This window comes from Mustela lutreola, chromosome 12 (genome assembly GCF_030435805.1).
Source record: "Mustela lutreola isolate mMusLut2 chromosome 12, mMusLut2.pri, whole genome shotgun sequence".
NCBI classification, from domain to species: Eukaryota; Metazoa; Chordata; class Mammalia; order Carnivora; family Mustelidae; genus Mustela; species Mustela lutreola.
In genome coordinates, this window is record NC_081301.1 from 76,620,627 (window position 1) to 76,764,805 (window position 144,179).

Below are 144,179 nucleotides of genomic sequence, written 5' to 3' on the forward strand. Positions count from 1 at the left end.
AAAAATCAAAATCTTTACAAGACCAATTTTTAAGAGATGTAAAAGAATAGTTCAAGGTTGTAGACATACACATCATCAGCTCTGCCATTTACTATTCCATTGGCTTGACCATTTGATCCAGTCTTAGGCCAGTCCCATGTCTGTTTCTATAACATATACTTCCCTGTCAGGGTTGTTGTGAGACTTAAATGAGATTATGGAGGTTGAAGCACTAAGTATTGGCCTGCCTGAAAAATATTGGGTTTTCATAAATTATTGTAAAACTAAATATGGTTAATTCTATATATTCCTAAATCAATGGAATAATTCTTCTATGAATCACACAGATATAAAGAGATAATCAGGTAAAATATGTTATGCTTGTAAAATAACAATATGAGGATGTTGAAAATAATGGTTTCTCTTAAAAATGTTGATAAAATGGATCAATGGAAATAAACATAAATCTTCACAGTAAACAAGCGTTTAAGACAAGCTGTGTAATAGAAGATAGATCCTCTTGCTAAGAAAACCCTGGAAATAGAGGAGAACTTGCCTTATGTTTAAGAATATACAAATCTTCTAAATCTTACCCAATAGCTCTGTAATGAGATGTTAGCAGAAACTAACAGCATCGGCTATAGATTTCCCATCCAAAAACTTGGTTACTTTTATAAATTCTCACTAGTGTGCCATCTGTGTAGAAGACTGAGCATAAGTTTAGCCTCCAGATTGTTTTTAAAAATATTTATTTGCTTACTGGTTTACTGAATTCTCTATTTTTTCTCTTTTTTGGGAATTAAGAATATTTTAATGATATCTGAGTAATTTTAGAGCAGATACTATGTTGGGAACTGCAAAATGTACATTTCAAAAAAACTCATTTTGATTTCCTGGTTGTGGTGGAAAGTTCAATAATATCTTGACACAAAATAATTATGCCTGCACACAGAATACAAATTAAAACATATGCAATTATCTAGAAAAAAATTAGGTAGGTCATTGTGGGTTCCTTTAGATTCATATTATTCCTAGCCGAAGAGAAAGTTAGAATTTGATTCATCATAAACAGAATGACCATTCTACCTGTCCTCTTTTTTAAAATATAATCTTATTATATTTTTTAAAAGATTTTATTTTTAAATAATCTCTACAGCCAACATGGGGCTCAAACTTACAGCCCTTGCATGCCCTGCTGGCTAAACCAGCCAGGTGCCCCTGCATGTCTGTCTTCTAACAATATTCAGAATAAACATTGTGACATTGTGCATTCAGAGTACTCTTGTGAATAACTCTTTTGCATTTCAAGAAATACACTTATTTTTCAGAATACCATTATCTTCTATTATATAGTGGTCCCCAAATGCACAAAACCATATTATGTTTGGCAATGCCAATAAATGCCAAGAAAGTCTCATACATTAGTTTTTCTTTTTTCTACTGAGTAAAATCTCACGTTTAAGAGCAAGTAAGTGTTTATTGAGGCATGGAGCTACATAGAAATAATAACCATAAACATAAATGTTAGAACTTGACAAAATAACCTCTATTTTATTTTAGTTAAGACAACTGCCATATCACAGACGATAAAACTAAAGCACACTGAAGTTATGTAATATATTTAAGATTGTATGACTTTTTTTTTTTTAAAGATTTTATTTATTTATTTATTTGACAGACAGAGATCACAAGCAGGCAGACAGGTAGGCAGAGAGAGGGAGAGGAGGAAGCAGGCTCCCTGCAGAGCAGAGAGCCCGATGCGGGACTCGATCCCAGGACCCTGAGATCATGACCTGAGCCGAAGGCAGCGGCTTAACTGAACCACCTAGGCGCCCAAGATCGTATGACTTATAAGTGGTAGAGCCAAAATGCACCCTCAGTCTCCTCCTTAACACTAACCTCCTAACTTCTCCAGTCTATGTTCATATATATATATATATATATATATATATATATATATATATATTTTTTTTTTTATGAAGGATTCTTATTTCTGATTTATACAGAAGAAGCTAACCTGGGACAAGTGAATGAAGTGACTTATCTAAGACTGTTTAGCATGCGGCAGAGCAGAGCCCTTGCTTGAACTGCAGGCTCCTTCCTTCCATAGTGTCAGGGCCTCCATCAAGTGGTGAAAAAAAACCAAGAACTTAATATTCAAATCTCAGTTTATAATATGTTAGTTTGGTCTTAAAAATATTCTTTAGTGTGTTATTAAAAAACTAGATGCCATTTCCCTGGCATTTTAAGTGAGATTTGTGCGTGTATGAGGTTTTAACCGTCATGTTCATGGTTTTCTTCTGGATGATACTATGCCTCTTCTCCAAGTGTGGAAGTTATCAGCTGCTAGCCCTTCAGATGTAAATTTTATGTATAAACACTGCTCAGCTTTCCATTTTGGGTTGATTAAAATTAGTTGCATCAGACTGTGTGATAGCTCTGTAGCTTCAAATATTAGTCTAATCATAAATGTAACAAAAGAGACCATTGTGAAGGTTCAAGCATGAGTGTTTATTTGGCATTGTCCAAGGAAGAGCTCCGAAGTGATTACTCCTCCTGAGAGTTCCAGAGTGACTGATTACTTTTAATATTCTTTCATGACTTGATTTCATTTCTCTAGAATAGGTCACAAAAGAGAAATGTAAAGGCACTGCCTAATCTCTGAAAAACTTCTCCTGTCTTTACTAATATTTATTTGGCAAAGTGCTAACATTCTAGGGTCACTTATGGAAGTTGTACATAAAACCTTATGTTTAAGAATGGGAGGTAAGGAATTACTGGTTACCACTTTGGTGATTCTGGACAAGCCATTATGATCTTTCAACGTCTTAGTTGCCTTCTCTATTGTCTATAATACCTGTTGTTCCTATACACGAATGCTTTTGAAGGTGTTGCATGGTAAGTTAATGTATATGGAAGCATTTCATAACTGATTAACTGCCAAATAAATAACAAAAGAAAGTATACCAACATGGGGCACCTGGGTGGCTCAGTGTCTGCCTTCGGCTCAAGTCATGATCTCAGGGTCTTGGGATCAAGCCACACATAGGGCTCTCTGCTCAGTGGGGAGACTGCTTTCTCCTCTCTCTCTCTCTCTGCCTGCCTCTCTGCCTACTTGTGATCTCTGTCTGTCAAACAAATGAATAAAATCTTTAAAAAAAAAAGTATACCAACAACTGAAATACCAGTTTGGTACTATGAATTTTGGAGTGATTTATTTATTTTAATCCTTAAATAGGTATTTCTATATCATACTTTAAGCTGAAGAGAGGCAAAGAAAAGACATTAGAAAAGGAGACTCCCATAGAATGAGAAATTCATTGTATTTCAAGTAAAAGTCTGCCATATTCAAGTTAATCATGGGTCTCTTATTCAATTATTGATTTTAGGAAGAATGAGGAAGGAATGCATAGAAAAACAATCTCTGGTGTTTCCCTCATTGAAAGACATTTTGGTGTCTCTTATATTTAGTTTATTTAATTGTAATTTATATAAACAGGAAAGTACTCTTTCAAAAGATAACTGCAATCTTCGGCTGAACTTGGCCTAATGTGTCTTCTTGATTTGGCTAGAAGGTAACTGTAATCTTTATTTCTAATAATGAATTATACACACTATACTACTACTGTAAGTGTAAAAATTTTGGTGTTTTCTTGGATGCCCTATTTTTCATAAACATCTGATCTACAGATAAAAGTTAAAAAAAAAGAATTAAAGAAACTAAGATGTTCGATTCCCCTACAAACTACCTAATGCAAGGGCCTTGCTGTAAATCATAGCCTTGCTATTGAATCTGCTGTCTTCCTCACAGAAGTGCACTGACGGTAAATTCAGATAAAATTAAAACTCTGTTTCTCAAAGGACAAGGTGCTAGAAATGGCATGGGAATAATTTAATTAGAATTAATGAAGATATTGCCATCACATTGGAATGAGCACAAATCTGGAGAAATTTTCTCTCTTCAAGTCCAAGACTCTCTCTGGGCATTGTAAGGGGCTTTGGCATAATTCTTTAGTCAAAATTCATTCTAACAAATGAATAAACAAAACAAAACAGCAAGAGGCTCATAAATACAGAGAAAAATCAGATGGGGGTTGGAAGGATGGACAAAATAGGGGAAGGGGATTAAAAGGTACAAAGTTTCAGTTAAAATATAAATAAATCAAAGGGATATAATGTACAAATGTATGTACAAACTAGAGAACATAGTTAATAATATTGTAACAATTTTGTATGGTGACAGATGGTAGCTAGATTTATCATGGTAATCACTTCATAATGTATGTAAATGTTGAAGTACTATGTTGTACACCAGAAACTGATCTAATATTGTATATGAATTATACTTCAAAAAGATTTACTCTTAGTATTTCTCATGAACAATGCATAGCTTTACTAGTTTGGACAAAGCAAAGATATTACCAAAATACGCAATAATAGGATGGCTTGTGTTTAATACAAATGACTCATGAGGAAAGATCATCGGCCTAATGGAGAATAAGGCTAGTTCTGACTTTAGTTAGCTTGCCATGTGTCTTGTAGTAGCAACTTAACTTCTCTGTGCTTTGGCTTTTAATCTCAAAAATGGGGGATTGAATTTTTTATTGTTTTTCTTTCTTCACTGATGATGCCCTTCTTGTTTCTAACAGTCTCCATTCAGTATTATCTCTTATTCCATTTAGTGATTCTTTTTTTTTTAATTTTTATTTTTTATAAACATATATTTTTATCCCCAGGGGTACAGGTCTATGAATCACCAGGTTTACACACTTCACAGCACTCACCAAAGCACATACCCTCCCCAATGTCCATAATACCACCCCCTTCTCCCAAACCCCCTCCTCCCAGCAACCCTCAGTTTGTTTTGTGAGATTAAGAGTCACTTATGGTTTGTCTCCCTCCCAATCCCATCTTGTTTCATTGATTCTTCTCCTACACACTTAAGCCCCCATGTTGCATCACCACTTCCTCATATCAGGGAGATTATATGATAGTTGACTTTCTCTGCTTGACTTATTTCGCTAAGCATGATGCGCTCTTGTTCCATCCATGTTGTCGCAAATGGCAAGATTTCATTTCTTTTGATGGCTGCATAGTATTCCATTGTGTATATATACCACATCTTCTTCATCCATTCATCTGTTGATGGACATCTAGGTTCTTTCCATAGTTTGGCTATTGTGGACAATGCTGCTATAAACATTCGGGTGCACGTGCCCCTTTGGATCACTACGTTTGTATCTTTAGGGTAAATACCCAGTAGTGCAATTGCTGGGTCATAGGGCAGTTCTATTTTCAAAATTTTGAGGAACCTCCATGCTGTTTTCCAGAGTGGCTGCACCAGCTTGCATTCCCACCAACAGTGTAGGAGGGTTCCCCTTTCTCCGCATCTTCGCCAGCATCTGTCAATTCCTGACTTCTTGATTTTAGCCATTCTGACTGGTGTGAGGTGATATCGCATTGTGGTTTTGATTTGTATTTCCCTGATGCCGAGTGATATGGAGCACTTTTTCATGTGTCTGTTGGCCATCTGGATGTCTTCTTTGCAGAAATGTCTGTTCATGTCCTCTGCCCATTTCTTGATTGGATTATTTGTTCTTTGGGTGTTGAGTTTGCTAAGTTCTTTATAGATTCTGGACACTAGTCCTTTATCTGATCTGTCGTTTGCAAATATCTTCTCCCATTCTGTCAGTTGTCTTTTGATTTTGTTAACTGTTTCCTTTGCTGTGCAAAACCTTTTGATCTTGATGAAATCCCAATAGTTCATTTTTGCCCTTGCTTCCCTTGCCTTTGGCGTTGTTCCTAGGAAGATGTTGCTGCGGCTCAGGTCGAAGAGGTTGCTGCCTGTGTTCTCCTCAAGGATTTTGATGGATTCCTTTTGCACATTGAGGTCCTTCATCCATTTTGAGTCTATTTTTATGTGTGGTGTAAGGAAATGGTCCAATTTCATTTTTTTCTGCATGTGGCTGTCCAATTTTCCCAGCACCATTTATTGAAGAGGCTGTCTTTTTTCCATTGGACATTCTTTCCTGCTTTGTCAAAGATTAGTTGACCATAGAGTTGAGGGTCTATTTCTGGGCTCTCTATTCTGTTCCATTGATCTATGTGTCTGTTTTTGTGCCAGTACCATGCTGTCTTGATGATGACAGCTTTGTAATAGAGCTTGAAGTCCGGAATTGTGATGCCACCAACGTTGGCTTTCTTTCTCAATATCCCTTTGGCTATTCGAGGTCTTTTCTGGTTCCATATAAATTTTAGAATTATTTGTTCCATTTCTTTAAAAAATAAGGATGGTACTTTGATAGGAATTGCATTAAATGTGTAGACTGCTTTCGGTAGCATAGACATTTTCACAATATTTATTCTTCCAATCCAGGAGCATGGAACATTTTTCCATTTCTTTGTGTCTTCCTCAATTTCTTTCATGAGTACTTTATAGTTTTCTGAGTATAGATTCTGTGCCTCTTTGGTTAGGTTTATTCCTAGGTATCTTATGGTTTTGGGTGCAATTGTAAATGGGATGGACTCCTTAATTTCTCTTTCTTCTGTCTTGCTGTTGGTGTAGAGAAATGCAACTGATTTCTGTGCATTGATTTTATATCCTGACACTTTACTGAATTCCTGTATAAGTTCTAGCTGTTTTGGAGTGGAATCTTTTGGGTTTTCCACATATAGTATCATATCATCTGCAAAGAGTGATAATTTGACTTCTTCTTTGCCGATTTGGATGCCTTTAATTTCCTTTTGTTGTCTGATTGCTGAGGCTGGGACTTATAGTACTATGTTGAATAGCAGTGGTGATAATGGACATCCCTGCCGTGTTCCTGACCTTACCGGAAACGCTTTCAGTTTTTCTCCATTGAGAATGATATTTGCGGTGGGTTTTTCATAGATGGCTTTGATGATATTGAGGTATGTGCCCTCTATCCCTACACTTTGAAGAGTTTTGATCAGGAAGGGATGCTGTACTTTGTCAAATGCTTTTTCAGCATCTATTGAGAGTATCATATGGTTCTTGTTCTTTCTTTTATTGATGTGTTGTATCACATTGACTGATTTGCGGATGTTGAACCAACCTTGCAGCCCTGGAATAAATCCCACTTGGTCGTGGTGAATAATCCTTTTAATGTACTGTTGAATCCTATTGGCTAGTATTTTTTTTTTTAGTATTTTCGCATCTGTGTTCATCAAGGATATTGGTCTATAGCTCTCTTTTTTGATGGGATCCTTGTCTGGTTTGGGGATCAAGGTGATGCTGGCCTCATAAAATGAGTTTGGAAGTTTTCCTTCCATTTCTATTTCTTGGAACAGTTTCAGGATAATAGGAATTAGTTCTTCTTTAAATGTTTGGTAAAATTCCCCCTGGAAGCCATCTGGCCCTGGGCTTTTGTTTGTTTGGAGATTTTTAATGACTGTTTCAATCTGCTTACTGGTTATGGGTCTGTTCAGGCTTTCTATTTCTTCCTGGTTCAGTTGTGGTAGTTTATATGTTTCTAGGAATGCATCCATTTCTTCCAGATTGTCAAATTTGTTGGCGTAGAATTGCTCATAGTATGTTCTTATAATTGTCTATATATCTTTGGTGTTAGTTGTGATCTCTCCTCTTTCATTCATGATTTTATTTATTTGGGTCCTTTCTCTTTTCTTTTTGATAAGTCTGGCCAGGGGTTTATCAATTTTATTAATTCTTTCAAAGAACCAGCTCCTAGTTTCATTGATTTGCTCTATTGTCTTTTTGGTTTCTATTTCATTGATTTCTGCTCTGATCTTTATGATTTCTCTTCTCCTGCTGGGCTTAGGGGTTCTTTCTTGTTCTTTCTCCAGCTCCTTTAGGTGTAGGGTTAGGTTGTGTACCTGAGACCTTTCTTGTTTCTAGAGAAAGGCTTTTACCGCTATATATTTTCCTCTCAGGACTGCCTTTGTTGTGTCCCATGGATTATGAACCATTGTATTTTCATTATCATTTGTTTCCATGATTCTTTTTCAATTCTTCTTTAATTTCCCCGTTGACCCATTCATTCTTTAGAAGGATGCTGTTTAGTCTCCATGTATTTGGGTTCTTTCCAAACTTCCTTTTGTGGTTGAGTTCTAGCTTTAGAGCATTGTGGTCTGAAAATATGCAGGGAGTGATCCCAATCTTTTAATACCGGTTGAATCCTGATTTAGGACCGAGGATGTGATCTATTCTGGAGAATGTTCCATGTGCACTAGAGAAGAATGTGTATTCTGTTGCTTTGGGATGAAATGTTCCGAATATATCTGTGATGTCCATCTGGTCCAGTGTGTCGTTTAAGGCCTTTATTTCCTTGCTGATCTTTTGCTTGGATGATCTGTCCATTTCAGTGAGGGGAGTGTTAAAGTCCCCTACTATTATTGTATTATTGTGGATGTGTTTCTTTGATTTTGTTATTAATTGGTTTATACAGTTGGCTGCTCCCACGTTGGGGGCATAGATATTTAAAATTATTAAATCTTCTTGTTGGACAGACCCTTTGAGTATGATATAGTGTCCTTCCTCATCTCTTATTATAGTCTTTGGCTTAAAATCTAATTGATCTGATATAAGGATTGCCACTCCTGCTTTCTTCTGATGTCCATTAGCATGGTAAATTCTTTTCCACCCCCTCACTTTAAATCTGGAGGTGTCTTCGGGCTTAAAATGAGTTTCTTGGAGGCAACATATAGATGGGTTTTGTTTTTTTATCCATTCTGATACCCTGTGTCTTTTGACAGGGGCATTTAGCCCATTAACATTCAGGGTAACTATTGAGAAATATGAATTTAGTGCCATTGTATTGCCTGTAAGGTGACTGTTACTGTATATGGTCTCTGTTCCTTTCTGATCTACCACTTGTAGGCTCTCTCTTTGCTTAGAGGACCCCTTTCAATATTTCCTGTAGAGCTAGAGTTGTTGTTTGTCCTGGAAGCTTTTAATCTCTCCTTCTATTTTCAATGATAGCCTAGCTGGATATAGTATTCTTGGCTGCATGTTTTTCTCGTTTCGTGTTCTGAAAATATCATGCCAGCTCTTTCTGGCCTGCCAGGTCTCTGTGGATAAGTCAGCTGCCAATCTAATATTTTTACCATTGTATGTTACAGACTTCTTTTCCCGGGCTGCTTTCAGGATTTTCTCTTTGTCACTGAGACCTGTAAATTTTACTATTAGGTGACGGGGTGTGGGCCTATTCTTATTGATTTTGAGGGGCATTCTCTGAACCTCCTGAATTTTGATGCTCATTCCCTTTGCCATATTGGGGAAATTCTCCCCAATAATTCTCTCCAGTATACCTTCTGCTCCCCTCACTCTTTCTTCTTCTGGAATCCAAATTATTCTAATGTTGTTTCCTCTTATGGTGTCACTTATCTCTCAAATTCTCCCCTCATGGTCCAGTAGCTGTTTGTCCCTCTTTTGCTCAGCTTCTTTATTCTCTATCATTTGGTCTTCTATATCACTAATTCTTTCTTCTGCCTCATTTTTCCTAGCAGTGAGAGCCTCCATTTTTGATTGCACCTCATTAATAGCTTTTTTGATTTCAGCTTGGTTAGATTTTAGTTCTTTTATTTCTCCAGAAAGGGCTTTTATATCTCTCGAGAGGGTTTCTCTAATATCTTCCATGCCTTTTTCGAGCCCGGCTAGAACCTTGAGAATTGTCATTCTGAACTCTAAATCTGACATATTACCAATGTCTGTATTGATTAGGTCCCTATCCTTCGGTACTGCCTCTTGTTCTTTTTTTTGTGTTGAATTTTTCCGTCTTGTCATTTTGTCCAGATAAGAGTATATGAAGGAGCAAGTAAAATACTAAAAGGGTGGCAATAACCCCAGGAAAATATGCTTTAACCAAATTAGAAGAGATCCCAAATTGTGAGGGGGGAGAAAGGGGATAAAAAGAGGTTCAAAAAGGAAGAGTGAAGAAAAAAAAGAAAAGAAAAGAATTTTAAAAAAAGAAAACAAATAAGAAAAATATAAAAAAGAAAAAATATATATATTAGATACACTAGTTAACAAACGTTAAAAAATAAAAAGGTAAAAGTTAAAAAGAAATTTAACCAAAAGTCGTGAAAAAAAACAAAAAATGAAAAGAAAAAAATTAAATTAACTGCAACACTAAAAAAAATCACAGGGAAAAAGCCCTGAGTTCCATACTTTGCTTTCTCCTCCTCTGGAATTCTGCTGCTCTCCTTGGTATTGAAACCGCTCTCCTTGGTAGGTGAACTTGGTCTCGGCTGGATTTCTTGTTGATCTTCTGGGGGAGGGGCCTGTTGTAGTGATTCTCAAGTGTCTTTGCCCCAGGCGGAATTGCACAGTCCTTATCAGGGGCCGGGGTGAGTAATCCGCTCGGCTTTGCTTTCAGGAGCTTTTGTTCCCTGAGCGCTTTCCATAGAGTTCTGGAGGACGGGAATACAAATGGCGGCCTCCTGGTCTCCGGCCCGGAGCCGAGAGCCCAGGGCCCCACTCCTCAGTGTGCCCTCAGAGAACAGCGCCCAGTTACTCCCGTCTGTCTGACCTCTGGCCACGCTCCGAGCTCACCGAGCCTGCGACCTGTTCAAGGTAGCACCGAGCTGAGAGCTTACTGTCGGCTCTGTCTCTGTAGCTGGCTTTCCCGTTCCAATACCCGCAAGCTCTGCGACACTCAGACACCCCAGATCCTTCTGTGACCCTGTGGGACCCGAGGCCACGCTGTCCCCGCGTTGGCTTCACCCCGGTTTAGCGTCTGGAGCAATATCCCTCAGCGGAACAGACTTTTAAAGTCCTGATTTTGTGCGTTGTTGCTCCGCTGCTTGCCGGGAGCTGGCCCCTTCCCCTGGGGTCTATCTTCCCGTCACTTTGGATTCACTTCTCCGCCGGTCCTACCTTTCAGAAAGTGGTTGTTTTTCTGTTTCCAGAATTGCTGTTCTTCTTCTCTCCGATCTGCCGATGGATTTTCAGGTGTTTGCAATCTTTAGATAAGCTATCTAGCTGATCTCTGGCTAGCTGAAATAGTCTCAGCCTGCTCCTTCTCCGTCATCTTGACTCTTGTTTCCCATTTAGTGATTCTTAATGGAAGTGCTCCCTATCCCTGCCAGGTTGAGAATCACTAGATAATCTCTAATGAGTGACCTTAGAGATAATCTAATCTGAGATAATCAGACCTCAAATTCTGTGCCCCAACTTCAGGAGTTCAATGGAATTTTTTTAGGCAAGCACTTACATTTACTGTTACTTTCATCTAAGAATGATCAGTGCTCTTGTCAGGCAGATGTTTGAGTTGTTAAGCCACATTTTGTTGTATTACAAATAACTTACTTTTCTCTTTAATTTGTCAGATACAGACTTTAGAAGTCAGCCTTAAGGATGCCTCTCTATAGAGCAGTTTGGGATCTATATAGCTAAATTCTCAGCTTGAATCAGCTACAAGAAATAGCTAATTCACTGCCTGAATTAGCATTGAAAAACTTTTCCATTTATATGCATTTATAGGAAAGGTGTAAGAAGATATTATAACCTTTCATTAAAGGTTTATTTTAGCCAGTATTTTAAGTTGCATTTTTAAAAAAGGATTTCCTTTTTTTTTTTTTTTTTTTTTTTGTGGAATTGGTAGTGAAGTACTATTGTTATGAGAAGAGATTTCATTGGTAAGTCCCTCTAATCATAATTGTAAGCTACTGGTTGAATGTCCAGAAATGAATTCTAATGAGAGCTATGAAAGAAAAAGGGAGACAGAGCAATGTTGTTATTTACTAGGTATCTTTATATGAAAGGGTGTTTGAGAAGAGAGCCAGCAGTGCTCCACTACCATTAAAAGAAAGTGGTCAATTTGTCTTTGGCATTTAGAAAGAAGAAATTCTTGGCCCTTGAGATTTGCCTTGGCTATAGATTGAGGTGCACTTGTCTCTTCTCTACTCTTCTCCTGCATTCTTTAACATTTCCAATGAAGTTTGAAATTTTCACTGTCCCGAAGTGATGAGAATGGAAGGCTGTTTTCTGGCCTCTGTTCCTACACACCCTTGTGTATTTCTTTTAGGAGGAGCAGTTTCCCTGATGGGTGATAATATGGAGACACATTTTGTTTCTCTGGTTTAGAGTTGCATGGTTCTGGGAGCTTGGACTCTATACCTTTTCCTGCCTCCAGGTCTAGGGTCTTATTGAGTGAATCAGAGCCCACACCTATATCTGTCTCTCCTCTCATGGTTCCAGGATGTAGGACTACAATTCTGATTAAGCAGGTTTACCCTAATTAGACTTATGTTCTTCTTTAAATGGATCTCTGAAGGTCCAGACTTCAGGATGGGGATGAGAATGAAGGAAGAAAATTAGGAGGCCAGAGTTTGGTCCCATGTCTAAGTAATAAAGATATGTCTTTCTTTCCACCAGTCTGACTTTTTACTTCTCAGTTTCTCAATTGGTTTGAAATTTAGATGGGATCGAAGAGTGTGAACAGTATCATCTTTAAAACCCCAGAAGCCTCTTTTACTGTTGTGAACAGGAGATATATGATTATTATTATAGATGTCTTCTTTCTTTGAGCATGTGCTTTAATCAATTTTAACTTTCTCTTATTTAAACTTTTATTTTTTGGAGCAGTTTTAGGTTTATAGCAAAATTGAAAGGAGGATATAGAGATTTCTTATACACCTCTTGACCCTATACATGCATTACTTCCCATATTATCAACATCAGTCACCAGATTGGTACCTTTTTTTTTTTAATCAAGAAAGAACCTACATTTAATTGATATCAAAATCACCCAGACTCCAAAGTTTACCTTAGGGTTTGCTCTTATTCACTACTGTGAATTTTGTAGGTTTAGAAAAAAGTATGATGATATATATCCATTACTATAATATCATACAGAATATTTTCACTGCCTTAATTATCCTCTGTGTACTGGATATTCTTCTCTTCCCCCTTCTCTCTGCCCTTAGTAATCTTTTTATTGTGTCCATAGTTTTGCTTCTTCCAAAATATCATTTAGTTGGAATCATACAGTATGTAGCCTTTTCAGCTTGGCTTCTTTCACTTAGAAATAGGCATTTAAGTTTCCTGCATTCCTTTTCATAGCTGCTATTTCTTTTCAACATTGATTAATATTCCATCATCTTGCTGCACCACAATTTATTTATCCATTCACATAGTGAAAGACTTCTTGGTTGCTTCCAAGTGTTGACAATTGTGAAGAAAGTTGTTATAAACATCTAAACATATATATGTAAGTTTTTGTATAGATGTACGTTTTTAACTCCTTTGGGTATATATCAAGGAGCAAAATTGCTGAATTATATGGTAAAAGTATGTTTTGTTTTGTAAGAAACTGCCAAACTGTCTTCCATCGTAGTTGTACCATTTTGTATTTCCACCAGCAATGAAGAATTACTTTTGCTCCACATCTCACCAGCATTTGGTATTGCTTGTGTTCTGGATTTTGGATATTCTAATGGACGTGTAGTGGTGTGTCATTGTGTTAATATGCATTTTTCTGACGACATAAGATGTGGATCATCTTTTCGTATGCTTATTTGCCATATGTTATCTTCTTTGATAAGGTGTCTGTTAAGGTCTTTGGCCCATTCTTAAAAGTCAGGGTGTTTTCTTACTGTAGAGTTTTAAGACTTCTTTGTATATTTTGGATAACAGTTCTGTATCAGGAGTGTCTTTTGCAAATATTCTCTCCTACTCTATGGCTTGTCTTCTAATTCTCTTGACGTTGTCTTTCACAGAGCAGGAATTTTTAATTTTAGTGAATTCCAGCTTATCAATTATTTCTTTTATGGATCATATTTGTATCTAAAAGGGAATCACCATATCCAAGGTCATCTGGGTTTTCTACTGTTATCTTCTAGGAGGTTTATAGCTTTGCATTTCACCCTTAGGTCTGTTATTCATTTTCAGTTAATTTTTGTGAGGGTGTATAGTCTGTGTCTAAATCTATTTATTTATTTACTTTTGTATACGGACATCTACTTGTTCCAGCACCATTTGTTGAAGAGACTATCTTTGCTCCACTTAATTGCCATTGTTCCTTTGTCAAAAATAAGTTGACTTTATTTATAGGAGTGTATTTCTGGGCTCTGCATTGTGTTCTACAAGGTCTAATTGTCTATTCTTTCTCAGCATGTTCTACTACACTGTCTTGATTACTTGTCTTGATTATTGTAACATTGTAGTAGATCCTAAAGTTGGGTAGTGTCAGCCCTCCAATTTTTTTTTTTCAATATTGTGTTGACTCTTCTGGGTCTTTTTCTCTCCATAGAAACTTCAGTATCAGTTTGTCAACATCCATAAAATAACATGCTGGAGTTTTCTTTTGGTATTGCATTGAATCTATAGATTAATTTAGGAAGATCCAACATCTTGACAATGTTAAGTCCTTTTAACTATGACCATGGAATATCTGTCCTTAATCTAGTTCTTCTTTGATTTTATTCATCAGAGTTTTGTGGTTTTCCTCAGAAAGATCTTATACATATTTTGATATATTTATACCTAAATATTTTGTTTTGGGGGTGCTATTGTAAATGGTATTGTGTTTTTTTTTCTGGATTTTTTTTTTATTTTCAGCATAACAGTATTCATTATTTTTGCACCACACCCAGTGCTCCATGCAATCTGTGCCCTCTATAATACCCACCAACTGGTACCCCGACCTCCCACCCCTGCCCCTTCAAAACCCTCAGATTGTTTTTCAGAGTCCATAGTCTCTCATGGTTCACCTCCCCTTCCAATTTCCCCAAACTCCTTCTCCTCTCTAACTCCCCATGCCCTCCATGCTACTTGTTATGCTCCACAAATAAGTGAAACCATATGATAATTGACTCTCTCTGCTTGACTTATTTCACTCAGCATGATCTCTTCCAGTCCCATCCATGTTGCTATAAAAGTTGGGTATTCGTCCTTTCTGATAGAGGCATAATACTCCATAGTGTATACAGACCACATCTTCCTTATCTATTCATCCCTTGAAGGGCATCTTGGTTCTTTCCACAGTTTGGTGACCCATGAGAGACTATGGACTCTGAAAAACAATCTGAGGGGTTTGAAGTGGTGGTGGGGTGGGAGGTTGGGGTACCAGGTCGTGGGTATTATAGAGGGAATGGATTGCATGGAGCACTGGGTGTGGTGAAAAAATAATGAATACTGTTATGCTGAAAATAAATTAAAATAAATTTTAAAAAATTAATCACAAGACACTTTTCATATTCTCAAAAAAAAGAGAGAGAGAGAACAAAGAGCAGAGAGGCAACCCACGGAATGGGAGAAGATATTTGCAAATGACAGTACAGACAAAATGTTGATATCCAGGATCTATAAGGAACTCCTGAAACTCAACACACACAAAACAGACAATCATATCAAAAAATGGGCAGAAGATATGAACAGACACTTCTCCAATGAAGACATACAAATGGCTATCAGACACATGAAAAAAATGTTCATCATCACTAGCCCTCAGGGAGATTCAAATTAAAACCACATTGAGATATCACCTTACACCAGTTAGAATGGTATTGTGTTTTAATTTCAAATTACACTTGTTCATTGTTCATCTATAGGAAGACCATTGACTTTTGTATATTAACCTTATATCCTGCAACCTTGCTATAATTGCTTATCAGTTCCAGGAGTATTTTGGTCATTTTGTATTTTCTGTACAACCTATCATGTCATCTGCTAAAGTCAGTTTTGTGTTCTTCCCAATCTGAATACATTTTTATTCTTTTACTTGCCTGATTTCATTAGCAAGGATTTCATACATGGTTTTGAAAAAGAGTGGTGAGATGGACATCTCTGCTTTTACCTTATCTTAGTGGAAAAGGTTAGAGTTTCTCATGAACAAGTATGATGTTAGCTGTAGGATTTTTATAGATAGTCTTTATCTATGAGGATGTTCCCCTCTTTTCCTAGGTTACTAAGTTTTTATTGTGAATAAGTGTTGGGTTATGTCAAATGCTTTTTGAGCTTTTTCAAATGATATAATCATGTGATTTTTATTTTTTGGTCTGATGATGTAATAGATTACATTACTTGATTTTCAAATGTTGAACCAACCTTGTATACAAGGGATAACCTCTCCTTGGTCATGATATATAATTCTTTTTATTCTTTTTGGGAGTTCAATTTGCTAATATATTTTTGAGAATTTTTGAATCCATGTTCTTAAGATATTGGTCTATAATATTATTTTCTTTTTGTGTTTATTTTTTAATCTGGTTTTTAGTGTTGGGATAATGGCAACTCCATAGAATGAGTTAGGAAGTAGTATCTCTGTTCTATCTTCTGAAGCAGATTATAGAGAACTGGTATAATTCTTTCCTTAAATAGTTGAAAGAATTCACTGGTGAACCTAACCTATCTGCTTTGTTATTTCTGTTTTGTAAGATTATCAATTATTGATTCAATTTCTTTAATACATATAGGCCTATTTAGATCATCTGTTTATTTTTGTTTGAATTTTGGCAGATCGTGTCTTTCTGGGAATTGGTTCATTTCATCTAGGTTATCAAAACTGTGGGCATGGAGTTACTCATAGTATTTTATTATTATTTTTTTTAAATTTCCATGGAATCTATAGTGATTTCTCTCTTTCATTTTTGATATTGGTAGTATGTGTTCTCTCTCTTATTTTCTTAGTTTGCCTGGCTAGAGGCTTACCAATTTTTTTGATCTCTTCAAAGAACCAGCTTTTGGTCCACTTGCTTTTCTCTACTGATTTCCTATTCTCAATTGCACTGATTTCTGCTCTAATTCTTAGTACTTTCTTATTTTTTGTTTGGATGTAATTTGCTCTTCTTTGTCTAGTTTCCTAAGGTAGAAACTTAAATTGCTTATTATAGATATTTCTTCTTTTCCAATATAGGCAATCACTGTTATAAATTTCCTTCTATGTACTGCTTTTGCTGTATCCCATAAATTGTTGATGAGTTGTTGTATTTTTAATTTTCATTTAGTTCAAAATATTTTCTTTTTTAAGATTTATTTATTCATTTTAGAGAAAGAGTGAGAGGAGGGGCATAGGGAGAGACTCCTCAAACAGACTCCCTGCTGAGTGTGGAGCCCATTTCAGGGCTCAATCCCATGACTCAAGTTGAAAGGAATAGTCACCCAGGCACCCCACAGTTCAAAATATTGAAAAATTCCACTGGAGATTTCTTCTTTGACCCATGTGTTATTTGTAAGTGTGTTGTCTAATCTCTGTGCAGTTTGAGACTTTTACCTATCTTTCTGTCACTGATTTCTAGTTTAATTCCACTGTGGTCTATGAGCAGGCATTGTATGATATTTTTAAAAAATTTGTTAAGGGGTATTTTATGGCACAGAATGTGGTCTATCTTAGCAAATGTACCATGGAAACTTGAGAAAAATGTGAATTCTGGTTTTCTTGGATGAAATAGTCTACAGATGCCCATTGTATCCAGTTGATTGATGGCATTATGTTCTTACTGATTTTTTTGTCTGCTTGATCTGAGAGAGATGTTGATGTCTCCATTTATGATAGTGGATTCATCTATTTTTCCTTGCCTTTGTATCAGTTTATGCCTTACGTAGTTTGACTCTGTTGTTAGGGGAATGCATGTTAAGCATTATTACATCTTTTTGGAGAAGTGGCTACTTCATCCTTACGTAATGCCTTCCTTATCATGGATAACTTTATTTGAAGTTTTCTTTCTCTGAAATTAATACAGCTATTTCTGCTTTCTTTTGGTTCATATTACTATGGTATATTTTCTCTATCCATTTACTTTTAATTTATACGTGTGTTAATGTTTAAAGTGGTTTCTTGTAGACAAAGTATAGATGGGTTGTGTTTTTTGATCTGCTCTGACAATTTCTGTTTTTCAATTGGTGTGTTTAGACCACTGATAATACATTTTAACTTTATTCATGAAAAGAGTTTGACTGTGAAACAATGAAGTTGTGTCTATATCCTAGGACTTAGACTTCAATAAAATGAACATCATGTATTTTTAAATTTTGATATAAATACCATGCAATTATTCCATATAAAGTAGAATTTAGCATAAAGTTAGTCCACATTAAAGCTCTTAATGAAAGTATTTATATGCTGTGCATTTAATAATTCAACAAATATCTATTGAGTTCTGAATAACCTTTAGGTGCCATTATTGTGTGCTGAGGATATGGTTGAAAATGACATAAACATTCTTTTATACTATTCATGAATGAGGTGATTTCAAAAATCATATAGTACTATAATGAAAATTAAATCTGAAGATGTGCTAAAGGGTGATGGGGGGATGAGGAAGCTACTTTATATAATACAATACCAGTCAAGATTCTCTAGAGCAGATAGTCAGGTGGCAGGAAAGCTGTGCTCTGATCATCAAAGTCTGGAGCAACACAGGATGTCAGAGGCTCCATTTATATATATGTGTATATGTACATATATATGTGTGTATGTACATATACATATATATATATACATATATATATATATACATGATCATCATAGCAGGGTAGAGGAGATGTGATGAATCAAACACTGGCTCTTAAAAGCTTCTGTCTGGAATTGACCTGTGTCACTTCTGTGTAAACATTCTACATGCAATTTCTGCTTAAATTTCATTGGCACAGCAAGTCATGTTGCCATGCCTAACTTCAAAGGAGGTAAGAAAATCCAATTATACGAAGTGCCCAGGAAGATCACTGCAATATTTATGAACATTCCTAATGATTATCAGAAAAAGCTTTTCTGAGGAGGTGACAGTACAGTTCAGCTTGACCAGCAAGAATGAACCAAACATAGTTGTAAATAGTGATTCTTAACCCTTGCTGTCCATTAAAATCACCATAGACAGACAGTGTACTGTATGCTCTCAGGCATTAACTTTATTATCTCACAGCAGTGATAAGATTTAAACTTCATCTTTATTTTATAGAAAAAGAAACTGAGGTGGAGGGAGGTTATGTTATGTTTACAAGGTTCACAAAAATATTAAGTAAAAAAATCAGGATTTGCACTCAGTTTAATTTCAGTATCTACAATCTTAAATATTTCAGTATAGTATCTGTTTAGGTTATATAAATTATGGTCTTATGTATAACTAAATTTAAATAAAAAATGCTGCTCCTTAGGATTTGCTACTTCTACCCTTGCCTCAGATGTGTATGCATGTATGTGTGTGTGCATACAAACATAGGTGCCTGCTTGTATGCGTACACTCCAACCCTAAGTAAACTGGACTGCCTTATGTCATGGCTGCACTTGTTTGCTCCACTCCAAACACACTAGTCTCCTCACTATCCTTTGGAATCTTAAAGCACCTTTGAACCTCAAAAACTTTTTACTGCTTCTTCCCTCTACGTGGAAACCAGTTCCCCCAGATATCTAAATGATTCACTTCCTCACCCTCTTAAACTCTTTGCTCCACCATCCCCATTTCATCCAGGCCTACCATACCATTTAAAATTGTTAGCATACATCAGCATGCCACATCTTCCTTACTTGCTTTATTTTTCTCTGTATCACTTATCCCCATCTAAAGAAGTATATTTTTCTTTATTTAGTGTGTTTTCTTTTCTTTCTTTCTCTCCCAGACTCTAGGGTATTTCAGACTACATGAGGACAAGGATTTTTCCTATTTTAATCCCTGATGTATCTTCAGGGCTTATAAGAGTGCTTAGAAGTGAGCATATAGAAGGAACTCAGTAAACACTTGGTTACCTGAATGCTTCATGAGAACTCAGGCCAGAGAGTTGGCCATAGAGGGTAAATGAGATCAGATGCCACGGTCTTGCCATAGTATGAGAAGGCTGAGTGCAATGCCTATCAGGGAGATGTGGTATGATGGAGAGTTCACTCCTCAGCAGCCTTCTGTGGTTGTCCTTATCCCAAAGAGTCCATAAACTAACCCAAACAACAGTCACTGTAGCCAAGGAGAGGAATACAATCTTGCATAGCCAAGAAGGAAACATTTATTACTCCTCTTTCTCTCACTCTTGCCCACCTTCTAAGAGATCAGCACAAGGAAGGGGAAGAGTTCATAAGGGTGGGTGAATGAGTAGATGTGCACATGAAAAGCTCCACTCAACTCTAAACTGCTTGAGTCATAGTCTGTCCTACCCTGGAGGCAGAGAGAACTTTGAATCAGAACAGTATTTTCCAGTACTGAAATAGGATTGTTCTAATAATCAAAATTCACTGAAAATTCATGAAATCTGCCACAGTTTTATGAAGGAAGTCATTACACAGAAGGAAGGGTTAGTTCTACATAGCTGACTTGCTATGGAGGAATGTATTGAAAAAAAATAAAATTGTTTATTGTTAATACCTCAGAAAATTAATACTACTCAATAAACCAGTTTACTTTATTTTTATTTTTTTAAACCAGTTAATTTTTTTAAAAAAAGATTTTATTTATTTATTAGAGAGAGAGAGAGAGAGCTTTAGTGGGGTAAAGGGCAGAGGGAGAAGCAGATTCCCTGCTGAGCAGGGAGCCCGATGCAGGACTTGATCCTGAGACTCTTGAATCATGACCCGAGCCAAAGGCAGACACTTAATTGACTGAGCCACCCAGGCATTCTAAACCAGTTTACTTACTTACTTATTTATTTTTATTTTCAGCATAACAGTATTCATTATTTTTGCACCACACCCATTTTAAACGAGATATTATTCCATTTTAGAGAAGGTTGAAGTTAAGGCTTAAAAAGTTAAACAATAAATTTAAGGTCATACCATAGAAAGTATTAGCCAGAATTAAATATCGTTCTGGCTACGTTCAATGTTTATACTTTACTGTTGGGATTTTTTTCTGACCCGCAGTGAGATGGAAGGACAAACCAAAGGAAAACACACACACACACACACACACACACACACACACACACAGACTTCCTTCCGCTCAACCCATTTTAAGTTATTCTGATAAAGTGCTGAATCTAGGTTTCCTCTTCATGGGCATCTGCTTAAATAGTTTGATATCCCTAAATGTATGCAGTTGGAATATTATCCAAAAACATCAAGAAAATACAAAATACTAGATGGAAACTGGTTGTACTCATTACTTCATATAGTTTTCCTCTGTTTTTTTTCAATAACATTCAATTAATAACTAACATTCACTTAAAAGCTTAGAATTACTTCATTAGCTTAGCCAAATTATTTTTTTATGCTGGTGATAAATAAGCAGTTATTAGCAATGGTTCACATTAGTTCCATGGTTTAAAACAGCTAATTTCCTCTTGGATGCTTTACAGCACTCACACTGATACTTTTGCTCAGTGTATTCATATTAGTGTACTTGTGCTAACAAGGTCACTCTCCTCTCTTGAATAAGACCATAAATTTCTCTTCTCTATAGGATAAGGCTTGGTAGATCCTACTTTGTTAGAACTATTTTTGTTTAGATCTCTGGATTGGTTCAAAGGCCTAGGGTGAAATATGGAAGACAGACTAGCTCTTTCTTTCTTTTTTAAATTAACATATACTGTATTATTTGCCCCAGGGGTACAGGTCTGTGAATCATCAGGCTTACACACTTCACAGCACTCACCATAGCACATACCCTCCCCAATGTCGGTAACCCAGCCACCCTATCCCACCCACCAGCAACCCGCAGTTTGTTTCATGAGATTGAGTCTCTTATGGTTTCAGACTAGCTTTTTCCAATGTTGGATACATTTTCAAGGCACAAATAGTGCATGCAGGGCAAGTCAGTTGTATTGTGGGGGGAGGGGCTAAAGGTCCCACAATTCTTGTTTTCTCTCTGTCATCATTTCTCTTGTCCTTTACCTTATCCTTCCACTTGGTTTTAGCAAGAATTCAAATAGACTCAAAATGGATAGTTCTTTCTAAAGTTCAATGTGTCATCTGTAGAATGTAATCATCTTGCCTTCAGTGCTTAATCAGTAGAATGACTGGCCTGAGAGTTTTGCCTTACTGTCAGAACTTACATTGATGTTTGGTGAGTTATCACACTCAACATACACGTGTTTATCTACAGAATGGTTTTGAAAACAGTCTTCACGCAGTATCCAAATAGTCTATAAGCATATTAGAAGGAAATCAGCAAATTAAAGTAAATTGGAGGTACCGATTCTTCTGTGTTGATTGGTGGCTTTGTTCTCATTAGATCAAATTTCAGAGGTTAAATTCTTATGTGTGGCTGTCATATTTGCTGTTACTTTGTAAATTTATACTTATGATATTCTTCCTTGGGATATTTTGGCAACAGTTGGACAATTGTCTCGTGATCTAACAAACTGGGGTTCTTAGAAGTTTCTCAACAAACATAAGGCGTATTTTATTTTGTTTTTTAAAGATTTATTTATTTATCTTATATATGGAAAGATAGCATTTATAGGGATTGTAAGCAGGGGCAGAGCAAGAGGGAGAAGCCCAAGCAGACTCCCCACTAACCTCAGAACCCAAAACGGGGTCATGATCCCGGGATCATGACCTGATCAAAATCAAGAGTGAGATGCTTAACCAACTGAGCCACCAGACACACCTAAAAATAAAGCACATTTTAAATTTAATCTTGCTTTAAAAAAAAAGAAAGATTTTAGTTATCTATTCAAGAGAGAGAGACAGATACAGCAACAGAGATAGCAAGAGAGAGCATGAGCAGGGAATGGGAGAAGCAGGTTCCCACATCAGAGGGAGCCTGATGTGAAGCTTGATCCCAGGACCCTGGGATCGACCTGAGCTAAAAACAGACACTTAAATGACTGAACCACCTAGGATGCCCCTAATTTTTCTTTTATAGAAAAACAACTTTTATAAGCCACTAAGTCTCATCCTAGTTCTAAAAAATATATTTAAGAAGGATTTTAGAAGAAACTATTAAGGAAACAAATGTTTAGATATGATTTAGTACTTTTTCACTGAACTGGGATTCCTCCTCGTGGTAGTAGTGCTTTCCTTAATTCATTCTGAATCTATGAATTAAGTCAGAGCCCTCCCTGTTTGTACTATTCTTCAAAGTCTTAACCAGGTTACTATCTGGTGGTCTTACTAAAATTCAAAATTCTTCTTATGTTCTCGCCCTCAAGAGTGAGTCAGTTTCTATATACTGAACTTACCAAAATCTGGGGGGAAAAAAAGAAAATTTACATGATAGCATGAAACTGTTCATGGAGTGGAAATGCCATAATTGTGATTTGGGGGCCATTTCAAGGGACCCAGTTTTATAAATTATCTTATAAAAATCCTAGCCAGGTTTCCTTTTAAAAAATGATTAAATAGCTCAAAGATTCTTCATGAGTAACTCATGTAATCTCCTTTATGTCTTTTAAATACTAAAACAGTAATTCATGATATCACTTTGCCAATTATTTCATGTGTGTTTTCTTGTCTTTCCAACTAAAGTTATGTTTATTGGGGGTAGAAACTATGTCTTAATTATATTTTATAGTTCCTAAAATTTTTATTCAGAGTTGAACTTGTAGTAGATTCTCTGTGGTTAACAATTGATTTTAGTATGACAACTAGAGTAATCATGGCAGCCATGGAAACACAATAAATAATTCAATGTGTTGGGTTTGGCTTTCAGTTCACTTCCTGGTTATCTTTAGTATTTTGTGGGACTGTTGGTCTATAGCTGTTCATTGCAGTATTTCAGAACCTATCTAAGGTCCCATCCATGTCTAATTATGCCATTTAATTCCTTTTATCAGGCTGTACTGGAACTTAGAGCCTACTCTCTTACAAATAAAATTGGAATTATTACTTTTTTTGAAGATTTTATTTATTTGAGAGAGAGACGAGCATGAGTTGGAGGGAAGAGTGGGAACAGAGGGAGAGGGAGAAGCAAACTTCCTGCTGAGCAGGGAGCCAGATGTGGGGCTTGATCCCAAGGCCCTGAGATCATGACCTGAGCCTTAGGCAGCCATTTAACTAACTGAGCCACCCAGGTGCCCCAAATTTGAATTGTTTTTTAAAGACATTCAGAGACAATTTTTTTTGGTAATGGTTTTATTGAGATATATTCACATACCGTACCATTTACCCATTTACAGTGTTCCATGTATACTTCTTAGTATATTCACACAGTGGTGAAGCCATCCCTGCAATCAGTTTTGGTGGATAGTCATTACCTCAGAAAAGTAACCCTATACTGCTGAATTATCACCTGTCAATATTCCTATTTTCCCAACTCTAAGAAACCACTAATCTGCTTTCTGCCTCCATATATTCACTCATTTTGGACATTTCATATAAATGGACTCCTATAATACATTGTCCTTTATGACCAACTTCTTTCCTTTGTATAATCTTTCAAGTTTACCTATATTGTAGCATTTATCACTAGATTTTTAAAAATGGCTGAATAATATTCCACTGTGTGGATACATAAAATGGAAACATCTTGTTTACTCATTCATCAGTTTATGGACAGCTGGACTGTTTCCATCTTTCACCTGAAATTGTTATACCTACTCAAATAGGCTCAAGGTGCTTTGTGCTACTTATCCCTGTCAGCTTGAAATCCTGTGACCAGAAGAACTTAAATTATATCTGTAAACTTCAAAATTTTACTATGTTCACTTTTTCTCAGGTCATTTCTACAAATATAAAAGCAGAACCAGTCTCTTATTTACTGCTTTGTTTATGTATCTTAAACTCCAAAGAACTTACTTATTTCTATCCTATCCCTAAGCAATTCCCTATTCATCTATTATATTTAAAAATGTTCCTCCACTCTCGGGCATTTCCTATTCAAAAAAATTAGTATAAGAAGTGCTGCTTGGCTGTAGTATTTGAATTTAGTCATTCATTAAGCACCTACTTTGTAGTAGGCCCTTTTATTTCCTTCTATTTTAAAATAACTTTTAGTATAATGGGAGACATGTATTTGGCAATAAAAGTTTATAATAGAAGGGGATAAATGATCTTTAAAGTCTTACAGAAGTTTAGAGGAAAGAGTAGCAAATGATTACATTGGAACTTGGGACATTCTAGGCAGTGATTCAGAGAGGAGATTATCTCAGGCAAAAGGGACAACATAAAAAAAGCCATGGGAGTAAAAATTGTGTGGGAATGCCATATTCTAGGAGAAAGTGAAGAGAGATGAACAACATTATAAATGGAAGGGTAATTAGAAACAGTTTTTTAAGATCATGGAGAATCATTCTGAAGCATTTAGAACTGATGGACAACCATTAATAGGGGTTTGTTTATTAAAGTGATTTAAAGAAGGAAGATAGAAACTTCAGATAGAAAGTTTTCCATGATCTGTTAGAAACTTCAGATAGAAAGTTTTCCATGATCTGTTAGAAACATGACTGACAGAAATGTAAACATTGGGAAACAACTGAGGAGGACATTTATGATACTCAAAATTACAGAACATGGAAGTAGGCAGTGGTAGTGCAAATGGAGAGAAAAAGATGCATTTATATATTTGAATCAATAGGATTTGGTGACCTTTTGAAGGGAATATATTGAAGAAGAAAGAGTAATCAAGGAAGCCTCCAGTGTTTCAAATGTGGGTATAAGGCAAGGTGATGTCCTTCCCTAAAGGAACGCATCTTCATGTCTGAACTTATAGGTTGTGTTAGTAATATAATACACTCTCTCTAAAACATATTAACAAAGAGAAAAACAATAATCGGTAGTTGCCACTGTCTATAGCAGCCTTGGTATGATCTTCTCTGATCTTGATAGTGCCATAAGTATGCTATATAATGAACTCAAAACTCAGTGGCATATCATATTAACATTGTAGAGCTCACCTGATCTAGGTAGATTCAGTTGGGCTCATCTTCCTTGGACTAGCAGCTACTGAAGGCATTTTCATATGGCCAAAGTTTGGGGCTCAAGAGAGCAAGCCCATTGTGCATCAACATTTCAGTATTTTTGCATGTTCTGTCCATTTCATCAGCCAAAGCAAGTTACCTGGCTAAGCCCTCATTCAAGGAGTGAGAAGTATATTCTAACCACTATAAAACTAGGACATAGGCATGGTGGTATGACACTATTACAGAAGAATGAAATATTGAGACAAAAAAATATCAATCTACAATACTCTATGGCTATTTTTGTTACTCTGGGAACCAAGATCCCTTTTTCTCCCCAAATAAATATTAACTCAATTTTTTTCTGGTTAATCATGAAAGATGATGAAGAGCCGTCGCAAAGGAAGCCTCTATTAGACCCTGTTCTAGCACAGGTGAACAAGATGCTGCTGAACTTGAGTGACTGTGTATTTTTCAGTAAACAGGTACCTACGTTGGATGGGCATGTTCCTTTTAGGTCAGAGCACCCATCAGAAAGCCAGGAGCCGCAGCTTCAGCCCCTTCCGTCCGCTACTCTAGTAAATCTTAAAGTCTTCCCTAGAGATCAGCCAATTCCAAGATATTGATTGGCGAGAACAATCAGGCTTCCCACTTGAGGCGATACAGTATCTGCAGTTCTTGGGAAAGAATGACTAAATAAATGTCACAGAGAAGAAGCGATAAGCGTCAGTGTCCGCCTCTGCCCGTAAATGCTGTGTGTGTCTTTGTGTCCATTTTGCTGTCACCTCGAGTGCTTGTACCTTGGTTGCTGAAGGGTTTCCGCCGCAGTCTCTTTTTGCTATCTCTTACATCCCTTCCCATAAGGTAGGCAGTTTGCAGTAATAGCACTGGAATGAAGCTCTGCTTCAGGCAGGAAAGGTTAAACATTTTTAAAATGCAAACCAGATAAATTTTTAAAAACCTCAAAAGAGTCTTGGTGCCACAACACCGCTATGCTATCCCCAGCCCTTCTCTTAACAAAAGATGCTTCTCTCTTATGCAAGCTTCTCATTTGTCAGAGGAGAGATTTCCCCATCTCCTCAGCATCACACTCTATAATTTAAGGTGACTCACTGCGCAGGAAAGTTCACCTTCCATTAGCATGTTTTCTTTAGTAAGCACTCTCTTGCAAGTGCTGTAGTGTAAACATGAGTGCCTTCGAATATGAACATTTATTAAATAGCACTGATGAATATTTCAATACCTCAGGGAGAGCAATTCACAGCTCAATCATTCAGGCTGTTTTAAGTGCAGCACAGGACAATTCCACTACATCTTCCAATAATATTTAATTGCCCATTTTATTCTGTTTACCTTTGTGGTTAATATATAATTTAAAGCCCTTCCACTAAAAAGGGGGGAAAAGAGAACAGCTGTTCATCTGCTTTTAACAAATCTCTGGTGAGAGCTTTTACCTCATTTAAAATTCATTGCAGGGTGCCTGGGTGGCTCAGTGGATTAAGCCGCTGCCTTTGGCTCAGGTCATGATCTCAGGGTCCTGGGATCGAGTCCCGCATCGGGCTCTCTGCTCAGTGGGGAGCCTGCTTCCCTCTCTCTCTCTGCCTGCCTCTCTGCCTACTTGTGATCTCTCTCTGTCAAATAAATAAATAAAATCTTTAAAAAAAAAAAATAAAATAAAATTCATTGCAAAGAGTTTTTATTTAATATCAGTAACACAAAACCTCAGGTATTAAAAGTAAAACTTGGAAGTGACTCTCATGCAAAAAGCCTAGCTGTGACTTGCGTTTGATTACACATCCATTCGTGAGTGGCAGGCATTGACAGGAAACGTCTGAATCGCCAGCAATGGCGCCGTGTGTCACATCCTCATGAAACAGAATCACAGTAACTCGACCTGACACATTCTGACAACATGTTGGAAAGTTGTTATGCACCCTGCAGAAAGTGAGTCCTGTCATCCCAGCAATGCAGATTTTACCGATGGGATAAAACACATCTCTGCTTGCTAAAGGACAGCGAGGTCAAATATGTGCATGGCCTGGAGGAGCTGGGGAATCCCTGATGCACTAACCGTTCGTTTCTCTTTGTCCTGCCTTGGTGGATGCCATCAGCTTCTCTCTTTGCCATGTTCAGATTCCCAGGGCCTAGTTCTTGTCATTTTAGCTTTCTTTCCTCCCAGTGGCTGTCGTCGTTGTCGTTTATCACAGATCTGTCTTTAAGCCCTACCTGGTGGCAGGGTCCCTGACATTTACTGACAGATCTCCATGTCACTGTGGGCTTCCCAGACCTCCCAGGCCAGTGAGTAGAATCGACCCCAGATCCACTCCAGAGAGGGTCGCTCTTTCCCTTCATCCTCAGTCACCTGGAATCAGCTGCTTTCCAGGACAGCGAGCTGTGTAATCTCCTGCTTTTCCTGCTCCACTTGATCCCTGCAGCGGAGTCATTGCTCCCTGTCTACTGTGCTGTGGCCTGTTTAAGTACGATCAGCATGGCCAAGCTCACAGCAGCAGCAGGAACTTCAAAAACACCGTCACCACTGTCATTTTACTTCAGTCCTGAAATCTTCTCTGGGGTTGATTTATTTTATCTGCTTTGCATCACTCCATGGCTGCTTTCCCCAGTCTCTATTGTTTGGTTCACTTTCTCCATCTGACTCTGTTAATAGAGCCTCTTACAAAATGCTTCCTTTCACTCATTCATTTATTCATTCACAAATATTGAGCATTTGAGCTAGGCATTGTTTAATGTCCTAGAAATACAGGAATATAGTATATGGTAAGATGGGAGTGAGAGTGAGTGGGAGGAAAGGAGGGGAGAGACACAGAGAGAGAGAGATTGAGAGAGAGAGAGAGAGAGAATGCATGCCAGTGTTGCCTGCAGATCCTACCTGTCTTTCTGAAGCTTGAGAAGGATCACTGTTGTTGAGCACTACTAATGGTGAAGACAGGTGTGATGGCATGTTCTATGTTCACCCTGTATTAACTGACAAGTGGGGATGACACAGGATGAGCTCCATGGTCTGGATGAAGATACCCTACTTCAGGCTCTACAGGCCCTACAGCAGGAGCACAAGACTGAGTTTATCACTGTCAGCCATGGCCAAGGCATCAAGTCCCTCACCAAGGGTGAGACCTTTTACTTCTTACCTTCCACCCTTCCAGGGCTTTCAAAAGGAGACAGACTCTGTGATCTCACAGTCTGGGTCTGTGTGTGACTCCACCAGACTCAAAAGGGCTCCATCCATACCTCTTCTCCCATCTTAGACTGTCTCCGAGCCAGGGTCTATAAAGCTTTAACACCACATGTGTTCACACTCACAAGTATACACACACACACCTGCGCAAGATTCTGTCTCTCCCCCTTCCCACCCCATTAGCTGTTATTGCCTCCCCTCTCAGGCTGGTGCAGGATCCTTCCTAGGAGATGGAAGGAGCCCTGACTGCAGGCAGCCTTCCAGGCAATATGAAGATAGGAAGCCCAGAAAGCTGACTGGCAGTGGTAGGCCAGTCTGGACACTGATTTATGATATTAAAAAGCTCACCTCCCCAAAACAAAACAAAACAAGCAAATAAAAAAACCACCACCAACAACAAAAAAACACCTTGCCCTGGATGCTGGGATCCCCTCTGTTTGTGCCAGAATGTGGGAAGTTTCAGCTAGAAAGAGAAAGAGATCAAGCACTATTATAAATTACTGGAATGATGCCTCCAACTGCTCACCCTATGTCAATACCCTCTGAAGCTTGTCTTATAAGGTGAAGTCTATCCTCCATCTTTTGGATCTGGGCTGTCCTTATGACTTACTTTGGCTAACAGAATGTGAATTAAAGTAATGGTGTGCCAATTCTAAGTCAAGAGGCCTGTTTGCTTTTATTTTCTTCTGCACCCTGTCTCTGCCTGGACTAGCCGTCAGGGAAGTAAGAAACCACATTGTGCAGAGATGAGATATCTCTGATGAGACCATCCTATACCATCTAGTAATGAGCCAGTCAAGATTGGCACAGTGCCTATCCAACACACAGTGGACCACAGATGTATGAGAGATCCTAGCTAAAACCAGCATAACTACCCCAACAAGAAGGCCCAAAAGTCAACCTTCCCAGATACTTCTGGGCAATAAAAATGCAAAATGTTTTGGGCCATTAAATATAGGGGTGTTTGGTATGCTGCAATAGCTAACTGGTAAATATAGTCTTTAAATTTCTATGAGCCCTTAGGTGAGATCTACTCCTGCATTCATTTATCCTATGGCAAATTCCACTCCACCAGATCTTAGGATTGCTAGTTTGGACTTACTTTTTAAAAAAAACTTCAAGTTTCAGGGTAGGCAACTAGATCAAATCCCTTAAAAACTGAGCTTAGACCACAATGAACTAGAAATGAAATGAGAGCCCAAGACTAAAAGAAGGGGAAAGATATGGTTTAAATTCATTGCAATAGAGAATTGGATGGCTATTTGGATTGATTTATATCTCATCAGAAAGGGCTCACATATCTCTGGTTGCAGTCATTTACCAGCTTGAGTGGAAAAACTGATGCCATGATGTAACTGTACACAGCTCAAATTGTGGTTACAACTCACATATCCATCCCTCCTCTCCCATTATCCTCTGTATTAATTTAATCATAGAAGTTAGGTGGATTGATAGGGAGACCTATTAAGTCATCTTGCTTTTCCCTAAAAGCCATATCTGAATTTCTACCCATAGTATATTTTCAAATGCTTTGTCCAATAAAGTTGAAAATGGCTTGAGCAATGGTCCACCCTAAAAGCGTTAACTGGAAGTATACTATTCTTTAAGCACTTTACTGGAAAGGAAATTAATACAGTCAAAAATAATAGGAGTTAATCTGACCCAAACCCAAACAAGCAAGGAAATTTAAAGTAATGGTCAGATTCTCTTCCCTCTCTGTCCTCTTTTTTGCTCTCTGTTTTGCTACAGAGGTATCAGATACCTTTGGGTGGGACCTGAGAGCATATTAGGGTTAGAGTTGAGTATAAGGACAAGATGAGGACTGCTTGAATTACACAACTGATCTGAATTTCTCAGATATGGCCAAATCCTCAAAAGTTTATCAATGTCAGAAAATATAGATAATTTGTAAGAAGGGTGATTTGAGCCAGAGAGAATTACAATATTGCATTTTGTTATAGCTGAGCCCATGCAATCATCTAATCATTTCCAAATTATGGCCTCAGGCCAAATTATGGTCTTCAACCCTGAGTTCTGATCCTAGTGTGATTATTTTAACTTTCCATAGAATATAATTGTTCTAAAAATAAGAAAATGTACCAAAGGAATCCAGTGCAGAGTAGTTCCTGAGCTGGGGGGATTTATGTTTGTTACTGGGTAGATAATCATGGGTTTAAAAAAAAATTCATGATGAAGAAATTCAAGTACTATTGAAAATGAGATATAAAAAGCAAAAGTCCCAGTATGTACCAATTAGAATGATGAGAATCCAGACTACTGACAATACTAAGTGCTGACAAAATAAGGAACAACAGGAATTCCCTTTCATTGCTTTTGGAATGCAAAGTGGCACAGTCACATTGGAAGACAGTTTGGTAGTTTCTGACAAAACTAAACATATCCTTACCATGTCATCTGGAAGTAATTCTCATTGTTTGTTTGTTTGTTTTTTTCTTTTCACCCAGAGGAGTTGAAAACTTATGTTCACACAGAAACCTATACATGAATGTACCTAGGAACTTTATTCATAATTGTGTAATTGTCAAAAATTAGAAGCAACCAAGTTATCCTGCAGTAGATGAATGGATAAATTCTGGTATATCTAGACAATGGAATATTATTCAGTGCTAAAAAAAAAAATGAGCTACCAAGTCATGAAAAGACATGGAGAAATCTTAAATGTATATTGCTAATTGAAAGAGGTACTCTGAAAAGGCTACATACTATATGATGCCACTATATGATATTCTGGAAAAGGCAAAACTTGGAGACAATAAAAAGATCACTGTTTTCAGGGGTAGTGAGGAGGAAGGAAGAATTGATATAGCATAAGATTTTGAGGGCAGTGAAAGTATTCTGAATGATACTATAATGGTAGATACGTCATGTTGAATATTTGTCAAGACCCATAAAAATTTCAACACCAAGAATGAACCTGAATGTAAATTGGGTAATAATGGTGTGTTACTGTGGATTCCTCAGTCATAATATCAGCTGGTATGAAATATGGATAGTGGGTAAGGCTATACATATGGGAGTAATGGATATATTTGGAAACTCAGCTTTCTACTCAATTTTTCTGTGAAACGAAAATAAAGTCTATTTAAAAAAATGAAAGTCTCCTTTTGCCACATTGGGGTCATTTTTTTTTTTTTTTTTTTTTTTTTTTAATTTTTTATTTTTTATAAACATATATTTTTTATATACATATATTTTTATCCCCAGGTCTGTGAATCACCAGGTTTACACACTTCACAGCACTCACCAAATCACATACCCTCCCCAATGTCCATAATCCCACCCCCTTCTCCCCAACCCCCTCCCCCCGGCAACCCTCAGTTTGTTTTGTGAGATTAAGAGTCACTTATGGTTTGTCTCCCTCCCAATCCCATCTTGTTTCATTTATTCTTCTACCCACTTAAGCCTCCATGTTGCATCACCACTTCCTCATATCAGGGAGATCATATGATAGTTGTCTTTCTCTGCTTGACTTATTTCGCTAAGCATTGGGGTCATTTTTAAAGGCAGTCAAGTCTTGCCTATTTTTTTCAGATATAATATACAAGCAGGGCATATGACTATATATGTGTATGTTTCTATATATAAAATGTAATACTCTTTACAGAAAGTAATCTGTCATCTATCTCTTTTTCTATGTCTGTCTTTGCCATTCTAATGGATTAAAATGGCATCATATTTGTTTGAATTTACATTTTGAGTTTTTAATAAGGTTTACCTTCTCTTCCTATGATATGGTTCATTTGCATGTATTCTCTTCTGTGTGCTCATTCTTGCTCATTTTTCTATTGAACTACTCAAAAAACAATTATTGGTTTGCATAAGGTCTTTGTATATTAAGAAAGTTATCTCTATTTTTAATGTGTAAACTGAAGGTAAACACTTTTATATCATACACATTGTAAAAATGTTTCCAATTTTCTATCATCTGTTTATTTTATTTTTCTTAAAGATTTTATTTATTTATTTGACAAACAGATCACAAGTGGACAGAAAGACAGGCAGAGAGAGAGAGGGGAGGGGAAGCAGGCTCCCTGATGAACAGAGAGCCCCATGTGGGGCTTGATCCCAGGACCCTGGAATCATGACCTAAGCCAAAGGCAGAGGCTTTAACCCACTGAGCCACCCAGGTGCCCCTCATCTGTTTAATTTTGTCATAATGAAATTAAAAGTTTTGTACTGCTAAACGTATTAACCTTTTATTTTTATGGTGTTCTTAATCATATGTCCTAGTCAAAAAGACCATCTCTATTTCAAAATAATAATAATTTTATTTGTGCTTTTGTTGAGAATGTTTAGAGTCTTTTTTTTTTTTCACATTTCACCTTTGATATGGCTGGAATTTATTTTGGTAAAAAGACTAAAAGAGGGATTTAACTTTGATTTTTTCTAACAATGTTCTGGTGGTTTTAACCTCACTTATAGGTAATCCTGCTTTCCTCCATTGATGAAAAATGTCACATTTAAATTAATTTCCCAATGTGTTTGGTTCTATATCAGAATTCTCTGTTCAATTAGTTTGTATATTCCAATTCATAGCAATTCTTGTCATTTTCCTAGATTGGATTTCACAGGAATGGAATAACATTTTAATAGAATAAACTATATTTTATATACGTTATTTTAAGATTAAAATTTTAAGCCTACCAAATTACTATTTAAATGTTTGCATAATTATTGGATTAGGAAATTGTATGCACATATGCATGTATAGGTATCTGAGAGAGAGAAAGAGGTTGGGGGAACATGGAGAGAAAGAGAGAAGATATTGTCATTTCATTTATATAAGGACTTTACCATTTGCAGTTAAAAGGAAGGAATGGGGCGCCTGGGTGGTTCAGTGGGTTAAAGCCTCTGCCTTCAGCTCAGGTCATGATCCCAGTGTCCTGGGATCAAGCCCCGCCTTGGGCTCACTGCTTCCAGGAAGCCTGTGTCTCCCTCTCCCACTCCCTCTGCTTCTCTGTTCTCTCTCTCGCTGTGTCTTTCTCTCTGTCAAAAAAATAAATTAAATCTTTTTTTTTAAAAAAAGGAAGGAATGGTAAAACTGATTATTCATATACATTCCAAGCCTTAGCTCTCAACAACATAGGTAATTTTATTGACAGGTTGCTGTAGTTCTAAAAATTAAAGTAAAAATAAAAAGTAATATGCACTCTGTAAAAATTGATAATATTTTCATTCATAAACTGGAAACAGCAAAGTCAAGGCAATTTACACCATGAACCTCCTAAAATTTTTTGCAGTGAGCCAGTCTTGCATGTCCCTATTTAAAAATAAGTGGAAAAAGGTAAAAATGAAATCTGATTAAAACCAAAAATGAATTAATACATGGACTGGAAACAAAGCCTCAAAAAGATGAGTACTCTCTACAGATATTCTGATTGAGAAAAGCATGACTGGACATTTGTTTGGCTTTCATTTTTTCTTGTTGTTAAAGGAAAGAAATTTAAACATTGCAGGTGATAGAGAGACCCTGTTAAACCTTCAGCAAAGCCTCCCCAAATGGTCTAATTTAACTTCTAGTATTCATCTTCAGATAAAATAATCCTTTAGATATTTTTAAATCAGAGAAATTTTAAGTAAATCAAATTGAAGCTTCAGAACTATGGGATAGTGCCAGGAGTGGCCTCTTTACCTTTGCTCCGTAGCAATTATGCCTGTGTGTTCTCACCGTCTTCAGTTAAGAATTTGGGAGTAGATTCTAATCTAAGAGCTTATTTCATATATCAAAAGGGACAGTGCGTATATTTCCTTTCTGATTACATCTTTTCTGAATGTTTTTCTTTCTCCAAAATTATACTGCCTATTTGTTTGATACTTCCCTCAAAGCAAAGGATAATCCCAAGCAAACATTGTCATCACTATCTAAACTTACTCTTGCTTTTAATGAAAATAACAAAACTTTAAAATGAATCTCTTAAAAATCTTGGCTCTTTTTTTCCCCGTTGCCCTTTGCTACTTCTTGTCTGGATTTATCAGATGAAAGATATTCTGTCTTTATCAGCAGTATCGCTATTATCTACCCACTTCCGAATTCTCATGCTTTCAGTGGAATAAATCTGATCCATAAATGGGACAAATCTCTAGTCTTTATATTTGTAAAGACAGCTGCAAGTAATTGTTTACTGTCTCTGTTTCTCTGTTATTTCCTTTTGCATTGTCTCTAATTATTATAAGTGTACACAATCTTTCCTTGATGTTCGTCTTCTTAAATACCCATAGTGCTTACAAAACTTTTTTTTTTTTTTTTAATTCTGGGTTATAATGTTCTGCTTTTTCTAGGGCTTACTATTTAATTTTCAACCTTTGTTTTTTGATTACTTGCTTGCAGTTTTCCCTTTTATAAGCCAGACTTTCTCCTTTCACCTTAATGACTGAGGTTTTGCTTTTTTTTACCTCTTGCACTATGACTTATTCAATATCCAGATGAAAGGAACACAACACCTCCCCTATTTCATTTTAAATTCAGCAGTTTCTATCTTAATTTCAGTCCCCTTGGAATCCTCCTTCCAAGTGACCAGCAAAAGCACAGAGTTCCAAGGCATTAGGGGAGCTTCTTTCCTTTTCATTCATCTCTGCCAGCCTGAGTATGCTGAGTGTGCTGGCTGCCTGCCCGGCTTTCCCAAAACCAGCATTCCCACACACCTGGGAGTCTTCTCTCTGAGGGCTTGCTCTGGCTTGCTTGGTTCTGGGGCTGCTTGCTCTGAGCAAGACTCTCACAGATTCTCTGTAACTTGACTGATAAGTACTTTGTAAGCCTTGCACCTCATTCAAAACACTACAGGTTTCTTACTAGGTTGAACAGTCCAGTTTTGATTGAAGTCATGCTGGGGAAGCACTACGCACACTCTTGGTGACCCTGTTTGTCAACATGTTAGGCGCGTCTTCGCTTTCCAGCACCTCCATGGTGGATTAAGAAGTGGAAGTCACATAGAAGAAGAAATCTATAGATCTCCCAATAAGTCAAACATGATGCTTTAGCAACATGCTTCTGCTTGTAGTCCCTTATTATGTTGTGCTGTGGCTACCCACCTTGTAGCCTTTGTCCATGACAGCCCTCTGTCAGTCATGCCCTTCCTCTTAACGTGATATGGCACCTAACTCCTACCCATTCGTTTGGTTCAAGATAGTTTTCATTTTTATCAAATCAACATGTACTTATTTCAAAAGGTCAGCGACTTCTACCAGGTATTTTAAGGCCATTAACAGCCCTTAGTCTCCTTTTCCTGAGTCCCCTACCTAGAGGCAATCACTTTCTACTCTTTCGCCTTGTTTTTGGTATTTTGGTACTTGATCTTGAGACATTGTTTGCTGACTTCACAGTATGGAAGGTAAACATTTGGTTTTCCCCTACTGCTATTCTACCCTCTGCTACTCATGGTATGAATGGCAACTGTTTATGGTGTCGGTGTGGTAAAATTACAGTTTGGGCTGGTAAATTTAGTATTTACATTTCTATTACATTATTCAGATATGGGTCATTTAATGAACTATGATCATGTTTCCTTACCTGTGCTGCCTTTTTTTTTTTTTCTTGGATAAAATTATTTCCCTTTTTTGTTTGTTAATTTTTTTTTTAGATTTTATTTATTTATTTGATAGAGAGAGATCACAAGTAGATGGAAAGGCAGGCAGAGAGAGAGAGAGAGAGATGGAAGCAGGCTCCCTGCTGAGCAGAGAGCCCGATGCGGGACTCGATCCCAGGACCCTGAGATCATGACCTGAGCCGAAGGCAGCGGCTTAACCCACTGAGCCACCCAGGTGCCCTGCTTGTTAATTTTTAAATATACTTTATTTTTTTAAGATTTATTTTATCTTATTTATTTGAGAGAAAGAGAGAAAGCATGAGAGGGGAGAGGTCAGAGGAAGAAACAGACTTCCCACATCGAGTCTGAGGTGGAGCTCGATCCAAGGACCCTGGGATCCTGACCTGAGCCGAAGGCAGATGCTTAACCAACTGAGCCACCCAGGCGCCCCTTTAATATACTTTAAAGAGGCCAGCCATGAACACTGCCAGATGCCTTAATCTCCTTTCAGTACTTTCATTCACATGCTTATTCTAATAGTTTTGTCCTCTGATCCCTCTCAGAGCATTCTGACCTGCTCCAGTGTATACAGTTTGCCCTCTAGACCTGGTGCACAGTTGTCACTCTGGATTCCCATTTGCCTCCATCCTGGGGATGCTCTTTGCAGCTGATCTGTAGTCAGTCTCCTACTCTTGTTTTCAAGGTTGCATTAACCTCTCATGTTACTCAGAAGGCTTTAAAGATATATTTTGAGACTTTCTTTTTCTTACATTATCTCTGTTTCCTGCAAGGTGCTTTTTTCTATTCATAGCCCTAGGATATTTAATAGTCCTGGATGTCTGCTTACAAGTGAATGGAACTAGTTGACAGTAGTATCACTGTAGGGTGAGCTGGTTACGTTGATGTTGGAAAACTGATTTCAGTATTGTTTTGTCTCTTCTCATTGGCTGAACAGTTTCTGTAGAAGAGACTCTTGTGATCTCCTGCCTGGAGGGTGAAGGCCCAGCAGCCGACAGTTGGAAGCTGAGTGGAGGAAGCAGACTAAAGTATGTATGTGTTAAATTTTCATTTTTAGTAAAGCATACCTGCCCCTAATTGGTTCACCTAGTTCTAGATACCATCTGTTTTGTCCTTTTGTTGGCTTACAACTCTCCTGGCAACTTTCCCTGGTCCTGAAACTGGTCCCTGTACTCAGAGGGCAAGAAAGACTGAAGAAAGACACAGGCCACTCCAGGTTAGTAGGTGGGCAGTTTTAATAAACAAAAGGAACTTACATATGAGGCTTGACTTGGCCAGCAGCAAGAGGGATGGATCCCCACACCTGCCCATCAAATCTGAACAGTTGGTGAAGAGGCCTTAACTGAGTTCAGAACACCACATTGGTGTTCTCTTACACCACGTCACTATCTCAAGGCTATGTCCCTAGAGCAACCTCTAGGAGTGGGAAAGGCAGGTGGAACCCACATTCTAGGACAGGAAAAGAATGAAGAGCCTCAGAGTGCCTAGGTCCAGCTCACAGGTCAGTTGGCAGTCACATTTTTTCAATGACATTCCCCAACATCCTTCCAGAAAATAAATTTCTGTCTTCTCCCAAGGTGGCATAGTATAAAATGGAGATGGAACGGGGCCAGAGAGAACTTTCAGTAAGTTCGCAGTAGGTTTCTTCTTATTAGACTATGCTCCTCACCCTAACTTTAGATGATGTTACCAATTGCTGGGCCTATTGGACCTGCTTTCTCCATTGATGGTGTAGAATGCTCTATATCAGGTTTGTTTTTTATTTTAGTTTCCAGTTATTTTATATTAGAAATCTAAAACCTCTCCAAAATGGGGTGCTGTGAAGAATCAGACTTCTCATAAGAACCATCAAAAGAATGGCCCCACAAGTTAGAAACATAATAGTAGTTTAGAGGAATGTAATTACAGATCAAAAGGCCCCTACGAGTCCCAAGGATTACTGTGAGTTCTTTTATAACAACTGAAAAACATCTACAGGGCCAGATCAAATTCCTTGGTCACTCAAACATAGCCTTCTCATCGCTTTTTTCCTTCTGAGTCCTGCTGACCCCTTGACCCATTGTTTATTTCTGTCAGATTTTTTTTTTTTTTTAGAATATATATAACATGAGCCATTTGTAAGCGAGAGGATGATAATAATACCAACTAAAATGATGGTGTAATGCCATTTATGCTGATGTGGAGAAACCCCAAATTTTAAATGGCAGGAGGCTTGCCTGATTGTGCTGAAATATGAAATGGTTTTGATTAGATATTTGGGAATGGTTTGATTAAAAATGGGTGAAAGTGTTCAGTCTGTCTAGATGCTTTGTGGCTCTCAGGTTGAGTGTCTGATAGCCTGTGTGTATTCAGACAGTATAACACAGGATGCTGCAATGCCAAGTCTGTGCTTCATCTAAGCAGAGACATGGCTTCAGACTTGGGGAATGAAGAAGTGTGTAAGGTCGTACAGTGTGCTCTCCAAGGGCAAAGATGCTATTTCAACTATGAATTCCTGATAATTCCATGGGTTTGCTTCATTTTGCTCAGCCATAGACAAAGACAATTAAAATGATCAGTCTTTCATTATGTCGGGGTTGTCTCTCTTTCCCTTTTTTGCTGTCTTTAAACAAAGTGATCTTTATCTAGATTTCCAGCTGACTTTTCCTCTATATTGTTCCCTTATATCTTGGGTCTTTCTAATTATGACTCAGCCAATTCTTCTCCAGCCTCCCAAAGTTTGTTATTCTCTCCCCTCTTCTTTCTGTTTTTTTTTTTTTTTTTTTAAGATTTTATTTATTTATTTGACAGATAGAGATCACGGGTAGGCTGAGAGGCAGGCAGAGAGAGAGGAGGAAGCAGGCTCCCTGCTGAGCAGAGAGCCCGATGTGGGGCTCTATCCGAGGACCCTGGGACCATGACCTGAGCCAAAGGCAGAGGCTTTAACCCACTGAGCCACCCAGGCGCCCCTCTGTTTTTTTTTTTTTTAATTGAAGGGTAATATATGTAGTGAAAAGCGCATAAATTACAAGTGTGTATTCGATGAATTTTGACAATGTGAACACACTCATTTAACATTATAACACTTCTGAAGCCTTCCCTTCATTTACCCAAAGATAATCTCTATTCTGAATTCTATGACTTCTATGAGTTCTATGAGTTTGAGCTATTTTTAAATTTTTGTAAATTATATAGCACATATTTTTTAGCATTTGGCTTCCTTTGTTCCACATAATGTTTGTAATATTCAAACATTTATTAGGTCATCATATTCCATTGTATAAAAACACTGTAATTTCTTTATCTCTTCTGCTGCTGATGGGTATTTTTGGGTTGTTTCCAGTTTGGAGCTACTATGAATGATGCTTCTATGAACAATGCTGTGTACCTTTTTGGTGAATATAATGAAATTCTTTGTATATATAGCTAGAAGTGAAATTGTTGGATCACAGAGTATGCACTTGCTCTACTTTAGTACATACAGCTAAACAGTTTTCTAAAGATTTTGTAACAATTTATGCTTCTACCAGCAGTGTAAAAGAGTTCCAGTTGCTCCATATTCTCACCAGCTCTTCATATTTCCTTTTAATTTTTGCTGTTTTGGGAGTGTTGAGATAGCTCATGTGGTTTTAATCTGCATTTCCCTAATAACTAATTATGTCAGGAATATTTTCATATGTGTATCAGCTATCATCATTTGTAAAGTACCTAATGATATTCTTTAGAAAAAATTTAAAAATTAATTATCTCATCTGTCTTTTTATATATATTAATCAACCTTGAATTCATTGTAATATATTATATATCTTTATATTACTGGACTTAATTTGCTATTATTTTGATTAGGAATTTTGTATCTATACTCCAGAAAGAGACTGGAAAGCAAGTTTATTGTCTTGTTCCTCTCAGATTTTGATAATCAAATTATCCTGTGGTGAGAAATGTTTCCTTTTTTTCTTGTCTCTGTAAACATTTATATAAAATAAGTGTTTTTTTAAAAAATAAGTATTAGGGGGGTGCCTGGGTGGCTCAGTGGGTTAAAGCCTCTGACTTCAGCTCAGGTCATAGTCTCAGGGTCCTGGGATCGGGCCCCGAATTGGGCTCTCTGCTCAGCAGGGAGCCTGCTTCCTCCTCTCTCTCTGCCTGCCTCTCTGCCTGCTTATGATCTCTGTCATATAAATAAATAAAATATTTTAAAAAATAAGTATGAGGAAGAATTTTTATGACATTCAATTTCTTGCATAAATATGGGACTATCCATATTTTCTTTTTTTATATGTCAGAGCTGTGTTTTGTGGGAATTTATTGATTGCATCTAAATATTCAAATTTATTAGCATAAAATTTTTGATAATATTTTTTTTCTTTTTAATTCTGTAGGGACCATAATGATGCTGCACTGTTCATTTCTGGTAATGGTTCTTTTCTACCTTCTTTATTTATCTTCACTTTTGATAAGATGTTAATAAATCTTATTTTTCTTTTTAAAGAATCAAACAATTGGTTTTCTGGACTTTTCTATTATATGTTTATTTTCTACTTCATTCGTTTCCTCTTTTATCCTTATTGTCTTCCTTCTGCTTTTTTGAGGTATTTAATTTATTATTCTTTATAGCTTCTTTGGGAAGTAATTTAGGTATAGATCTTAAGTGTTTTTTTTTTCTTTTAACATAGGCTTTAGCTGAATTCTGTAAGTTTTCATACCTTTTTTTAAAAAGTTTTCATTTAGTTCAAAGTATTCTCTTTTCAGCTGATTTCTTCTTTGGCAAATAGATTATTTATAACTATACCGTGTACATTCTAAATATGTGGTCACTTTTTTAACTTATCCTTTTGCAGTGAATTTCCACCTTAATTGCATTATGATCAGAAAACCATAGTAAGTCCTCACAAAATTAGCTGCTTTATTAGTGTATGATAATGGTTATCATCTAGCTGTGGTTCACTCCTACTTTGCTTATTTCTCCTTCACTTTAACAGCACAAAGGCCTTGTATAAGTCACTTTACTTCTCTCAGACTTGTTTTCATGCACCTTGAAAGAGACAGTTGGATAAATGAGCTCTAAAATTTCCTCCATAACTCAAATATTCTATTATTCTATGTTATCTTTATACTCTTGACTACAATTCATCAGCATGATAGTAAAAGGGAATCCATAGAGCAAATTTTACTATTTGTTCACATAATAAGAGCTGTAATTAATAAAATAGTTCACATTTCACCGAAACACAGACTTAATTTTGTTTAATTAAGAATAAATCAGGGGTCACTGGCTGACTCAGTTGGTGGAGCATGTGACTCTTGATCTTGGGGTTATGAGTTCAAACTCCACATTGTGTGTAGAGATTACTTAAGAATAAAATTTTAAAAAAAGAATAAATCATTATACTTATGTTTTTTAAAAGGGTATGTAACAATTAATAAGGTGTGCTGCTCCTGCCTTTTAAGACATGCTTGATTTTCAGAAATATCATGAATGAAAACATTGAAATACCCTCAGAGAAAGCTATAATCTTATCGTAGAGATCCTGAGTGAATCCAGGAAATCTTGGAAAATTGCAAGAGGAAAATTATTTTCTCACAAATTTTAGCCTTAAGTCATAGAGCGCTCTCTTCCAAATGCAGCTTGCTCTTGACACATTTTGTTAGTGAGCACTCTGCTTTACTATGAACAAGGCAATGTTATTTCAGACTCAAGTTATGAATGTTTCCTTCTTGTCCTGTGCATTGGAAATACGTGTGGATTTTTTATCTGATAATGAACTTTAAAATATTTTTTTTGAAGATTTTGATTCTTGGAAAAAGGAATCAAGTTTGACATAAAGAAGTAGATTTTGTCTTGTTAGCAGTTTTTAAGGTTTTAGCAGCTAGGCTTTCTAGTTTGTTATGCATTGTACTAAAGCACACTGATTCTTTTAGGCTTTGGGTCGTTTTTACATTGAAAACTGTGATCACTCTTTAAACATTCAATATACAAATATATTGTGAGAGGTTATTTACCACCCCACATATTTTTCTTCTTCTTTTTCTTTTTGATGAGAACATTTAAATTCTATTCTTAGCAAATTTCAATTATACAAAATAGTGTTACCAACTATAGTCAAAATGTTTTACATTAGATTCTTAGACCTTATTCATAGTATAGCTGTAAGTTTGTCTCCTTTACTAACTTCTCTTGATCACCTCCCCCACTCTATCCCAGCCCCTGGCAACAACTTGTCTACTCTGTGTTCACTTCTAATTGTTATTCTATACTCTTGGTTGACTCATGTACCTTCTAAAGAGTTTTAACCTGGGAGAATCTTGGACATAGAAAGGCTTGGATTCCATGTCAGTAAATAAAGGAGCAAAACTTTCTGAGATTGGCCCATTGCATAATCCTACATGCAAAAGCATGATTTAGTTTTTTAAGGGATAGTTTAAAGGAAGAAAATCTTAAGCCAATAATCTAATATTCCTTATCACCAACCTTAAAACAAGATAATGATTCATTTCTAATAGTTTCCTCACAAAGAGGCATGGTTATCCTTAGAGACTACCCTTCGGTTATCATGGCTTCAGGCTTGACCTCCTGAATTCTTTCTATTCTGCTTGTCCACAATGGCATACAAACTCTCTTTACCTTTGGTATCCACTTGCTTCCAGTCTCCTGTTTTCTTTTTGGACTTCACATTCTGGACTGTCCCTTTTTTCCTTGGTATATATTTGCCTGGGACTTAAAATATCCCTTCCCCTTTTTCCATGCTTTGTGGCTATGGTCAATAAAACCACCCCATCCTTAATCTTGGTTCCTGAAGCTCATTTTTCCAATTTGCTATTTCAAAGTCCGCAAAACTTTACCCAGAGAAGTAGTGGTGGGTCAAATCTCACCTTTTAGGGCTTGGTAGCTCCCAGAAGAACTTGGATGCAAATAGTTGTTTCCAACTGGCATTTCTTACAGTTTACGTGGAAGAAAGCTTAATGGGAAGATCCTGGAGGAAAGTGAGGCTTGTTTGCTTGCTTTTGTGCTCCAATACTAACTACCACCATAGCTCATTAATTTATATTCTGGGGTGTAAGAATCTGTGACTCCTTGTTAAATACTTTTAACTTACTCTAGAGATTCTTATCTTTGGATAAAACATTTAAAACAGAACATTTTTTCTGCCTCAGAAATTTCAAAATGCAAATAACAGTAGCAAAAACAGCAGCAAAAACATTGTAACATTTATTGAGAAATAACTATGGTCCTATCCACCTTTATATGCATTCTCAACAACAACAACATAATGAGCTAGATCCTATCATAATCCTCATTTCAGAGAGATTTAGAGAGGCAAATAAATTGCCTAAGGCCACACAGCTAGTATATATTGAAATTTGGAAAAACACCCAGTTCTGCTTTTTAGAAAACCCAGCTCTTAATTACTAGAATATTGCCTTCTTCTTTGCTCCATGGTTTAACATTCCAGAATGATTTCTGGGATATGTGGTTTTGCTTACTATTAGTGCCAAATTGGAGGTTTTGCATTAAAAGCCTTTTATTTCTGATAGTATGTGATTAAGAATGTTCGAGCAATAATAACATTTTATATTTGATACAGTTTTTTACTATATAGGACATGTTTTCCATACTTCACTACTCATATTAATCCTGTATGGGTGTCTGCTATAAAGATGAAAAATTTGATCTTTAGAAAAATCAAGGGATATGCCCAAGTTCCATGCAGAATCAAAACAAGGGCATAGTCTTTTAACAACAGTATTATTCTTCCTAATGCAAGATTCTATATTACTGCTTACCAGAATTACTCCAAAATGTCTCTGAAATGGAATTTCAGCTGTGTGCTAGCTCTAGTACTTTTTGGAGATGATAAGAGGAACCAATTGTAAGAATTTTTCAACATTTTATATATAGAAGAATTCACAATCTTATGTGCCAAAAAGGAGACTGTATATTATAGGATTTCATGAAGAAATCTCCCCATGATCACCAAAAGAAAGAACCTCTGATTCCTTTATACCCACTATTCCTGCCACATCCCCTGTATATTATTAGAAAGTCAGCAGCAGCCTTCTACAGTCTTCCAAGTGCAGCACCTTTTGGTGTGGCATTTGGTTCTACTCCACTGAATCTATGGTAACTTCTATGCCACAGTTTCATTTTTTGTCTGGTGTGGTATGTTGAATTACATTGTTGGATAATTTTAGTAGTATTTTAGGTCTGTTGGGAGTATATCAGTTTTCCCAATTGTTGCAACAGGTTGGTGTGATTTCTTTTCTTTTTCTTTTTTTTTTTTTCTTTCTTAAAGATTTTATGTATTTGACACAGAGAGAGAGAGAGAGATCACAAGTAGGTAGAGAGGCAGGCAAAGAGAGGGTGAAGCAGGTTTCCTGCTAAGCAGAGAGCCTGATGCGGGGCTCGATCCCAGAACCCTGAGACCATGACCTGAGCAGAAGGCAGAGGCTTAACCCACTGAACCAACCAGGCACCCCAGGTGGTTTGATTTCTTAAGTGTGATTAAAGGGAAAACTTTTTTGGTGATGTCATTTCAGGCTGAGCAGAAATGACAGCTCTTCAGTAGAACCCAGACAATTCAAAAACTCCCACATAGCATTTATTGGTTCTGCTTAAGTGAAGTAGCAGAGACATTGGTTTGCAGCACTGTTGTTCAAAATACTCGAGTGGAATTTCACCTGGTAGTTAAATTCTAATCAAGGTAACCTTAGCAAATAGCTTTACATAACTGTCAAAAGTAGCAGCCTGGTCAAATCCTCAACAAACAACTGATTATGAAGTGAAATTGTTAGTATTCTAGATACAGAAATATAGTCATCTTCATAAACTCTTCAAGACAGGAAAGGAAGGGGAAAAGAGTTGGCCATGCTATTAAACATTTTGCACGTTATTTAATTTTTAGCAATGAGCCAGTAAATCAGGTCTTCTGGGGGGAATATTCCCTGATTTATAGATTTTGCCGATTTCTATGGCATAAATATTCTCCCCATGGCCAGTTTCAAGCTACTAAAATGATGTCACTATATGCAGAATTTAAAAGAGATGCACAAAAAAAGAAAAAAAAGAGAGATGCAAACCTTTGTTTCTCACTAACACACAGTGATTTTGAGGTGGGTGTTATTATCTGAGATGCAATGACTGGGAAATTATAACAGTTGAAATGAAATTGGAGTAGTCAGATCTGTGTGACCAGGAGCTCTGTTGTATTCTACTATGCCTGAAAAAAATATGTGTATATTGAGAGCCTTCCCTGTGCTAGACATTTTCAATGTCTTTCCCTGGTAATACCTAAAAATAATGAAGAAATGCATGAAGCCTCCAAACTTGGCAGTTTGTTGCTTCTGTACCCACCCACATGGGAAAGGTGAGAGAATTTCAGGTATAGTACAGATCTACTGAATTAAAAAACACAACATAGTAGAATGAAAATATCTAATGTATCCTCCAGTTGGTTTCTTGTTTGTTTTTTTATGTATATATACTTATGTTACTGCTTAAAATTGTAGAGAATTGAATAATGTCCACAATGTTATTGAAATGGGAAGAATTAAATATAATTAAGTCATCCCTTTCCTGTTATTGCATTAAAGAAATATGAGCTCATTCTGCTCTTCTATTTATCTCAGAATTTTATTATGACAGAGGATATTATAAGACAACAAAGAAATGGGCCCATTCTCAAATCCCATCCCAAGTGATCAAGGATGTTTCATTTTATTTTGATTGATTTCTCATCTGTTCCTATTCTCTGTTTAATTGGAAAGAGTTGGCAGAGAGTGCTTAGTGTCTAAACCTATTAGAATCAATTCCAAATTTTGTTTACCAAACTCAGATGGACACTCAGGCTCATAGTCTTAAAGAAGCCTACTATGCTGTGTTCCTTCTAATTAGGTTCCCTGGAATAAGTGATTTTTTCCTAAAATTGTGCTAGAGTCTCATAAGCATTCATGCCTTTGCCTGGTAGATGCCCATAGAGTTTTTAATGCCTCTGTGGCCAGAAAGAATGAAAAGACCCCTCCGAGTAGCTAATTTACCACCTGCCTAATGCTGTGTCCATGACAATTACACAGTAAGTTGAAACAGAGCTAAATTGTCTCTTTGCTCACAGTCTCTGGTCAAACTGATTCCATCCCTAGGCTATTACAGCACAGTGGGGAGAAAGGCTTACAGACTCATGGAATCAAAACTGTTATTGAAAATTATGGCGTCTTAAAATGACTGCCTGACTACTACATTCTGAATAGAAATTCTGGAGAATCTAGAGGTTCCCATGTGGACAATGTGTGGAAAGCAAGTGAGAGGGAAATGACTCTGTTGCAGGCCTTCATTTTATGATGCTGTTGTCTTGGCTGACCTGTGGTAGCAAGGTCCACAAACACCAGAAGCTGTCTTTTTTGGAGTCAATGAGAATTGATGAGGAAGGAGCCACCATCCCTTCTTCTCAGAGCCCTAATGAGAACCTCTCCCCAAGCTCCTTGACTATTCTTCACATGGATTGACCAGCCATAGCCATAGTATTGGTGACATATCAAAATGGGTAAGGGTGTGGACTCTGGAATCAGAGTGCTTGAGTTCAAATTCCAGCTGTGCGACCTTGTTACTTCTTTGTCCCTAAGTTTTATCATCTGATAAAAATGGGGATGGTAATAGTACCCAAGTCATAGACTAGTATGTAATATGCTTAGAGGTAAACATTATATAAATGGTCACCCAGAAAGAGATACTCAAGCTCGGTACTTGTAGCAATTGATGCCAGTGTTCTGGCCATATCTCCTTGCTATTCACTTTACATGCTGAAGACTGCAGACATGTACCAGCCAGAGGTCTTTCTTATGGTCACAGGTTGGCTTGCATTGAGGACAGGCCAGAAGTTCTGAAAGTTAATGCTTCTGGTACAAGTTCTAAGCCAGTGGCAGAAAGGATGTTGGTGCATAAATACCCAGTTTCCTACAGTTGAGATAATTCTGGAGTGTGTTCTATACATCTCCTAGAGCTTCCCAGGGAGATGAAGCCTCCTAAGATGATAACAAACTTTACTGGCTTTATTTTCGCTCTTTCTCTCTCTTTCTTTTCCCTTTCCCTTTCTTGCCCCCCTCCACTGTTCTACTGCCATACTGTTGTTTCCTGGGATCACTTCTCAAATTGACTACTTGCATTTGAATCCTTTCTCACAGTACGCTTCTGGGGGAACCTAAATCAAGACAGGTTTCATGGCTTTTGGAGTATTATAAGTAGTATTATTATTAGGTGTATTACTTAAATTTTTTTCATTAAGATGGTATACTTTGGGGCACCTGGGTGGCTCAGTGGGTTAAAGACTCTGCCTTCGGCTTTAAAAAAAAAAAAAAAAAAAAAAAAGGATGGTATACTTTCTTTAGAGATTCTAAAGAATCTTTAGAAAGGATGGTATACTTTCTTTAGAGATTCTAGAATCTCTAAAGAAAGTATACCATCCTTTTTTCTCCATCCTTTTTTCCTTTACATCTCTAAAGAAAGTATACCATCTTAATGAAAAAATGTTTTGTATACTTTTATGGTTTATATACTTTATGATTTGGTTTATATACCAGATTTTTTTCTAAGTGGAAAAAAGTTCTGGACTTTGAGACAAGAAAACCCAAGTTGCTGTTGCTGTTGAGACAAGATAACCCAAGTTATCCTTAATTGGATAAATGCATTTTTTAAAAAAATTCAGTTTTATCAGGTGATACTATCTATATATTATTATAACAAATAAGATAATATATCTAAAACAATTCTGCAAAGTACACATTTTTGGATCATTAGCAGTCATCTCATTGGGGCTTTATTTTGTTCTTAGAATTTTTACCACTTGACATGGATTATGTATAACTATGCAAAGTAAAAGTATTCATTAAAATCAGGCCATAATGTTATGATCTACCTTTTGTTCTTCAGTTTTGGTTAACATTTTCATTTGAACTTTTTTTTAAGTGATTTTTAAAAAAGATTTTATTTATTTATTTGGCAGAGAGAGATCACAAGTAGGCAAAGAGGCAGGCAGAGAGAGAAAGAGGGGTAAGCAGGCTCCGTGCTGAGCAGAGAGCCCAATGCGAGGCTCGATCCCAGGAACCTGGGATTATAACCTGAGCCAAAGGCAGAGGCTTAACCCACTGAGCCACCCAGGTGCCCCTCATTTGAACTTTTTAACAACCTATCTTCTTTGCCATTTTGGCAGCTGTCTGATGTTCTAGGAGGCAACCAGTGCAGTGGATTTTTGAAGTATGTGTCCAAGATCCTAGTTTCTTACCCTAGGCTACAAATTGCATAAGACAATTTGATGAATAATGGTAAGAACATTTCTTTTTTGTCCTTATACAAACAGTTTATGTGCTATTTGACTAATGCTTATGCCAAGTATGAGTTTACCAAACAACTAAGTCACAGGAAAATTCAAACCTTATAGCATTTTCCTGTTACTTTAATAAAAAAGAAATGCATATTCCTAAAAAGTAAAGGAGCATTACGTTGCTTATTTTATGAGTTAGTCCATAAAGAAAAGTCAAAAGGCAGTACATAATTATTTTGAAAATCTTATAAATTAGTAGTAAGAGTGAATAATAGAAGGAATGGTTTATATTCCCTCCATTCAAAGAACAAGAGTTACTATTTTCATGTATCTCCTTCCTATTTTACATATATTGTTTTCCTTTACAGTGTTGATTATATCATGTGATGTGTATTTCTGCTTAACATATATATTTGGCATAAGTCTGGGGCTATTCAACAGCCATGTCTCATGGCCACACACTTTCTTCTAGGTTCTCACTTATTCTTCCCATGTCATTTGCATGACATTTCCAGTGTCATTTTATGATACTGCTGGCAGCCTCTTTTCTTCTAGTTTGGTTTCCTTCTCCGTGCCCCACCTCCAGCTCCTTACCTCTCAGAACGCTGCCCCTGAAGCAACCATGTGCCTGAGTTTTATCACTTTGGTACCAGGGCCACCCACAGTCCGGAGACTCACCTTCTTTGGGCAGATGGATTCCCTTTCCCTAGTATGGTGATATCATCTGTGTCACATCTTTGCTTGGGAGTGAGCAGGAAAGTCTCATCTTTCCTTTCCTTTCCCCTGGACAGCTATTCATGAAGTAAGGTTATGAGTAAAGGATGAATTCCTTGTAGGTTCCTTCCAGATGCCCCTCTCCCCTTTATAATTGGATATCCAGTTTTTAAACCCATTATTTAAGGAAATACATTTTTAAAATCATCAAGGTAACAAAGTGCTAAGGTGGAATTTTAAAATATAATACAGTCTCTTTTTTCAGAGGTTGAGCCAGAAAGTTACCTTAAGAAAAATTTTTCTTATTATGAGAAAAAGAAAAGTGACTGGCTTACCTTAGTTATGTAAATGCTTAGGTAACCTGTTCTGGTGATTTTGTGTTTCGCCTTGAAGGACAGACCACAGCATTCTGATTTTAGCAAAGTCTCCCTTTCTTACTCCTGAACCTTTGTGAAGCTTGTGAGCCAGTTTTTCATCAGAAGTCTAGCAGCCCCGTGAGAGGGAAGAGAAAAAGACCCCAGATTTAATGCTAGACAAATTTGGAAGATGCCACAGTGTCCCTGGCTGAGGCCTCTGATAGGAAGGGACTCTAGTAGTAACTAAGGAGAACTCACGGGGAAAGAAAGTAAGTTTGGGCTTCAACAAGTTTCAGACGAAGGTATAAGATCGGCCTGGCTCTAGCAGACCCTGAACTGAGCCTTCATTTGGTCCCAGGCCAGGTGCTAGGTCATGGCTTGGCAGCAGTGGGGGTTCCCAGCTAGCTTCAGTGCAGCCGTGGGGCCCACCTTTAGTTTCAGCCTCCCCAGATGTGGCCACGGCCTCAGTGCTGCCTCTGGCTTGTGGCTGTCCTCCATGTTGCAAGAATGGTAGAAGTCCTTGGTCTACAGAGTTGTGGTTGGGGGTGACATGGGAGACCAAGTTGCCTGCCAGTAGTAGAGGCATATGCGTTTGTAAGTAATCAATTAAAATAATAAAAAGGATGTGGCTATTTTATACCTCACATCCCTTGAAGCAAATTACTACTACTCATGCACTTTTCTTTTTCCCTTTATCTTTTCTTTACTCAAGCACATTTCATGTTATTAGGAACTTCAATGGCTGCCTAACAAAGTGTTGTACTGAGAGAATATACCATACTTTTTTTTCTCATTTCTCCATTATTGGACATTAAGGTCTTTTGCATGAGACATTTCCGACAGAATCTGGTATTGTTTTAGTGCTGTTAGTGTAATAGTAGGAATATATGTTCTGGGTGTTAAAAGTATGCAGCTATAATGTGAAACAAGTCACACAGAACACAAACGTTATTTTTTGGAGTATAATGAATTTAGTTTTATTCTCTTTTTATATTCAAGAGAAACTGGAAACCTCTGCCAAGGGTGGGGTGTAATAGAGAGAAGGGGCTCAGAGAACCAAGACAGCAGACCATGCTTGAGTCCCAGGTGTTCCAGGGAACCTTTGATCAGAAGAAGGGTCAGGGATAGTATTGTCTACTGGGTAGAGGGCCCACATCTATTAGATTTAAGAGACCGTGGCTCTCCCCAGTGATTCCCCAGCAGCAAGTGCTTACTTGGCGCTTTGTATGTATTTTGCGAATCTTTGAATGAATGGATATTTCCATTAAACACTCAGGAAACAGATTACAAGCCTGGATAAGCATTCTGGAATTAAAGGATCAGATATACACAAACTTGGCATGTAATTTTGAAAGTGCTTTTTAACCTCTAGAAGGTTCTAGAATGTAAAATTGGTAATGATAACTGCACTTACCTTTATAAAGAGCATAATATTATGATAGATCCATGTGATTTCTTAGTGATGTTATGTTATTTTAAGATATTATTTTTTCTGACTGTGTTTATATGATCTACACCTGGATATAGAAAACAACAACAAAAATGAAACAAAAAAACACTGATATAAAAGGAAATAGTAGCTCAAGTTCATAGCATCATAGTACTTTGCTATCCATGGAGGTTGTATTTCTGAGTGTACATTATTATATTATTTTAGGCCTATATTTCTGAATGTACATTATTATTTCTGTTAAATTTTCTCTAACTTCCATTCATTTGAGAACTGTGGCACAATGAGACTACAGGTTCCATTTTCAAATTGGAGAGTTTAGAGAACTATAAAATGGGTCTTGTTTTGTTCATTTTGTTTCTTCCAGAAGACATTTGGCATTGTTTTATTCTGGGAACATAGTGGCTCATGGAGTAATTTATCCATTCAGGTCCCAGCTACCTTGCCTTGAAAGGGGAGCCCATTAGGTACAACTACCCTGAGAATCTTAACTCTGGGTCCCTCATTTTTACTTACTGATATTTTTTGTAGACACCAGGAAATGCATTTTCTGCTTCAACATAGAGATTGGATTTAAAAGTTCCATTTTTTTCCATAAAAGGAAACTGATTAATTGAGCAAGGAGATAAAGCTCAATGAATTAAGTAGTGATAAAGCCATATCTGAAAAGGGATTAGTTCTATATAATCAATAACATGCTTTTAACTTATGTTATCACATCCTTGAGGTAATTTGGAGAGGCATCATTATCCTTCTTTAAAAATTGAGGAAACTAAAACTGAGACTCAAAAATTTAGGGGTCAAGTCTATAATAATAAGCCTGGTCCCCGAAGATCAGAGTTTAGGTTTTCTCACTCCTCCTACTCCATTGTGCTGCTGTTGAAGATGCCAGAGTCTTAGAATCTTTCTGTCTTTCCAAAGTCATTCAATCATAGTTCCAGAATATTTGTGCAAAAGAAATGTCCCTTCCAAAATTCAGATCTATTAACATATTATCAGTATAGTTCCATCTACAAACTTCTACAAATAACGTGAAAGTTTGAGGCATTTCTTTCATTTTTTTTTCCTCTCCTTTTCCCCTTTATGTGTGTCCAAGGGGTATTCTTCTCACAATGCCATTTCCTAGGGGAAAGGAACATAGAAATTATTGTTATTGATCAAGGCTCATATTCTGGATGCTTTTTATTTAAATTAAGCGTAAAAAAAGAAAATGCTTTCTGTAGACTCGATAGGTTATTCCAACTCCTTCTCATTTGTGCTCAGATTTAAAATTTTTCTCTTCTGTTTTCTGGCCACAAGGCTTCTTGATAGGAAATTGCAATAAGAGAAAGGTCTATTCCCTTTTGCAATGCTCTCCATACAGAAAGCCTGGAGAAAAGTTGTAGCATATGTTAGAGACCCTGGCTTCTAGGAGCTGGGCCAGAGTAGGCAGCATGCAGTAATAAAAGGTGATTCTCTCTGCTTTCAAGTTTCAGTTCCCTTTTTCAAAAACTCCATTCTTGTGGCCAGGAAAAGGAAATAGAATTGGTTCTGAACCAGATGCTGCTCAGATTTCCTGGTTGTCAGATCAGAAGTGAGAAGGCAGAATAAAAGGAGACAAAATAAGAGAGAGACTGAAAGAGAGAGTGTGTGTGCATGTCTGTGTGTGCCCGCACTTGTACACATGCTGTTAGAGGGCCGCAGCTTGAGAACCCAATATAATCGCAAAACCAAGCACATTTTCCATTGCAAGTAAGAAGGAAGGAAAAGGAATAGATCACTAGTGTAGGGGTCTGCAAACTTTTTCTGTAAAGGACCAGATAATAAATATTTTAGCCTTTGCAGGCCACATTATCTCAGTCTCAAGCCCTTAACTGTATTATAGCCCAAAACTACCTTAGACAACACATAAACAAATGAGCATGGCCATGTCCCAATGAAACTTTATGTATTGAACTGAAATTTGAATTTTATATAACTTTCCCATGTCATGAAATATTCTTCTTTTGAATTTCCCCCACCACTTAACAATGCAGAAATCATTCGGAGCTTATGTGCCTCTTAGCCTCTTTCAGCCTGTTCAGTGTTTGCCTCGCAACTTTCGCTGACTCTGTGACATCACTGAGATGCCATCTGACCTTAACAAAGCTTTATAAAAAGCCTCTCTGAGAGGATAATGGTTTACAAACCATCATTTTGTTGTTGCTGTGGATGAGGATAAATTAGTAATATGTGAATTCTGTTAGAGTCAGCAGGTGTTTCAAGTGTGTAATTAGATAAACCAATCATGGAGGTACCCTGTCTGTAGCTTAGAAGTAGAACCCAAGAAAGCAGATGCCATTAGATCATTGAGGAACCCATGAGATTAATTCTCAGGGCACAAGTACAAGGGCTTGGATATGTAAAGGAAAAAGGCATTGTTCAGCAACTAATACAGTGTCACCATATCAAGGTCACTTAAGTTACTGGATTGGTGCCCCTCATGGAACTAAAGGGTATCATACTGAGTGAAATAAGTCAATCAGAGAAATATGATCTCTCTGATATGGAATCACTGTATTGGATTGGTTACTGGATTGGTGCCCCTCATTATTTCGGTTAAATTATACCTTTAAATAATAATGGTTAAGTTGTGCCTTTAAAGAAACCAAGCCCCTCTCCCCTCACAAAAAAGAAACCAAGCCCTTATAATGAGATAAAATATTTAAGTTACTACATAAGTAACTGAAAACACGCAAACAAAATAAAAAAAATTAAGTTCAAATAAAGCTCTAGTGGATTCCGGTACTTACTGATTCTCCCTACTAGGGAGAAGTGTGCAAAGTTCCAATAGATTATGAGTTGGATTTTCTTCTTCCTACCTGTTGCTAATTATGTGTCATCTTTGGACCTCTCTATTCCCATCTTATTGTGGTGTTTTAGGTTCCTGGTACTAGACGTTACCTAATTTCAGACTTCTAAGTTCAGTTTGCCATTGCTCTATACCACCCATCTACCATATTTTTAAAAAATTATTTTTATTAACATATAATGTATTATTTCCCCAGGGCTACAGGTCTGTGAATCACTAGGCTTACACATTTCACAGCACTCATCATAGCAGATACCTCCCCAATGTCCATAACCCAACCACCCCCTCCCTACGCCCCACCCCCCAGCAACCCTTAGTTTATTTGTGAGATTAAGTCTCTCATGGTTTGTCTCCTTCCAATCCCATCTTGTTTCATTTTTTCCTTCCCTACCTCCAAACCCCCATCCTGCCTCCAAATTCCTCATATCAGAGAGATCATATGATAATTGTCTTTCTCTGATTGACTTATTTCACTCAGTATGATACCCTTTAGTCCCATCCACCATATATATATATATATGAATGGATAATGAAGATGGGAGCTATATATATATATATAGCTCCCATCTTCATTATCCATTCTTCTGTAGATGGACATCTGGGTTCTTTACCTAGTTTGGCTGTTATGCACATTGCTGCTATAAACATTTGGGTGCATGTGCCCCTTCAGATCACTACATTTATACCTTTAGGGTAAATACCCAGTAGTGTGATTGCTAGGTTGGAGGATAGCTCTATTTTCAACTTTTTGAGGAACCTTTATGCTGTTTTCCAGAGTGGCTATACCAACTTGCATTCCCAACAACAGTGTAGGAGGGTTCCACTTTCTCTGCATCCTTTCCAACATCTGTCGTTTCCTGACTTGTTTAATTTTAGCCATTCTGATTGGTATGGGGTGGTATCGCATTGTGCTTTTGATATGTATTTCCCTGATGCTGAGTGATGTGGAGGACTTTTTCATGTATCTGTTGGCCATTTGAATGTCTTCTTTGCAGAAATATCTGTTTATGTCTTCTGCCCATTTCTTGATTGGATTATTTGTTCTTTGAGCGTTGAATTGGGTAAGTTCTTAATAGATTTTGGGTATCAGCCCTTTCTCTGATATGTCATTTGTGACCATCTTTTCCCATTCTGTCAGTTGTCCTTTGGTGTTGTTGACTGTTTCCTTTTGATCTTGATGAGGTCCCAGTAGTTCATTTTTGCCCTTTCTTCCGTTGCCTTTGGTGATGTTTGTAAGAAGAGTCAAAGAGTTGCTGCCTGTGTTCACCTCAATGATTTGCATGGATTCCTGTCTCACATTGAAGTCTTTCATCCATGTAGAGTCTATTTTTGTGTGTGGTGTAAGGAAATGGTCCAGTTTCATTCTTCTGCATGTGGCTATCCAATTTTCCCAACACAATTTGTTGAAGAGACTGTCTTTTTTTCATTGGACATTCTTTCCTGCTTTGTTGAAGATTAGTTGACCATAGTGTTGAGGGTCTTTATTTCTGGGCTCTCTGTTCTGTCCCATTGATCTCTGTGTCTGTTTTTGTGCCAATACCAAATTGTCTTGATAACAACTTTGTAATAGAGCTTGAAGTCTGGAATTGTGATGCCACCAACTTTGGCTTTCTTTCAACATTCCTCTGGCTGTTTGGGGTCTTTTCTGGTTCCATATAAATTTTAGGATTATTTGCTACATTTCTTTGAAAAAAAAAGTTTATGGTATTTTGATAGGGATTACATTAAATGTGTAGATTGCTTTAGGTGGCATTGACATTTTCACAGTACTTGTTCTTTGAAATCATGAGCATGGAACATTTTTCCATTTCTGTGTCTTCCTCAAGTTCTTTCATGAGTACTTTATAGTTTTCTGAGTACAGACTCTTTGCCTCTTTGGTTAGGTTTATTCCTAGGTATCTTATGGTTTTGGGTGCACTTGTAAATGGGATCAACTCCTTAATTTCTCTTTCTTTTGTCTTGCTGTTGGTGTATAGAAATGCAACTGATTTCTATGCATTGACTTTATATCATGACACTTTACTGAATTCCTGTATGAGTTCCAGCAGTTTTGGAGGGGAGTCTGTTGGGTTTTCCACATAACATATCATATCATCTGCAAAGAGTGAGAGTTTGACTTTTTTCTTTGCCAATTCACATGCCTTTTATTTCTTTTTGTAGTCTGATTGCTGAGGCAAGAACTTCTAGTATGGTGTTGAATAGCAGTGGTAATAGTGGACATCCCTGTTGTGTTCCTGACCTTAGTGGAAAAGCTCTCAGTTTTTCCCCATTGAGAATGATATTCGCTGTGAGTTTTTCATAGATGGCTTTTGTGATATTGAGGTACCCTCTATCTGTACACTGTGAAGAAATTTCATCAAGAATGGATGCTGTACTTTGTCAAATGCTTGTTCAGCATCGACTGAGAGTATCATATGGTTCTTGTTCTTTCTTTTATTAATGTGTTGTATCACAGTGATTGATTTGTGGATGTTGAACCAGCCTTGCAGCCTGGAATAAATCCCACTTGTCATGTGAATGATCCTTTTAATGTACTGTTGAATCCTATTGGCTGGTATTTTGGTGAGAATTTTCACATCTGTATTCATAAAGGATATTGGTCTGTAATTCTTCTTTTGATGGTGTCTTGTCTGGTTTTGGTATCAAGGTAATGCTGGCCTCATAAAATGAGTTTGAGAGTTTTCCTTCCATTTCTATTTTTTGGGTCAGTGTTAGGGAAATAGGTATTAATTCTTCTATAAATGTTTGGTAGAATTTCGCTGGGTAGCTGTCTGGCCCTGGGCTCTTCTTTGTTGGAAGACTTTTGAGAAATGCTTCAATCTCCTTACTGGTTATGGATCTGTTCAAGTCTTCTATTTTTTCCTGGTTCAGTTTTGGTAGTTTATACATCCCTAGGAATGCATCCATTTCTTCCACATTGTCAAATTTGCTGGCATAGAGTTGCTCATAATATGTTCTTATAATTGCTTATATTTCTTTGGTGTTGGTCATGATCTCTCCTCTTTCATTCATGATTTTATTAATTTGGGTCCTTTCTCTTTTCTTTTTGATAAGTCTGGCCAGGGATTTATCAATTTTATTAATTCTTTCACAGAACCAGCTCCTAGTTTCATTGATCTGTTCTACTGTTTTTTTGATTTCTAGCTCATTGATTTCTGCTTTGATCTTTATTATTTCTCTTCTCCTGCTGTATTTAGGCTTTCTTTGATATTCTTTCTTCAACTCCTTTGGTGTAGGATTAGGTTGCATACTTGAGACCTTTCTTGTCTCTTGAGAAAGGCTTATATCACTATATACTTTCCTCTCAGGACAACCAACCTTTGCTGCATTCCACATATTTTGAATAGTTGTGTTTTCATTTTCATTTGTTTCCATGATTTTTTTCAATTCTTCTTTAATTTCCTGGTTGACCCATTCATTCTCTAATAGGATGCTCTTTAGTGTCCATGTATTTGAGTTCTTTCCAAATTTCCTCTTGTGATTGAGTTCTAGCTTAAGAGCATTGTGGTCTGCAAATATGCAGGGAATGATTCTAGTCATTTGGTACTAGTTGAGACCTTATTTGTGACCCAGGATGTGATCTATCCTGTTGAGTGTTCCATGTGCACTAGAGAAGTATGTGTATTCTGTTGTTTTGGGATGGAATGTTTTGAATATGTCTGTGATGTCCATCTGGTCCAGTGTGTCACTTAAAGCCCTTATTTCCTTGTTGATATTTTGCTTGGATGATCTATTTCAGTGAGGGGAGTGTTTAAGTCCCTTACTATTATCATATAATTGTCAATGTGTTTCTTTGATTTTGTTATTAATTGTTTTATATAATTGGCTGCTCCCATGTTAGGGGCATAGATATTTGAAATTGTTAGCTCTTCTTATTGGATAGACCCTTTAAGCGTGATGTAGTGACCTTCCTCCTCTCTTATTATAGTCTTTGGCTTAAAATCTAATTTATCTGATATATGGATTGCCACTCCAACTTCCTTTTGATGTCCATTATCATGGTAAATTGCTTTCCACCCCCTTACTTTAAATCTGGAGGTGTCTTTGGGTCTAAAATTAGTTTCTTGTAGATAGCATATCGATGGGTCTTGTTTTTATACCCATTCTTATACCCTGTGTCTTTTTATTGGGGCATTTAGCCCATTAACATTCAGGATAACTACTGAAAGATAAGAATTTAGTGCCGATGTATTGCCTGTAATGTGACTGCTACTGTATATTGTCTCTGTTCCTTTCTGGTCTGTTACTTTTAGGCTCTCTCTTTGCTTAGAGGACCCTTTCAGTATTTCGTGTAGGGCTGGTTTGGCATTTGCAAATTCTTTTATTTTTTATTTGTCCTGTAAGCTTTTTATCTCTCCTTCTATTTTCTTTGACATCTTAGCTGGATATAGTATTCCTGGCTGCATATTTTTCATGTTTAGTGCTCTGAATATGTCATGCCAGTTCCTCCTGGCCTGCCAGGTCTCTGTAGGTAAGTCTGCTGCCAATCTAATATTTCTACCATTGTCTGTTATAGTCTTGTCCTGAGCTGCTTTCAGGATTTTCTCTTTGTCATTAAGACTTACAAGTTTTACTATTAGATGATGGGGTGTGGACCTATTTTTATTGATTTGGAGGGGGTTCTCTGTGCCTCCTGGATTTTGATACTTCTTCCCTTTGCCATATTAGGGAAGTTCTCTATTATAATTCACTCCAATATACCTTCTGTCCCTCTCTTTCTTCTTCTTCTGGGATCCCAATTATTCCAATATTGTTTCATCTTATGGTATCAGTTTTCTCTGAAATTCTCCCCTCTTGGTCCAATAGTTGTTGTCTCTTGCTCAACTTATTTATTCTGTGTCATTTGGTCTTCTATATCACTAATTCTTTCTTCTGCCTCATTTATCCTAGCAGTAAGAGCCTCCATTTTTTATTGCACTTAATTAATAGCTTTTTAAAATTTCAACTTGGTTAGATTTTAGTTCTTTCATTTCTCCAGAAAGGGCTTTTATTTCTCCAGACAGGGTTTCTCTAATATCTTCCATGCCTTTTTTGAGCCCAACTAGCATCTTCATAATTGTCATTCTGAACTCTAGTTTTGATGTATTTCCAATGTCCATATTGATTAGGTCTCTAGCCATTGGTACTGCCTCTTATTCTTTCTTTATTTTTTTTTTTTTTGTGGTGAGTTTTTCTGCCTTGTCATTTTATCCAGATAAGAATATATGAACAATAGAATAAAACAATAAGAGTGTGGGAAAGATCCCAGAAAAACATACACTCACCAAATCAGTAAAGATCTAAAACCAGGGGGAGAAGAATGGCTGAAAATAATTAATTAATTTAAAAATATATATATATTAGATTGGTGGATAGAACAGAGCCACCCACTTGATTTTGTGTGTATTCTGGTCTTTTAGGATAAACTACCTCCCAGAATTTTAAAGAAAGAAAAACTTACATATATAAAGAAATAAGGGTAAGCACAATGAAAGGATGGAATATGACTATAAAGATGAAAATTAAAGAAAGATTCTAAAAAAGGAATTGATAAGTCAGGTGGAAAAAGAAAGTAAAAAAAAAAAAGAAAAGAGAATGTGATCAGGCTGGAGACTAGAATAAAGCCATGTGCTAGATTTATGGTATATTTTCATCTATTAGAAGAAATTGCATCCCAAAATTTTAAAGAAAAAAAAACCCCTATATGTATATAAAATATAAGGTTAAATACAATGAAGGGATAATATATGAATATAACAGTGAAAATTTAAAAAGATTTTTTTAATTGTATTGTTAAGATAAAATAGTTAAAAATCTTAAAAGAGGAATGAGGAAAAATTAAAAAAATAGAATATGAAAAAGTAAAATTAAAAAAATTTAACTTTACAAGACAAAAGGATATAAGAAAGCCATGAATTCTGTGCACTGATTTCCTCTAGCTCTGGAGTTCAGCAGTTCTCATTGATCGGTGAACATGGTCTTGGCTGGATGTTCTTACTGATCTTCTGGGGTAGGGGCCTGTTACAGTGATTCCCAAATGTCTTTGCCCGAGGCGGAATTGCACTGCCCTTGCCAGGGGCCAGGGTAAGTAATCTGCTCTGGTTCACATTCGGTAGCTTTTCTTCCCTGAACACTTTTCCGTAGAGCTTTGGAGGATGGGAATGTAAATGGCAGCCTCCCAATCTCCGGCCTGGAGGAGCTGAGAACTCAGGGCCCTACTCCTTAGTGCACCCTTAGAGAAAAGCAGTTAATCCCCCCTGTCTCCCTGGTCTCCGGCTACGCTCCGTGCTCACCCATCCTATGACTGAGCATTTCTATCTCTGGCATATGGCCATGTTTGGAGTCTCCAAACACAGCCAATTCCTGCAGCATGCTGCCGTGCTGCTCCTCCCAGAGGAGGAAGGGGGGGGGGGCTCTCCAGACCTGCCACTAGTGGGGTCCCTCCTCAAAGACCAGTTGCTTGACTGTGCCTTGGCTCAAGGTTTTAGGTAACCCTGAGCTGAGAGCATACTTTTCAGTTCTGTCTCTTTAGCAATCTTTCCCATCTGATACCTGGCAGTTCTGTCGCACCCAGGCACCCCTGGTCTTTTTGTGACCCCTTGGGGCCTGAGACCACACTGTCCCCGTGAGGGCTCCACCCTGCTCAGTCTCTGGAGAAAATTTCCCTAGTGGAGCAAACTTCTAAAAGTTCTGATTTTGTGCTCCACCACTCCATCGCTTGCCAGAGGCTGGCCCCTACCCCCACAGTCTATCTTTCGGTCGGTTTGGATTCACTTCTCTGTATGTCCTACCTTCCAGAGAGTGGTCAATTTTCTGCTCCTAGAATTGCTGCTTTTCTTCTCTCCTATCTCCTGTTGAGTTTGTAGGTGTTTGGAATGGTTTGATAACTATCTAGCTAAAGTCCTGTGACCTAATGATATTTCAGTCTGCTACTCCTCCACCACCTTGCTTCCTCCTCTACTATGTTTTGATTGCTGTAACTATCTTGGTTCTTAGTTGCTAATTTCACAGACCTGTGGAATTCTAGAAGTGCAGTTATCCACCAGTGTAATTGCCTTCTGCAAAAAAATTTTGTTCTTTTTGATACTACCTATGAATGTATATAGATGCCTTCTTGGCTATACAGAGTGGTGTTGTCTAGAGCTCCCTGGCTTCAGAAAGAGTAAGTTATCTCTGTGATTGGAACACCCCCTTTAATTAGGAGCCTTTGTTACTATGGCTATTTCAGGTGTCCCATCATCTCACATCCCACCTGGGTATAGCAGATGATGTTATGGGTGGTCTGATTAGTATCACTTAAGAGCTTTTGTTTAAATATTTCATGTTCACTTATAAAAAGTTATGGACATTAAAAAGCTCCTAAATTCTTTAGTATCACTTAACTGCAGATACTGTAATACACACTCTTCTCAACATTCAATTATGCAATAAGTGATTTGCTTCATAAATATGAACAAAAGGACCTACTGTGTGGCAGGTTGTATATTAGATTATGTGAGGAATTAAAAGATTCAGGAAGTGTTTCTTGATCAGTGCTCTGGGAACTCATGGGTAAGAAAAGCACACAAATAATTATTATCCCAGATCGAATGCATTTGATGCCTAACATAAAAAAACAAGCAGTAAGTGGTGTTGTGAGAGCTTAAAAAAAAAAAAAAAGGAAGGGCAAGAACACTTGGGATGACATTTCAGCAAAGGCTTCATAAAGAGATGGCATTGGAGGTGGACCCTGAAGATGGACACTTAACAACAGGCAAGTCTCAGGATGAATGGAAACAGAGTTAACAAAGATGCTCTCTCTAGGGCACCTAGGTGGCTCAGAGGGTTAAGCCTCTGCCTTCGGCTCAGGTCATGATCTCATGTTCCTGGAATCGAGTCCCACATCAGGCTCTCTGCTCAGCGGGGAGCCTGCTTCCTCCTCTCTCTCTGCCTGCCTGCCTCTCTATCTTCTTGTGATCTCTGTCTGTCAAATAAATAAATAAAATCTTTAAAAAAAAAAAAAAAGATGCTCTCTCTAAATGCTAAGAATGTATGAACATTCATTACAAAGAAACAGCCATTGATTGCTTCCTTCATCTAAAACACACATGTGATCTGCTATATGCTTGGTAATAATATATGGCAATAAATGTTCTTGGTCTCCTTTGACTGATATAGAAAGGGCACATTCATCAAAAGTGATAGGAATCATCAAGGACCTCTCGTACCTGTGGCAGAGAAAACCAATTAGAGCAATTGAATAAAGCATAGTTGTCCTGATTTGAAATATTTTCAAGCAGTTTCCTTCTCAGCATCTCTTAATTGTTTGAATTTGCAAAGAGTTTCTCTTTCCCACATTGAGAAATCAGGGACAAATCAAAAGGAGTTTTGGTCATTGTTGATAAATATTCTAATTAAACCTTTCATTGACTGACGACTGCCAAGAGTCAGCAGCAGGTGGTAACAGTTCATTTGTAATCATTATAATTGTTTGAAATAATTCACTTTTCTGTTCCAGGATTGTTTTTGGAGAAGAGGCCCGGGAGAGACAGTTCAGATGGGCATGATTTAAACAGTATCCTTATTAAAAGTGCACATTATATTTGCTGGTTAAGTTATTGGTACATTTAAGTATATTGTGAATAGATAAAATTAATCATTTGTTGCAAAATAATAATTACAGCTGTTCTCCCTTTAATTTTTAAGATAGGAAATATGTTCACCTAGGTATGCATATCTGACAAGACATACTTTCTTTCTAAAGCATTCAAGGTGTCTGATGTTACAGTTTTTTTCTTTTTTCATTATGAATAGACATCCACATGGACTTTTTTTTTTCTTTAAAATTTATGGAACATATGCAATACCCACTTCACCCAAAGCTATAGAATAATGGTGCTATTATTGTAGCCATCTGTCTCTTCACATCAGTGTCTACTGTGGTTTTATGGTACAGTTTTAGGGCTTTGTAAGAAACAGTACTGGTTAACATTAATAACTACCATCGTCTGACACTTTACATCTCTATTTGGAGTCAGCTCCTGGGAGCATCTTTCCTAGACCTGGGGGCAGTGGTGCAGGAGGAAGGACAGCTCCCTTGAGTGAGGTGGAGTCAGCTCCTGGGAACATCCTTCCCAGTCCTGGGTACAGTGGAGTGGGAGGAGGGACAGCTCTCTTCAGGGAGGTGCAGGAAGCACTGCCTAGTTTGCTCCACTTGACTGACGCCCAAAGGAAAGGGTGAGTCAGTCTCCTACTTCCTATTATAACTCTGCATTTGCAATTTTCCACCTTGACAGGCAGTAACTGTTCCAGCCAATGCTAATTTGGGTAACATTTAAAAGGCTTGCCTGACAAGGCAGATTCAAATTATGAAGCAATCCCCTCACATACTGAGATCTTGTTAGCTAGATTAGTGGTGGATTGGATCCTTGTGACAGCTTGTTTGCTAGAGGTGACCTATCTGCATTTGCAATGCAGGCAGGTTATATCATCATTTAAAGAAAAAAAAATAAAGATGTTGCTTTTCTTGCTTGTCACAGAGTTCATGTAATATTCCCTCTCGATTTTCTTATTGTTCACTTCAGAAAGAAATAGCAGCAAGTGTGTACCTTTGAGTGCGACAGCTAATTTTGTTATGGATGACAGAGTATTGTGACAAAACAGTGGCACAGTTGTCATAACAGCTGTCACACTTTAATCATGACAGTGACAAATAGCATAATTACCTTATCTGGAATTCCTAGCATGCACACTCAGTATGCCCCACTGCCAAGCGAGCATATCACGCATGGTTTAATTAAAAAGACATCAATACAGGTTAGTTAGACAAGGGCTAGAAGACACTGATCCAAAATGAAAATAAAATTATTTATAGGTTGATGTTTAGGGACACCCAAAGACCAATTACTTAGCCAACATGATAATTTGAATCTATTTCCCTAACTGGTCCTTCTCAATGTACATATCACATGGTAAATTTCCTGTACTGCGGGGTGCCTGTTTGGCTCAGTGGGTTAAGCCTCTGCCTTCAGCTCAGGTCATGATCCCAAGATCCTGGGATTGAGCCCCACATCAGGCTCTCTGCTCAGCAGGGAGCCTGCTTCCTCCCCCGCCCCCCCGCCCCGCCTGCCTCTCTGCCTACTTGCAATCTCTCTCTGTCAAATAAATAAATAAAATCTAAAAAAAAAAAAAAAAAAATACCTGTTCTTCCCCAGACCAGCAGCCTTTCCTCCGTGAAGTATTTGATCCCCTCTTTTTCTGCTCTCAACATGAGTCCTCGAGAGCTCTTTATGTGCTGTTAATTGATTGAAGGGACTGTATTGATTAACATATGATTAACAGTGAACAAGTTGTGGCCAATATTTTTTTTTAAACTTGTTTTGCATGTCAGGTACTGAACAGAATGATATTAAATGGAGTGAATTTTTATTTAGTAATTCTTCCTAAGTAAAGAATATAGGCAGGTAAGACTGGGTTTATGCCTAGAAATGACAGTCTCTTACATGTGCTGTGTTTTAATATGTATGCCTGTATTCAGGTGCATATACATGTTACATCAGTATGTATAAATATGCACACATGCCAAATATATGTATATTTTTGCCCCCCTGGTATTTTAAGCTCAACAATTCATTGAATTTACTGATTGAATTCCTGGGAGCCGGTTCTTGAATTGCTCTGAAGCTGCCTCGATGAAATATTAATGAATCAATTTCCATAGACATGGACTCATTATCTCGCTGGATGCCATTGGAAAACACAGTCCTGCCTGCGGTGTCCTTCCACCTGCCTGTGACATGATTTGATTTTCTCTCTCTCATTTTTTAATTAAATAAAAAAAATTGTTATCAGGAAATTTTTGATAACTTTGGAACAGACGTTTCCATTTCTCTTGATAGACACCTAAATGGAGGTAAGCCATTTAAAATAAATTTACGTACCACTTAAGCGAGGTATTGAAAAGTGGATCCTGGAAACAAGAAAAAGAGGTGGTCAGTTTAGTACTGTGGTCTCTGTAATGCTCTTTTGAAATGAGGAAACTGGTTTTTTTTGGAACAACCAATCTACTGTGGGAAATGTCTATATTTTAGGAAGCTGGGCCAACCATCTAATTGTTTACAATGTTATCAATTTTAGAAAAATCTACTAAACACAAACACATTGTCACTTTAATTTAGGACTGATAGAATGTCGATGGAATTCTTCAGGCTGTGTCTACAAAATGCCAAAACAGCTGGTTAGAACATGAAAATTTCAGTCAGTCAAGCAGTGATTATCTACATACGATATAAATACCTGGTTTTAGGTATTTTGTTTTGTGTTCACTGAAATTGACTGGTTTTGTGTGTGTGTGTGTGTGTGTGTATGTGCCTTATACAAGTCAATCCAGGGATGTAATAAAGCACATTAAACTACAACTACCCCAAACAGAAAGTTTCTAGCTTCCTTCCTTCCCATTCATTCTGTTCCAGTGAAGATTACTGATGCCTGCTTTGGGTACCATCGACACCCACTTTATAGAACTCTGAAAAATTCTCTGGTAAATAGTTGCCAACATTGTTAGGTAAAGACCAGGATTATGTTCTCAAATTCAGTGGCTTTCACCATTTTGAATATCAGAACCAGTAGAATATCTGAATGCTATGTGATCTAAGGACAATATTATCATTTGAGCACATATGTATTATATGACTTGAAAATGACTTTTGTATTTCCCTTTCTTAAGGAAAACATGAAAGCTAGACCAAGGAAGTGCTCTCAATACAAAGCCAGAAACAAAACTAAATTATCTTTGTTGAGAGAACTCTGCTTTCCAGGACCTCATCCCATTTCCATCTAGGTCCTGAGGAACCCACTTGTGTCCACTTCTCTCCCCAGGCTGACCTGATGCTGTACTACAGATCTGAGGAATGCCTCAGAGCACCTCCTGGTTTGACATAGTTTGATGAAAGAATGAAAAGTCCCACCAGGGTACCTCCTTATAGCAGTTTTACATGTAATGGCAAAGAGCCCATCAATATGGGCAGCCCATGGATATACCCTTGGTAATAAACCCCTCTTCTAGGTTTGAATCAAGTCAGAAATGACCTAGAACTGCTCTCAGAGGCTGGACACCATTCTAGACCTTTAGTCTCAGGGTTGACGTCCTGAAACGTACTGAAACTAGAGGCAGAAATTCAAGTAAGTTTCTTGAAAAATAACCCAAGATTATTTATTCCACTGAGAGATACTCTAAGAGATTATAACGAGGAAGAATCAATTTTAGGTCAAGTTATGAAAGTGACAAGAAAATAAAAGGAGCTTCATCCTTTCACAATCAAGCCTTTTAGAAGGAATCTCCCTCCCTCTTCACCATTTACAGTACTTTTTGCTGTAGGGCTTGTATTTTCTACTCAAGCGTTGCTGCTTTTTATGTGACATCATCTCTTGGTGCTTTGTAAACTTTTTGAAAGTTGATTCTCCTTTTTCTTCCTCAAGGCCTAGGATTGTATCTACATGTTGTAATTGCAGAATAAATACACACATAATGAATAATAATGTGTTGGCTTTAGTAATTTAAAAAGGCATGGATTTGCTCTGAAATATCCATGTTGTTTCCTGAATTTGGCATATTACTTGACTGAAAATTCTGAGAAGACCAAAATGTTTATATTTAAAACAAGTTATCTTCTACCTTCTTTTCATTAGATAGTTTTATTCCCTTCTCCCTTCCTCTCTGCTAGTATAAGATATTCTTTACATAAAGGTTGGGTTGACTTTTATTGGTGCTAATGGAACAGGGTGTCGATCCATTGGCTGATATACTAACTCACATTTTTCTCTCCAAACTTTATATTTCTGATCTTCCCTAAACTTGAGGGGTAACTTGTACATATTACACCTAATAATTGTGTAAGTAATACAAATTTACATGTTACTTTACATTCAAGTTTCCCAATTGTTTTATGCTTTCTAAATTTGCTCAGTCTAATACCTAAGGAAATCCAGTGGTTATCCTTATCCACCTTGAGAGAATTGATACGAGCAAAACTTTGTGTCTGTCTGCATCCTATCACCTCTTGGGTTTGTGGTCAGGTCTTTTGCTCTCTCTGCCTCAGAATATTTCGGTAGCACTTCCTCCATCCAACAGTGACAATCAACAGGTTTTCCATGTAAGAACTAGCAGTAGCAATTGTGTTTATCTCCCTAAGAGGTTTCCTATTTATCTTCCCTGAGGTGTTGCCCATGTGGCTGTCCTGATATTGAGCAGCTGGACAGATTAGATCCTGGAGCCACATCTGTGGATACATAGATCAACACCATTTTCATTGCCTTGGCGCCTAAGAAGTTTATCTTCTATCAGAGAGATTTACTGCTTTCTTCATGAACTGGTAAGACTACCCACCCACCCACCCCTGCCACCACATTTCCTTTCCTCCTCCTTATTTGCTTGTAAACTAAAGTAGCATAATCTGATAGGATTGTTAACAGCTGATTAGTTTTTGTTTCCTGCCATTATTAGTGAGGATTTCCAGTAGAGCTTCTGTAGAAAAACCTTAGCTGGTTAAATATACAACATAAATACCTTGTATATAAAGAAAATTACTTTAGTTGGTAAGTGTACCTCTAAAAGTGTTGGTTTTCCTTGCCATATCTAAATGCATACTAAAGCCATAGTAAAGACACTGCTTTAGACATTGTTCACTAGGGCTTTTTTTTTTTTTTTTTTTTTTTTTCTGATGTTGCTTCATCTGTTAGGACATAATCCCTCAAACTTCTACTAGTAGAGGTTTTTTGGCTTACAATAAACTTTTACCAATACTGTCTCCCTTGATTCTCAGTAGAGCCCTATAAGGTATGAGGAAGAGGTCTTTTATTATATTTTTCAGTTTTATAAATGAGAAAATCTCAAAGTCAGGTGTGAAGCTAAGACTCAAATCTAAGAAATCATATTTGCATTTCAACTTCTCCCCACTTACTTTCAATGCCACCTCCAAGTTATTCTCCTTATGATTGTCAGTTTCACTTTTTTAGGCTTTTTCTCAGCTGTCCCCAAATCTGATTCCTTTCCCATTCCCAAAATTCTGACTTGCTGACTGGATTATAGCAAAAGATTTAGGGGGTGAATGCAAGTTATCTATCCACTTATCTAACTATACCATGAAGCAGGGAAAAAAAAAAAAGTGAGATAGTCCTTTGGAGTATTGATTACTTCAATGGTTTTTCATCTGCCTGCACATTTGAATTACCTGAGGAACTTTAAAAATAAATATGTCTGGATCCAACCTCCAGAGAGTCTGGTTTAATTGCTCTGGAGTCGGTGTCCAGACATGGGTATTTCTTTAAATCTCCCCAGATGATTCTAATTTACATCCAGCATTGAAAACCAGGGGAGATTCCTTCTCTTTGCCCCCTTTTTGGGCCCATCTTCTTTTCTTCTACCCACTTTGAGAAATGCCAGATTTGCTCAGGTATAATCAGACAACATTAATTGGTGATTAACTGGACAACATTAAATGGTGATCCTTTAAATTTAGGGTCTAAATGAATAATGTGTGTGTGTGTGTGTGTTTGCTTTGTCTACTCTGGGAGAAGGAGATTAATCATGAAGAAGGCTATTGTGGAAAGTGATCATGGGCTAGAGACATCTTCGGCATATGTTTGTAACTACTAGAATGTTGCCTCCCTTGCCCCAAGGTCAGTGATTTGGTTTGTTTTGATCACTGGTCTTTCCCTAGCATATTGAATGGTGCAGGACACATAGGAGGCACTCAGTAAATATTACTAATAAATATTTCCCCAACATCTTCCTCACTCATCCTTAACATAAGAGCTAAATGGAACCCCTTGAAGTTTGTTAGTGGAATACCAGGTTTGGTGCCTAATCTCATTTTTATTTTTTCATATGGATTTTTCCACATCTCTTTCTTTCTTTTTTTTTTTTTAATTTTTAATTTTTTATAAACATATATTTTTATCCCCAGGGGTACAGGTCTGTGAATCACCAGGTTTACACACACTACACAGCACTCACCAAATCACATACCCTCCCCAATGTCCATAATCCCACCCCCTTCTCCCAAACCCCCTCCCCCCAGCAACCCTCAGTTTGTTTTGTGAGATTAAGAGTCACTTATGGTTTGTCTCCCTCCCAATCCCATCTTGTTTCATTTATTCTTCTTCTACCCACTTAAGCCTCCATGTTGCATCACCACTTCCTCATATCAGGGAGATCATATGATAGTTGTCTTTCTCTGCTTGACTTATTTCGCTAAGCATGATATGCTCTAGTTCCATCCATGTTGTTGCAAATGGCAAGATTTCATTTCTTTTGATGGCTGCATAGTATTCCATTGTGTATATATACCACATCTTCTTGATCCATTCATCTGTTGATGGACATCTAGGTTCTTTACATAGTTTGGCTATTGTGGACATTGCTGCTATAAACATTCGGGTGCATGTGTCCCTTTGGATCACTACATTTGTATCTTTAGGGTAAATACCCAATAGTGCAATTGCTGGGTCATAGGGCAGTTCTATTTTCAACATTTTGAGGAACCTCCATGCTGTTTTCCAGAGTGGCTGCACCAGCTTGCATTCCCACCAACAGTGTAGGAGGGTTCCCCTTTCTCCGCATCCTCGCCAGCATCTGTCATTTCCTGACTTGTTGATTTTAGCCATTCTGACTGGTGTGAGGTGATATCTCATTGTGGTTTTGATTTGTATTTCCCTGATGCCGAGTGATATGGAGCACTTTTTCATGTGTCTGTTCGCCATCTGGATGTCTTCTTTGCAGAAATGTCTGTTCATGTCTTCTGCCCATTTCTTGATTGGATTATTTGTTCTTTGGGTGTTGAGTTTGCTAAGTTCTTTATAGATTCTGGACACTAGTCCTTTATCTGATATGTCGTTTGCAAATATCTTCTCCCATTCTGTCAGTTGTCTTTTGATTTTGTTAACTGTTTCCTTTGCTGTGCAAAAGCTTTTGATCTTGATGAAATCCCAGTAGTTCATTTTTTCCCTTGCTTCCCTTGCCTTTTGCGTTGTTCCTAGGAAGATGTTGCTGCGGCAGAGGTCGAAGAGGTTGCTGCCCGTGTTCTCCTCAAGGATTTTGATGGATTCCTTTCATACATTGAGGTCCTTCATCCATTTTGAGTCTATTTTTGTGTGTGGTGTAAGGAAATGGTCCAATTTCATTTTTCTGCATGTGGCTGTCCAATTTTCCCAGCACCATTTATTGAAAAGGCTGTCTTTTTTCCATTGGACATTCTTTCCTGCTTTGTCGAAGATTAGTTGACCATAGAGTTGAGGGTCTATTTCTGGGCTCTCTATTCTGTTCCATTGATCTATGTGTCTGTTTTTGGGCCAGTACCATGCTGTCTTGATGATGACAGCTTTGTAATAGAGCTTGAAGTCCGGAATTGTGATGCCACCAATGTTGGCTTTCTTTTTCAATATCCCTTTGGCTATTCGAGGTCTTTTCTGGTTCCATATAAATTTTAGAATTATTTGTTCCATTTCTTTGAAAAAGATGGATGGTACTTTGATAGGAATTGCATTAAATGTGTAGATTGCTTTCGGTAGCATAGACATTTTCACAATATTTATTCTTCCAATCCAGGAGCATGGAACATTTTTCCATTTCTTTGTGTCTTCCTCAATTTCTTTCATGAGTACTTTATAGTTTTCTGAGTATAGATTCTGTGTCTCTTTGGTTAGGTTTATTCCTAGGTATCTTATGGTTTTGGATGCAATTGTAAATGGGATTGACTCCTTAATATCTCTTTCTTCTGTCTTGCTGTTGGTGTAGAGAAATGCAACTGATTTCTGTGCATTGATTTTATATCCTGACACTTTACTGAATTCCTGTATAAGTTCTAGCAGTTTTGGAGTGGAGTCTTTTGGGTTTTCCACATATAGTATCATATCATCTGCGAAGAGTGATAATTTGACTTCTTCTTTGCCGATTTGGATGCCTTTAATTTCCTTTTGTTGTCTGATTGCTGAGGCTAGGACCTCTAGTACGATGTTGAATAGCAGTGGTGATAATGGACATCCCTGCCGTGTTCCTGACCTTAGCGGAAAAGCTTTCAGTTTTTCTCCATTGAGAATGATATTTGCGGTGGGTTTTTCATAGATGGCTTTGATGATATTGAGGTATGTGCCCTCTATCCCTACAATTTGAAGAGTTTTGATCAGGAAGGGATGTTGTACTTTGTCAAATGCTTTTTAAGCATCTATTGAGAGTATCATATGGTTCTTGTTCTTTCTTTTATTGATGTGTTGTATCACATTGACTGATTTGCGGATGTTGAACCAACCTTGCAGCCCTGGAATAAATCCTACTTGGTCGTGGTGAATAATCTTTTTAATGTACTGTTGAATCCTATTGGCTAGTATTTTGTTGAGTATTTTCGCATCTGTGTTCATCAAGGATATCGGTCTATAGCTCTCTTTTTTGATGGGATCCTTGTCTGGTTTTGGGATCAAGGTGATGCTGGCCTCATAAAATGAGTTTGGAAGTTTTCCTTCCATTTCTATTTTTTGGAACAGTTTCAGGAGAATAGGAATTAGTTCTTCTTTAAATGTTTGGTAGAATTCCCCCGGGAAGCCGTCTGGTCATGGGCTTTTGTTTGTTTGGAGATTTTTAATGACTGTTTCAATCTCCTTACTGGTTATGGGTCTGTTCAGGCTTTCTATTTCTTCCTGGTTCAGTTGTGGTAGTTTATATGTTTCTAGGAATGCATCCATTTCTTCCAGATTGTCAAATTTATTGGCGTAGAGTTGCTCATAGTATGTTCTTATAATAGTTTGTATTTCTTTGGTGTTAGTTGTGATCTCTCCTCTTTCATTCATGATTTTATTTATTTGGGTCCTTTCTCTTTTCTTTTTGAGAAGTCGGGCCAGGGGTTTATCAATTTTATTAATTCTTTCAAAGAACCAGCTCCTAGTTTCGTTGATTTGTTCTATTGTCTTTTTGGTTTCTATTTCATTGATTTCTGCTCTGATCTTTATGATTTCTCTTCTCCTGCTGGGCTTAGGGGTTCTTTCTTGTTCTTTCTCCAGCTCCTTTAGGTGTAGGGTTAGGTTGTGTACCTGAGACCTTTCTTGTTTCTTGAGAAAGGCTTGTACTGCTATATATTTTCCTCTCAGGACTGCCTTTGTTGTGTCCCACAGATTTTGAACCGTTGTATTTTCATTATCATTTGTTTCCATGATTTTTTTCAATTCTTCTTTAATTTCCCGGTTGACCCATTCATTCTTTAGAAGGATACTGTTTAGTCTCCATGTATTTGGGTTCTTTCCAAACTTCCTTTTGTGGTTGAGTTCTAGCTTTAGAGCATTGTGGTCTGAAAATATGCAGGGAATGATCCCAATCTTTTCATACCGGTTGAGTCCTGATTTAGGACCAAGGATGTGATCTATTCTGGAGAATGTTCCATGTGCACTAGAGAAGAATGTGTATTCTGTTGCTTTGGGATGAAATATTCTGAATATATCTGTGATGTCCATCTGGTCCAGTGTGTCGTTTAAGGCCTTTATTTCCTTGCTGATCTTTTGCTTGGATGACCTGTCCATTTCAGTGAGGGGAGTGTTAAAGTCCCCTACTATTATTGTATTGTTGTTGATGTGTTTCTTTGATTTTGTTATTAATTGGTTTATATAGTTGGCTGCTCCCACATTGGGGGCATAGATATTTAAAATTGTTAAATCTTCTTGTTGGACAGACCCTTTGAGTATGATATAGTGTCCTTCCTCATCTCTTATTATAGTCTTTGGCTTAAAATCTAATTGTTCTGATATAAGGATTGCCACTCCTGCTTTCTTCTGATGTCCATTAGCATGGTAAATTCTTTTCCACCCCCTCACTTTAAATCTGGAGGTGTCTTCGGGCTTAAAATGTGTTTCTTGGAGGCAACATATAGATGGGTTTTGTTTTTTTATCCATTCTGATACCCTGTGTCTTTTGACAGGGGCATTTAGCCCATTAACATTCAGGGTAACTATTGAGAGATATGAATTTAGTGCCATTGTATTGTCTGTAAGGTGACTGTTATTGTATATGGTCTCTGTTCCTTTCTGATCTACCACTTGTAGGCTCTCTCTTTGCTTAGAGGACCCCTTTCAATATTTCCTGTAGAGCTGGTTTGGTATTTGCAAATTCTTTCAGTTGTTGTTTGTCCTGGAAGCTTTTAATCTCTCCTTCTATTTTCAATGATAGCCTAGCTGGATATAGTATTCTTGGCTGCATGTTTTTCTCGTTTAGTGCTCTGAAAATATCATGCCAGCTCTTTCTGGCCTGCCAGGTCTCTGCGGATAAGTTAGCTGCCAATCTAATATTTTTACCATTGTATGTTACAGACTTCTTTTCCCGGGCTGCTTTCAGGATTTTCTCTTTGTCACTGAGACTTGTAAATTTTACTATTAGGTGACGGGGTGTGGGCCTATTCTTATTGATTTTGAGGGGCGTTCTCTGAACCTCCTGAATTTTGATGCTCGTTCCCTTTGGCATACTGGGGAAATTCTCCCCAATAATTCTCTCTAGTATACCTTCTGCTCCCCTCTCTCTTTCTTCTTCTTCTGGAATCCCAATTATTCTAATGTTGTTTCGTCTTATGGTGTCACTTATCTCTCGAATTCTCCCCTCGTGGTCCAGTAGCTGTTTGTCCCTCTTTTGCTCAGCTTCTTTATTCTCTGTCATTTGGTCTTCTATATCACTAATTCTTTCTTCTGCCTCATTTATCCTAGCAGTGAGAGCCTCCATTTTTGATTGCACCTCATTAATAGCTTTTTTGATTTCAACTTGGTTAGATTTTAGTTCTTTTATTTCTCCAGAAAGGGCTTTTATATCTCTCGAGAGGGTTTCTCTAATATCTTCCATGCCTTTTTCGAGCCTGGCTAGAACCTTGAGAATTGTCATTCTGAACTCTAGATCTGACATATTACCAATGTCTGTATTGATTAGGTCCCTAGCCTTCGGTACTGCCTCTTGTTCTTTTTTTGTGTTGAATTTTTCCGTCTTGTCATTTTGTCCAGATAAGTGTATATGAAGGGGCAAGTAAAATACTAAAAGTGTGGCAACAACCCCAGGAAAATGTGCTTTAACCATATTAGAAGAGATCCCAAATCGTGAGGGGGGAGAAAGGGGATAAAAAGAGGTTCAAAAAGGAAGAAAGAAAAAAAAAAGAAAAAAGAAAAAAAAGAGAAAAAAAAGAAATAAAAAAAAGAAAACACCTAAGAAAAATATAAAAAAGAAAAAATATATATATTAGATAAACTAGTAAAAAATCGTTAAAAAAGAAAAAGGTAACAGTTAAAAAAAAAATTTTACCCGAAGGCGAGAAAAAAAAAAAAAATGAAAAAGAAAAAATTAAATTAACTGCAAGACTAAAAAAAATCACAGGAAAAAAGCCATTAGTTCCGTGCTTGGCTTTCTCCTCCTCTGGAATTCTGCTGCTCTCCTTGGTATTGAAACCGCACTCCTTGGTAGGTGAACTTGGTATGGGCTGGATTTCTTGTTGATCTTCTGGGGAAGGGGCCTGTTGTAGTGATTCTCAAGTGTCTTTGCCCCGGCGGAATTACACCGCCCTTACCCGGGGCCGGGGTGAGTAATCCGCTCGGCTTTGCTTTCAGGAGCTTTTGTTCCCTGAGCGCTTTCCGTAGAGTTCCAGAGGACGGGAATACAAATGGCGGCCTCCTGGTCTCCGGCCCAGAGGAGCCGAGAGCCCAGGGCCCCACTCCTCAGTGCGCCCTCAGAGAACAGCGCCCAGTTACTCCCTGACCTCCGGCCGCGCTCCGAGCTCACCGAGCCTGCGACCGGTTCAAGGTAACACGGAGCTGCGAGCTTACTGTCAGCTCTGTCTCTGTAGCCGGCTTTCCCGTTCCAATACCCGCAAGCTCTGCGACACTCAGACACCCCTGATCCTTCTGTGACCCTGCGGGACCTGAGGCCACGCTGACCCCACGTGGGCTTCGCCCCGGTTTAGCCTCTGGAGCGATGTCCCTCAGCGGAACAGACTTTTAAAAGTCCTGATTTTGTGCTCGGTTGCTCCGCCGCTTGCCGGGAGCCGGCCCCACCCCCCGGGGTCTATCTTCCCGTCGCTTTGGATTCACTTCTCCGCCGGTCCTACCTTTCAGAAAGTGGTTGTTTTTCTGTTTCCAGAATTGCTGTTCTTCTTCTCTTCGATCTGCCGATGGATTTTCAGGTGTTTGCAATCTTTAGATAAGCTATCTAGCTGATCTCCAGCTAGCTGAAGCAGTCTCAGCTTGCTACTTCTCCGCCATCTTGACTCCTCCCCCTCATATTTCTCTCCACATCTCTTTCTTAAGTCTGTATTTTAAGGCCTAGATTTAATGAACTTTCTTTCACAAGCCTTTTTGGTTCTCCTTTGAACTGTTACAGGCAATTATCTTTATTTCCTGTATCACTGTTACTTGCCACTCTTTATCTTATATAAATATTAGTTATTTATGTGTATGTCTTCACTTTTCTTCTAGTCATGACCAATTTTATATTTGCACACCTGTAAGTACACATGGAAATCTCTCAAGAAATATTAGCTTGAATGAATCACTATTGCTTCTGGTACATTGCACGTTGATGAGATGTTAAATAGCATTCTATAATGTTTGGTTTTGTTTTATGCTTTGTATCTTTTTTTTTTTTTTAAAGATTTATTTATTTATTTATTTGACAGAGAGAAATCACAAGTAGGTAGAGAGGCAGGCAGAGAGAGAGAGAGAGGGAAGCAGGCTCCCTGCTGAGCAGAGAGCCCGATGCGGGACTCGATCCCAGGACCCTGAGATCATGACCTGAGCCGAAGGCAGCGGCTTAACCCACTGAGCCACCCAGGCGCCCTGTATCTTTTTTTTATTAACATGCAATGTATTATTTGCTTCAGGGGTACAGGCCTGTGAATCATCAGTCTTACATAACTAACAGCACTCACCATTATACCTCTATGTTTCTAGGCAGAATACAATTCAAGCAACTCAGTTTTTTTCATCCTTGTTGATATCTTGTACATCATGTTATTCTTATTTCAGTGTATCATGGATTGTTTATTCTACTTTTCATGTAACTTTTACTTTGTTCTTTAGGTCAAAATCATACTAAAAAGGGGTGGGGTCCATGTTCATAATGATACGAGTAGATGAGTAGCGAGGCTGTGAGAAATACCACATTGAAAAGAACTGGTAGAAAAGCCAAGAAAACCCAATAGTATGCAACTTCCCAACTGGTTTTCTGTATTAGAAAAAAAAGAAATTAAACTCTTGCCCTTTCTTATTCAGCAGTTTCTATATATCAATCAACAGCTTGAAAGTAGGGTGCAGAGATTCCCTTTGTTCATATATTTTAGCCCAAAGGAGTGAGTAAGAATCTGTACTAAATGACCTGAGGTTTTGTTTTTTTCATAAATATGTAATACCTGCATCAGTGAAAACATGATATTAGTCATGTGAGCGAGACTCACCATTGATTCATCTAAGATAGAACTAAATAATAGTTCTTGACAGCAAAAGGCACATAAACGGCTCTTCCTAATATGACTTAAATTGATCATTACATGTTTTTAATGATTTGTGGACATTTTGTTCAGTTTCAATGTACTTATTTTTCCAAGGATGGAAATAAAAATTTTCAAACTTTCCAGAAACAGAATTATATTTTGGTTTGTATTAGATATAGTTATATTGAGAGCTGTGCTCAACTACAAGGGATAAAGTAGGCTTATGATGTTTTTTTCCCATTTACATAAATACAGTTCAGAGAATATTACTAATGAAGTAGATGTGGGGTCACCTAGCCACCTAGCCACCTAGCCTTAGGAAAAGGTTACTATTTTATTTTAAGTAGCCCATCAATCATTATGAATTAATGTCATATTCTAGGTGAAAACACTAATCATAATAAATTCATTTTGTATTCTTGAGGTACACTGTCAAATGTACACCCATAGGAACCCCATGTCATCTGTCAGTATGGAAAGAAAAATTTAAATATGACCTCTTCACAATCTCTTTGCCATGGCTTATACCCATATGCATGTTGTGGTGCTGATGGACATGTGATGCATGCGGGGGAAAGCTGGAACCTTCACTAAGATTATTGGAAGTGCAATAAAAGCTATTCAGAAATAATGACCTCAGGCTGCTGGCTGACATTTCCCTGTCCTCTAAGGGATGCCAGAGGGTCAAGGGGGTGCCCGAGTACAGGGCTGTGAGTGTGAATTCATGCATCCACAATACAACTGCCTTATTTAACTCTGCTTCTGAAGCCCGTTTTCCTTTTGAACTAAAAACTTGGGAGCATTATTATCATCACTTTACCAATTATAAAAGCAACATAAGAATTTTTTTCTGGGGGCGCCTGGGTGGCTCAGTGGGTTAAGCCGCTGCCTTCGGCTCGGGTCATGATCTCAGGGTCCTGGGATCGAGTCCCGCATCGGGCTCTCTGCTCAGCGGGGAGCCTGCTTCCTCCTCTCTCTCTCTCTCTGCCTGCCTCTCTGCCTACTTGTGATTTCTCTCTGTCAAATATATAAATAAAATCTTTAAAAAAAAAAAAAAAGAATTTTTTTCTGGGTGGTTTCTAGGCACAGATAATGCAACAAGACTTTGGACAGTATAAAGGAAAGGTTTTTTTCTCCCTCTTCCTTTGCATGCTGTTGGAAGTATTGGTGAGAACCCCTCCTTACTTTCTCTTATTAAATCTATCTTCATGGGAAAAAGAGTAACAGCAATGTCAGATGAGTGAAATAGTAAGTGCCTAACATATATTTAGAAATGCATTTGTAATGGATAGAATTAATGTATTAAATGCTTTGTTGATATCATTTTTATTGTTATTATTATTATTATTGATATTATCATCTCCATTTTGAAAAAGAAAAACTTAATCATAGATTGGTTAAATAACTTGTTCTGGTTTTATAGCCCAAAGGCATGTGAACCAGTTTTCTGCCTCTCTGTGATTATAACTACCTACTACATGAGATTGTTAGGAAAGTTAAGTGAGGTTAGGTGTATAAATTTCTCATCAGAATGTTTAATTAATATCAGCTAATAGGAGTAATTATATGGTTTGGAGTGGGTACTTCTCCCACTTCCCCCAGGTCATTAGGATTGCTTTTCATCTGGAAAGAAGGAAAAACCCTGGACTTGTGGCTCCTTTTCACTTGCTGCCTTTGGATCTGGTACCGAGGTAGCAATTAATGTCATAATCAGGGTTCTACCTCTTTCAAGAGGTCCTTACTACCAACATTGCTCAGGTATTTCTGGGTTCTGTGATGTTCAGGTCCCATGTCCCAAACTAAATAGTTTTCTGCCCTTCACAAACCTCCTTAGAGTGGCAAATGGAGACTGTTGATGTTGCCTTGGGGCTCCTGAACTTCAGAGGCTTTCACTTCTCACAGTTTCTCTATTTTTGGTACCAGCAAAGAACTCCTTGCACAGCATTTTTACCTTGAGGCCCAAATGGATGATATGAACATCAAGGAATTCATTTATCTCATCTCATCATATTTTCTCTTCCTTTCCACCAACAACTCTCTTTGATGAGGTAGAGAAGACTTGTATCAGAAAAGTAGGACTCAAAAACAATAGAACTTCAGAACATCACTCTACTGATCCTAGAAACTCTTTCATGCTCTTTCCTCTTCTAAAGATTTAATAGCAGAGAACTAACCTGAGGTGACTACATGTAAGAGTTCATTTCTCTAGGAAAAATATCCTATGAAGTATTAGATCAAATGAGAGAAGTGGGGCTCAAAGGACCTATCAAATGCCTAGACATATGATTATTAGTTCTTTTTAAAATACAAGCTTTGCCACTGAAATTTTTAACTGACTTTGGGGAAGATATGTACTGATGTACTTTCCCAATCAGGTAAAAATGACTCCTACTCACATTTGTGAGCATTCAAATCCCATTTCATACTTAGTTGACCTTCCTGACATTTTTCTAGGTTTAGTCTTTCTAATAACTTAAATCTTAATCATATTATGATTTTTTTTGAGATTTTATTTATTTGTCAGAGAGAGAGTGAGCGAGAGCGAGCACAGGTGGACAGAATGGCAGGCAGAGTCAGAGGGAGAAGCAGGCTCCCTGCGGAGCAAGGAGCCCGATGTGGGACTCCATCCCAGGAGGCTGGGATCAGGACCTGAGCCAAAGGCAGCTGCTCAACTAACTGAGCCACCCAGGCATCCCATATTATGATTTTTATTAGTTATTATTATCTTTTATTATAGATTACAAGTTCTTATAATGTTTGGCATATGTCTTAATTTAAAAAGTGATGGGGTATGATGGAGGGAACACTGAAATTTCTCTCAAGGGTAATGAAAAGGTTTTCAAATGGGGAAGTAACTTCATCAGTAGGTAACAAATTGCAGGGAGTTTTGATTGACACCAATATTTCTGTCTTGGAAGACTAGAGTATGACATTCATGCACATTTCTGAATGACTCTTTTTGAAGGTCGAAGGCACTGGCCTTGATGAAATGATATATGGAGTATATTGTTCATTTTGTTTATGGTATGTAAATGTCTGATGGCTGGTGAAGTTGTTGATAAGAAGGGCTCCATAAACAGTTCCACGTATTTATAAAAAGAAGAAGCAGAGAGGAATGAGATACTTTATTCAAGACAATGCTTAGATTTCACAGACTTGTTCAACCAAATAACAATCTGTATAAAATTGTTTTCCTCTGTTTCATATAAGTAGCCTCTTTACTTACAAATTATATGAATCAGATGGATAACAAAACTCTTTGATATATCTTAAAGCATCCAGTTAAAGCACAAATTTTGCTTAAGATTATGGATTTTAAAATACTAAGACCTCAGAGTATCAGTTCTTACCTTTCTGAGAGTTATATACTGTACCAGTCAGGGTACTGGAAAGTAAAGAATAACCTACTGAACTGGTTTAACTGAAGGTATTTCAATAAAGATAGTATGTAAGAATTGGGGGCATGATTAAAGTAAGCAAGTAAGTAAAGTCAGAGGGTAAAGTATCCTGAGACCAGCAACAATAAAAAGCCATTACCACTTCTAAGCCTGAATGTGCAGGTGGAAAGAAAGTTTCCAGAATTGGGGAGGAGGGGCTGCCTAATAGGAATTATGATCATAGAAGCATGCTGCCATTGCTAAGGTCTGAACTGAGGGGTTGAAATCATAGAGATAAGCATGGCATAAGGAAGTGTCAGACATTTAATGATTCTGAAATCTTAAGTTACATAGGGAAAGAGGTTATGAAGCTAAGCAGAAACCTACTGAAAAACAGAGTGGAATATTTAGCAGTTTCATGGTTCTGAGGAAAACAATTAAGTTCAGCATCCATCAGGCACAATTGGAACCCTTAATGAACTATATCCTAAGAATTAGTGTGAACCAGATGTATACCAAGACTTGCCTCCTGACTAGTTAAGATAATTATAAGTTAAGTTAAGATAATTATACAAAGTATAGAGTAAAGGCTGTCTGGAGTAAGATAAAGTCATCTAGAACCTCTGCAATTATTAATATAAATTTCTAGCATTCAATATAATTACCAGGCATACCAAGAAAGAAAATCAAGAGAAAAAATCAAATTAACCACTTATAGGGGTTATCAAACACATGCTTTTTTAAAAAAGATTTTTATTTATTCAATTTTTAGAGAGAGAGAGATTGAGTGAGAGAAAAGGCAGATGGGGAAGGAGAGACACAAGTAGACTCCAGGCCAACTGTGGAGCCTGGCACAGGTCTTGATTTCAGGACCCTGAGATCATGACATGAGCCAAAATGAAGAGTTGGACACTTAAACAACTGACCTATCCAGGTACCCCCAAACACAGACTTTAAAATAATGTGCTATTAAGGGGTGGCTAGGTTGCTTGGTTGAGTGTCTGACTCTTGGTTTTCTGCTCAGGTAATGATCTCAGGGTCCTGAGATCAAGCCCCATGTCAGACTCTGCACTCAGCAGGGAGCCTGCTTGAGTTTCTCTCCTTCTCCGTTTGCCCCTGCCTCTGCTCATGCTCCCTCTCTTTTTCTTTTTCTCTCAAATTAAGAGAGAAATCTTAAACAAATAAATAAAATGATGTGTTGTTAAAGTGCTGTAAAGAAACAACAACAAAGTGAAAATTTAAAATGCTACCAAGAAGTAGAACTTAATTAAAAACCAAATAAAAGAGTTTTGATCAGGAAGGGATGCTGTACTTTGTCAAATGCTTTTTCAGCATCTATTGAGAGTATCATATGGTTCTTGTTCTTTCTTTTATTGATGTGTTGTATCACATTAACTGATTTGCTGATGTTGAACCAACCTTGCAGCCCTGGAATAAATCCTACCTGGTCGTGGTGAATAATCTTTTTAATGTACTGTTGAATCCTATTGGCTAGTATTTTGTTGAGTATTTTCGCATCTGTGTTCATCAAGGATATTGGTCTATAGCTCTCTTTTTTGGTGGGATCCTTGTCTGGCTTTGGGATCAAGGTGATGCTGGCCTCATAAAATGAGTTTGGAAGTTTTCCTTCCATTTCTATTTTTTGGAACAGTTTTAGGAGAATAGGAATTAGTTTTTCTTTAAATGTTTGGTAGAATTCCCCCGGAAGCTGTCTGGCCCTGGGATTTTGTTTGTTTGGAGATTTTTAATGACTGTTTCAATCTCCTTACTGGTTATGGGTCTGTTCAGGCTTTCTATTTCTTCCTGGTTCAGTTGTGGTAGTTTATATGTTTCTAGGAATGCATCCATTTCTTCCAGATTGTCAAATTTATTGGTGTAGAGTTGCTCATAGAATGTTCTTATAATAGTTTGTATTTCTTTGGTGTTAGTTGTGATCTCTCCTCTTTCATTCATGATTTTATTTATTTGGGTCCTTTCTCTTTTCTTTTTGAGAAGTCGGGCCAGGGGTTTATCAATTTTATTAATTCTTTCAAAGAACCAGCTCCTAGTTTCGTTGATTTGTTCTATTGTCTTTTTGGTTTCTATTTCATTGATTTCTGCTCTGATCTTTATGATTTCTCTTCTCCTGCTGGGCTTAGGGTTTCTTTCTTGTTCTTTCTCCAGCTCCTTTAGGTGTAGGGTTAGGTTGTGTACCTGAGACCTTTCTTGTTTCTTGAGAAAGGCTTGTACCGCTATATATTTTCCTCTCAGGACTGCCTTTGTTGTGTCCCACAGATTTTGAACCGTTGTATTTTCATTATCATTTGTTTCCAAATAAAAATATATAATTAAAAAGTAAAATAATAAAATTTAAGAACCTAATTATGACTTCAGAAGTAGATTGGAAGCATTAGAAAAACAGAACATTGGTTAATGAGAATTGGTCATTAGAAAATAATCTGGGCTGAAGCATGGAGAGGAAAGAGTGAAAATGCAGAACAGATTATATGAGACACAGTAAAAATGTCTGACATATAATGAAGTCCCAGAAGAAGAGAAGAATAGAAGCAATATGTAAAGGAGGCAGTTGGTTGAGATATAATTAAAAATAAGAGTACGTCTAGCATATTGTACTGAAATTGTTGAAAACCAAAGACCAAGAGATGATCTCAATGGCAGACAGAAGGAAAAAGACACCTTACCTTCCAAGAAGCAATAGAACTGTTGGCTCACTTCTTAACACAAATAACAGCAGCTGGAAAATGATATGATGATTATCTTTAAGGTGCTAGGGGAAAAAATTCTGCCAACTTAGAACTTTATACTCACTGAAAATATCCTTTAAAAATGATAGCAATAGAAAGACATTTATGGAGGAGGCACCTAGGTAACTCAGTCCATTGAGAGCCAGACTCTTGGTTTCAGCTTTGGCTGTGATCTCAGGGTCATGAGCCCTACATTGAGCTAAACTAGAGTTGCTTCTCTCTTCCTCTCTCTCTAAAATAAATAAATAATCTTTAAAAAAGACATTTACAGGAAATAAAACTGAAAATTTTTATCCCCATCAGATCTGTATTAATTGAAATACAAAAGGAAGTCTTCAAAAAGAAAAAAATAAACTCAAGTTGAAACAAAAAATTGCAGGAAGAAACGAAGAGTAACAGAAAGTGAAAATACGTGGACAGACATATTTTAATATCATCTGAACAGAACAGCCTAATGTCCTTTTGGTGTCTACATCTATTGCAGAATTAAAATATATAACAACATTAAAGGAAGGGGCATTGAAACAAATGGAGTAGAAGTATTCTAAAGCTCTAACTGGGAACTTGTAAAATTAATGTGACATAAATGAAAGCTGTGTGTTATAATCTGTAAGGTAGCCATTAAATTAATAGTGGATGATTATATTATTAATTAGTTAATAGATGGGGAAAATGGAATAATAAAGACATGGAATAATCCAGGAGAAAAGCAAGGAAAGAATATAAAAAAATAGGTGGAATAAATAGAAAACAGGCAAGATGCTAATAACTCAGATGTATCTGTACATTAAGTGTAATATAAGCATTTTTCAAACTGAGAGTTAAAGCAATGTTGCTTACAGCAGTCATGCCTTAAATATAGTAGCATTGTATGGTGGGAAGTAAAAGAATGGGAAGATAGAAGCGATAATGAAAAGAAAGTAAAGTGTAACTATACAAATACCTAACAAGGTAGATTTTAGGATAAGAAGCATTACTGTAGGGGCACTGGGAGGCTCAGTGGGTTAAAGCCTCTACCTTTGGCTCGGATTGTGATCCCAGGGTCCTGGGATTGAACCCCAAATTGGGCTCTCTGCTCAGCAGAGAGCCTGCTTACCCCTCTCTCTCTCTGACTGCCTCTCTGGCTACTTGTGATCTCTGTCTGTCAAATAAATAAATAAAAGCTTTAAAAAAAAAAGCATTACTGTAGATAAAGAGAAACACTGTTGATAAAAATTTAATATACCAGGTTGATAGAATTATAAATTTATATGCACCAAATAACATAGTGTCAATATACATAAGGCAAGAAATGACAGAACCCAAAATAGAGACAAATGTACAGTTACAGGGAGAGACTTTAACGTACCTTTCCTATAAATTAATAAAATAAGCAAATAAAAAGTCATGATATAGAAAATTTGAAATTTAAATAGATGTCAGTTTTGCTTTCTTCACAACCAACATAAGAAGTCTTTATAGTATTTTGACTTGACTATCATGAGTAAGATGTAAATCTGGGGATATCTGTATGGAAGAAATTCTCTTGCCAAATTTGGGATTTGCCATTTAAACAAACCAAACCTTTGAAACACTCCACATTGAAATTTTCACTCATATAAGCTTTGAGATAGCCTACATTTTAAGGAATAGAGGTGAAAAATCTTCTCTTTTATTTTGTCAAATATTTCTTTATCGTGAAAAAACAGGCTAAATTCATAATAAAATGATAACTACTGTCAGGTATTACTTCTTTTCTCCGTATACTATCACAATATCGTGTGGCACATAAACATCCTGATTATCTCACTTGTCATTTATGTTATGTTTACATGCATTTTCAGAGTATATATATATATATATATATGAATGATATGGTAATTGTTTATCACTCTGAAAGAAATACCTTGAAATGCTCTGGGTTTGAATTTTGTTTGTTGGGTTATTATTATTTTTATCATTTTATTATTGTTATTATTATGCTTTAATGGGTGAAGTGTAAGGAAAACATATATTTGTGCTTAATGACAAGTAATAGATTATTTAAGAATGATGAGTATTGAGGAGGGCACCTGTTGTGGTGAGCCCTGGGTGTTATGCAATCATTGAATATTACCTCAAAAACTAAAGATGTAATATACAGTGGCTAACTTAACATAATAAAAAAATTTAAAAATAAGTAAATTAGTGACAATTAAAGTGAGTGATATATGATACAGTTTCAACTTTAAAATAACTCCTAACTCTGGTTTTATAATATACTAGCACACCTCCAATTAGCTTGAAGGATATGAGGATCTGTTAAAAAATTCTTAAGGAGTACTTATGTTAAACTTACTTAATGCCATTTAGCTTATTTATGGTAGCTGACTTGGGGAGGGAAACAATGACAGGGTTTAATACAATCGTAAAGGTACATTATTATAAAGCCAAGGATAATAATGGATTTAGTCTCCTTATCCTTCTAGAACCTCCATTTCCAGATTCAATACAAAGAAATATTTAATACAGTGTCATTCAATATAATTAAGCCCCATGAAGGCTAAGAAGGTATGCATTTTCTGAATAAGGCTATGCTTGGGGAATACATTTACTTGATAATAATAAGACTAAGATTGTGATTCAAAGGAAATTAGGGAAAGCAAAATATAAAATATCCATGTTACTAAAAGAAGAAGAAAAGAGAATTTCATTATAAAATTTTACTCGTTTTTCAGAAAATATATCTGGTTTCCCCAATAAAAAATAAATTTATTGGGGCACCTGGGTGGCTTAGTCGTTAAGCATGTACCTTCAGCTCAGGTCATAATCCCAGGGTCCTGGAATTGAGCCCCACATTGGGCTCCCTGTTTAGCAGGAAAACTGTTTCTCCCTCTCCCTCTGCCCCTGCTTGTGTTCCCTCTCTGGCTCTCTCTCTCTCTCTCTGTCAAATAAATAAATAAAATATCTAAAAATAATATAAATTTATGAGTTAGTGAGATAAATTTAAACCACAAGAATATATCCTCTCAGTAATTGACTGGTATTTATCCAGTTGTTTGATTGATTTTTTTAAATCCAAATGTATGTTTAAAGGTATTCAAATATGCTTTTATATGTTTTTTGATAATGACCATTATCCCTTAAAATTTCTGAGTAAGAATATATTCTGTACTTTTCATAATTAAGCATTTATCTAGATTTACCTGGCAACTTAGTTCTTTGCTATCTGAACTATACACTGTGGAGATGACATAGATTTAAACTGCAGTTAGAATATACAACAGCAAAAAAAAGAAAAAAAGGAATATACAACAGCAGCAATAATAAAAATAGCAAAAAAAATTGAACAGATATGTAAACAAACTTGAAAAAATAAAAATTATCTCTAATCCTAAAAAAAAAAAAAAAAAAGTAATGCAAAATTTCTGGTACCTCAGTGAGCACAATGCAGTAAATTCTAAGCCACATGCAGAAAAATGAAATTGTTTCTTGCCTTTATGTGATTTTTCGTAAAGCCCATATTGTAATCAAAGAAATACTTTAAGGTCATTAGAGATTATCTGAGCCAGGGTTTGACAATTTTGTTGTTGTTGTTTTCTGTAAGGACCGGATAGTAAATAGTTTTGGCTTTGTAGTTCATCCTGTCTCCATCGTAGCTACTCAGCTCTGTCATTGAGTGCAAAAGCAACTATGGACATAACATTAATGACTAGGCAGGGCTATGCTCTAATAAAACTTTATTTGTAAGAACAGGCAGGATCGTATTTTGTTTGTAGGTCATATTTTGCCAACCAATGAAAGTCAACATCATCTGGTAAGCAGATGCCATGTCCTGTGCTGGTCACTGGAGGTACAGAAATGGACCTGACTTGGTTCTTGCAATCAAAGAGCTTTCAGATTAGTAGAAGATGTACATATAAGTAAATAAGTGTAATATATTGTTTTGGATAGCATGACAGTGATATACAGAGTACAGGAGAGAGAGAGAAAATTCTTAATTTAGATGCATAATGAAAATTTCTTTAGAAAGAAGAGGAAGAATGGCATTTCTAGGACAGGGAAATTGTAAATAAGTTGCGGAGGCTTAAAAGAATGTGGCAAACTTGAATACTGAATAATGATTAAGTATGGTTGCAATGTAGTATACGAAGTAGCACAACATAAGAAATGAATTTGGAAATAAATGAATTTGGTCTCCAAGCCTAAGAGAGGCCTACTAATGGGGTGTCTAGGTGGCTCAGTCGGTTAAGCAGCTGCCTTCAGGTCAGGTCAGAATCCCAGGGTCCTGGAATCGAGCCCCACATCAGGCTCCCTGCTCTAAGGGGAGCCTTCTTCTCCTCTCTGTCTCTGTATCTCATGAATAAAAAATATCTTTAAAAAAGAGAGAGAGAGGCTTGCTAAGAACACTGGATTTCTTGCTGGGGCAGTGTGGACAACAAAAAGATTTTAGTCAAAGCAAGGGGTGATCTTATTTGCATTTTCTAAAGATACTTCTGGCAGCCTTGGGAATGATACAGCAGGAAAAAACAAGACTGAAGGCAAGGAAACCAAGTCATAGAGTGTATATATAGTGTATATATATCCTAATTATAGGGGTTTGAACCAAGATGAGAACTATGTGCATAGCATTTTATTGAATGGATTTTCCTGCCAGGTCTTATATCTGCCAGAGAAGGAAGTGTTAATCTTCAAAATTATTGAAATCTTTCAAGGATAATTTAAAGGTAATTCCTTACTATCAGATATTATAAAATGTTAATGAAAATATGCCTGGGTTGGGAAACATGGTTAGTATGTTATGGTATTTCTAGCACTTGGTTAATAATCATAAAATGTGATTCCAATCTCAGCTTTACACTTAAAGTCACATGTATTTAGACATAATCACTAATCTTTCTGAGCTTCAGTTTCCTTTTTTGACAAAATTAACTGTTTTATAGTCTTTTCAAGTTTTTTCTTTCTTGGGGCAGAGGGTAGGACGTATACCTTACCTTCTAGAATTGTAAGGAAAAACACTTTAATGATTGTGAAATCATTTTCAAACTATAGTTTATTATTCAATATTAAGTTATTATTGTAATAGGAAGAAAGCTTCAAAGAGAATTAAATTACTCTTGAGTCCCTCATCTATAACAGATAGGGCAGAGATCAGAGACTGTTAATGTATTGGCAGAAATCCACACCTACTACAATTTTAGCCAGCTCAGAAAACCAGATACATGGAAAAGGAAGCCCAGAGGAGCCCAGGAAATCAATGATCCTTGTAAAATGGCCCACCCTATGCTTTCAGGCTCCTAACATTTTGTCTATGTGTGAGTGCATGAGTGCTCATGCACTCCCACACATCACGCAGATGCACAGTGCACTTAAAATCTTGTCTTTCATGCTCAGTCTTATTATTAATACTGTTTGCAATTTCCATGGTTGTACATGCAACTTAAATGTTTGATATGTATGATATGTAGCCAGAGTATCAACGTTTTCTTCTTTTCCTTTTTTTTTTTTTTTTTTGGTTTACTAGTCTCTATTTGACCCAGCTTCCTTGGATTCACACAGATGCATACATACACTACAACATACAAAATTCCATACATACACAAAATATAAATAAGATTCACACAGAACACAATACATACAGCAAACAACACATATGACACACAAACATACCCAACATATATACTCAATGATCATATCACATACACATGTGTTAATATATAACAACTACATAGACAAACACATAACACTCAGACACTACACAGAATATACATATAGTTCACACAAAAAACACAGACACAACATGGGCACAGCACATCAATGATGAGTTTCCCAAATACCAGTTCTTCATTTGTCACATTCATAACATTTACTTTTTTTACATAATACCTAAACAATTATTTACCTAATATTTTATAATACTTAACACTGGTTGTACTACAGAATATTTTTATGTATTTTCCTGTTCCTCCTTTTACTTCATTATGCTTGAGAAACTTTTCATGATCTTATTTTACATATCTAGCTCATCAAAAGTATGTGACTAGGGACACCTGGGTGGCTCAGTTGGTTAAGCAGCTGCCTTCGCTCAGGTCATGATCCCAGCGTCCTGGGATCGAGTCCCACATCGGGCTCCTTGCTCAATGGGGAGCCTGCTTCTCCCTCTGCCTCTGCATGCCATTCTGCCTGCCTGTGCTCTCTCTCTTCCTCTCTCTCTCTCTCTGATAAATAAATAAATAAAATTTTTTTAAAAAAAGTATGTGACTAAAGTGTTGGTGTAGATTTGGTAAATTTTATCCATTGTATATGAAAATGATGATTGTTCTAACTTCAGTGGGTTGATCTACTTACACAACGGTCTCTTTATAATTTATGGAGAAACATTTTTTAAAGACAAGGATTATTTTAAAATTAGAAAGCACATTGGCAATTAGCCAGCCCAATCCTCAATATTATGCCAGTTGTTATTTCTGCTCTAAACAGTTAATGCTAAGAATAGCAAGTTTATCAATAACATTGGTAACACTTTGGGGAATATCTATGAGAGCCTGTCAGTTGATGGAAGGCAAATTGTCGGGTTAATATGGGTGTTCTGTACATAGTAAGTCTCAACCTGCTCAAGGAAAGATTCTGTGAATGAATATATAACTTATTAAAATATAATTCTTGGTAATCACAGAAAATCTGGAAAAATATAAAAGGTATGAATTTAAAAAGTATAATTAATCTTACTATTTAAAAGCAACATTATTGTTCTAGAAGTAAGTTTACTAAACCAAAGGACATATACATCTTTACTGCTTTGGGAACATATACCACAATTATTTTCCAGTATAGGCCAACATGTACTCCTCTTAGCATTGAGCATAGTTTAGGCCATACTATTTAGTGTTCTTTATTTCTATTAAAAATCTTCTTTACCCTATATTGCTTTTTTATTTTTTTTCACATATTGCCTTTTTAAAATTGAGTTTTCTACTTGAATATTTCCTAGATTTATTTTTTGATCATGTTTATTTCTATTGACCTTCAATTTTGAGAAGAAATACCTATTATAACTTAGAACAATCCTTAAAATGAACTGACACTTTGAGGAAGGAAAAGTCTTAATGTTGTAATTTCCCCCTGTGGAGAAAATCTTTCCTATAGCATCTGATATCTAAAATTCTGTTGTTAAAAGGGAAAAAAGGTAGTCTCTTAATAGCTAACTTCACATCCCAAGTAACCAAACTCTTCCATTCCCAGAAACTAAAGTTCTAACAAAACATTGAAAAGACAAAGTTATTCTCATTTCAGTTAAAACACGTTTATTTTAAATTTTTTTAGTCCTTGATTTGTAGGTTTTCTTTTAGAAGTTTTTAGTGCAAAGTACTTCCAATAACATTAGGGTTGCTACAAATCCTTTTGAGAAGGCAGAATGAGTGCCTCTTATGATCCATTTGTTCATATTACTTTCTGTGAAACATGAAGGAATACCTTTGAGTTTGATGTATAATAATTATTTTTTCCACAGGTTAGAATCATTTAAAAGATACATCCTTTTAAAGATTATTTATTTATTTATTTGACAGACAGAGATCACAAGTAGGCAGAGAGGCAGGCAGATAAAGAAGAGGAAGTAGGCTCCCTGTAGCGCAGTGAGCCCGATGCGGGACTCGATCCCAGGACCCTGGGATCATGACCTGAGCCAAAGGCAGAGGCTTTAATCCATTGAGCCACCCAGGTGCCCCAAGATACATCCTTTTATAAAACATGCTTTTCATTTTAGTTGCATCAAAATAATACCCTTTTAAGAGTAGGTGGATAGAGAGTTCCAGATTCATAATTAATTTTTAAATCGATATTCATTAAAGGAAAAACTAATTCTAGGCAAATGACACCAAGATGAGTAATGCTTACATGAAAAAGATTTCTAGGGAAAATATCCAAATTACTAAGCATTCAAGATATTTTTTAAAGTTTAGCATTAAATATTGAGTCCTTTTTTATTTGCTTGAAGAATGAATTTCTTTTCTTTTCTTTTCTTTTTGGTAGTTCATCCTAGTGATACTTTGATAAATTTTTGATCAAACAGGTGACACACAAACAGGTGATACTATGATAAATTTTTGATCAAACAGGTGACATCAGAATGTTAAGAGAGTAAAGCATTATGGGAATTGGACAAATTACTTCTAAGTTCCTTTTCAGTTTTATCAGCCTGTGATTAATATACTTACATAACTTAATAAAGAGCCCCCAGATCATAAGAAAGGTACTGTCCCTTATTTTGAGAAATCACTTAAAACTTAATACAAAAAACATTCTTCTAGAAGGCTCTAGCAGGATATCTAGTAGTACATACCTTGAAAGGCTTTTCTATTATAATACAGTTGGGTCCTACATCAAAAGAGATGTCACAATATAGGCTTGCAGGAACTAAACAAAAACTCCAATGGTCAATAACCCTCAAAATATACAAACAGGAAAAATGCGCTGCTGAAAGCCCAAAGGGAGTATAGGTTAATACAGATGCTGATCTGCCACTCTGGTATTAAACCAAGATCAATGGAGGGGCTAAAGAAATCTCAGATTGCCTATATCCTTGGATTCTGAAGAAAGAAAAAGAAAATCCTTCTTGGAAGAAACCATCTCCAAGTTAAACCTTAAGGAGTTTATTTTCTAAAATCAACCAAATATAGATTCACAATCAAAGATTACCAAGCACACAAGATAAAAGCCACCATGAGAGGTAGTTAGCAGAAATAGCATGCCAGATATAGACCCCTAAATTTCTCAAATATTGAAATGATCAAATACAAAATAATATGAAACTCTGCCTGAGATGTCTACACAAATAAAAATGGAATCACAAAAGCGAACAAGTAACACAACTCCATAAAGATGATCAAGAAAATGAAAAGAAATAGAGTTTTTATAAATAGAAACTTTTAACAATTGAAATTTAAAAATCCAAGAATAAGTTTAACCAACAGGTTATACACAGGTTAAGGGAAAATTTGTGGATTGGAAGATTGAGCTGGAGAAAAATATACCACAGTGCAGAAAGACAAGGAAATCACAGTATGAACAAAAGGTTAAGAAATATGAAAGATTATATGTGAATTCCTAATAAATATATAACTGGAGGCCCAGAGTAAGGAAATACAAACAATTGGGTAAGAGGTAATATACAAAGAGCCAAAGGGAAGATTCATATTTATGGAACCTGAAGCCTATTTATGAGTTTATTTAAGATTTATTTAAGATTTCAGAGTATTTCAAGTTTTCTTTGAACTGATGACCCTTGTTACCAGTTTGTCATTAATGTTTTTACTGTAATGGCATATTATGGGTTTTAGTTGGATATTGTGCTATCATATTATGGTGTCAGTTAAGTAACTACGACAGGCACTAGAATATTTTCTGGAAACTGGCTATGCTTGGTTGGATAAATGGCTAGTAATAACTTACCTGCGCATAGAAATGATTTGCAAACTATATAAATATATCTTACTGAACCCAAATTAAGTGTCAAGTTGCCCTAAACCAGATCCCAAAATGCCCGCAGCTTCTCCAGTGCTACCCAATGCTAAGGAAATGTAAAGGAGGAAAAGTTGAAGTGGAAATAGACAATAACTTCAGCCAACTGGGATTAAGTATCTTATTTTGAAAATTCACAGCAAATGAGCATTTGAACATAATGCTGATGCCCCTTTCAGAGATTTGGAAATCATCCATGCAAGTGAAGGACCTTAAAACTTGAGCTTCATTGACTTCATTTTTAAATACATGTCTTTGCAAACAATTCTGCAGTTAAAGTACAGTAAATAGCAAATCAAATATATAAAAATAAACTCATAGAAACTTTGGAAAGAAGAAAAAATCCTAAATAACTAGAGAGAAAAAAAACTCAATTGCCGAGAAAAAAATAACAGGCACAATAGACTTCTGGACAGCAATGAAAAAGATCCTGAAAACAGTGTTAAAAGGATGAGAGGAAATAACTGTGAAATTAAAATTATGTACACAATGAAACTATTTTTAAGAGTGAGAAAAGGATAGATTTTTTTTCAGTGTAACTAAAACTAACATAGTTGAGGACCAACAAGTCTTTTCTAAAGGACCTTAAAAAAATGTACCTCAGGAAGAATAATAATGACATTAGAAAAAAAAGTTTTAGATGCAATAAAAAAAGGCATTGCAAAGAAACTGATAAACACATATGTATATATGTATATAAATATATACATATGTATGTAAATAAGTATTTTCAAATATTTCTGATTAGAAATAGAGCTAAAATAATAAACAAAAAAAATCATGTGAATTTAGGTGGGTACTGAGTGTTCATAGGTACATAGATTTTAAGATGTGTGAAAAGGTTTATTTACTTTATTTACTTTATAATTAATTTTAAAATATATATATATATCTCTCTCTCTATATATATATATATAGAGAGAGAGAGAGTCACTTTCCAGGAGAATAATATAAATTTAAACATACCTGTAACTAATAACATAGCTTTATAATATAGAAATAAAAATGTATGGGATTATAAGGAGAAAAACTCACCATTTTTGGAAACGTTTAACAAACATTTCTCAGTTGTTATAGGTCAAGCAGACAAAAACAAGTCAAGTTGTGGCAGAGTTCAAAAAGTACCAAGTTTAATTTAATAGTCATATATATAGAATCCCACACTTGGCAGGATTGTGAGTTTTCTTTTTTCTCAATCATACACAGAACTTTTACCAAATTTGACTCTGTACCAGGCAGGAATAAGTCTTAATACTTCTGAAGAACAGGAATTATACAGACTATGTTCTATGATTACACTGTAATTAACTTGGAAGTCTATGCAAAGAAGTTAAAATTGCAAAGCCTCTATAAATGACGTATGAGACAAAAAGCAATCATACTGAAACATTTAAAGTACTTATTTAAAAAAAAAGATTTATTTATTTATTTTAGAGAGAGTGAGCATGAGCAGCCAGGGTCGGGGGTAGGGGTGGGAATAAGGGAGAGGAGAGAGAGAAGCTCAAGCTGACTCCCGGCTGAGCACAGAGCCTGACATAGGGCAGGATCTCACGACCCTGAGATCATGACTTAGGCTGCAATCAAGAGTTGGACACTCAACCAACTGAGCCATGCAGGGGTCCCTAAAATACTTCTAACTGAATGATAATGAATTTGTATTTAAAACTTGTAGGATGAAGTTTAAGAGATACTCAGAAACAGAGTGTGAAATGCTTTCAGTTAGTAGAGGAGAATGGCTACAAATTGTTAAGATTAGCATCCAATTAAGACATAAAAAAATAACAACACAATTTTAGATGAATGTAGCTGTCAACATTTGCTTTCCCCCTCCTGGAATCATACAAAAGGAACAAAGAGAATTCTGACCCCATTTTTCTACACAAAATATTATTTTAAAACATCTTTTTTTCAAAGTACTAAGTATACAAATTCATACAATAAAAGCCATGTAAAAGCTGTTGAAGTTGTGGAGAAACTATATAGGGAGGTAAAGAGAACATATTCAGTGGTGAAATTCTAGTGGCAGCAGATCTCTGAATCAACAAAAAATATACTTGCAGAAAGTAAGGTGTCTCTTTGAAGAGTAAAATCTTTCCACTGCCTTTTTCCCCAAAAAAACAAGGGTAGGAAATGCCTCAAAGCTTCAGGGGAAGAAGACTTACTGGGCAATTTTTATAAAAAACACATAGGAAATAAGGCTATACAAATTGTCAGGTGAAGTAGCCATATTTGAGGGAAGCAATGCTAATGCAATAAAAGGTAGTGAAGAGTATAAGGTAACCTAAGCCTCTTCCCTCTCCTAATGGGGAAATGTAACCATTTGATGACAAGTAAGAATAGGGTGTTGGAACAGTATCAAGAAGAAGATATTGTAAGGCAAAAATATCTAAATAAAACAGGAATTCAGTAAAGTGTCAGGATATAAAATCAATGCACAGAAATCAGTTGCATTTCTCTACACTAACAGCAAGACAGAAGAAAGAGAAATTAAGGAGTCCATCCCATTTACAATTGCACCCAAAACCATAAGATACCTAGGAATAAACCTAACCAAAGAGGCACAGAATCTATACTCAGAAAACTATAAAGTACTCATGAAAGAAATTGAGGAAGACACAAAGAAATGGAAAAATGTTCCATGCTCCTGGATTGGAAGAATAAATATTGTGAAAATGTCTATGCTACCGAAAGCAATCTACACATTTAATGCAATTCCTATCAAAGTACCATCCATCTTTTTCAAAGAAATGGAACATATAATTCTAAAATTTATATGGAACCAGAAAAGACCTCGAATAGCCAAAGGGATATTGAGAAAGAAAGCCAACGTTGGTGGCATCACAATTCCGGACTTCAAGCTCTATTACAAAGCTGTCATCATCAAGACAGCATGGTACTGGCACAAAAACAGACACATAGATCAATGAAATTTTATTTTAGACCTTCGTCTAGAACAATGACTAGAAAAAAATATTACTGAGGAGACTATAATAACTGTGATTGAACCATGTCCTTTTAATTTACCTCTTTGAAAGTGAAATGTACGAACTCAAGCAGGAAGTAGGTGGACAACAAAAGATAAAATAGAAACTGGCAGAAGTCAGGGAAACAAAGAAAAAGGAACAGATAGGTGTGTAAGTTTACTGATAGAAAACATATTCTTCCAGTTGCTTCTCTTAGTAAAATAAGGCATTTTAACAGAGAAAGTAGAGTGTGAAATACCTCATCTTGGACATGAAGAGAGTGAAATGATCAGGTGGTGCTTGTTTGAATAGATTTCACTAGTCATGCCCAGCTGCAGCCATGAAGTAGACCAACAGCTGGGTTTAGCCAGGCTTGGTCTTTGTCTAGTCCAGTATGAAGGAGGAAGAAAGGGGAAAAGAATGACTGTATGTAGGGTAATGACTACTGTATGACATGGAAGGAGAGAACTAAAGTAGAGTGAAACATTGCTGGTTCAGTACATTTTTAAAAATCTGGTGAACCTAGAACAATATGGGCCAATATTCCTCATGAACATACATGTAAAATTCCTCAACAAAATATTAGCAAATTGTATTCAACAATACATTAAAAGGATCATACATCATGATCAAGAGGATTTATTCTAGGGATGCTGGGATGGTTCAACATCTGCAAAGTAGTCAGTGTAATACACTACATTAATTAAACAAGGGATAAAAATCATATGATCATCTTGATGCAGAAAATGCATGTAGCAAAATTCAAAATCCATTTATGGTTAAAACTTTCAACAAACGGAGTATAGAGGGAATGTACTTAAAAATAATAAAGGCCATATGTGGCATATGACAAGCCCACAGCTAACATCATAGTCAATGGTGAAAAGTTAAAAGCTTTTCTTCTAAGATCAGGAATACATCAAAGATGCCTCCTCTTGCCACTTTTGTTCAACGTAGTGTTAGAAGCCCTAGCCAGAGCAATGAGTCAAGAAAAAGAAATAAAACTCTCCAGATTGGAAAGGAAAATGTAAAACTATACCTGTTTATAGGTGGTATGTTAGTATGTATAAAAAACACTGAAGAATCCATAAAAAAAAACTGTTGGAACTAATAAATAAATTCAGTAAAATTGCAAGATATAAAACCAATACACAAAATCTGTTGCATTTCTAAAAAACCAATAATGATGCTGGGGAAACTGGGTAGCCACATGCAAAAGAATAATACTGGACCTCTATCTTATACCATACACAGAAATGAACTCAAAGTGGATTAGAGACTTAAACATAAAACCTGAAACTATACAACTTCTAGAAGAAAACATGAGCAATAAGCTCCTTGACATTGGTCTTAGCATTGATTTTTGAATTAAATACCACAAGCAAAAGCAACAAAAGCAAAAATCAACAAGTGGGACTACATCAGTCGAAAAATTCTCTGCACAGCAAAAGAAACCATTCACAAATGAACGGGCAATCTATCGAATGGGAGAAAATGTTTGCAAATCATACATCTGATAAGGGTCTAATATGCAAAATACATAAAGAACTCATACAAGTCCATAGTAAAAAAAAGGAAACAATCCAATTAAAAAATAGTCAGGAGATCTGAATAGACATTTCACCAAAGAAAAGAAACAGATGGCCAACACGTACATGAAAAGATGTTCTACATCATTAATCATCAGAGAAATGCAAATCAACCACAAGGAGGTATCACCTTGCACTTGTTAGAGTTGCCATTATCAAAAAGACTGGAAATAAAAGTGTTGGTGAGGATGTGGAGAAAAAGGAATCCTTATGCATTATTGGTGGAAATGTAAATTGGTACAGCCAATATGGAAAACAGTATGGAGGTTTCTCAAAAAATTAAAAGTAGAACTACCCTATGATCCAGTGATCTCTTCTGTGTGTTTATCTGAAGAAAAGAAAAACACTAATTTGAAAATATGTATGCACCCCCATGTTCAATGATGTTTAGTGTGGTCAGTGCAGCATTTACACTAGCCAAGATGTGGAAACAACCCAAGTGTCCATCAGTGGATGAATGCATAAAAAACTGTATATACATAAATGTATGTATATAATATTATTCAGCCACAAGAAAGAATGAAATCTTGCCATTTCCAACAATATGGATGGACCTCAATACCATTACGCTAAGTGAAATAAGTCAGAGGAAGACAGATACCATATAATCTCTCTTATTTGTGGAATCTAAAATAGCTAGCCATTTAGCTAGACAGATAAGCAAACCAAACTCAGAAACAATGGATTGGTGGTTGTCATACATGGTTATGGGTGAGCTACTTCTGTGTTTTGTTTTCTATAGTTTAAATAAATTGAAGAGGTTAAAAAATGTAAAGACTTCCCTAAACCTGCTTTCCTTACAATTTCCCAAGAAGTCCTGGGTTTCTGACATAAAACGCTTTGGAGCTAAGCTTATTTATTGGGTGGTGATGATAAGACAGCTGCTTAGGCTAGTCAACACTGAGACCCCCTGTGATGATTTCTCTTCTGCAACTTCCATCATAGTGTTTAAACTGACATCCCTCAGTGGAGACTTCTGACCCCAGAACCCTTCTTCAGCCAGTCTGTGTCCTTAATTTTATAAGATAATGAGTACCCTTGTCTGGTGCAGTTTGGCTTTTAGTTTGTCATATTATTGAAAAAGCTGGTTAAAGAAGGGAATCCTGATTTTTTAAAAAAAAAGTTTTTTATAGATCCTGGGTATCAACCTTTTGTCTATACTGTCATTTGCAAATATCTTCTCCCATTCCGTTAGTTGCCTGTTTGTTTTCTTGACTGTTTCCTTTGCTGTGCAGAAGCTTTTGATTTTGATGAAGTCCCAGAAGTTTATTTTGGCTTTTGTTTCCTTTGCCTTTGGAGACATATCTTGAAAGAAGTTGCTGTGGCTGATATCAAAGAGATTACTGCCTATGTTCTCCTCTAGGATTCTGGTGGATTCCTGTCTCACGTTGAGGTCTTTTATCCATTTTGAGTTTATCTTTGTGTGTGGTGTAAGAGAATGATAAAGTTTCATTCTTCTACATATAGCTGTCCAGTTTTCCCAGCACCATTTATTGAAGAAACTGTCTTTTTTCCACTTATATTTTTTCCTGTTTTGTTGAAGATTATTTGACCATAGAGTTGAGAGTGCATATCCAGGATCTATAAAGAACTCCACAAACTCAACACACACAAAACAGATAATCATATCAAAAAATGGGCAGAAGATATGAACAGACACTTCTCCAATGAAGACATACAAATGGCTATCAGACACATGAAAAAATGTTCATCATCACTAGCCATCAGGGAGATTCAAATTAAAACCACATTGAGATATCACCTTACACTAGTTAGAATGGCCAAAATTAGCAAGACAGGAAGCAACATGTGTTGGAGGGGATGTGGAGAAAGGGGAACCCTCTTCCACTGTTGGTAGGAATGCAAGTTGGTGCAGCCTCTTTGGAGAACAGTTTGGAGATTCCTCAAGAAATTAAAAATAGAGCTTCCCTATGACCCTGCAATTGCACTACTGGGTATTTACCCCAAAGATACAGATGTACTGAAAAGAAGGGCCATCAATACCCCAATGTTTATAGCAGCAATGGCCACGGTGGCCAAACTGTGGAAAGAACCAAGATGCCCTTCAACGGACAAATGGGTAAGGAAGATGTGGTCCATATACACTATGGAGTATTATGCCTCCATCAGAAAGGATGAATACCCAACTTTTGTAGCAACATGGACAAGAATGGGGGAGATTATGCTGAGTGAATAAGTCAAGCAGAGAGAGTCCATTATCATATGGTTTCACTTATTTGTGGAGCATAACAAATAGCATTGTGGACATGGGGAGTTAGGAGAAGTGAGTTAGGGGAAATTGGAAGGGGAGGTGAACCATGAGAGACTATGGACTCTGAAAAACAATCTGAGGGGTTTTAAGTGGCGGGGGGTGGGAGATTGGGGGAACCAGGTGGTGGGTATTAGAGAGGGCATGGATTTCATGGAGCACTGAGTGTGGTACAAAAACAATGAATACTGTTATGCTGAAAATAAATAAAAAATAAAATTTAAAAAAAGTTTTGTTATAATACTTGTTTTGAAAATGTGAATTTGTTTTAACATACCTGATATATTTGGTAACAATAAAAAAAAATTAATGAACATAGGGCTAGAGAGTGTAGGTCCTGAAGTTGGAGGCAGGAAAGCAGTGAAGAGGAGTATTTATTTCCTAACTTTTTACACATGGATCCAATATTTTGTTGAGTCTTGGGCAGGACATTTTAGTTAAGACAGGATGAAAACCTTTAAAGTGGGAATAAAATGATGTTAATAGTTAGTACCATGTTCTCTCAGATTTTTATCTAGGGAAGACAGCTGGCTATGTGTGGGAAGACTAGAAAATCATCTTTCCTTATTTGAGATAAGGTTTGTTGTAAGACTGGTCATTTATCAACAAAGCTTAATGTATTAAAAATATTTCCAGTGTGGTTGGAGGGTCTATAGGCTCAAATGATTACTCCAAACACAGAATTATCATTGATGTTCTAAAGTTAGTAACTCCCAGAAGTCAATGGAGATACTTTTTATGTGTTATGGAGTCATATAGAATGTTCCCAAGGCTACCGACTTTGAAATCCTTGTAGAATACTTAAAAATTGCTACGTATTATTTAATATGAAGTATATAAGGTAAGAAACATAAAAACTTGAAGACCTATGATCCTACCTCCAACTTATGAAATAGACTTTACTAGTAAAATTGAAGCTACCTCTATACACTCTACCCTAATCTATCACCAATATATTTTTTTATTGTGTTAGTCACCACATAGTACATTATTAGTTTGTGATGTAGTGTTCCATGATTCATTATTTGCATATAAAACCCAATGCTCATTACAACACATGCCCTGCTTAATAGCCATCACTGGGTTAACCCATCCTCCCGAAACTTCTCCTCTCTGAAACCCTCAGATTGTTTCCCAGAGTCCATAGTCATCTCCTCCTCTGTTCCCTCCCCCCTTCAATTTCCCTTCCTTCCTCTAATGTCCTCAGTGCTATTCCTTATGTTCCATGTATGACTGAAACCATATAATTGTCTTTCTCTGCTTGACTTATTTCACTTGGCATAATCCCCTTTAGTTCCATCCATGCCGATGCAAATGGTGGGTATTAATCCATTCTGATGGCTGAGTAATATTCCACTGTACATATGGACCACATCTTCTTTATCCATCTGTCTTTTTGAAGGTCATCTCAGCTCTTTCCGAAGTTTGGCAATTGTGGACATTGCTGCTATGAACACTGGGGTGCATGTGCCCTTTCTTTTCACTACATTTGTATCTTTGGGGTAAATACCCAACAGTGCAACTGCTGGGCCAGAAGGTAGCTCTATTTTTAACTTTTTGAGGAACCGCCGTACTGTTTTCCTAAGTGACTGTATCAACTTGCATTCCCACCAACAGTGTAAGAGGGTTCCCCTTTCTCCACATCCTCTCCAGCATTTGTTGTTTCCTGCCTTGTTAATTTTTGCCACTCTAACTGGTGTAAGGTGGTATCTCAATGCGATTTTGATTTTAATCTCTCTGATGGCTAAAGATGCTTAACATTTTTTTCATGTGTCTGTTGGCCATTTGTATGTCTTCTTTAGAGAAGTGTTTCTTTATGTTTTCTGCCCATTTTTTTACTTGATTATTTGTTTTTGGGGTGTTGAGTTTAAGAACTTCTTTATAGATCTTTGATACCAGCCCTTTGGCTGTAATGTCATTTGCAAATATCTTCTCTTACTCCATGTGTTGCCTCTTAGTTTTGTTAGGGACTGTTTCCTTTGCTGTGCAGAAGCTTTTTATCCTGATGAAGTCCCAAAAGTTAATTTTTGCTTTTCTTTCCCTTACCTTTGGAGACATATCATTAAGAAGTTGCTGTGGTTGATGTCGAAGAGGTTAGTGCCTATGTTCTTCTCTAAGACTTTGATGGATTCCTATCTCACATTGAGGTCCTTTGTCTATTTAGAGTTTATTTTTGTGTTTGGTATAAGAGAATGGTCGAGTTACCCTATATTTTATGTTTATCATTTCCTTGCTTTTAAAAAAAGGTTCATACTTAAGATTATATCTGTACAATATATTATTTATTTCCCTGGATTTGAATGATTATACCACATGTATTTTTCTGTTACTTGCTTCTTTTACTCAGTTTTGTTTGTGAGATTCATCCATGACACTGAGCTCATACATGTTCACAGATGTATAATATCCCACTGTTAAGAACAGTCTGTCCTTCCTCCTGTTAAAATGGGTGGATTGTCCTGCTTGTAAGAGCCATATCCTATTTTTTTCTCTCTTACTGAAGGACTTTGTGTCTGCGATTATCTTTTTGCCTGCATCATTTTTTTCTCTCTCTACTACGTATTTCCATCAACTTATAAACATGCAAAAATATCTCACATTCTTCAAGAAAAGTAGACCTCAAGTTCCCCTCCAGCTATTATCCCATGATTCTGCCCCTCTTTTAGCAAAACTTTTGGAAAGAGATGTCTGTCATTATCTCCACTTTTGTATTTCCTCCTTTCTCTTAAGCTACTCCAATTAAGCTCTTATTATTATTCCATCAGTCCAGTATTTTTATTATTATAACAGAATTTTCACTTTTCTAATGTCAGTGATAATTTATTAGTTCCCATCTTTTCAATCTTTTAGCAACATTAGACATAATAAGAGATGCCTCTCCCCTTCAAGGGCAGTTCTGACTGCTTCTATGCATTTTAGAATTTTCTATCCTAGTTGTTCACAATCCTCACCTAAATATGTAGGAAGCATATCAAATTTTACATTTGAACTGAAGTCTTGATTTCTCAGAAAAGGGCATCACTGTTCAACTCTGCTCTGGCCAAAAATCTAAGATTAATTTTTATTCCATTCTTTTGTTTACACTCCGCATCTAATCCAGTAATCCTTCAGGGTTTTTTCCAGATTCTGATCCCCTTTCACCACTGCTTTAGCCACATTGCCCCAACCACCATTATATAGCATTCAACCTTGCCTGTTTGCCTTCTTGATCCCCAAAGTCAAATCTTCACAAACCAGCCAGGGCGATCTTTTAAAAACAAAAATCAGGTCCTGTTTCTTCTGTGTCCAACAAGAATAAAAGGCAAACTCCTTAGCTGGGCCTGTAAGAATTTAGGTAGCTTAGCCCCTACCTATTCCTCTAATCTCTTCTCTAAGCCCATCTCCTTCCCTACTGCAGTATAGACACATGGTTTTCTTGTCTTTCACAAACAAACCAAGGTCATTCTCACATGCTATCATTCCCTCCCTGGAACACACTTCCAAAAAAACTTCACATGGCTCACACTTCACCCCTTTCATGTCTGCTCAAATGTCACATCTTAGAGGACCTTCTCTCCCTTTATCTACAAACCATTTTTCCACCAACTTTCATTTCTTTGCCCTGTTATATCTTTCCAAGTAGAATGTTTATGGCACTACTGTTACTATATTGCATTTTTATTAGTTTATTATCTGCCTAACTAGAATATAAATGCTATGAAGGCAGAAACTTGTTCACTACTGAATACCCAGAACCTGGAAACTGGTTGGAACACAGATTCTTCTGCATTAGTTTATTTGTTTCAGGCAGTATACTTTCATTACCATCATGCAGTAATTAATAAGGTCATTCAGAGCCAGCATATCCCAGGAAATTAAGGTATTAAGTTTTATTTCTGAATCATTTTGGTCAGTTCATTTCCTTGTAACACACAGTCATTATGTGTGCTTACTGGAACTGATCAATTTTTAAATTCAGGTGATAATGAATACCTCTTCTAGAACTCTGACTTACTCAAAATTTAGAGTGTTTACTCTTTATGCATACATAATTATATACAAATGTACACTTTAAGTAAAACTATATACTTAGAAGGAACAAGATGGGGAGATATAACCACCCTTACATTATAGCTAATAGCTAGTATGTACTGTGCATATAGTATTTATTGAGCACTTATGTGCCAGGCATTATTATAAGTACTTTATCTTTGCTTATTTAATCTTCACTAAAACTCAAGATGTCCTGTTATCCCTATTTTACTACTGATAAACTGAGGCCACATAAGTGAAGAAACTTGCCCAAGGCTATGATCTATATTACAACTGCTTGTGTCTATTAATGTTGTGACATAGACACCTGCATTTTCCAGCCAGGATATAGAACGACCAATGTGTTATTTTTCAAGGACAAATAAATTCATTAAAAATGCATGTATTGGGATCCTTCTGAGCTGTACTTCTCTCTCTGACACTCCATCACCTACACCCCCACTCCTTTCCCAACTCATTTGTTTGACCCTCAAGGCTCTGTCTCTCCATAATGGATCCTTTCTCAATCCAACTTTTCTTACCTTTTCCTTATGAACTGTACTTGACTCTTTGACTTCCTCAACTGGAACTTCAGTGAGACCTCTGTTCTATTTTCTGCATTGTTTTATCCTTGCATAAGCCTTCACCACTGTTGAACAGTGTGACCTTCAGCAACTTGCTTAACTTCTCAGAGTTTTTTCTTTGTGAAAGAAAGGCAGAGTGGATTAGATGAGCCTAGAAAGCACTGCAACTTCAAGTGTCTTAATTTTTTTTTATTTTGCTAATATGTCAAACTTACAGAAAATTTATAATAATAATAAAAATAATAATACAAAGAAATCTTAGCTGCCAATATTCATTACCTCAAACCTCCAAATGTTAACATTTTACTAAATTTGCTTTATATCTATCCATGTTGCTATACTTCTTAAAAATTTTTTTGAAATTATAGACATGATGCTCTTTTACTCCTGAGTACCTTGGTATGTATTTTCTTTAAAAAAGGAGGTGGGTGCTGGATGGCTCTGTTGGTTAAACATCTTCCTTTGGCTAAGGTCATGATCCCAGGGCCCTGGAATCGAGCCCCACATAGGGCTCCCTGCTTCTCCAGCTCTGACAGCTTCTCTATGTGCTTGTGCTGTCTCTCTCTCTACCAAATGGATAAAAAAAAAAAAAAAAAAAGACGGGGGAGTTCTGCTACATACCACAACCTAATTATAAATGCTAGGAAAATAACACAGATGTAAAACTATTGTATATTTTATAGCCTCTTTAAGGGTCTTTTTATTTTAAGTCAAATGATTAAAAATGGATTGGGCTTTTTGATGTTCTAACAGGTATGACTTTGAATCCTCTCAACCTCTCAACAATACCTTGATAACATTCCTCTTTTCTGTGGATTTGGTCTCATAATGATACTTCCTGTATCTGTCTGTATTCTTTGTACAAGCTATTCAGACTCTCTTAGTCTATCTTAAATAAAATATCAAAACTAGCAGGGGAATATAGGAAAGATATTAAGATTCATAGAATCACTGAAAGACCAGAGAACCAAAATGTAAAAAATAGGCAGGAAACAAGGACAGCTACTCAGCCAGGATCCAGACTTTGATGGTCAGGAGAGAGAGGCCATAGTAGAAAGTTGGTCTGACCAATACCTACCTAATTATATGTGAGGTAGCAGAGAGTCAACTTCCTATAAGGTAACGAGGGTGATCCTGGGAAGGAGAAATTGAAGAATGGTATACTTAAACATTCATTAACAAGAGAAAATATGCAGCTCATATTAAATTGGACATAGAAATATTTTCTTCTTAGACTTGCTAAAGACTGACATGAAAATCCAAATGTGGTTATAGCTAAAATCTACACTAAAAATTATGAGTGCAAATGGTCACAGCAATTAAATGTTTAGTTCAAAGGAAGGGTTCATCTACTGAGAAAGGAAATTTACTTCATAAAATAGGTTTGCTGGTGCAGATAGCTTTAATATATTTAATATACATAAGGGCAGCATTGCCTCCCCCTATCTATGCCTCTAGCATCAAGAAAATTAAAAAAGAGAAAGAACAACAACAACAACAAAAAAAACACCTCACATAAGATTTATTACAGTTCAGTTTAAATGTACAAATGAAACATCTGACCCAGTCAGCAATGATGTCCATTAGTTTTTTAATGTAATATGTCAAGTGAGTAATATCTGGAACACTAAATAAATAAATTGAAAACATCTCATGAAACTATTAATTCTAAAGAACCCAACCAACCTCCCATGACCTCTTTGAACCAAAAGATCACATGTAAAAGAAAATAATGGGACAAAGAAAAGAACTTGACAAAGAAATTGAAAAGGAGGGGAAATTACTACATGTAACCACAACTGGAGACAGACTGTATCACAGGATTATTAGAATTTGAAGGAAAACATTATTATTTTTTAAACTGAATTGGATTATTTATTACAGTTCTAAAAACTATTGAACATGAGGAAGATTCCTAGCAAATATTAGATTATACCAGGAAATAATGTATATGAGAGAAGCATCTCAGAGATAAATCTCTATATTACATTTTTCTTCTTGTAGCTCCAATCTGAAAAGAATTGCTCTTATATTTTATAAATAGCAAGTAATGTAATTCTGCTTTCTTACCTTTGTAGATAGGAGCAGTAATGTTTTTTAGAACTGACAACAATGGGGTTTTTGAGTTTAGTCAAGTTGGTGACCATAGTGAGGGAATTTGAATATGGAACAAAAGAACTCTCCTTGTTATGCCCCAATAATGGGTCCGTGATTAAAGGAGCGAGACTGATACAAAGCAAAGGTCAAGCAAAGCTTTATTTCACGCCAAGCATCAAGAATCTAACCGAGAGTTCTGGGCCACTCCTCTTCCAAGAGAGGGCGATCCTTCTCAGTTTCACAGGCTAGCTTTTAAGGGTAAAGTCCATGGGGTCGGGCCTGGCCATGCACAGGTGGCCAATGAGATTGTAACACACACAGGAAACTCCACAGCGATGCTAGGTGACCAATTGAGTTACAATTTACCCTAGTAGATATTTGAACCAGCCTATTACACCTTGATTGGGATTGGCGCCAAAAGGGCTCCCAAAGGGTGGGGTCCATACTCCTTGGTAACCAGGGAGACAGTATGCATGCCCCCCACTGATCGAGGTCTCCACCTGGCCCGACCCACCTTTGTATCTGGGCTTTGTTACCTGTAAATCCCCTGGGGGAAGGGGAGCAGGTACAATTTCTAAATAGGTCCTCACACTCCTATAGGCAAGTTTGGCTTTCTATTTAGTTATAGAGTTTCACCTAATTCACTCCTTCCACCCCTGTTTCTATCTTTCAAAATCCTATTCAGCTCCTCTAGGAAGCCTCTCTGAAACCCCTAAATGGAATTTTTCTACACAAGCCCCAGGCTTTCCTTTTGATATAAACTTATCATAGTGATTTTGTTTTGTCTAACATGAGAGGTGATTATGGTATCTATTTTCTTCAATAGAGTATAATTTCTGTGAAGGCAAATGGTATAGTTTAGGAAAATGGGTGAGGTTTGGTGCTGGCGGGGTGAGGTCCAGAGCCAACAGCCAAGAAAGAATTCTTGAGATGTCTTTGGTGCAAAATGGTGATTTTATTAAAGCAAAGTGATGGTTTTATTAAAGTCCATGGGCAGAAAGAGCTGCTGCACCAGGTTTATGAGGGGGGACTGATTATATAGTTAGGAGTTGGGGTAAAGAAAATAGGAGGTTTTCAGAAGAATTTTTGAATGCTAAAGAGGATCTACAAGATATTTGGAGGCCTTGCCATTTTCAAGTTAAGTTTGTTTTTCCCTCTAGTAAAGCATTCACATTAAGGCAGTTGAGAGTTTCCTTCTGGAAATTAGGTTATTGATAAGATTGCTTTTTTTCTTACAAATTACTAAAACCTTTTTAAACTGAGGGAGATTCATGTCTTGCTGGATTATAATCTCTAAATTAACCATTTGCTTTTCTTTTCCCTTAGCTTCAGGGCAGCCAGGTGTGCCTGAGGAATGCCACACAGATCCCACCGGGGAGTTGGGGGTTGTTGCTGGGTGTCAGCTCATGCTCTGTCCTCAGCTTGCCTTCTGCTCCCTCATCAGCAAATACTGTGTATATATACATGCATACTCCTACACACTCACACACATACACACACACTGGAATAACAGGCTCCATCTTCACGTAATGTCTAGGTGATCTTTAAATTATAACAGAAATGCATGTTGTTGGTTCCCCCCCACCACCCTCTTCTTTGTCCTTCCCACACTGGAAAAGCCCAGATTGCCTCTCAGGCCACAGTAACTATACTACCCTGGTCTAAGCTTCACCTACTTTAAAATAATCATGGTCCACAAGAATCTAAGAAGTCAAATAGATTTACTTCCTGCCATTCCTTGAATATTAGTGATATAAATTGCATCCCCACTGCTTGTGTCCTGAGTGTGGAAAATGCAATCTAGCATGAAGACCTGGGCACAGTTTTACAGCACTCTGCAGAAGCAAGTCCCATTTCCTGAGTACTGGGCAAAGAAGAGGAAGAGAATTTAAACTGGTGTCAGGAAGTCCTGGAAAATGAGAGGTCTTCTAAATGAGAATGAGACAAGTTCATTAAAACAAAACCACTCCAAGCCATATGGCTGCCAGCACTGTGGAAGGAACATTTATCTGGATAGAAAATCCAGGTGGTCTCCAAAGCTTTTGTCTGAGATTTCTATTTTTATGCCCTAAAGGAATGTAAAGGCTTTTATAATGCTCAGACCAAATAAAACCACCCTTGCCACTATTGTACTTCAAATTTATGTTACAAAAGAATGTAGTGAGTATATCCTGCTTATTTGCTAACAAGCACAACTAGCATTGCCCAATTATCTGAAAATTGGAAGAGAAAGTCATTTTCCTCTTTAATGCTGTTAGATGTTTTTATAAGTATGAATAATTGGAAAATTTTAACACAGAAAGTATCCTATGAATTTTTGGTAGTAATTAGGTGTGAAGGTCTGACCTTTCCAGCATTCTTATATGCTCTGCTTGGAGTTCCTTGAAGCTTAATGCTCTACATCACTGGTCTCATAAAGCATTGCTGGAAGATTTGAGGGCAGAATTGGTGCATGGTTATTTCTCATTCTCATGGATTGAAAGGCTTTGAATGGGTTTTCTGATGCTTGTCTGAACTGACTGTATCTACTGGCGGGAGAAAAACAAAAACAAAAACAAGTGTATGTTATACACATGCTTCTCCAGAGACAGACCCCCAGAAGATGCTGAGAGCAACTTCTTGTTTGGATCAGTCCTTCTTCCATCAGTGTGCTTGTTCTGAAACCATGTCTATGGGCCACCCTTTCAGTATCTTATTCTTGCCTCCTGCCCAGTAGGCATATGTGAGAAAACTGGTGGTCTGGAAACATTTGGAGAAAATCTGTCTACTCAGTCAGCCAAACTGTTTCATGCCATTCCAACATTAAAGCAAGTCTAAGTTTGTATTTTGTGTTTATAAATGTAATAATTCTGTAAATCCAAAGCTGGAAATACCTCTAGGATTTAGGCAACAAAACTGGTCATATGCATTTAATTAAGCTAAAATTCTACTCACAATTTAAGTCTGGAATTTCTTTTTTAGAATGAGTAGGGGGAAATTTTGATTAATATTTTTGATGAAGTTCTAGAACCTAGGTGAGGTTCAGTGGGCTGAGGTCCAGAGCTGATGACCAAGAAAGAATTCTTGAGACATCTTTGGTGCAAAATGGTGGTTTATTAAAGCACGGGGACAGGACCCGTGGGCAGGAAGAGCTGCTGCCCCGGGTTGTGAGGGTCAGCACATTATATACCTCGCGGTTGGGGGGAGGTGGTGAAGGGATGGGAGGTTTCAACAGAGTTTTCACATGTTAGGGAGGGCCTACAAGGTGCCAGGGGGAGGCCTTGCCCTTATGGCTTGATCAATGTCGTCTTTAGGTCAGGCACTAACATCAAGATAGTTGCGAGATTCTTGGTGGGGTGTTATGATCCTGCTATCATTTACATTCCCTTCTACCTCAGTTTCCTCCAGTTTATGGTGGGAAGGAGACATTAGGGCTTCAGGAACCGAGAGTTATTTGCCTCTGGAAATTTGTGCTATTGATAAGGTAACCTCCCTGTTTAGACCTCTAGGACATCTGTAGAGCAAGGGAGATTCCTGTTCTGCAGGATTGTGATCCCTGCAAGTTAACTATTTATCATTTTATGGCGGTCAGGGGTGCCTGAGGAATGCTACATATATGGAGGGGAGCGGGTGAAGAGGGGGTGCAAGGCTCCAGCTTTTGCTCTGTCCTCAGCCAGCCTCCTGCTCCCTCATCATTTTGAATCCTCCTGCAAATCCTTACATCAAATGTTTAGAAAACAAATGGCCTTATATGTTATTTTGCACATAAAAATTGTTAGAGGGCCAAAGTATTTATGGGAAGGGGGTATGGAAAAAAACTCAAGCTGTGCATTATTTTCCCCATGTTAAAGTTTAAAACTGCATAAGGAAGTTTGATTATAAAGAATATTAAAAATTAGATCCCTCTTTCATTGAGTTAACTTCCAAATTAAGTGGGGTGGAGTACAGGTACATTTCAAGAGACATCTCACATTAATTTGGTACTCACCCTTGTAGTTTACGAAGGAGTCGGTTCAATTTTACAAATCATGGAGGCAGATTAGTTAAATAATTCCATGCTGACCTAATAGTTAAGCCTTTTGAGGTTCACCTGTAACTCCTTACTGTACTCCTTGTTGCGGTCATATTCGATTCAGCTGGGAAGGAGCTGTGTCTGAATGTAGTGAGGATTTTATTTTTCTTTTAATGTGCCTTGCAAGAGAGAGTGCTTCAACTACCAAATATGTACTCACTGAATTGCTTTGAGGTTTGTTCTTTATATACTGTATGAAATTGTGGGGATAGGAGTCTCTATTGACTTGAGTTGGCAAAAACCAATATTTTAATTCAAATACAGCACTCACCTGGGAAACTGGCAAATTTGGACCACAGCCCTTAACCCCACCTTGTTTGCTTTCTTCTCTCTTCTTCATTATAAATAAACAAATAACTGACACCCACTTTCAGCTTGCTGCCTTTTTAATTGAAAGCAGTGTGTCACTGTATTTTGGTTATATATTGAAAATGGAGGAATCATTTAGTGTTCTTTTTTTTTTTTTCTTAAATGGAGAGGATTTGGGAGAGTTCTTTACATCTGTAACACTAAGATAATTAAACCTCTGAAGTTGTCATGTAAAACATTTTCTCAAACTGCCTTCGCAAACCTGCAGGCTTATTTTAGCAAATGTTTAATTGTAAGCAACAACCCTACAAAACCACCACTACAGTGTTTCGTGTTGTTTTGTATTTTCTGTTGCTTAAGGAAAGAAAGACATAAAAATACGTTTTCAGAAAATGTGATGGATCTATACCAAGAGGATGAAATTACAGAACTTGAAACATATGGGCTTGTTATAGTCCTTCTCTTTAACTCACTCATCACTCAGGAAGCTGCCACAGTCACAATCTAAAATTGACCACTTCAGGAAAAGCAAACCTCAGCCTTCTCCAGAGGGTCCCATCTGGGTTGTGGTCACTATTTTACTACCAGTAATTTTAAATCTTCTTGGAAACATTACCTTTCTAATTTACTGTAAATTTTGACGGATCTGTGAAACCACACTTGAGATGTTGGTAAACAAGATAGATATGTAGAGCATGGGTTGAGAGGAAAACAAGCGGTACTAAATAAAACTAAAAAAACCTGCAATGCAAACCTGGAAATCATCTGGCTCAAGTTCCTTCATGAATTGCAATCTAGCAGAAAGTCAATCCAGGCTTTTTTTGGTTTTGTTTTGTTTTATGTTTACCTGTGGACCTTTCAACAAGTTATTATAGGACCTAATGCCACTGGAAAGTCATAAACAGTGACACTTCAAGAGAAAATCAGATCTCCTCATATTTACCCCTCAGAAATGCAGGCGCCCAGGGGAGCCATTCAGAGAGACCAAGTAGGCAAAGTGGAAGCATTTGTCAAAGTATTTTTCTTCGTAATTAAGGATCTGTTTCACGATCTTCTCTAAGAAGTTGGAATATTGCTGATTGTCTAGGAAGTTCTGACTACTTCCAAAGCAAGGGATACTCCACACCAGGGCCGTTTTTCATAGCTAAACACAAAACAAAATACAACTAAGTCTCATCACTGTGACCTGGAAGGGCCAGTTGAGTTTCCCTGTGATTAGTTTTATAATAGTAAGTCTAGGTTTTAAAAAAGCTCAAAAATCTCAACAGGTATTTGTTAACTATTTATTACAGGGCAATTCAATAAGCTTGGAAAATATGGTACTTTGTTTTACAGTATGGCAGTCTTTTTTTTTTTTAAGATTTTATTTATTTATTTGACAGAGAGAAATCACAAGTAGATGGAAAGGCAGGCAGAGAGAGAGAGAGGGAAGCAGGCTCCCTGCTGAGCAGAGAGCCCAATGTGGAACTCGATCCCAGGACCCTGAGATCATGACCTGAGCCGAAGGAAGTGGCTTAACCCACTGAGCCACCCAGGTGCCCCCAGTATGGCAGTCTTTACCACTGATGCTTTTTTCCCCAATAGTAGAACAACACTAGAAGATATCTTATTAAAATATAAGAAAAAGAAAAACAAAGAGACGGATCCTTCTTGACTATAAAACTTCAACAGAGGAGGTTTTAAAATATCCCATTTCAATGTATAGTTACCAACTAGTTATAGAGACTTCCAATTAAAACTGGCAGATTGAACATGTGCATTTACTTTCACTCCTTTTTAACCTTCTATTAAATCAATAGTAAAGATATATATATATGCATATATATCTTATATATGTATATAAGATATATATACATATGTATACATATGTATGTATGTATATGTATATGAATATATACCTTTAAAACTGTGAACCCACAAGGACAAAGCAAAAAGAGAAGAGGACCAATCTGCAAGTTCTAATAGCTGAATAACAGAAATTCCAAAAGAGAGAATAGAGACAATGAAATGTAGAAAATCATTAAAAAATTATTCAAGATCATTCCCTATAGCTGAAAGTCATGAGTTTCCAGATATAATGGTGCCTTGAAAATAGATGAGAATAGCACCATACCAAGGCATATCATTATATAATTTCAGAACATGGTGGACAGAGAGAAGCGTCAAATGAATTCCAGAGAGAATAACAACAATAACAATGTCATACAAAAAGAATCAGACTGGTTTCAGACCTCTGAACCCAACACTAAATGGTAGAAGATAATAGAGCAACACTTTTAAAATTGTAAGGATGAGTGATTTCCAGTTTATGGTTCTCTATCGACCAAACTATCAAGTGTAGAAGTACAAAAAGTCCATTTAGTGACAGATAAGTTCTCAAAAACTTACCTCCCCCAAATTATTGAAGTTATGAATTATGTGCTCTACAAAACAAGTAAATCAAAAACAATAAACACATTAAATCCAGAAGACAAGCATAAGAGATGGACAAATACAATCCTCCTAAAAAGGGAGAAATGAACTCCCAGCATGACAGCTATACAGCAGGACTGGAGAGCAGCCAGTGCAAACTACAACAGGTCAAAGGCTTTGAGAGATTTATTCAACTGGAGGAGAGTAGATCTGTTAGAGGTAAGTGTTTAGAAACTTAAGGAATGAAAAAAATCATCATCATTTTAGGAAGAATAAACAAATGTCAACAACAAAAATAACAAAAATTAAGTGTGAAAAATATAAAAGTAATTATATTAAACTACATGGCTCAATTGTGCATAGCATTTACATAATCATAATAATGTAAGCACTGGGTATTGATCTAGCCAAAATTATATGACTTTTCTCTATTGGGATGAGGGGGCTGAGGAAGTGTACATGTGTAAAGAGTATGGGAGGAATAAAGCTGCCACAAAAGTAATGTCAGGAAATCAAGCCCAAAAATGGAAAAAAGCTGGAGTAGCGTGTTATGCTAATTATTTAAAGATATGAAGATAAATAATGAATGAATAAACTAAGAGATTTAAAGGGTTCTGGAGAGTTCGAATTTGGGGAAGGGGTTTGGCTAGAGGGCTTATTGTTTGTCGTAGCAGAGAATTAGCTACTTGCCTTTAAACCATGTGTCTGTACAACTTTAAAATATTAATTAAAAGAACTTGTCAACAATTTTGCTAATGCCAAATTCATGACAAAAACCATTCCAAATTTACTTTAAAATCTACTTGCTTTTCCTGAAACTACAAATTCAGTAGTTTTAATAATACATTTATCATCAATACTAGAGTTACTTGATTATTAATAAAATTATGCTCCTTTGGGGGGTAAATATTTTTTATACAATTATAACTAGAATTGCTAGTAGATAATCATGTAATCATCTAAGGCTTATAATTAAAACCTAGAAATAATAGCATTATTATATGAAAATAAATGCCATTAAGTAATCACTCAATCTGAAGCCACAAACACTAATCTATCCATTCACTTCTATTTTAGATAGGAGTATAATTGGATATATCATATCTTGCAGATTTAGAGTTCAATAATTTTAAATTCTTCATTATGAAGGAAGGAGGCTTTGCATAATTTGAGTAAACAATGAGTGTAAAAACAACTAAAATTTTTGGACACTGATAAAGGCTGTAGTAACACATTGTATTATTTAACACATACACAGCTTTTCATTTTCATTCTTAGCTTGCAATTGAGAATTTAAAGTTTTTGGTAACCCAGGACATCCAAATTTACCCCACTAATCAGTGGCTTTGCTAAGATACAGGTATTCTTTGAGCAAATAGGAGTCTATATGAGCACTGAGAAGTCCGAGCTTGTTCGTTACCACCTTCTTCTTGAGACTTGTTCTTTAATTGTCAGCTAACTGTGGCAATATTATTTTGAACAAAATCCCTATAGGTAAAATGGCCATAGTCTTGCCTATCTAAATAAAGGCTGCTAACAAATTAATATAATCCTTCTGTAATACAATCTGGTTCATTTACATCATCTTTTCTCTAAAAAATTCTAAGCTGGTCTAATACTTTTATACCGTTATGATTCACATGACCTAGATAGACACAGTCTCACCTAAATCTGGTATCTGATTTTTGTTACAGTTTTAACCCTGGGAATGAAACCTTTAAAAGCTAAGTCTGAGGAATTGATAGGGATTTGTCAATATAATGGAAGTGGGACTTAACCAAATCCAGAGACTTTTCTTTGTCCAAACATTCAACTTGATTATTTATATATTTGATTCATCTATCCAGCACATCTATTGAATGCTTGCAATGTGAAAAACATTATTAATTGTACTAGTGATAGTCTAATTGGTAAGTTTCATTGCTTAGAGAAGAGTGAAGTAATTATTCACTGAATGCCCTCAATGTGCAAGGCACATTATATATATTATCTGAATTAATCTGTGTGAACAGCTATAATGTAGGTATTGTACCTCCATTATAAAAATAATAAAACTTATAGGAGTGCCTGGGTGGCTCAGTTGGTTAATCAACCAACTTTTGGTTTCTGCTCAGGTCATCATCTCAGTCAGGGTCATGGGATCTGGCCCCTCATAGGGGTCCAGGGCTCCAGGGTAAGATGGTAAAAAAAAGTATCAAATTGTATATTTATATATGTGCAGTATATTGTGTATTAATTGTACTTCAAGAAAACTGTTTTTAAAAAGCTAAATATAAAAAGGTTAAATTTTCTTTTAAAAGTCCGTATATTTTAGCTTGGTTCATAAGTCTTTTATATATGTCTATTTTAGGAACTATTTTGATTTAGGACTATTAGATTGTTTTAGAGGTAACAAAAACACATAAAAGCATCAGAGGTACAACATGATGGTAATTTTCTATCTTAACTGTGGTCTCTTACTTTGCAAATAAATAACAACACTGATATTTTGGTGATTACTTACTAAAAGATCTTAAGAATTAAGGAGATAGCATTGATTTATAAAGATGATATAGAAATTCTTGGAAAGTAGGGACTGAAGAATGAAAACAAAGAAGAGGCGGATGCTTTTTAACTGAGGATAAAATGAATTACTCTCTAGGGGGAATGACATCGCTTAGGTAAGATTACCCAAATGATTAAAGTGTTGAGAAATACCCCACTGAAAAAGGCTAAACCATATGAGATAGCTCAGTGTAAAAAAATAGAAACTATGATATTTGCAAACGACATATCAGATAAAGGACTAGTGTCCAGAATCTATAAAGAACTTAGCAAACTCAACACCCAAAGAACAAATAATCCAATCAAGAAATGGGCAGAAGACATGAACAGACATTTCTGCAAAGAAGACATCCAGATGGCGAACAGACACATGGAAAAGTGCTCCATATCACTCGGCATCAGGGAAATACAAATCAAAACCACAATGAGATATCACCTCACACCAGTCAGAATGGCTAAAATCAAGAAGTCAGGAATTGACAGATGCTGGCGAAGATGCGGAGAAAGGGGAACCCTCCTACACTGTTGGTGGGAATGCAAGCTGGTGCAGCCACTCTGGAAAACAGCATGGAGGTTCCTCAGAATGTTGAAAATAGAACTGCCCTATGACCCAGCAATTGCACTATTGGGTATTTACCCTAAAGATACAAATGTAGTGATCCAAAGGGGCACATGCACCCGAATGTTTATAGCAGCAATGTCCACAATAGCCAAACTATGGAAAGAACCTAGATGTCCATCAACAGATGAATGGATCAAGAAGATGTGGTATATATACACAATGGAATACTATGCAGCCATCAAAAGAAATGAAATCTTGCCATTTGCAACAACATGGATGGAACTAGAGCGTATCATGCTTAGCGAAATAAGTCAAGCAGAGAAAGACAACTATCATATGATCTCCCTGATATGAGGAAGTGGTGATGCAACATGGAGGCTTAAGTGGGTAGAAGAAGAATAAATGAAACAAGATGGGATTGGGAGGGAGACAAACCATAAGTGACTCTTAATCTCACAAAACAAACTGAGGTTGCCGGGGGGAGTGGGTTTGGGAGAAGGGGGTGGGATTATGGACATTGGGGAGGGTATGTGATTTGGTGAATGCTGTGAAGTGTGTAAGCCTGGTGATTCACAGACCTGTACCCCAGGGGAAAAAAATATATGTTTATAAAAAATAAAAAATTTAAAAAAAAATAGAAACTATGAGATTATATATTAATGAATAGTTTGGGGGTTCATAAAGGGTTATTATTTAGAGGAATTTTTTACCTTAATGAGGTCTGGACATAAAGAATTAGCTGATGATACAGCAAAGGGAGTTTTTGCTATATGTGATGGAGGTCATTAAAAACTGAATTAACTTAGCAAGCAATGTTGCAGGCTGTCTTCAAGGGAGACTGTTACAAACATACTTTTTCAGGCATCTGGAATGGTTTCTATGTGATACTATAGAATACCATGTGATGGGAAATAAATCAGGGTTCCCCTTAAGTACCCTTGCAGCTTTCTAATGTAAGGCTCAATATGAACTTTCACCTTGCTTCATTTTTCAGAATTCTATGACTGATGATTCAGGAAGGACTGTGGAGGGTACCAGATTTAGATGGGACTGCCAGTGCTCTCTGGGCCTTCCCTGCTCCTGGCTCCTGGTGCCAGCCATGGGCAGCACCAACGGGGGCAGGGGGTGCTTTTTAGGTATACAGGATTTCAGGCCTTCTGCAGAGCCCTTGAATCAGAGTCTGTCCTTTAAAAAGATTCCCAGGTGACGCACAGGTACTTTGAGGTTTGAGAAGCACTGGTCCAAGCCATTGGCTCTATCTCTAGAATAAACTGACTTTGCCTTTTTCCTGAGCAGATCTTTTTCCAAATTGTTTCAAAAGATAATACGGAAGAAATAAAAACATCCTCCTTTGACTCAAATGATTATAGTGATGGATATACATTGATTTCTATTGCCAAGTTTCTGTTTTATTGGGGAGGTTATTCTTTTTTTTTTTTTTAATTTATTTATTTGACGGACAGAGATCACAAATAGAGAGAGAGGCAGGCAGAGAGAGAGGAGGAAGCAGGCTCCCTGCCGAGCAGAGAGCCAGATGTGAGGCTCCATCCCAGGACCTGGGATCATGACCTGTGCTGAAGGCAGAGGCTTTAACCCACTGAGCCACTCAGGCACCCCTGGGGAGGTTATTCTTTAGGGAATCAAAAAAAGGAGACTCAAGGATGCTTTACTCAAAGGCATTAAAAAAAAAAAATCACTTGTCCCCATAATAAAAGGGGACAATTTAACATTGTGAAGAAATTTGAGGTTTGGTATGATGGTTTCTAGTTCATAGAAAATGAAAAACACTGTTTGCCTCTCTCTTTGTTTCTGTCCTAGCCTCTCTTTCTCTCTCCCTCTCTCCCTCCCCCTATCCCCTCTCTCATTGTATGTTGTATGTCCATTTGTTCACACATGTGTTTTGGACAATCAAAACACCTTGGAAACTTTGTCTGTTTTAACTTCAATGTCCTGTTTTTGTTTGAACCAAGATGGAAAGTAAGCTCTTTGGTTCTGAAGACCAATAGAAATTAAATCCAAGAAGTAAAGCTTTGTAAAATATGGTGCAAATCAACCACAAACATTTCAAAGGGCACCACTATTAGGACAACATGGAAGTGGAGGAAACAATTGAATAACATTAGACTAAAATGAAGGTCAACTATTTGATAGGGCTTGGACTTTCACAATGATTATCTGGGCTTTGAGCTTTTGTGAGGAAAACAAAAGATGCCTTGATTTTATTTTTTTCCACCAGCCTTCCCAAATTTATTATGAAAAATTATTTTAAGCATTATACTTCACAGCTCTTTATGATCTATGTAAAATAAAATTACTCTAGGTGACCTTATACTCCGCTTTTCTTTTCCCCGTCTTACTTGTCCCAACGCCCTTCTAAAGAGAGAAGTTTCAGTTGAAGGAAAATGAAATAATTTATGGTAAGCATCATTCTAAAGACAGAACGTAATACAGTTTAAAATATGGAACATTTTCCCTAAAATAATTTAGAACGTGATTAGCACTAGAGTGGCCAAGTTAACTCAGACTCATTTAGGCCAATTTGTTGTCTCTGAATGAAGCATGAACTCTCTAGAAGGGGAAGCTTGTTTTAATTTTAAAGTGTTTAAATTTCCATTTACATAGCTAAGGATTTACTCTAAGCATTTCGTTTCTACAAGTGACCTTTCTTTTTCCAGTTTATTAGCTAACAGATAAGCAGTACCTCCCATATGATGCTGTACATTTGTCTTGAGCTTCTGCAGCAATTAGTAAGGTTTGTGGATGAATTATGCCATTTAACATCTTTTATTAACTATAACCACATTTATTGCCTCATAACAATATCATTACAAAGGAAAGCTGTGCAGATGAGCAGCATTTCTTTGTAAACCCTAATAAGTGTACAATGTGTGTGTAAATATTTACTTTTCCATAATTCTCTCACTGTTTGTGACTCTGTGTTTAGCCATTTTAATTAGGTTGAATTTCCAGCTCTTTAGCATTTAGATATTTAAGTTTACTGCTTTGCTGATGAATTTTTCTTGCTTTTAATCTACACTACATGTTAAAGAAGCTCAGTCTGTGCAACATCAGAGCTTTAAACGGGAATTAGGTGAAAAGATGGCTAACAATGCAATCAGAATCCATTCCGGGGCATAGTGGCTACTGTAGATTTCAGTGACCTGACAAAGTATTTCTTTAAAATGATTACACCACTTGTCAAAATGGGAAAATATATGAAGCTTAACATTAGTATTTTTATGAAGAACTTGAGCCATATTTCTTATCTTCCTTGCATCTTTAGGAAGAAAAGAAATAGCTTAATTAGGGGGTAAGGTGGGGATGTAGCTTTAGTCACTAGGCTAGGATGAAGACAAGAGCAAACAGGGGATGAAAGAGACCCTCATCTTTGAGCATTGGTAATGCCTGTTGGAGGAAGAAATGCTCCGTTGTCTGTGTGATTCCCTACTTCAGTACCCAGGGAGTGCCCTCTGTTTGTGGTGCTTTCAGATGTGTGTAGAGAATATCTGCTCTAGTCCTTGGATGTTGTACTTCTTAGGAGAGGAAATATGAATGGCTTGATGCATCCTGAATTACTCTCTGATGGTGGGAGTGACGTGGTGAAGACAAGTAGGAGGCCAGGATGGAAACGTAGAATGGAGAAAATCTGATTCTGAGCAGTACATGTGCTCACATCCTTTTTGCGGACTTTAGTCCATAAAATCTTTCTTTAGAGAATGTGCTCCCACATGGGGGAAGCTAGTGCAGTAGCAGGAACAGGAAAGGAAGAACTGGAGTGGAAGTGCCACAGTGGGTGTAACACTAGTAGCACAGGCTTAGGGAGCCACAGGACAGGGCCTGGAAACATAATGTCCAAGGAAGCAGCGTGGGCAACTATTCAGAAGATGATCATAGACTCTCCCAAGTACTTCCAAAGGATAGAAGCAACCTGAGAAGGACAGAAGGACAGATTATGGTGATTACAGTGATAGAGTTTGGATCCAGCAATTTAGATTTGGTATTAGTTGTTTGTACAGTTAATAATCACAGGTCTTGATTTGTAACCTTTCAAATTCTGGGAAAGCATTTTTAACAGTTACATTGTTAGGTCATTTGTAATATTACCACCCCTACCCCACCCCAAATTTTTATGCAGTGAAAACCAGACCTAGTATTTGGTAATGTCCCCAGGGAAGGAAATGAGGTGGCCAGGAAACCAGATTGAGACTAAGCACTATAAAAAAGAGTAGAGAACAATCTGGTTGACCTTTTCTCAGATCCTTGAAGCAGGAGTGAATAGCTGAAGTTATGGACAAAACCACTTCTGTGGTCAAAACTGCTGTAGTTCTTGGGGAATCTCAAAAGGCAAGAATGAAGGTTTTATTCTGTTAGTAGAGAGTCTGAGCTCTTTGAATCAAGGGGCAAGTGGGGAGTTGACACAAACAGAAGAGCATATTCTTGATGGTTAGAAGAGGAGGGAGGGTGCTGAAAAGATCATTACAAGCAGTTATTTCCAGGATGGCAAGATGGGTCTCTTGATGGAAACAAAAATTTGGGAGTAATCTTCAAGTTTAGTTCATTGGTCTTTGAATTCTTCACAGTGCAGCAGGAGCTAGACTTCCAGATGCTATCTGGGTCTGGAGCTCAAGTCTGGATCACCATAAAGAGTGTTGTGAGTCCTTGGGGGCCTTTGGACCCTCTCCCTTTCAAGGAGGAGGATACAAAAAGGATACAACAATACTAATCTAGATCTTCACAACCATTTGGACAATGGAGCACAGAAAGAAGGGAAAAAAGGTCAGCAAGAATTACACATTTATGTACTTAAAAGAAAACTCAAGAGAGGGAGCCTATGTTGGCAAGGAGATACTATGTTCTGATTTGTATATGGTAAATTTAACGGGTCTCAAATTGTGTGGTTTCTTTCCCCAAACTATGTATGTGTACTTTCCCAGTCAGTCTTACATCATCATGCTGATGTTCTGGCTGTAAACATCAGGGAACAAGATTGCTGTCACCTGGACCAACCCAAGGCTTCTTACCAGGAAGAAGGAAGCATTGTTCAGTTTGATGCCTGACTTCACACAATAGCCTCTTAGCTGCAGTGTCTTTAACAGTTTCTTTTGCAAATTGTTAAAAGTAAAGGCCAATCTATAAAATTAGCTTCTATTATCACATCAAAGTTGTAGTTTCATTAAATTGGAAGGCCTGAAACTCTCCTGTAAAAATCTCAGTTAAGAGAAAAATTCATACCTTCCAATTTCTCATCACTTGTACCATTAATCCGGGCTCTCAAAGATCATTAGTATCAACTCTATGACCTCATGTCCTCTTCTAAGCAAATACCATCTTAACAGGCCTCTTTAGCCATTACTCATACCGATGCTTATATTTATATAGCTCTATTAAAATATTAGGTTGATGCTTGTACATTGTCTCTAGACCCACATAGCATCCTCTAGTAGAAGGAATCTAACAGGAATGGTGAGTAATGTCCCAGTTTTAAAAATCAGAATCCCCAATTGAGATCCAATGGCCCCACAAGACCACTTGTACATGGCATAACCAGGACGGAAATTGGCTTTCTGATCCCTAGACTGATGATTTTTTCACTTTTCCACTTTCAGATCCAACTCCAAAGCTCAAGAACCATTGAAACTGTAAAGACAAAGGCAATCTTGTATCTCTCTGCAAGAAGACAGGCAATTCCCAAATTAACTCAGATATAATGTAGGAAGACTTCTACTCATCCTAGAGGTAAGGAAGTTCTTACACTTCACCCGGAGAGATTGAAAAACACTAGACTTTACTAACAGCTCTTCATAACTTTTACACAAATCATGTGAGCCTGTTCCTAAGAATACTTATATCTAACTGTCACACTTGATTTCCTCCTCTCATGAGTAGAGAGGCTTTTCTTTTGTAATCTTCAAATCACTTTGCTTCCCACTCTTAGAAGTCATGAGCAGGGCAGTTATAGCCCCATGACATAACTGAAGGTTGAGAACCCTGAGCAGCGGTATGGTACTTCCCATAGTCTCATGAATACTCTCCTTGGGTCTGGGGATGTCATTAACCTGGCAATCCGATTTAAGAAAAGCTGACAATCTTAATTTAACCTCCTTCTTCTTGCTTAGTTATGGCAACCTGATGCAGCAATAAATTCTAAGGACATAGCAAATAAGATGATTTTTATAAAAATGTGTTGTTCTTGATAATTATTGCAGTCGGTTAAATTAAACTAGACCTAGGTTTGACACCCAGAGTACTCCTAATAATGAAGAAAAAAATGAATGGTCCTATGAATGGTCCCTGTTTACCAGTAGGTAAGAATATAAAAATAAATGTTTTTCCCAATAGTTAATTTTTTGTTCCTCTGGAGGTCAGTGTCTACTTACATTTACTTACCTAAGGAGATCAAGGTTAGGAATTTTCTAGGGGCAAGTCATATAGTTTGATTCAGAAACTTCTGAGAAAAGTCTGAACATTTGACATATCAAAGGTAAGCTCAAAGGCTACTGAGAAATCTTATCCTGATTGATCAACATGATGGGAGAACTATTGGTTCTGACAGACTTATTGCTAAAATGTATTCCAAAGGTGAAAATGTGGGCATGTCATTTTCCTCTTAAGAACTTTCTGTATCTTTAAATCATCTATAGGGTAAAACCTAAACTCCATAACATCATTTTAATAATCTGGGCTCTAGCCTCTAGCCACCCCACCTGCTAACCTACATCTTCTGTCATTGCCTTTCCCCAACCTCCTCTACCTAACCATTTCTAATTCTCTGAATACCCTAAACTACATAGGCTTCTCTGTCTGTTCCTATAGTGTGCCTTCTGGCTGGAATGACCCTCTATTCATCTTGACCAACTGAGAAATACTTACTCTTCTTTCTAAATGCATCTCAAATGATACCTGCTTTGTTCAGTTTCCTTGCCTTTTCCAGGTGTAGAGGATTTCTGTCCTATGTTCCAAGGTACCTAGTATACAGCACTACTCTTATCACTACCACCATCATCATCACCATCATCATCATCATCATCATCATCATCCTGTATTGGATTTGTCTCTTTCCTGGCTGTCTGAATACCAAAATTCAATCTTCCTTAAGAGCAGATATGATGTGAGAGAACAAATTATTGCATTCAACTCACAAAATGCTTTGCTCTATTTATGGACTCAGAGGTGGGAGAGTTTAAGCAACAAATGAATCTCATGTGCACTTTTCCTTTAGCAAAAGGTTTTGTGTCTTCAGTAAGTCTTTTTTCTTTGAGGGGGGCATTAACTTGAGACATAGATTGAACCCAAAGCAGGTTACCTACACTTCTGATTATGCTCCTAGTCTCTATCCCTCCCTATTCATGCCAACTCCTCCCCAGGGTGAGGACAGTTGAACGTGATTTTACAACCTCAGAGCAACAATTAGAACCAGGTAAGACTTCATAAACTCCCAAAACAACCAAAAAAATGCAGGTGAGAGCATGCTTATAGACACGTGAATCCTAAATACATTTTAAAATAATTTTTCTCTTTGTTTCCCTCTCTTTAATTTTTGGCACTGGTCCAAACTCCTTTTTAAAATACTTGATCTGTTAAGTCCTCAAATCATGCTAAAACTTGTCTCACTTCAAACTGTTACAGTTTCCTTTTTCATGACATTATAAGAATCAATACATTTTCGAGAGTCCAGAATGTTGCAGCTGAAGAAGTACTTTCATATTTGAAGAAAGCATAATCAAAATTCTTTCCCCATATGCTACCTTTTCAACAGGGCTACTTTTTCATCCTTAGAAATCCATAGTATCAAAATTCCTCAAAAAGCTAAAGAATTGAAAATTAAACCCAGAATGATCTTAAAACTATATTTCAGAGGAATTACCTTTTGTTCAAATTCTACTCTAGGGTCCCTGGATCCTCCCACACCCAATTCTGTGCCATAGACCTGGATCAAGCCTAAAAAGAATCACTGTTCAAAAAAGATATAAGTTTCTATTTTCATGCTATTCAACATGTAGTCTAAGATGAATATTGGAGAACAGGGTTTTATTGTTTTTTTTTTTGTTTTTTAATGATACTTAAAATTCTCTTGATACCATCTGGAAACAGGTTTCCTTTAACAGTGTCAGTCTATCCCCACTTTTCTCTAGTTCTTGCTTCCCATCTAGCTGTCTTCCAATATTTCTTGGTTGTGGTTGCAGAGACATTTTTTCATTGCACACCTTTGTTTGATGAGCTCTTCCTCAGGTTCCTGAGGTGGGGCTGGAGGAGAAGGTGGATTTCATCTCCTCAGCAGTCTCCCTACTTGGCCCTGACCCCTTCCAGCTCCCACCTCCTACCTCCCACAGGTTCTTTTGTGGTATGTCCTGTCACTATATCAACTTTCGCCTTGATAAGTTGAATCTTTCATGCTTCTTGGGGGGCAACATCTCACACAGCTAACCATGATAACTTTTACATAATTGTGTATCTATAATTCCTTAAATGAGGGAAAGAGTGAATGACTTTTTACCAATTACGGGTTTCTTTCTCTGGGCTCTTTTCCTTTAACGTGTCCTGTTTCCTAAAAGGGAATACCATGTCAAGATTCGTAAGTTCTGGGGCGCCTGGGTGGCTCAGTGGGTTAAGCCGCTGCCTTTGGCTCAGGTCATGATCTCAGGGTCCTGGGATCGAGTCCCGCGTCAGGCTCTCTGCTCAGTGGGGAGCCTGCTTCCCTTCCTCTCTCTCTCTCTGCCTGCTTGTGATCTCACTCTGTCAAATAAATAAATTAAATCTTAAAAAAAAAAGATTCATAAGTCCTTTCTCTTGCATTTTTTTTTTCATTATGTACTTTTGCTTGGTAAAGTATCTTGATTGGTAGTCAGGACAAATTCTTTAGTATAAAAGAGGTATAAAAGAGGTGCTGATGTACAGACAAATACACACAGCCCCACGTATGCAGCCTGAGTACAGACTGATTCAACATTGAAGTGTTCTATGTCTATAAAATTAGCTCATTAGAAAGATTTTATCTTGAGGCTATACTACCTCTAATTAGCATAACTTTGAAGACTTCCTTCTATGAAGCTGCCCAAGTAAGTGATTGTCAGTTTTTTCATGTCATCTTTCAGCCATGGCTTTGTTAAAGCAAGCTGACTTAAGCTTAGTCATAATGACAAAACTTTTGGTGGGTATAGCAAGAAACTTTGATATTTCTACTTTACAGTCAGAAGCAACTGAGGGAAGATGAGCTCATTTATGAGGGATTGAATGTCAATGGCCATTACAAGCTGCTACCAATAGTGTTCTCTGAATATCTCACATCACTTGGCACTGGGAGTGATGGAATTAATTTTAAGGGAGTCTACCTTGTGAGAGAAACCTGTGACTAGTACATGGGCTTGACTGTCTCTGAATTCAGGACATAGACATTCCTACATGTAAAAATTCATTCAGGAACCTTGGAGCAAGCTTGGTGCAAGTTTGTCCTGGCACTTTTTCCTCTGCTTTTGTCTATATGATCTTAACCCTGATCACTCAGAGAATGTTCTCTATAGTGACAGCCGCTCATTGGAGGTGGAGAGTTGCAAAAATTTAAAGTAGCTGTAAAGACTCAAGCCAGGAATAGTTTCCTTGCTTATCTCCTGTCATTCTTATGGTCAAAACAACTAACCTCAATGAGAAACACCAGACTCCCCCATCTTGGTATCCATCCATTGCTAGAGCATAGAACACATTTTCGTATAGAAATACAATAAATGAGGTATGCATGGTTAGAATGATGCAGTTATTGCTTGTCTTCATTTGAAATCAGGTCCTTTGTGGATGAGACTGGACTCAAACCTTCAGAGTGACAAGACTATACCAACTTAAAATAAAAAATTGTTGGTATAATTCACTTATACAAACCTAAATCAGGATCTGGTCAAAACATGAATGTAAGTTCCCAGCTAACTCTCATTACTGGCAGTACTGGAATTACCCAACCATGCAGTTCTGTGCCAAACTAAAACTTAATATTTAGAACTGGAAATGATTGCCTGAACATTACTTACCAAGGTTAGAGTAAGTATTGAACTCATTTCAGCATTTAATGCAAGAGCTAGATAATGCAAGAGAAAATTACTGAAACTTTAGAAGGAAGCAATTAAAATAGGGTTGCAAGGAGGAGGGAAAGTTCCCTCAGTGTGGGGGAGTTAGATTTGAAATTCTTGTGCTGTAATTTCAGCCTCAGTGAGCCCCCTTGACAATTTTGTAGACAGACACAAATTCCTTTCAAATTTGTATCTTTTATTGTCTAGTTTTTAATAGAGGGAAAACACATTTATAAACGCTATCCTCTAGAATTTATGGAAATAGACAATATTATATTTATTCTTTTCCTGTTTCCTACTGTGGTCCCTATTTACCTTAAGCAGTAGTTTGGAGAGGGGAAATAAAAGAAGTTGGCTAAGATTTTCCAAAATCAGTTTTATACTAGAAAAGTGAAAGAGGCAACCTCAGGAAAAGTTCATCCATTAAAAAGAGAATAGATCCATTCATTAATTCTCTACTTCTTGAATGTCAGCCTTGGATCTGGGATGCAAAGTTAGCTATTCCAGAGATGTGTGAAAGGAGGGTTCACAGTACTCTTCGTATGAGTGCATGTAGCAGGAGATCTCACCTGGGCTGTGGATCCAGAGCCTTCTCTGAGGGAGCTGGGATCTCAGGGAAGGATAGCAATTAGCTGCAGGACCAGGGATAGTGTAGTGTGGGAAGGGGTTCCATTGTGAGACACATTGTGTGAGACACACAATGTAGTGTGAGGGATGCCAACACCAAAAGACAGACAGGGAAATGAGAGTGCACAGAGCAGGAGAGACTAGTAGGAAGCAGTAGTGAAAAGAGAGGCATTATGGATTTAATCTTTATTCTAAGACAGATAGGAAAGGGATACGTGGTGGTGGTTGGTGATCATAGAATTTACATTTTTAGTGTTAACTCTGGCTGGAATATGGAAAAGAGAGAGAAGTAAATACCAAAGAGGGTAGTGATTCTAGAGAGAGATAAAATGGAAAAATTCAGGATATATGTAGTAAATAAACTCAGTATCATTAGGGTTTCCTATGAAAAGCAAAAGTGAGTTACAGGTTTTAGGATTTTAGATCTGAATGGATGGGGGGGATGCCCCTGCTATAGAAAATAACATAATAGTCATTTTTGGATGAGAAATCATCATGATTTCTTTTGGGGGCCTATGTAATTTTAGGTGCTCTTAATATGTAGCAGGGGATATGACAACTTTTAAAATGTAACAAATGCAATTCAGATGTATAGAGAACATTTGGCTTCTTTATTTTCTTTCTTCTTTTTTTAATTTTTTATTTTTTATAAACATATATTTTTATCCCCAGGGGTACAGGTGTGTGAATCACCAGGATTACAGACTTCACAGCACTCACCAAAGCACATACCCTCCCCAATGTCCATAATCCCACCCCCTTCTCCCCAACCCTCTCCTCCCCCCAGCAACCCTCAGTTTGTTTTGTGAGATTAAGAGTCACTTATGGTTTGTCTCCCTCCCAATCCCATCTTGTTTCATTGATTCTTCTCCTACCCACTTAAGCCCCCATGTTGCATCACCACTTCCTCATATCAGGGAGATCATATGATAGCTGTCTTTCTCTGCTTGACTTATTTCGCTAAGCATGATACGCTCTAGTTCCATCCATGTTGTTGCAATTGGCAAGATTTCATTTCTTTTGATGGCTGCATAGTATTCCATTGTGTATATATACCACATCTTCTTGATCCATTCATCTGTTGATGGACATCTAGGTTCTTTCCATAGTTTGCCTATTGTGGACATTGCTGCTATAAACATTTGGGTGCACGTGCCCCTTTGGATCACTACATTTGTATCTTTAGGGTAAATACCCAGTAGTGCAATTGCTGGGTCAAAGGGCAGTTCTATTTTCAACATTCTGAGGAACCTCCATGCTGTTTTCCAGAGTGGCTACACCAGCTTGCATTCCCACCAACAGTGTAGGAGGGTTCCCCTTTCTCCGCATCCTCGCCAGCATCTGTCATTTCCTGACTTGTTGATTTTAGCCATTCTGACTGGTGTGAGGTGATATCGCATTGTGGTTTTGATTTGTATTTCCCTGATGCCAAGTGATATGGAGCACTTTTTCATGTGTCTGTTGGCCATCTGGATGTCTTCTTTGCAGAAATGTCTGTTCATGTCCTCTGCCCATTTCTTAATTGGATTATTGGTTCTTTGGGTGTTGAGTTTGCTAAGTTCTTTATAGATTCCTTTATCTGATATGTCGTTTGCAAATATCTTCTCCCATTCTGTCAGTTGTCTTTTGATTTTGTTAACTGTTTCCTTTGCTGTGCAAAACCTTTTGATCTTGATGAAATCCCAATAGTTCATTTTTGCCCTTGCTTCCCTTGCCTTTGGCGTTGTTCCTAGGAAAATGTTGCTGCGGCTAAGGTCGAAGAGGTTGCTGCCTGTGTTCTCCACAAGGATTTTGATGGATTCCTTTCGCACATTGAGGTCCTTCATCCATTTTGAGTCTATTTTTGTGTGTGGTGTAAGGAGATGGTCCATTTCATTTTTCTGCATGTGGCTGTCCAGTTTTCCCAGCACCATTTATTGAAGAGGCTGTCTTTTTTCCATTGGACATTCTTTCCTGCATTGTCGAAGATTAGTTGACTGTAGAGTTGAGGGTCTATTTCTGGGCTCTCTATTCTGTTCTATTGATCTATGTGTCTGTTTTGGTGCCAGTACCATGCTGTCTTGATGATGACAGCTTTGTAATAGAGCTTGAAGTCCGGAATTGTGATGCCACCAACGTTGGCTTTCTTTCTCAATATTCCTTTGGCTATTCGAGATCTTTTCTGGTTCCATATAAATTTTAGAATTATATGTTCCATTTCTTTGAAAAAGATGGATGGTACTTTGATAGGAATTGCATTAAATGTGTAGATTGCTTTAGGTAGCATAGACATTTTCACAATATTTATTCTTCCAATCCAGGAGCATGGAACATTTTTCCATTTCTTTGTGTCTTCCTCAATTTCTTTCATGAGTACTTTATAGTTTTCTGAGTATAGATTCTGTGCCTCTTTGGTTAGGTTTATTCCTAGGTATCTTATGGTTTGGGGTGCAATTGTAAATGGGATTGACTCCTTAATTTCTCTTTCTTCTGTCTTGCTGTTGGTGTAGAGAAATGCAACTGATTTCTGTGCATTGATTTTATATCCTGACACTTTACTGAATTCCTGTATAAGTTCTAGCAGTTTTGGAGTGGAGTCTTTTGGGTTTTCCACATATAGTATCATATCATCTGCAAAGAGTGATAATTTGACTTCTTCTTTGCCGATTTGGATGCCTTTGATTTCCTTTTGTTGTCTGATTGCTAAGGCTATACCTATACTATACCTCTAGTACAATGTTGAATAGCAGTGGTGATAATGGACATCCCTGCCGTGTTCCTGACCTTAGCGGAAACGCTTTCAGTTTTTCTCCATTGAGAATATTTGCGGTGGGTTTTTCATAGATGGCTTTGATGATATTGAGGTATGTGGCCTCTATCCCTACACTTTGAAGAGTTTTGATCAGGAAGGGATTCTGTACTTTGTCAAATGCTTTTTCAGCATCTATTGAGAGTATCATATTGTTCTTGTTCTTTCTTTTATTGATGTGTTGTATCACATTGACTGATTTGCTGATGTTGAACCAACCTTGCAGCCCTGGAATAAATCCCACTTGGTCGTGGTGAATAATCCTTTTAATGTACTGTTGAATCCTATTGGCTAGTATTTTGTTGAGTATTTTCGCATCTGTGTTCATCAAGGATATTGGTATATAGCTCTCTTTTTTGATGGGATCCTTGTCTGGTTTTGGGATCAAGGTGATGCTGGCCTCATAAAATGAGTTTGGAAGTTTTCCTTCCATTTCTATTTTTTGGAACAGTTTCAGGAGAATAGGAATTAGTTCTTCTTTAAATGTTTGGTAGAATACCCCCAGTAAGCCGTCTGGCCCTGGGCTTTTGTTTGTTTGGAGATTTTTAATGACTGTTTCAATCTCCTTACTGGTTATGGGTCTGTTCAGGCTTTCTACATCTTCCTGTTTCAGTTGTGGTAGTTTATATGTTTCTAGGAATGCATCCATTTCTTCCAGATTGTCAAATTTATTGGTGTAGAGTTGCTCATAGTATATTCTTATAATAGTTTGTATTTCTTCGGTGTTAGTTGTGATCTCTCCTCTTTCATTCATGATTTTATTTATTTGGGTCCTTTCTCTTTTCTTTTTGAGAAGTCGGGCCAGGGGTTTATCAATTTTATTAATTCTTTCAAGGAAACAGCTCCTAGTTTCGTTGATTTGTTCTATTGTTTTTTTGGTTTCTATTTCATTGATTTCTGCTCTGATCTTTATGATTTCTCTTCTCCTGCTGGGCTTAGGGTTTCTTTCTTGTTCTTTCTCCAGCTCCTTTAGGTGTAGGGTTAGGTTGTGTACCTGAGACCTTTCTTGTTTCTTGAGAAAGGCTTGTACCGCTATATATTTTCCTCTCAGGACTGCCTTTGTTGTGTCCCACAGATTTTGAACCATTGTATTTTCATTATCATTTGTTTCCATGATTATTTTTCAATTCTTCTTTAATTTCCCGGTTGACCCATTCATTCTTTAGAAGGATGCTGTTTAGTCTCCATGTATTTGGGTTCTTTTCAAACTTCCTTTTGTGGCTGAGTTCTAGCTTTAGAGCATTGTGGTCTGAAAATATGCAGGGAGTGATCCCAATCTTTTGATACCAGTTGAGTCCTGATTTAGGACCGAGGATGTGATCGATTCTGGAGAATGTTCCATGTGCACTAGAGAAGAATGTGTATTCTGTTGCTTTGGGATGAAATGTTCCGAATATATCTGTGATGTCCATCTGGTCCAGTGTGTCGTTTAAGGCCTTTATTTCCTTGCTGATCTTTTGCATGGATGATCTGTCCATTTCAGTGAGGGGAGTGTTAAAGTCCCCTACTATTATTGTATTATTGTGGATGTGTTTCTTTGATTTTGTTATTAATTGGTTTACAGTTTGCTGCTCACACGTTGGTGGCATAGATATTTAAAATTGTTACATCTTCTTGTTGGACAGACCCTTTGAGTATGATATAGTGTCCTTCCTCATCTCTTATTATAGTCTTTGGCTTAAAATCTAATTGATCTGATATAAGGATTGCCACTCCTGCTTTCTTCTGATGTCCATTAGCATGGTAAATTCTTTTCCACCCCCTCACTTTAAATCTGGAGGTGTCTTCGGGCTTAAAATGTGTTTCTTGGAGGCAACATATAGATGGGTTTTGTTTTTTTATCCATTCTGATACCCTGTGTCTTTTGACAGGGGCATTTAGCCCATTAACATTCAGGGTAACTATTGAGAGATATGAAATTAGTGCCATTGTATTACCTGTAAGGTGACTTACTGTATATGGTCTCTGTTCCTTTCTGATCTACCACTTGTAGGCTCTCTCTTTGCTTAGAGGACCCCTTTCAATATTTCCTGTAGAGCTGGTTTGGTGTTTGCAAATTCTTCCAGTTTTTGTTTGTCCTGGAAGCTTTTAATCTCTCCTTCTATTTTCAATGATAGCCTAGCTGGATATAGTATTCTTGGCTGCATGTTTTTCTCGTTTAGTGCTCTGAAAATATCATGCCAGCTCTTTCTGGCCTGCCAGGTCTCTGTGGATAAGTCAGCTGCCAATCTAATATTTTTACCATTGTATGTTACAGACTTCTTTTCCCGGGCTGCTTTCAGGATTTTTTCTTTGTCACTAAGACTTGTAAATTTTACTATTAGGTGACGGGGTGTGGGCCTATTCTTATTGATTTTGAGGGGCGTTCTCTGAACCTCCTGAATTTTGATGCTCGTTCCCTTTGCCATATTGGGGAAATTCTCCCCAATAATTCTCTCCAGTATACCTTCTGCTCTCCTCTCTCTTTCTTCTTCTTCTGGAATCCCAATTATTCTAATGTTGTTTTGTCTTATGGTGTCACTTTTCTCTCGAATTTCCCTCGTGGTCCAGTAGCTGTTTGTCCCTCTTTTGCTCAGCTTCTTTATTCTCTGTCATTTGGTCTTCTATATCACTAATTCTTTCTTCTGCCTCATTTTTCCTAGCAGTGAGAGCCTCCATTTTTGATTGCACCTCATTAATAGCTTTTTTGATTTCAACTTGGTTAGATTTTAGTTCTTTTATTTCTCCAGAAAGGGCTTTTATATCTCTCAAGAGGGTTTCTCTAATATCTTCCATGCCTTTTTCGAGCCCGGCTAGAACTTTGAGAATTGTCATTCTGAACTCTAGATCTGACATATTACCAATGTCTGTATTGATTAGGTCCCTATCCTTCGGTACTGCCTCTTGTTCTTTTTTTTTGTGTTGAATTTTTCTGTCTTGTCATTTTGTCCAGATAAGAGTATATGAAGGAGCAAGTAAAATACTAAAAGGGTGGCAATAACCCCAGGAAAATATGCTTTAACCAAATTAGAAGAGATCCCAAATCGTGAGGGGAGAGAAAGGGGATAAAAAGAGGTTCAAAAAGGAAGAAAAAAAAAGAAAAAAGAAAATAAAAGAATTTAAAAAAGAAAACAAATAAGAAAAATATAAAAAAGAAAAAATATATATATTATATAAACTAGTTAAAAAATGTTAAAAAAGAAAAAGTTAAAAGTTAAAAAGAAATTTAACCAGAAGGCGAGACAAAAAACAAAAAATGAAAAAGAAAAAAATTAATTTACTGGAAGAATAAAAAAAATCACAGGGAAAAAGCCATGAGTTCCGTGCTTTGCTTTCTCTTCCTCTGGAATTCTGCTGCTCTCCTTGGTATTGAAACCGCACTCCTTGGTAGGTGAACTTGGTCTCAGCTGGATTTTTGTTGATCTTCTGGGGGAGGGGCCTGGTGTAGTGATTCTCAAGTGTCTTTGCCCCAGGCGGAATTGCACCGCCCTTACCAGGGGCCGGTTGAGTAATCTGTTCGGCTTTGCTTTCAGGAGCTTTTGTTCCCTGAGCGCTTTCCATAGAGTTCTGGAGGACGGGAATACAAATGTCGGCTTCCTGGTCTCCCGCCCGGAGGAGCCGAGAGCCCAGGGCCCCACTCCTCAGTGCGCCCTCAGAGAACAGCGCCCAGTTACTCCCGTCTGCCTGACCTCCGGCCGCGCTCCAAGCTCACCGAGCCTGCGACTGGTTCAAGGTAACAACGAGCTGTGAGCTTACTGTCGGCTCTGTCTCTGTAGCTGGATTTCCCTTTCCAATACCCGCAAGCTCTGCGACACTCAGACACCTCCGATCCTTCTGTGACCCTGCGGGACCTGAGGCCACGCTGACCCCACGTGGGCTTCGCCCCGGTTTAGACTCTGGAGCAATGTCCCTCAGCGGAACAGACTTTTAAAAGTCCTGATTTTGTGCTCTGTTGCTCCGCCGCTTGCCGGGAGCCGGCCCCTCCACCCGGGGTCTATCTTCCCGTCACTTTGGATTCACTTCTCCACCGGTCCTACCTTTCAGAAAGTGGTTGTTTTTATGTTTCCACAATTGCTGTTCTTCTTCTCTTCGATCTGCCGATGGATTTTCAGGTGTTTGCAATCTTTAGATAAGCTATCTAGCTGATCTCCAGCTCATTGAAGTAGTCTCAGCCTGCTACTTCTCCGCCATCTTGACTCCTGTCCTTTATTTTCTATAACTGATTCTTTCTTTCTTCCTCATAAACTCTCCCCTCCCCCGGTAGCAGAGGTGCTGGAGTACTTTAACTCGACAATTAATATCTTTCAGCTCGCTTCTGGTTTTAATGGTATATTTTATTTACCTCAATCTCTTTGGGGTAAATTTGGCCTTTTCAGATTTCTGCTTCCCTTCCCGGACTTCCTGAGATGGTGTCTGAGTATAGAGTTCAAAGGAGTTTTCTGTTTTGTTTTGTTTTGTTTTGTGAGTTGGTGGTGATGGGCAAAGGACCTTTGGACTCACGCTCATCCCTGCTTCTCACTGGGAGTTTGCCTCAGGGTGGCCAGCCAAGTCCAGGGCCTGGACCAATATTCCATGAAGTGTAACTTATCCCATTAGACATTGGGGATATGACACAGGCATCCAGTTCAAAAATAAATTTAACTGTCAAACATTCCCTGACTCTCTCAGGATGAATTGCTTTGATTTTCCCTTTAGCATGGTACCCTTTATATTTTCCTACTTTCAAATGTCAGATTATATTCTGCCTTCCTCCACATCTTTCCACCACCAGTCAGAAAATTTGTCAGGGGAGGGACTTTGGTCAGTTTCTTTTTTGCATCTGAAAAGAGTGCCTGGCATACAAATAAATCTGCCAAGAATAACTATGGGATTGACCTAAATGGGATCTCTTACTTCCCAGAGTTTGTTGGTACCAGAATTATTTCCATTTGCTATTTAGTGATTCATGAATACAAAACCAAGTTTATTTTCATAAGCTGAGTGTTACAGTGAAGAGATAAGGTGGTCTTAATGAAAGAAGCCTTCTAGTGATGTTGGAAACTTTTCCCTCTATCTCCTTTGTCTCACCTTGAAATAGCCCCTCGTGTACAAGTGGAAAATAGCTATCCTTATTTGCTGTCCTATTCAGAAGAGGTGAGGCTTAAGAATAGCAATGTCTCAAAGGTCTCCTGAGATCTGCATTGAAGGCTTAAGATGTAGAAAGGAATTGGGTAGAAATGAGTCATCAGAGATACAAAAAAGAAAAAAACTACCACTGCTTTTTGGTTTTCCATACCTCTGTACAGACAGTCCCATACTGTCAATTGTAAAAGCAAGAGAAAAGCTACATAAAAATAAAATTAACTAAAAACCCCCAAACTCTCCTACCTTAATTGTTGTCACTTCAAGTTTTTACATTCTAACAAGCTCTGAAAATAAATGAAGTACTAAGTCTCAGTTCTGGGGAAAAAAATTTTGGATTATCTGTGTTCTAGAGTCTAAAATTTAGACCAGTATGGTTCATGGTCCATGCTTTTTCTGTTTAGTAAAGTGTTCCTAAAACACGAATGTACTTGGTGCAACAGGAGCTCAATATAGTTGATCCTTTAACATTGTGGGGGTTGGGACCCCAACATACACATGACTCCCCAAAACTTGATTACTGATACCCTACTGTTGACTGGAAGACTTACCAATATATAAAATAGTTGATTAACAGATATTTTGTATGTTCTGTGTATTATATATTCATACAATAAAGTGAGCTTGAGAAAATTTTATTAAGAAAATTTAAAGGACAAATAGCTTAGAAGCCACGAAAACAGAATCAGAAATAAATGATGCCATGAAACGTTCCAACATCAGAATAATTGGAATCCCTGAAAGGGAGGAGAACGAAAGAAATCTAGAAGATATAGTGGAACAAGTTCTCCATGAAAAATTTCCCAATCTTGTGAATGGAACCAGCATTCATGTACTAGAGGCAGAACAGTCTCCCCCCAAGATTACAGATTCTCGAAAGTCCTCGAGACACCTAATAGCAAGAATGAAGAATTATAATTGTAGGCAGGCCCTCTTGAAGGCAGCTAGAACAAAGAAGTTCCTTATGTACAGAGGAAAACCCATCAGAATAACATCGGACCTGTCCACAGAAACCTGTCAATCCAGAAAGGGCTGGCAAGATATATTCAGGGTACTAAATGAGAAGAACATGCAGCCAAGAATATGTTACCCAACAAAATTGACATTCAAAATGGATGGAGAGATAAAGAGTTTCCAGGACTGACAAGGCTTAAAAGAGTATGCGATCACCAAGCTGACACTGCAGGAAATATTAAGGGGGAGTTCTATAAAAGACTAAAATCCTAAGAAAATTATTGAATAGAAATACAGAGACAATCTACAGAAAGAAAGACTTCAAAGGTAACACGATGTCAAGAAAAACGTATCTATCAATAATCACTCTCAATGTGAATGGCCTAAATGTGCCCCTAAAATGACACAGGGTTGCAGTTTGGATAAAATGACAGGACCCATCCAAATGTTATCTACAAGAGACCCATTTTGAACCTAAGGATACACCCAGACTGAAAGTGAAGGGATAGAGAAACATCTTTTATGCCAATGGACCTCAAAATAAAGCTGGGGTAGCGATTCTCATATCAGATAAATTCGATTTTAAACTAAAGTCTGTAGTCAGAGATACAGAAGGACACTACATAATTCTTAAAGGGAATATTGACCAAGATGATCTAACAATTGTAAATATCTATACCCCCAATATGAGAGCAGCCAATTACATAAGAAAACTGTTAATCAAGATAAAGAGTCATATTGATATGAGTACATTAATAGTAGGAGATCTTAACACACCTCTCTCAGTAATAGACAGATCATGCAAGCAGAAAATCAATAAAGAAACAAGAGCATTAAATGACACATTGGACCAAATGGGCCTCATAGTTATATACAGGACATTCCACCGTAAAACAACAGAATACTTATTCTTCTCAAGTGCACATGGAACCTTCTCAAGAATAGACTACATACTGGGTCACAAATCAAGACTCAACCAATACTAAAAGTCTGAGATTATTCCCTGCATATTCTCAGATCACAATGCTTTGAAACTGGAATTCAATCACAAGGAAAAGTTTGGAAGGAACTCAAACACCTTGAGTGGAAGCTAAAGACAACCTTGCTTAAGAATGCTTGGATCAGCCAAGAGATCAAAGAAGAACTTAAACAATTCATGGAAACCAATGAGAATGAAGACACTTTGGTCCAAAACCTATGGGATTCAGCAAAGGCGGTCCTAAGGGGGAAATACATAGCCATCCAAGCCTCCCTCAAAAAAATTGAAAAAATCCAGAACACACCAGCTGTATTTACACCTTAAATAACTGGAGAATCAACAACAAATAAACCAACTCCACACACAAGAAGGGAAATAATCAAGAGTAGAGCAGAGATCAATGAGGTAGAAACTAGAGATACAATAGAAAGTATCAATGAAACTAGAAGCTGTTTTGTTGAAAGAATCAACAAGATTGATAAGCTATTGGCCACACTAATCCAAAAGAAAAGAGAGAAAGCACAAATTAATAAAATTATGAATGAAAAAGGAGAGATCACAACTAACACCAAGGAAGTAGAATCATCAGAAGTTATTATCAACAGTTATATGCCAATAAGCTTAGCAACCTAGATGAAATGGATGCATTCCTGGAAAACATAAACTCCCAAAATTGAACCAGGAAGAAATTGACAACCTGAATAGACCAATATCTAGTAACAAGATGGAAGCAGTGATCAAAAACCTCCAAAAAACAAGAGCCCAGGACTTGACAAATTCCCTGGGGAACTCTACCATACTTTCAAAGAAGAAAAACACTTATTCTCCTGAAGTTGTTTCAAAAAATTGAAGCAGAAGTAAAACTTCCAGATTCTTTTTATGAAGCCAGCATTACCTTGATCCCCAAACCAGGCAAAGACCTCAAAGAATTTTAGACCAGTATCACTGATGAATATGGATGCTATGATTCTCAACAAGATCCTCGCAAACAGGATCCAAAAGCACATTAAAAATTATTCACCATGACCAGATTGGATTCATCCCTAGGCTACAAGGATGGTTCAACATTCGCAAATCAATCAATGTGATAGAACAAATCAATAAGAGAGAAGAACCACACTGTCCTCTCAATTGATGCAGAAAAAGCATTTGGCAAAATCCAGCATCCATTCCTGATTAAAACCCTTCAAAGTATAGGGATAGAGGGAACATTCCTGAACTTCATAAAATCTATCTATGAAAGACCCACAGCAAATATCATCCTCAATGGGAAAAAGCTTGTGTCCTTCCCATTGAGATAAGGAACACGACAAGGATGCCCACTCTCACCACTCTTGTTCAACATAGTATTAGAAGTCCTAGCAAAAGCAATCAGACAACAAAAAAGAATTAAAAGGTATCCAAATCATCAATGAAGAAGTCAAACTCTCTCTCTCCGCAGATGACATGATTCTTTATATGGAAAACCCAAAGACTCCACCCCCAAACTATTAGAACTCATACAGCAATTCAGTAACATGGCAGGATACAAAGTCAATGTACAGAAATCAGTGGCTTTCCTATACACTAACAATGAAAATACAGAAAGGGAAATTAAGAGAATCAATTCCATTTACTATAGCACCAGGAACCATAAGATATCTGGGAAAAAACCTAACCAAAGAGGTAAAGGCTCTGTACTCGAGGAACTACAGAACACTCATGAAAGAAATTGAAGAAGACACAAAAAGATGGGAGACCATTCCATGCTCTTGGATCGGAAGAATAAATATTGTTAAAATGTCTAGACTGCCTAGAGCAGTCTATACTTTTATGCCATTCCAATCAAAATTCCACTGGTATTTTTCAAAGAGCTGGAGCAAATAATCCTAAAATTTGTATGGAATCAGAAGAGACCCCGAACTGCTAAGGAAATGTTGAAAAACAAAAATAAAACTGGGGGCATCACGTTACCTGATTTCAAGCTTTACTAAAAAGCTGTGATCATCAAGACAGCATGATACTGGTGTAAAAACAGACACACAGAGCAGTGGAACAGAGTAGAGAGCCCAGATATGGACCCTCAACTCTATGGTCAAATAATCTTTGACAAAGCAGGAAAAAATATACAGTGGAAAAAAATCTCTTCAATAAATGGTTCTGGGAAAACTGGACCGCTATATGTAGTAGAATGAAACCCGACCATTCTCTTACACCGTACACAAAGATAAACTCAAAATGGATAAAAGACCTCAACATGAGATAGGAATCCATCAGAATCCTAGAGGAGAACATAGGCAGTAACCTCTTTTATGTCAGCCACAGCAACTTCTTTCAAGATATCTCTCCAAAGGCAAAGGAAACAAAAGCGAAAATGAACTTTTGGGACTTCATCAAAATCAAAAGCTTCTGCACAGCAAAGGAAACAGTCAACAAAAAAAGGGGGCAACCCACAAAATGGGAGAAGATATTTGCAAATCACAGTACAGACAAAAGGTTGATATCCAGGATCTATAAAGATCTCCTCAAACTCAACACACACAAAACAGACAATCATATCAAAAAATGGGCAGAAGATATGAACAGACACTGCTCCAGTGAAGACATACAAATGGCTATCAGACACATGAAAAAATGTTCATCATCACTAGCCCTCAGGGAGATTCAAATTAAAACCACATTGAGATATCACCTTATACCAGTTAGAATGGCCAAAATTAGCAAGACAGGAAACAACATGTGTTGGAGGGGGTGTGGAGAAAAGGGAACCCTCTTACACTGTTGGTGGGAATGCAAGTTGATGCAGCCACTTTGGAGAACAGTGTGGAGATTCCAAAGCCAGAAATGAAAAATAGAGCTTCCCTATGACCCTGCCATTGCACTACTGGGTATTTACCCCAAAGATACAGATGTAGTGAAAAGAAGGGCCATCTGTACCCCAATTTTTATAGCAGCAATGGCCATGGTCGCCAAACTGTGAAAAGAACCAAGATGCCCTTCAACGGACGAATGGATAAGGAAGATGTGGTTCATATACACTATGGAGTATTATGCCTCCATCAGAAAGGATGGATGCCCAACTTCTCTAGCAACATGGACGGGACTGGAAGAGATTATGCTGAGTGAAATAAATCAAACAGAGAGAGTCAATTATCATATGGTTTCACTTACTTGTAGAGCATAACAAATAACATGGAGGACATCGGGAGATGGAGAGGAGAAGGGAGTTGGGGTAAATTGGAAGGGGAGGTGAACCATGAGAGACTATGGACTCTGAAAAACAACCTGAGGGTTTTGAAGGGGCGGGGGGTGGGAGGTTGGGGGAGCCAGGTGGTGTGTATTAAGGAGGGCACATATTGCATGGAGCACTGGGTATTGTGCAAAAACAATGAATACTGTTAGGCTGAAAATAAATTTTTAAAAAATGAATACAGAAAAAAAAAGAAAGAAAATCATAAGGAAAGCACATTCACAATACTTTCCTATGAAAAATCTATGTGTAAGTGGACCTGCACAATTCAAACCAGTGTTGTTCAAAGGTTAACTGTATATATTTGTTGAATAACTGAATGAAATTTCTTTCTTTGCTGATAAGAAAAAAGCAAAGTGACTTGCCTAGGGTCACACCACTTGTGGGTGGTAGATCAGGGGAGGAACTCCCATCTCCTGACATCCCATTTGCCATACTTTATGCTACACAGTAATATTTCCTGCAGCTTAAACCACAGAAGTACTCGCCCTTGAGTGCTGTAATAGGTTTCTAGAATTTATTTCAACCACAAAAAAGGCAGGGTAAATGGTTGTATTGTTTCATTTAGTGGATCAGATATCCAGGAATGCCAAAACATATTTATTTGCAGATAGCAAAACACCGTATAATTCTTTTTGTGGTTGTCTAGTCAATGTAAATTTTTTTTCTGTTCCAGTAAAGTATACATTGATTAGAAATTATTGTTGAAAAAAGACCACCACTCAAACAGAGGGTCTGAATTAGGCAAGATTTATGAACCCCCAAGCACCTGCTATGGTGCTGTGAAAATGTATGTCCTCCCTTTATTTATTTATTTTTTTAAAGATTTGTTCCATGCAGAAATGGAACCTCTTTCCTGTGGTTATATTGGTAAAATGCAGCTGGCAAATGAACCAAGAAGAGAGAGAAGCCTGATCATTTTGATTGTTTGGGAATATAACTATCAGACATTGCATTTTATGTGTGGTAAGGAAAAAGAAAATGCATTTTTAAATATTAGTGGATAAATATAACTTCCCACTATCCCTGTGCTATATCCTCCTTATTCCGTTTGGACTATATTATGGATTGGGATTAAAAACCATAAATTAAATGGTAGAATAATTAAGCATTAGCATTTCTTATATCTGAGTTTATATACATATAATATTCAGAGTAACTCTTTTTTAAATTTAGTATTGCATCATTGCATCTTTGCAAACTGCTTCAGCTGCACTTTTTTTTTTAAGGTGCTCTTCCCTGGGGTTCCCTGGAGGTAAAATCTCTACAGATTCTAGGAAACATACAGGGCCAATAATTGTTGCTCCTGATAGGGGAGAAAATTTCCTCCAGCAACTAAAATAATAATGTTCCAGACTTTTATTAAAACAATTTTAGGGAAGTATCTTCAATCCTGTGGCCTTGTTAGGTAACATCACCTGCATTATTATTATCTATATTGTTTCTCTGCAGTGAACTTTAGAATGAAACTTTAAAACCAGGCAGATGTGTCCTTTCCTGATCTTCCTGTGCCAACTATCATTTTGTAAATAAGTGTATTTTTTTTAAGTGGGGGTGCTGAAGGAGCTGAGAGTTGAGAGAGAGAGAGAGAGACTCTTGACTATGTTTCCTTCTTAAACAAATCACCTCATAATTTAAAAATCCTAGATAATAGCAAAAGAAGCACAGGCTCAGTGTAGCCATTTACCATTTATGCTGCTATAAATAGCTCTCTGCTTTAACACAGGTGCCAATTTTTTTTTCTAACTCCTGCCACATTTCTGATATCACCCAGCCATGAGCACCATTGCCTTCCAGGCATGCCACATGGAGAGAGTAGAGTTGAAATTAGATGCAACAAACTGCATGCTCTCTTATTCATGGGCTCAATAAAAGTGCTTCCTTGGTGAAATATTATATTTCCATCTTTATGTCTGGGAGTTTGGGCACCCAAAGTGACTATCAGCCACCCAGCCAGAGTAAATTTAACCTCACTCTGAACTCTGGTGGTGCTCCAGTGGGACTGTCATGAAAATGTCGACTTTTTTGGTCTTGAATCTCCAAGTAGGGTCTGGAGAGCCAAAGAAAACAGTTAGAGTCTGAGTTAATGAGTGAGGAGAGAAAGGGGCCAGAAACCTCATCTAAAGGACCCTGCAGCTCAGCAAGTACAATGAGAGCCCAAGAGTTCCAAGTAAGGCCTCTCCCTAGTGTTCTACACCTGTTAGTGCTTCTATTTTTCCTTCTGGAAAATGAGATTGTTAAAGTTCTTGTAATCCTCAGACTAACCCTATGGGTATCACCCAGGAAGTTCATTAATAAAGCAGTATCCCGGGCCCCACCCTAGAATTACTGGGTCAGAATCTACATTTTGACAGGATCCTCAGATCATTTCTATGCACTTTAATGGTGGTTATGCTCTGATATATAAGGCCCAGGTCCAAAATGCCCAATAGTGAATCCATATGGCAGGTCCTCTTTAAAACACAAAGAATGTGACTGTAAGATGACAACCTTCCTCTTAGATTAGGAGCACTTCAGAGCCTTGACCAGTGTAAACTGGATCAAGGACTCATTGAGCTCCTATCAAGGCAAGGGCATCCACTGAAGGCTGACTATCCAAAAAGTCCTCCAGGGGTTTGAAATCTGGCTGTGAAGATGAGATAGGCAGAGAAAAAAAAATGTGTATATAGGCACACAGCAATATAATCCAGGGGCATTATTAAAACTGAGTTTGCAAATCTATTTTGGTAAAGAACAGAATACAGAGATTGTTCTGGAAGTCCTACTTGCATAAGGCATTTCTGAGTTCTTTAGAGCTTTAGGCAAAGAGAGATTTGGACTTTTGCCAATCCCCAGTCTCTTAAAATACAGAGTTTAGACACTGTCAGAAGGGCATAATTGGCATCCACACTCTAGGAGAAGAGCCTGATGGAGATCAGAAGTTCATCTCAGCTATGAAACTCAGGGGTCAGGAGATTTAAAAGACCAACCCTGACTACAAAAACAGATGTGTGGCATCAACATGAGACAGACACTTCTTTCTCTCTTAACGCCACTCTGAGACCTTCTCAATAGTCACTGTTCTTCCAGGGCTCAGCAAGAACCAGAGGGTGATACCAAAACAAAACAAAATAAGCAACAACAACAACAACAAAAACTTGAGTTTTCCATCTGTCTAGAGCTCTTCAGGAAAGCACAAAGCACCAAGGCACTCCAGAAGTCCCAGGCAAGAGGGGTGCTGGGCATGGCTGGGTCTGGCTGATGACGTAGCTGCTAAAAGCCCTGGAGAGTCATTTTGGGATGAGATTAGATTCTTGACAGGAGGCATCGGCTGTGTGAAATGATGCAGAAAACGCTTGTGTAAAATCCCTGCTGACAGAGGTTGCTACCACCCAAAACGGATAACACACTGCTGGACTCTGTGGCAAGCACTTTATTATATAAGCTCTAAGAGAGGTCTTAGCATCTGCATTTAACATTTGAGGAAGCTAAGTCTCCAAGAGGTCAAATGGTCTATGCCCAGTTGAACCAGAGTCAAATTTGAATCCAGGTCTCCCTGGCTCCAAAGTCCATGGTTCTTTTTTGCACTGCAGAACCTCCCTGGATAGGTGGGTTTTGCCAACCAGAATCAAGGCAGGGCTTTGCCGGAGTCAGTAGTTGCTCAGAACCTTACAATGGGAGAACAGGTAAGAATGCTGGCTGGTAGAATTTTCCTGTTCCAAGTTCTGCAGCCTATCCTATTCATAGCCTACAGAGAGCATTATACTTTCCAAGAACATCTATTCCTCCCTGCCCTGCCAGACATTACAGCTCTTGGGAGAGAAGGAGCATTAACCTAGCCAGGGAAGTTTGATGGGCTGCAGTAAGGTCAGCTTCATGGGTAGGCAATCACTGCAGCCACACTGTGCCCCTTACCAATAAGAGCCCTGCACCTGGGGTTTAATGCTCTGCCATCACTGTCTTAAAATTCTTAATAATTTTATCTTTGAATTTATGTGTATAAGTGAAATTTAGTGGAACAGCAGAGCATGTACTCAGTGCTTGGAGCATTGGCAAAATTCCAGTGTCTCCTCAAGCTTCCTTGTGCCTCCCTACAGTGAGTTGTCTGCTGCCTGCTCCCTGCGCTCAGACTGCCCAGGCCTTGCCCAGGCTCCCTTCTCCATAGTGCTCTCCACCTAGGGAGTCAGGTATTCATCTTGTCCTGTTTGGAGATGGCAGGCCCTTGGGGGTTGCCCATATGCCATGGGTTGGGGCAGTGGGCCTGTGGGAGGTAGATACTGACTTTTCTACCTCTGGCTGGGGCCCTACATTTTCCTTTTGCACTGGGCCCTACAAAATATGTAGCCAGTCTTGAGCCACAGTTTTCTATGGCTGGAATTCAAAATGATTAGAAATTGAGCACATTTGGGCTCAAATTTGGAATTCAAAATGATTAGAAACTGAGCACATTTATCTCTCCTTGCCTTCCCAGAGGCCCAGGGGAAGCAGTCTCAGCCATCTTCTGCTCTTCTTCCTCCTCCCATGTGGCTCCCAACACTAGAACTACTGCCCTGTTACAGCCTAGGGTCAGCTTGACCCCAGGCATTGGGAGCAAACTTTCTCTTCCTCTTTTTTCTCTCTCTAGTTCTAGTTTCTCAGGATCTGGCAGGTGAACTTTGGATCAGCCTTTTGGTGTAGTGGTGTGATGTGAGACTAGGGTTTATGCCTTAAAAGTAAAATAAATGTAGCAGTTCTCTAGGAGTGCTTTGTTTCAAGAGTACTTGGGCCTATTTAATTAAAAGAAGCCTTAAGTAAAAAAGGAGACCTCCACATGGTCCAGCTTAATGGTGTTTGGGGTCTGATTCCCCAAATAATGAATTATTGCTTTGCTTTAGCTTTTTTTGTATATACATTTTCCTTAGGGTACTTGTTGACAGGACAAGAATATACTGAGCCAGGGCAGTATATTTATACTGTTGATCTCTGGCCAAACATCAAAT